This window comes from Lissotriton vulgaris, unplaced genomic scaffold, assembly GCF_964263255.1.
Source record: "Lissotriton vulgaris unplaced genomic scaffold, aLisVul1.2 SCAFFOLD_694, whole genome shotgun sequence".
NCBI classification, from domain to species: Eukaryota; Metazoa; Chordata; class Amphibia; order Caudata; family Salamandridae; genus Lissotriton; species Lissotriton vulgaris.
In genome coordinates this window covers 22,753-166,931 of record NW_028245713.1, presented here as the reverse complement: position 1 = coordinate 166,931, position 144,179 = coordinate 22,753, and positions in this window count along the sequence as shown.

The window sequence follows — 144,179 nt, the reverse complement described above, 5'->3', positions numbered from 1 at the left end:
CTAGATGGATGATGTTTTCCAGTCCTATTACTCTGTCCATGGCTCTTAGGTGGGATGGATGATGTTTTCTAGTCCTATTACTCAGTCCATGGCTCCAAAGTGGGAGGTCACGAGTATACAACTCCAGCAGTCCTGTTTCACTGTCGACCAAACAAATGTGGGTATATAACACTGCAACATGCTGTCAGAAGTTTAGTTCGTGGTAGAGTTTGGAAGCACAACGGCGTCATTTTGAACAGTTAAAGGTGAGTCTATGTCTGGTTGAGCTAGTATAGGCATAGAGCGCGTGTAATCTTAGAATTTTACTAGTAGACTTGCTTTCTTTGCAGATAGTAACTAAGAAGCCCAGATTCTTAATGGAGAGGATAACGCAACTTTGGTGAGCTTATATACATAAAGGGGGTTACAGCACTCGATACAGTGCCAGTGTTTAAGTTTGACAGATTTAGTGTGCAAAGAGGGAAGAGCAGTTCCATTGGTCACCGAGATATGTGGAGATCAGATTCTCTTAGTAGCATAAGAAGGTGGCTCCGTTTATTTTGGGCAGTAGCTAGTGTTAATGCATGCAATTAAGATGTGTTATTGTATTGGTTAAGTTCAAACAGTATTCAAGAACGCTGTTGTTGATACGTGTGGTGTAGTAATTTTCTAGTCCTTTACTTAGTCATGAATTTTTTGAGAATATCAAGTTCGCTGGCAAGACAGGAATTTTCTAATATACCCTTGCTTTTTTGCATCTTAGATAGTGAAATATCAAGAAGCATTCCCCGCAGGTGCCGGTACGTGCTCGAGCACAGATGGCTTCGGTGCTCACGCACGAGTGATTATTGTCTTTCCACTTAGACTTATTTCTTTCAGTCACAGCTACTTAGTATCAAGTAAGTGAACACTTAGAGGAATAGATTCCCCATCAGGCTTCTGAACAAATTGATGTCTAGGTTGTGATACATATATATCTTGTCGTTTTCGTTCTCAGCTGAGAGATTGATATTTATCAACTTTACATGTTGGAGCACTTGAATTCTGATAAATGACATTGAGGAGTTGAGATGTGAGTACCTTCGTTACTATTTTTGCCCCTACAACATACGCAGTATGGTGGCACACTTACCATCAATATCGAGTTTATCCCTTGTTGCGCCCTGAATTTTGTAAATTAACACTGTAACGCAGACACATTGATAGCGGTAGAGAAGTTTTCTCCAGTTTAGTTTTTACCTCTTTTCTCTTTCTATTTTTTGACCTGGGTCAATTGTCCGATGTTTATATCACTCATGTAATCAACTGTTCAAATTAGATGCCAGAACACATATATCTAGTTTCAGTGTTTTTCATGAACTGCCTTCGCAAATTATTTAATGAGATGTTAGTTGAAGTTCTTTGTAAACAAATGAAATGTTAACACGGATTATTGATACGTTGTCTCATTCTTACAGTGCCCCTGAAGAAGGGAACCCCCCGAAATGCATTGGGCCTATTTCTCAACTATGTCTTCACCTTCATCAAAAAGTTTTTCAACATCAGAGTTATTACAACAAATTTATAATGTGATGACATTTACTTGTTAATTTTCAGATTGTGTATTGATTTCAAAATGAATATGTTGAAATGAACAAGATTTACAAGCAAAAGATTATATAAAGCTACGTTTTGAAAAAGAATTTCTTTCTTTGAATTTTCTCTTCAAGTGATAACATTGAAATATTATAGGTTATCAATTGTTCACATTGGTTATACTTTAAACATATAGGAGTGCGCTTGGTAAACTAGTGGAATTTTCCACCAGAGGTTGATTGTCAAAGGAGATGCCGCCTTTAAAGGGTGACAACACACCCGAGCAGGATGACTTTTGTTCCTGCAGTCAGATTGGAGGCAGGGACAGAGAGGGAAAACCTGTCTTCAAACCTGTTTTCCTGTGGGCATGCAACCATTGGAAAGCCACCCCTCTGGGGTGCACTAACAAGCTCCTCACAGACTAGGAAAGGTACAGACATCTTGACAGTAGCAAGAATATTGCACTCTGGGATCGTGAAAATGCCACACATGACTTGAAATTTGTCTCAAAAGTGGAGTGGTGGGCCTACTAGCACCATTGGGTAGTGACCGTGTTGCCCCCTCAGGCGCTTTCACAGGATAAAATAGGCACCCCTGGTATGCTAAACCTCAGTACACGTTGAATTTGGAAAAAGAACCCAAGAAGGACTGTCCTGCTGCCCTTGGAACTGCACAAAGAGAGGCTTCACCGTTGGAAGGAATGCACCTGCTGCACTTTGGACTCGTAAAGTTTGGACTGTGCCTGCTGCTCCTGGCTTGGGAAAACATTGATCCCAGCCCCAGATTGAAGCTGTCACTCCATGGGTTAGTTGATTGGCCCCCTGGAACAGCACCATAGATACCAAAGCTGAGAAAGCTGTAACCGGCAAAGCAGTAACCACTTCTGAGAAATCACCGCTGACCGCCGTTGGATGCTCCTAGAGACAAATCCGATGTAGCCAAAAGTTGCACACGAGTCTGCTGGACCCCGGGATTGCTATCAAAGGATTTGTTACCTTAGTGGGACACTATCCCCTACCAAGGATATTCGCTGTGATTGCTGAGTCATAGGATCAGTATCCAGCCGCTACTCAATAAATCAATCAACCAATCAATCAATCAATCAATGCATTTCTAAAGCGCGCTACATACCCATGAGGGTCTCAAGGTGCTGGGGGGGGGGGGGGTGCGCTGCTACTGATCGAAGGGCCAGGTCTTGAGAAGTCTTCTGAAGGCCAGCAGGTCCTGGGTCTGTCGTAGGTTGGTAGGGAGAGTGTTCCATGTCTTGGTGGTGAGGTAGGAGAAGGATCTGCTGCCGGCGGTGGTTTTCCGGATACGAGGAACTGTGGCGAGGGCGAGGTTGGCAGAGCTGAGGCTGCGGGTGGGGGTGTAGAAGCTGAGTCGGTTATTAAGGTATGCTGGTCCAGCGTTGTGAAGGGCTTTGTGTGCATGGATAAGGAGTTTGAAGGTGATCCTCTTATTGACGGGGAGCCAGTGCAGGCCTCTCAGGTGGGGTGTGATGTGGCTGCGTCGGAGGACGTTGAGGATCAGTCGTGCCGAGGCGTTTTGGATTCGTTGTAGTCATCTCAGGAGCTTGGTTGTTGTTCCTGAGTAGAGGGCATTCCCGTAGTCGAGTCTGCTGGTGATAAGGGCCTGGGTGACGGTTTTTCTCATGTCAGAGGGGATCCATTTGGAGCTCCTGCGGAGCATTCGGAGGGTGTTGAAGCAGGACACGGAGACGGCGTTGACTTGCTTGGTCATGGAGAGGGCGGAGTCGAGGATAACCCCCAGGTTGTGTGCATGCTCGGTGGGTTCCAGGGCTGTACCTAGTGATGTGGGCCACCAGGAGTCGTCCCAGGCTGATGGGGTGGGTCCGAGGATGAGGACCTCCGTCTTGTTTGAATTCAACTTCAGTCTGCTGTCCTTCATCGAGTCGACGACGGCCTTCATTCCTCTGTGGAGGTTGGCTTTGGCGGTGTGGGGGTCTTCGGTGAGGGATGTGATCAGCTGGGTGTCGTCGGCGTAGGAGATGATGTTGAGGTTATGTTGTCGTGCGATGTGGGCGAGGGGTGCCATGTAGATATTGAACAGCATCGGGCTGAGGGAGGATCCCTGTGGGACGCAGCAGATGATCTCGGTGGGTTTGGAGCAGAAGGGTGGTAGGCAGACGCTCTGGGTTCTGTCGGAGAGGAAGGATGTGGTCCAGGCCAGGGCCTTCTCTTGGATTCTGGCATCATGGAGGCGTGCTGATAGGGTGCGGTGGCAAACCGTGTTGAAGGCTGCTGATAGGTCCAGGAGGAGGAAGGCGGCTGTTTCTCCTTTGTCCATCAGGATCCTGATGTCGTCGGTGGCGGCGATGAGGGCGGTCTCGGTGCTGTGGTTGCTGCGGAAACTGGATTGGGAAGGGTCCAGGATGTTGTTGTCTTCGGGGTAGCCGGTTAGCTGTTTGTTGACAATCTTCTCCGTGACTTTCGCCGGGAACGGGAGCAGGGAGATGGGCCGGAAGTTCTTAATGTCCTTGGGGTCCGCCTTGGGTTTCTTCAGTAGGGCGTTGATCTCGGCGTGCTTCCAGCTTTCCGAGAAGGTTGCTGTCTCAAAGGAGATATTGATTGTTTTCCGGAGGTGGGGTGCGATGGCTATGCTGGCTTTGTTGAAAATGTGGTGAGGGCAAGGGTCGGATGGGGATCCGGAGAGGATGGAGTTCATGGTTTTGATGGTGTCTTCGTTGCTGACGTTGGACCAGGCGGTCAGGCGACTGGTGCGGGTGGAGGTCGCAGGGGTGGTGGTCTCGGCGGTGGGTGTGGGGGTTTCGAAGTTGAAGCTGTCGTGGATGTCGGTGATCTTGTGGTAAAAGAAGGTGGCCAGTGAGTTGCACAGGTCTTGTGATGGTGGAATGTCGTTGGTGTTGGAGCTGGGTTTGGAGAGTTCTTTCACAATGCTGAAGAGCTCTTTGGTGTTGTGTGCATTGTTGTCTAGGCTGTCCTCTTGGCGGTCCTCTTGGCGGTCCGGATGAGTTGGTGGTGTCTGCGGGTGGCGTTCTTGTGGGCTGTGTGGCTGTGTGGTGTTCGGTCGCAGAGCCATTTCTTCTCCAGCTTCCGACAGGTGTGCTTGGAGGTCCGGAGGTCTTCGGTGAACCAGGCGGCTTTCTTGTTGGTGTGGTTGGTTGTGGAGGTCTTGAGAGGGGCAAGGGTGTTGGCGCAGTCGTTAATCTACTGTTTGAGGTTGGTAGCGGCGGTGTCGGGGTCGATGGGGTCAGTGGGTGGTCTCAGGGTGTGCGTGGTGGTCAGTTGGTCCTTGGTGACCTTGCCCCAGCAGCGGCGTGGCAACTGTTGGGTGGTGGTGTGTGGCGGGTTTCCTGAAGGTGAAGTGGACGCATCTGTGGTTGGTCCAGTGGGGTTCGGTGGTGTGGTTGAAGGAGACGTGGGGACTTGCGGAGAAGATGGGGTCCAGCGTGTGTCCAGCGGTGTGGGTGGGTGTCGTCTGAGGTTGTCGAGGTTGTCGATCAGGGCGGTGGAGTTGGCGTCGTTGTTGTTCTCGAGGTGGAAGTGCAGGTCCCCGAGGAGGATGTAGTCCGTGGAGGCGAGGGTGTGGGTGCTGACTAGGTCTGCGATGGTGTTGCTGAATTGTGGTTGGGGTCCGGGTTGTCTGTAGATGAGTGTTCCTCTGAGGGTCGTGTTGGGGTCGGTGTGGATCTGGAAGTGCATGTGCTCGGCAGTGGTGAGGGTGTTGTCAGTGTTGGTCGAGACTCTGAGGGTGTCCCTGTGAATGATGGCGATTCCCCCTCCAACTCCGTTGGTGCTGTCTCTGTGGGAAATCTTGTAGCCCTGTGGGATGGCTATGGCAATTTCTGGTGCTGAGGTGACCATTGACTGTCACAAAGAGGATGCCATGGGACCTCAAATGCAGTGGGCAAAGTTGACCCACTTCACCCATGTACAAAGGAATCAGCCACAGCTCACCCTTGTCGACTGCACAGATCCAGGATGTTATTTGAGCAACTTTTCTGCCTGCATCCCCAGCATAAGAACCACTTCATTGTTCTCTATGGTGGTTGTTTTCTAAAGGCTGGAACTGAACTGGAAAAGGGTCTGGTTGCCAGGTCACTGCCCAAAGTGACCTTAAGTCAGGCCGAAGTTGACAAACTAACTGTTTCAATCTTTTCAAAAGTTTACAAACGTTTGTTGACCAGCACTGTGTTGTGGTTGCATTGAAAGTTTTTATTGTTTTTAAAACACATATCTCCGGAACCGTCCCGTGGAATTTGATGAACATGGATTCTAAACATTTATAAAAATATGTTCTATTGTTATAAAGTATTGTTGTGTCTCTTGTGTTACTTTCTTATTCCGTTGTTTGGTGCTGTTAAATGATTTACACTAAGTTCCTTTGTCAAGATTTGCTGCTTGAAGCCCCAGATACCCAGGGTTGAACAAAGGTGGTACAAACAAGCCTGACTGGACCCAAGACAGTTTTTTTGACTGTATTCCATGATACAGTTCTACTGCCATATCTTATAATACTCCGAAATTCTCATATACATAATATATCATAACATTAGACAACCACGTGTGTAATTAAAACACATTGCCTCTTATTGCCTAGAATGCCCTGTAAAGCAATGGAGACTCACAGTTTCCTTTTTTCGATGTTCCAGGATTTTACAACATAACAAAATGGTCTCATTTGGATTGACAGCAGCTGATGTATGCAAAAAAGCCATAAGGATGTTTATGTCCAAGTGCCGGACAGCTTCCATGAGTCGCACTGTAATGACAACCAAGAGAAACAGACACATGTACAAATAATATTCAGACAGAGGCTACTTGACATTCTTTAGAAATTTAGAAATAGTGTCACAAGATATTTTTTAATTGCAGCAAAATTTGCATGAAATACTAAAGAAAGGACACATGTCCAAGATGCATTGGTGCTTGTGCAAATTATGTTTCATGTTATTTTTTTACAGATTGATTACATCTGGAATTCAAGTGTTATGCTCTTGATATATGTGCTTAAAACTACTGGGAAAGCCAACACTGGCAAATTCAACAGATCTCTATCCCTTAATAGGGTTGCCACTTTTCCAAGAGAAAAATACCAGACATTTGTAGTTGCTTTAAGAGTATGCAAAGGCCCGGATTTGATACAAAATGAGACTTTAAACAAAACCATATGACTTCCTGTGTAAAATGACCCATCTGTCTTTATTTACTTCAATCATTTGTCATGTATCATTAACTCATGTCTAGAGCACATTTAAAAGTGTTTTTGATTTATATTTGCTCTTTGAATTCTTGGCATTAGGTAATTCTGCATTTTTTTTTACCAACTGAGACAATAAAATACCAGTGGTGCCAGTAAAAAAAATGGTTAGGTGGCAACCCTACCCCAGAACCATATTGGCTTTGTCAATTCTTTTTTAGATGACTTCCTTGGATCCAAAATACACAGATCTGTCGGCTTTGGATGAATTTTCTTATGCTTTAAGAAAATCCATTCAAAGATTATCCAGCACATGCACACACATCCATGGCAGACATCTAAAAATGGATTTTCTTGAAGCATATCAAAACTCATTAGGAAATGTCTGTCATGCATGCATGTGCATATGCAAGCACCGGCAGCCATCTTGGAATGGTTAAAAACCATTTTAAGATAACCATTTGCAATGCAAGGGAATGAATGAATGAAAGGCTTTATTTCGATATAAAAAAATATCATAAAAGCAGATACAACAATTTTTAAATCATATAAAAACAACAGCATTATATTTACACCGATAAAATCGTATTAGCCAAAACAGATGAAACAAGCATTAAATAGTCACAGAAAGCCTATTTAAACGAAATATCCATGCCCATTTTAGAAACTTGGACACACAACATGGAACCAAGGGTACAAGTATCAGATTTTAAAATACGCAGCGCCTCTATTTACTGCCGGGTACCTAACTGCCTGCACAGGGGTTTGAGCCATCTCCGCCTAGGCCGTACATATGCGGGACATTCAAAGAAAATATGAGCGACCGACTCTACACGTGATGGACAGGTCGCACAGGAGGAGGAGCGAGGGTAGGCGAGATTCCAACGAGAGGTAAAATCACCTACCGGTAGCGTCCCTACTCTGAATTTAAAGTACAGAGCTCTGTCAATAGGGTTGGAAATAATGTCAAGGTAGGGTTCGTAGGCCACCACTTCCTTCATCTTCAGAAATTCCTCCGTAGATTTACAATGTTTTACATCAAGGGAATTCTTACAGAGTACCCAGCTCCAGTAGAGTTTTTTTAGAACTGCCTTTGGGGGTGCGGTCCTTGCTTCCCACACATCCCCAAGCCCCAAGGCTCCTAACAGATGTTTCACATCCCTCAACCACTTAATCTTGGACCAGCCCTCCAGAGCCATGACCTCTGTTAAGGCCTCTGCATATGAGGCTAGCTTGGGCACTCGCCACAGTCGAGCCCAGAGCAGCAAGGGGCGAATTTGGGCCTGATCCCTGATCGATCTACAGCCCATATCCATTAATACAGGTACTGAAGGGGTGCTCTGGGGGTAAGCCAACAGGTCTTTCAGGAATTTGGTCTCTGATCTAACTAAGACTTCGAGGTTGCAAGTGCCCCACAATTCCACCCCATACAAAGCAGCACTGACCCCTCTAGCTTGATAAATCTCAAGGGCTGGGGCAATAGGCTTGGTTGTAGAAGAGCGTTGCTCCTTCAGGAGGGCGCTACCCACCCTTTTATGGGTTAGAAGCATCTTTTGAATGTGTGAGTTCCAGTGCATTGAGTCTGTCAGACGGATGCCTAAATAATCAAATTCGGACACCCTCTCCAGAGTCATGGAATTCAGCACCGGTGGGCGGCCCATTTTTTTGGGTGGGTTTAGGACCAGGAACTTTGTTTTATTAGTGTTAATTAACAGGCCCCTTTGAGAACAGAACTCCTGATAAATGTTAAGGAGACTCTGCAGACCCACTGGAGTCTTGGAGATGAGGAGGGTGTCGTCGGCAAAAAGCAAGGTGGGGATTCGCTTGCCCACCAGAGAAGGTGCGTCTGCAGGATGTTTTAGCAGATGCTCCACCACTCCGTTCACATAGAGAGAGAACAGAGTGGGGGCAAGCACACAACCCTGGCGGACGCATCTTTCAACTGGGATCCTGTCCGTTCTTTCGCCATTCTTGCCCCACTGCACCTGCGCATAGTTGTCAGTATGTAACCTGACCAGGAGGGACAGGATGTACGAAGGCAACCCCATCTCAGACAGGACTCTCCATAGCCCCTCACATGGTACTATGTCAAAGGCAGTCTTCAAGTCTATGAAGGCCAAGTAAAGACTACCCTTGCCAGCACCACCACCTTCCAATATAGAAGAACCTGTCTAAAGGCCTGTTCAACGTGCAATGGAAGATCTGATGCCTGTGGTGAAAGTGGTCATGTCATGCAATCAAAACAGAGTGAGAAGAACAGGAACAGATGAGCGACAATCATAAGAATACGGAGAAAAGCCATCAAAGCAGTGTCAGAGAAGTGAGAAAAACATCCAATCAGTAGCAATGAACTGATACAAAGACTTCTCTATGTTTTGTAGTGCTCAATATGTCTTCAACAATACACAGTTAAAGAGACCTAAAAAAAAGCACCAACTCCCTTTTCTAGGTCATTGGAGCAAGGGGAACGACCGATTGACATTTTTGCCTGATACATCAGTCAAGTGGCTGACATATTTATTTATTTATTTGAAAGTTTTATAGCGCGCGAACAAGACCCTTGCGGGTATCAGAGCACTTTACAGTAAAAAAGTGTATAGGCATAACAAACAGTAAAAATAAGCAGGACCGTAAGTATAACATCAAAAAGCAAAGGGACATATCAAACATTTAAGGATAATCAGGACCAAAAGGGTGGCAGCAGAGAACGATCAACGGATAGAAGGGTAAGTCAGATGAGGTGCAAAACAGTACCAATTGGTTTTGAAGGATGATGGTAGTACATTGATGGTGAAAACGACAATACGTGGAACAAAGCTGTACATATAAGATCCAAGTATTAAGTAGGTAGGAAAGAAGAATGGAGTAGGGGTTCTCCACTGTCATGTGAGGCAATGTTTAAGTGAATTTAGCCATAAGGATTCCTTTTACTTCCAGTTTGAAGGAAGAGGAGGAGGGGTTCAGTCTCATTTCTGGTGGTAGGGCATTCCATATCCTGGGTGCCATTCCTCAGAAAGGAGCAATTATACGTTTTTTTTCTTTTTGAATTGTTGTGGTTTCAGAAGGAGGTTGTCCGCACTTCTTGTTGATCTTGACCCTCCAGATATTGTGAGTGTTTGTGTGAGATAGCTGGGCGCATTGTGATGTAGTGCCCTGTGCGTAATGCAAGCTATTTTCAGGTAGATTCTGGCTTCAAATGGCAGCCAGTTTAAAGCTTTTAGATCCGGGGAGATGTGGGCCCTTTTTTTGAGCCAGTGATTAGTCTCGCTGCCGCGTTGGTGGAGGCTCTTAGAGGAGCTGTAGTGGCCTTGGGGGGACCGCATAACGAGACGCTTCCATAGTCCAGCCGTGGTAAAACTAGAGCCTGAACCACTAACTTGAAGTCATTGGGAGGTAGGAAGGGCTTCAGCTTCCTTAGAGTATTGATCTGAAAGTTTGCTCCCCTCATTGCATTACTAATATTCTTTTGCATATTGAGGTTACTATCCAAAGTTATACAAAGTTATTTCGCCGAGTCCACGATGGTTGGTTGAACATCAAGTACTGTGAGGTGTTTTATCAAATTGTGAGATAGTGGGGACTTTGGCGGGTGGGGCAATAAGGAGGAATTCAGTTTTTAAGGCATTCAGTTTGAGGTGATTCATTGCCAGCCATGTTTTGGTGGTTTTAAGAGTATCATTGAGTAAACTAATGTCGTCCAAGGTGTTGATTTTGAGGTAGAGTTGAGTGTCGTCTGCATACATGTGGAATTGCACCATGTATGTTTGTAACAGATCGGTGAGTGGTTCCATGAAGAGGTTGAAGATTGTGGGGGATAACGATAAACCTTGTGGGACACCTAGCGTAACAGGAACTGGTTTGGACAGTGTATTGTTGACCTTGAATTTTTGAGTCCGGTTATGCAGAAAAGAGGTAAACCAGTCTAGCACTGGTCCTGAGAGACCCATTCTGTGTTTCAACAGATCTGTAAGTGATCGTGTTTGACCGTGTCGAACGCTGAAGAAAGGTCTAATAGGATGAGGAGACATGCTTCGTTCTGATTGAGAAGTTGTAGTGCATCATCAGTGATGTGTGTCATGGCTGATTCCGTGCTGTGATTTTCCCAGAAGCCGGATTGGTGTTTACTTAGGAGGTTGAAGTGGTCGATATGTTTAGTCAGTTGGTGATGAACACATTTTTCCAGAAGTTTGGCCAAGGTGGGAATATTGGAGATTGGGCGGTAGTTGTTGAGGTCCGTGGGGTCGGCTGTGGGTTTCTTAAGGGTGGGAGACACTTGTCCTACCTTTAATGAGTCCGGGATGCAGCCTTGTTGAAGTGAACTGTTGATGATCCTGGTCCATATGGGTAGTAGCAAAGTTGTAAGATCTTTGACCTCATTTGCAGGGAGAGGGTCTGTGAGGTGATTGGAAGGCTTCAGGGCACTGAGAAATTTTCCTATAGCTTCTTCAGAGTAGGAGTAAAAGTATGACCATGTTGCGTTGTTTTACAAGGTAAACTTTGATGGGATTTGTTGAGAAGCGTTAGGGGTCGGGGGGATTTGGTGAGAAGCGTGGCTCAATGGTTAGAGCGGCAGACCCTGATGCAGAGGTCTGGCCCGGGACCAGGGTTCAATTCCCGCCTCGGTTGCTCTTGGACTCAATCTCCCCGGACCTGATAATTCTCGCCTCTGTGCCTAGTCTAATCATGAGTCCCACACTGTGACTCTGGGCAATAGCTTGCTTAATCTCCACAACGGCCCCAGCAGCGCTTGGATGCCTTGCTTCACCGTGGGGGTGCTCAGGAGTGGACATCTCACAGGAAAGCCAGGAAGGGTTCCACAGCTGTATGAATACAGCGCTGCAAGACCTCTGGGTAGAAGGCGCTATATAAATACAAACACATTTACATTTACATTTACATTTGGTGAGGGGGCCAGAGTGAGAGATTAAGTCCTTGAGGAGATCTTTCTTGATGTTCTCCGTCTTTAGGTTAAAGTGGTTAGAAAAGTCATCACAAGATGGCTGCGGGTGAGTTAATTCAAGTGGCCTTTGCGGTTGGTCCTTAGATTGCGTTTTGATTAATTCAAAAAGTTTTTTGGGGCGATTTTTTGCCTGGTCAAGTTGTTGGCTAATGAAGTCTTCTTTAGTGCGTTTGACCGTACGAAAATAAGCATTTCTCTTTCTTTTTAGCGGCAGGAGGAGATTGGCGGAAGGTACTGATCTCCAGTTGCATTCGGCAGTTCTGAGAGAACGTCGGTCCTCGTTAAGGAGCCCGTTGAACCAGGGTTTACAATCTTTCGTGGAGACTCTCTTTAGTTGCAGGGGAGCAAATTTTTATCGAGGTCATGAAGTTTAGGTAGTGGTTGGTGAGGTCAGTTACGTTGGAAGTTCCAGCGGGGGGTATAAGTAGATTCTTGCTAGAGGTGGGTAAGGAGTTTGTGTTGAGCTTTTTCCAGTCCCTTTTCCATACCTTAAGTTTTGTAACTTGTGCAGAGGTCAGCTTGATTGTTTCATTGATGAAGAAGGTGATGATGTGATGGTCAGACCAGTCACAAGTGAGGATCGATATCAGTTGGGTGGCATCAGTCTTAGCAATTATTAAGTCCAAGATTGCGCCCTTATTGTGTGTCAGACTGTTGCACAGTTGGATGAGGTCTAAGGCATCAAGGAAGTTTTTGAGGCTGTTGACTATTGTGTCGTTCCAGTGGAGGTTAAAGTCACCCAGGAAAATTTGTGTGTTTCGTCGACCGGTGAGTGATGTGATCAGGTCCATGATGTGTTCTGCGAATAGGAGGTTTTCGCCAGGTGGGGGATAGATGATGTGGAGCGAGCAGACAGGTTTACCATTGCTGTTTATGTCAAGAATGATGTATTCACAAGAGGGAGTAACAAAGGAATGGCTCTTTAAATGGTAATGTTGCTGCGCTGTATGCACGAAATGCCACCTCCAATCTTGCCTCCCAACCTGTCTAGTCTGATGATGTCATAGTTAGGGGGAACCAAAATGTCGATTAGGGTCGAGGAAGAGTCTGTAAGCCATGTTTCAGTGAGTATGATGAGGTCAAGGTTAGTCGAGATAATCAGGTCGGCTATGTCAGTGGCGTATTTCAATGCCAATCTACAATTCAGGAGTGAGCATTTTAGACGTGGGGAGACGGGGGAAGAGGTGGGTTCCTGGATGAGCGGGACTTTACAGAGATTATTGATGATGATTCCTCTGTTGTTGTGAGACGAGGGCCTGTGAGGGTTTGCGAGGATAGAGGGTATGGGCATGTGTGTAAGAAGATCAGTGGTAGTAGAGGGCGGTTCGTAGGAGAGCAGGAGAGAGAGGAGATCGATCTTGGAGAGATGGTTGTTGGTACGCGAAAGGCGGGAGGGTAGGTTACGAGAGGGTACTGATATCCACCTAGGAGCAATGTGCTTTGTGCAGTGGGGGACTTGTTAGGAGTGTTGGATCTTGCGAGCCATGGATGCTTTGATAGCATGATATTAAGAGCGTGAAGGTCTTGTTTGATTAGATGAAGTGTGGACATGATCTCATCCAGTCTAGTGTCTGCTAGGGTTGTGGTGGGATGGGGAGATGCGCTTAATGTGTGTGCAAGGGGTGTCAGTTTGTTAGAAGAATGTGGTAGTACCGGGGTGCGTGCGTTCGATTGTGCGGCTGTGTGCGTGTGTGGTAGAGAAAGTGATGCAGATGGTTGGATAGAGGGTTTGCCATTTCGGTGGGCATGAGTGGGAGGAGAAGAGGGAGGCAAATGTTGTTTAGAGGGTGAGCTGGTGTTAGGGAAGTCGAGGGATGGACCGTGTTGTGCAGGGGACTGGGCAATGGTAGACTGGATGGCGTGAGTCTTGTACATGAAGGTTGTGATATTGTGAGTGGGGGAAGGAGGGTGAAGAGTGATGGTTCCCGTAGTGGGTTCCGTTGTTAATTTAGGTACGTGAGTAGATTGGGATGAGTAGGAGGGGGATAGGTTTAGTTGTATGAAATCATTGTTTGCATCGCTGTTAGCTGTATAGGTAGGGGTAGCTGGGGTAGTTGGGGTAGCAGAAGTGGAAGAATCAGAGGAGTCAGAAGGAGGGGGGATAGAGGGGGAGAAGGAGTGGAAAACTATGGTCTGGCCTATAGTAGTATCCGTGGGAGTGTGAGGAGCAAGAGTGGTCTCTGCCATGATGTGTAGGGAGAGCGTGAGCTGTATCGGTGTGGTGCTGCTAGTTGTATGGGTGGGAGTGCAAGGAGATGGATCAGGAGAATCAGGAGCCAGAGATGGATGGGAGGGAGGGGGAAGAGGGTGGGATAGGGCTATATCATCCCTACTAATGTTGGAGTGTGTGTAGGTGGGTAGTGGAACCATTTGCAGTGTGTCGAATTGTTCTTTAATGATAGGGAAGATGTTGTCTAGGAGGTTCAAACAACGGTCATTGGCTTGTATGAGGATGGTGCCGTTGATATAGATAGTGATTGTTGCTGTACCTTGGAAGAGTTGGGAAGGGGCAATATAAATAGTTAGACCATGTGCTGAATTTCTAGTGGAGGAAATAGGAAAAGTGGCTAGGAGTACTTTCCTCCATTGTGCTCTCCGTTTAGTGTGGAAGATGATGTCTATGGTTGAGTGTCCGTTGCATGGTGAGAAGTAGGGGTCAACGAAGAGGGTTTCAGGGTGCGATTTGATGAGGTTGTGTTTTAACCGTTTGGACGATTTTTTGGAGAAGCCAGTGGGGTAGATGATGTTGTGTGTGTGAGTGCCTGTGAGTTCCATGTTATATGTGGGCAGGTGGGCGAACGTGAAGAAGCTGGGGCCAGGGGGGTCCTGAGAGAGAGAGTGGGGGAGGAGAAAGGACGGAAGGAAAAAGGTGCTGTGTGGAGTGACGGGTTTGGTTGGGCGGGTGGGTATGGGAAGTGGCAGCTATGAAGGAGGTAACAGGATTGGTAAAAGAATTGGGAGCAGTTGGAATTTGGTCTGGAGGTGGGAGACTGTTAGAACTGGAGTCCTACTGATCGATTCAGGGGGTCCCGTGCGGGGTAGGCTGTGAGGTCGGCTAGGTAGAGGACAAAGAGGCAAAGAGATCGCTTAGATTGGAAATCTGACCTGAAATAGGGAGGTAGAGGGGTGGGTGGACTCCTCACCTTACTATGTTTCGAGGTTGGTTGGGGATCCTCCTCAAAATCATTCGCATCTATGTGATCGTAAATCTCCTGAATACGCCCATTTTGGGCACCCTGGGCAAAATCTGGCCTGAAGTTGTGAGGTAGAGGGGTAGGTGGGCGCTGTTTATGTGATGTGCCCTTGTGTAGTGATCATTCCAATATGGCTGCTTACCGTGTAGAGAACCTTATAGGCGTTTATGTAGTCCTGTGTCTATTTCCATGAAGGTCCAAACATCCCACTGAGGGGAGTGGTGGAAGGGGTCAGGGTAGTCCTATTACACTGTTTAGTAGCTGAAGACTATAGTCCTTTTTCCTTAACAGTGGTGCAGACCCCCAAAGTCCAGGACAAAAGAGGCAAAGAGATCTATTAAAGAGGCAATCTGACCTGAGATAGAGAGGTAAGTGGTCTATGTTTATGTGAAATGCCCTTGTGTGGTGATCATTCCAATATGGCTGCTTCCTTTGTGGAGAACCTTATGGGCATCTATGTAGTCCTATGTTTATTTCCATGAGGGTCAAAACATCCAGTGTAGTGATCATTCCAATATGGCCGCTTCCTTTGTGGAAAGCCTTATAGGCATCTATGTAGTCCTATGTCTACTACCATGAAGGTTAAAACATCCAACTGAGGGGAATGGTGGAAGGGGTCAGGGTAGACCAATTACACTGTTTAGTAGCTGAAGACTATAGTCATTTTACCCTTACAGTGGTTCAGACACCCAATGTTCAGGTTTTAAAACAATCGCCATTTTTCCCTAGGTAAATAGGTAAAGGAGACCCAAGTCCGGGTGTAAACAAATAGTCAGCCATTTTGCCAGGAACAAAAACAACTACCTCAGTAATAGTGCAAATAAGAAAAGTATAACTAAGAGGTATAACTAAGAAGTATATACAAAAATAAAAACAAAAATGTCGAAGAGATTGAGCCAGCCGATGAAGCAGGCAAGCAAGAAAAACCAACTTGCCTTTGGTCACGTCGATGAGATCTGCGGGGCTGAGTCACAGCTTCAAACCAAGAGCTGCCGTTGATCCGAGCCAAGAGCCAGAATGTGAAATTGTTGTGGAGGACTCTGCACAGCTCATGCTCACGCCACGCTCACATGAAAAGAGTTATGTTGCCATGGTTACAATGTGAAGTATGTAACACTGACTGCCACGTATACAGAGTGCCGTGATAGGACTTCAACATTAATATTGGCGTTGCTATTAGTTGATCCTGAAGGGGCGAAGCTAGGCTGCGACTACGTCCTGAGGATCGCTTGTGTGGGGAGGCTTGCTCCGTGTGGCTCCGGGAGCTATTTCCCGATAAATCCGCGTGTTCCCCTCACTCCTTATGGACGTCCTCACCGTGATTGCCTCTCTTGTGAGCCCCAATGCGTCATCCTAGTACCAGCTGAGCTCTTCCTCTTCTATTTGAGAGGGCAGCGATGTTCGGTCAGCGAACGAATCCAGTTTCTATTCCGATGTCAGCGGTCCTTGATGGCTTAACCCAGCCGGAGTCGGAGCGGGTAGAAGTGGGCGGTGATGTGAGAGGAGGGTCCGGTCGACTATCCGTTTCGCAGGGGATGTCTCTGTTCCATCACTATTCCGATGTCAGCGATACTCAATGGCTTAACCCAGCCAGAGTCGGAGCGGTCAGTAGTGGGTGGCGATGTGCTGTAGAGGGTCCGTACAACTCTCCGTTTCATAGGTGATGGTCCGTCAATAGTCCGCTCCACTGGAGTCAGCGAGGACTGAGGTAGGCGTCCGGGTTGGCCCCGCTCCTTATTCAAGTAGCTTTAACCGATTCATTTTCTCTTCCTTGTTCAGTTCTACTGTTCTGTTCCAGTTGTTGACTGCTGCTAATAAGGATATTCGAGGCAAGCAGATCCCAAGCGCTCGGAGCTCCTTTGGAGAGCTCCTACCAGTCGGCCATCTTAGCTATCATATGCATGCCATGGAGCTCCTAGTGATGGATAGCAATTAGCCCTCTCTTCAATCTGTTGGAGAGGTTTTGCACAGTGCTCATTTTGTCTTGGCAAGTCACCATGAAGTGTAAACGGAAATTTGAGAGGAGCGGTTACATGATGAAAGTGGGCTGATAATTCATTCGGATCAGAAAAGTCAAGTCAAAATTGTCAGAACAGAAGTTAAGAGGTGTATGGGGTAACAGATGCTGAAAACAGGATCAATAAGATAAAGCAGCATTAGACAATGTGCAGGGCCCTGTATATCCAGGTTGACAAATGACTAGAAGTTCAGGGGGAGAACTACGAGGGTTACCAGGCTCATCTGCACCCCACACCAGTCGTCCCTAGGTCCCTGACGCTGTTGGGCTCCCTGCCGCCGCCAGTAACATCCCGCTGCCGTAGAGGGGGAGACCACAGCTCCCAGGCTGCACACCGACTGCCCCGCCCACTGCCACAAATTTTGCGCGCACGGAGGCGCTTAAACAGCGGAGGCTCCTGCTAAGGAGCGGGGGAGAACTACGAGGGTTACCAGGCTCACATGCACGCCGCACCAGTCGTCCCTGGGTCCCTGACGCTGTTGGGCTCCCTGCTGCCGCCAGTAACATCCCGCGGCCGCAGAGGGGGAGACCACAGCTCCCAGGCTGCACAACGACTGCCCCGCCCACTGCCACACATTTCGCGCACCCGGAGGTGCTTAAACAGCGGAGGCTCCTCCCGCGTTGCGGGACGCGGGCGGGGCGTCTGTGGCCGTCCGGGGCCAGTGGAGGTCAGGCCGGGCCACCCCCCTTGGTCTTCTGGTAAAAATAGGTACAGAGAACTAACTTACACCTAGAGACTACCTACATGTACACTTTGGCTCTCCCTAAGGGACTTTACATTGGCTTTTAAGCTACACGCTCCAGGTGTTTGTTATGGTTATATGTGCTGTGCTAGCCACACTATGTCTTGTAAAGGGATTCCTAAAAACACTATCTCTCAGGGGGGTTCGCTTAAGGGAACATTGGACCACTACCTAACCAGGGCAACAACGGTAATTGATCAAGAATAGAGAGAGCAGAACGACGTCTCTCTATAGAAATTACATCTAGCAAACGATCTCCTTTGGTGCCAGCCGACGTAGTACAACATTTTTCTTTACTGGAGGAATTAAATGAGATATGTAACACCAGGTCCGCTCCTGTGGAACAGGGAAACGCGCGAAGTGGTGTTCCTACCTGCTCTATGGGAAATATAAGTCCCCAGCCTAGCATACCATCTCAATTAAATGAAAGTCTCCTGGATATTCCCCTTTCACCATCAGTTAAAGATAATACGCAATCGATAGTGCACCCTCAGGCCCCTTCTGTTAAAAGAAGGCGAAAGGGTGCTAAACAAATGGGGAGACTAGCGAAACAACAAAAACTGCATTCAAGCCCCCCACTGGATAATACCACCACCCCTAAAGCATCTAAGGTATGTCCAATACTGGAAATTCCTGTATCTTCTCCACAGGCTACTCTATTGGCGCAGATCGAACATTTGGTTAAATGGTTAATATCCCTGCTGATAGAAAGAATGAAGAGTATAGGGGAAACGCTCACGGGTATTGAGGAATCCACCAAGGCAAATGCGCTACTTATAAAAAAAATAGCAGGATATAAGCACTCACAGATTTTAGCTGCTACCGATGCACCCAAAACTACTGCTCAAAATATTACTGCCCAAAATCAACCCGTAGTCCCAAAAATGCCAGCCTCAAATATTCAGAAAGTAACCCTAAAACCTGCAATAGTACAGAGTCCTGCTCCTAGAGTAAGGCCGAACAAAGAAGCCATGAGCCCCGATGGGATAGTCGTTAACCAATGTATGATTCCAAGAAAAATTAACAACATACACCTACCACCGGAGGCCGCACCATTTGTGTGCGTCCTCTCGGGAGTGCCTGTGCTTACAAATGGAAAAACTGAAGTACAACAGGAACTAAAAAACAAGGTATCATTCTGGTTAACTAAAAATAGACCCCTTCCACCTAACATCGATGGAAGAATATTAAATGTTAGAAGGGTGGGCTGGTTAGGATCCCTTCCAAAGGATATAGCTGGAGACCTGGTAATAGTAAACTTCAGGGATAACCATGTCGTCCGTTATCTTCAAAGTTGGCAGCCACAAATAGGAGACTGCCCTATAGTAACTTGGGAACTAGGTTACTTCTACCCTAAAACATCATATCTCCCACCTGCAAGAACGAATGCAGAAAATAACTACTTGGTGGGTAGTAGAGCCCTAGTATCGAGCAGCTATAACATACCCACTTACAATCGATTTGACTTATTTTCTGGGTTACATCTGGTGGATTGTTTGGATGCAGACACTATTTCGTAGGAAATTTTTTATTCTTTTATTCCATCCCTAACACGTAATGAATTATAACCGATGTAATCCAGTGTTTCCTAGAACTATAGAGATTGGATACAATTTTATCTGTTGTAACAGTTCCATCGTTTTTAAAATATGTTTTTATATTGCGAAAATCGATCAGTTTGGATGATTTGTAATTTTCTGATCACAAGGAAAATATGCTCTATATACGAAACTTTGTCTAAATCTTCAATGTAAATGAAATTTTATGTTGTATGATTTTATGGTTATACTTTTTAACCGAATAAAGTACTTTTTGATTTGATTTGATTTGATTTGACTAGAAGTTCATGAAGAAGAAAGCAACGATTAAGTCAGGTGGGGATACTAGGTCCTGTCTGAGAAGTGGACACTAGGTCACTTGACAAAATATATCTGCTTAACCTGACCAAGAACCAGTAGGTACCATAAAAATGGGGAGAGGCCTAAAAGGTGAAAACATAAATGTGGAAGGGGGAGAAAATGATATAGCAAAATAATGGTGGAATTATTTGCTCACTTCTAATGAATTTTGATGAACAACTTGTGAACACTCCAATGATCTACTTAAAAGCTTCCCATCATACATTTCATATATCAACCTTTTCTAAACTCAAAACCTAAATTGAGATACAAATCTAAATGTTTGGTATTTTGCATTATTGCTCTATAGGTTGTCTCATATTTTATATTTATTCAAATGCATCAGCTACAGCTTATCTGCATGTTAAACTATATTTCAAGTATTTGCATAGTGCACATTTTGCCTTTGGCTTTGTCTTATGGTGCTGTCCACAATCTGGTGGCTTTCCACGTGATGCAAGTGTTAGCAAAGCAGACCAGTGTCTGCTTTACGGAGTAAAGATGTGTTATTTGTATTTTGGGCTGTTCATACTTTTGGTGAACCGGATAGTTGAGGGTTAAGGCTGTATGTGTTCACCAACAGCGCATACATTCTCAGACTAGCTAAGTATAGTTGTGCATGTGTGTGCATATGCTTCTGTGTATGTGCTATGTGTGTAGTGTTTTAATGTTGGTGCTTTTGGGTGTATAGTGGAGCTAAATCTGTGTTTAATGCTTGTTAAAATTGCTAAGGTTTTCTGTTGGAAGCGCTACTGTGACAGCCGTCATACTGCATGCCCGCAGTGTGTGGCATGCTGAATATGTGGGTGGTGTTCTATTTAATACGTTGTGGGACTGTGTGTTTTATAATCAGTAGTGCTACTGCAACTCACATGCTGGCCAGCTAAATTACATACCTTGTCTGTGTTGAGTTTGTGAAACATGTTCTGTCTTATGTGTTCTGTTGGAAATGTGTGGCGTTCTCTAAGTGCAGTTGTGACCTCCATGATAACTGACAATAGATTCATCTTTAATTTGTTGACTTTATGTGATAGAGTGCTTGATGTTATTTTGGAGCATTATGTGGGAGAAAGGAGGACTGTCATGCTCAGGTTTGGGTAATTCCTGTATCCTACTTCTGTTTAAAGCTAATTGCTTGAACTACACCTTCCACGTGAGGAAGCCTATGGAGGGAAACTAAAGAGAATTACAGTTCCACGGTGTGGGGAAGACGCTTCTGAAAAACATTAATTGTGATCATGTATTACTTTACTTTTTCAGGTGTGCCTTTTGAACCCAAACTGTATATTATTTATTTATTTATTTGTTTAATAGATTGGCAAACCCAACAAAGCTTCCATAACTATGCAGATGTAATGAAAGTGCCTATCATGATACATTCTAGAGCTGTTACTCTCCATTTCTATAATGAGACTCCTCAAATAATATGCTATGTTAAAGCCCCCAGCATGCAATACAGCATACCCAGGAGCTCTCTAACCTATCCAAAAGGAAACCAATGGCATTTGCTAATCACAAAGAGCACCTAGTCAGAAATTAGGGTTAGTTTGAGGGCACGAGTATCTGTAGATTGAATGTCAATTTCGATTACAGAGTCCCATATGTCTGCACAAACTGAAGAAATTGGCCCCTCAGATGTTCCTCCCTTCATGGCCCAAGTTGCTGCTGTTTGAAATGATAACATTAAATAAAATAAAATAACATAGTATCACATAACATGGCATAACATAATATAAGTTATTAATCTGTTTAGTACTAGAGTTCAAAAGCCATGTTTGTTTGAAAACGAATCAGTTTAAAGATGGATACAAAAATGTCCTGAAACTTGGTAGCTACACGTTTTACTGCCAGTCCTGTAATGCTCCTGGTGAAAAAGGCACTTCAACTCGGGTCTCCTTATTCCCTCAAATTTATAGTTGTTGCCTGCCTTTCTCTGTTTGCAAAATGTGAATATTTGAGTCAGGATGGATGATGGAGGACATTGCATGGTCAATTCAACTCATCCATGTTGGACGTCAGATACACCTGAACAATGGTTCAAGATATGTGACTGTACGTGTGAATTTATGATAAGGTTATTTTTTTTACCCAGGAATGGTGCAGCTGTTTGTGACTGTTGTATCAAATATAAGAGATTAATATATGTAGATTTAGAAGGCCCTGCTATGGATGGCTCTTCTAATTTGCCTAGGTAGCAAATCACTGCATTTTGTGAGTGAGGCTTACAAGTTGTGTTCCTGCTCCTATGCTCCCCATTGGAATGTATTGTCTCCAGGTCACTGGTTTGAACAATAACTTCTGAAGCTATTTGCCACATCTAAAGCGCTAAAATGTCAGCATTTTTGGTGGCCCAGCATACAACTGGTCATTTTGCTTTATTAATTCTGGGGTTGGGTACCTCCTATCCACAGCCTAGAAGTTCTGTAATTATTTGTCCGTACTGAAGAAAGATTCAATTTTTGAGAGAGGATTGCTGGGAGCCCAGGCTTTTCCATTCACCATCAGCATACTCTGTCCCTCGTTCTTTGTGAGCCAGGTACTTCCAAAGACACCTGCCGTCTAACGTAGCTCTGCGGCCACCACCAGTATTATTATTATTAATATTACCATTTATAGAGCGCATGGCTACCTCTGATGGGGGTGTCCAGGCGCTAGAACGTCAACAACAGCAGAATTTAAGCCATATGTGGGGTTCAGGGAAGGCTAAACATAGCCATTTTCAATGTGTTCCAAAAAAGTCTTTCTGACTTGGCCTTCCTGATGTATACTGGTATGGTAATCCATATGGCAGCCGTTTTTACTGAAAAAGAGCATCCGCTCATTCTGGATTTTTTGTATCGTGGGGTTACCAGTAGTTCCTGAAGGCTGGGAGTATGTCTGAATTCGCTTTTTCAGATATTTTGGGCCTTTCTCCCTCAATACCCTGTATGCTAGAGTCAGAGCTTTGAATTCTATTCTTTTCCTCACTGCTAGCCAATGCAGGCTACATAAAAGGGGGGAGTTATGGTGACGGAGTAGCACATTCCTGATCAGCCTTGCAGCCGAGTTTTGGATGATCTGCAGTTTTATGATCGGATATGAGAGGAGGCCTAAATACAGACTATTGGCAGAATCCAGTTGTGATGTGACCAGCGCATGCACCACCGTTTTTCTGCAGTCCATATGGAGATGTTGGAGAAACGTTCGTAGGGTTTTAAGTTTCCAGAAGCACTGGGAGGAGACATGCCTGACCTGAGCATTACCTGAAAGAGCGAAGTCAAACTTACAGACTCCACAGGTACAGGGGGGATTAAGCTCTACAGGCCACCAGAGTTAAGGGGATGCGGCTGGTTAAAAAACAGCACCTCAGTTTTTTCTGTGTTCAGACAACTATCTGTCATCCAGGATGAAATATTGAGAAGACACTGTCTGAAATTAGAGAAGGTTGCCTCTGTGGGTTCCGTAAAGGAAAACACCAGCTGGGTATCATCAGCATAAGAGACAACCTTTACACCCCATTGTTCAGATAGAGGGGCCAAAGGGGCACGGTAAACGTTCAAAAGGGTAGGGCTTAAGGCCGATCCCTGGGGAACACCACAAGTCAGAGGTTTTGCAGATGAGATGTGAGGATGGAGGGACACTTGTTGATATCGGTCCTCAAGAAATTAACTAAACCAGGCATGTACCGTTCCAGTCACTCCCATCATCTCAAGCCTTTTTAACAGGATACGGCAGGGCTGTAACAAACAACCCCGCAGCCCCCACGGTGCGGGGGGCCCCCAGTCTTTGGTAGGCGAAGGGGGCCCCCTCAGCTCAGGTCGAGATCTGTGAGAGGCTCTGAAGCAGCTGCATTGTCTGCAGCCTGCTCTGAGGCCCTCGCTCCGACCCACGACTGAAGGGAAGCACTGTAATACGTTACATTGTTTCTCTTCAGTCAGAGCGAGTCCGTAAAGAGGATGGGGTGGGAGCTCCAGAGAGCAGGAAGCAGCACTGAGCACTGCTCTGGACCCTGACAAGGGTGGGGGTGGGGGCCCCCAGAGACAAAGATTCCCCAAAGGGCACATCCTCTGAGAAGGGAGAGGACAAGGATGGGGGTGGGGGCTCTAGAGAGAGCAGGAGGCAGCACAGAGGAGAGCTGACAGGGGAAAGGATGGGGGTGGGGGCCGCAGAGACAGCATTCTCCACAGGGCACAGCCTCTGAGAAGGGAGAGGACAAGGATGAGGGTGGGGCCCCAGAGACAGCCCAGGAGGCAGCGCCACAGAGAGTTGACAGGGGAAAGGATGGGGGACCCAGAGACAGCGCAGAGGAGATCTGACAGGAGAAATGATGGGGGTGGGGGGCCCCAGAGACAGCGCAGGAGGCAGCGCAGAGGAGAGCTGACAGGAGAAAGGATGGGGTGGGGGCCCCAGAGACAGCATTCCCTCGTCTCGGACTTTGTTCTGAGCGATATAACATTTTTATTTTGAGCGAGAATAATCTCTTGGCTATACTCTGGGGGCATTACGGTTGTCATTCATGGAAGTTTACTTTACTTCCTTTACCGAAATGGCGCTACCGCGATACTGATGACGCCATCACGCTTATATACGCTTATGTGCGGAAGCGACGAGCTACGACCGATTGGAAGAGGGAGCCGATTAGGAGGCAATTTTGAATGTGACTGAGTAAGTACATGCTTTAGAAATGGTTACCGTAACTAATAGATGGGCATTCTGTGGTTCTCCATAGTAATGGATGGATATGCCTCAATTTACAGATAACGTGGAATGCCCCTAGATTTGTGCAGTCTGGAGTGAGACAACTGAAGCATCTCGTTACACAGATATTCCTGCATTGAAAGTCCAGTACATCAGTAAGTGCTGTGGGGAAGGGACGCATCTACGTCATGCAGTTACACTGGTGTAAAGGGTGCTGAGTCATGTTGGTGTAGACAGGATTAACGCGTTTATCATTCTTGACGTTTTCAGACTACCAAAAGAGAATTGTGAAAGAGGATATATAATCAGGAGTACTTCCGGCTGGAGGTCTCTTGGTAAGGCTTGACTTGATATATATAACTTTGGACTAGTAGATAGCAAACACATGTTTGTGGTTTTGTTCGTGGATATTTATATGATTTGGTTGTGGTAGTCTTAATATATACACTGTAGGTCTTTGGTTTGTTGTTACACACATAGTTTTAGGTGTTGTATGGTGGTGGCTGCTCTATATTAAACACGCAGGGCACACTTGTGAACTCTGTTTTCTTGGGCTAAGTAGACGATACCCTATTTACAAGGAGTTTCCTATATTTATCTGTATATATTCATGTTTTAGATTTATGTGCAACATATGGTCCTGAAGATGGTCCTATGGATTATGTTAACCAACGGGGACCGAAACGTCGACGCCTGACATCTTTTTGCTCATGGTTGTATCATTAATTCGATTGTCTAGTGTGTTAACATAGAAAACAAATGTTAGAGCATGGTATTGGTTTTCCTCCATGTCATCAGCAGAAGGTGTCTAATACTACTGTTACATTGATTTTCACAAATTGAGTTGTATTTTTTGTTGCCGTATCATATACCTAAAGAAATAATTTTATTAGAGAAAAATAAAGAACAGTTTAATTCTGTTTCTCTCCTTGTCTCTATGATATTTAGGCCCGCTGTAGCGGCAAATCAGCGATTTGAAATTTGAACTGTAATAAAATCCTATTAGGACATATTTGTATTTTGTTATAATATATACCCAGTCCTTATGGGAATATTGGGTGGCTCTGTTTTGGATTAGCATTCCCTACAGGGCACAGCCTCTGAGACGGGAGAGGACAAGTATGGGGGTGGGGCCCAAGAGACAGCGTAGGAGGCAGCGAAGAGTAGAGCTGACAGGAGAAAGGGTGGGGGTGGGAGCCCTAGAGACAAAGCAGGAGGCAGCGCAGAGGAGAGCTGACAGGAGAAAGGATGCAGTGGGGACCCCAGAGGCAGCGCAGGAGGCAGCGCAGAGGAGAGCTGACAGGAGAAAGGATGGGGGTGGGGGCTCCAGAGAGAGCAGGAGGCAGCACAGAGGAGAGCCAACAGGGGAAAGGATGGCAGTGGGGACCCCAGAGACAGCGCAGGAGGAAGCGCAGAGGAGAGCTGACAGGAGAAAAGATGGGGGTGGGGGACACAGAGACAGCGCAGGAGGCAGCGTAGAGGAGGGCTGACAGGAGAAAGGGTGGGGGCCCCAGAGAGAGCAGGAGGCAGCGCAGAGGAGAGCTGACAGAAGAAAGGATGGAGTGGGGGCCCCAAAGACAGCGCAGGAGGCAGCGCAGAGGAGAGCTGACAGGAGAAAGGATGGGGTGGGGGCCCCAGAGAGAGCAGGAGGCAGCACAGAGGAGAGCCAACATGGGAAAGGATGCGGGTGGGGGCCCCAGAGACAGCATTCCCCACAGGGCACAGCCTCTGAGGCGGGAGAGGACAAGTATGGGGGTGGGGGCCCCAGAGACAGCGCAGGAGGCAGCGCAGAGGAGAGCTGACAGGAGAAAGGATGGTGGTGGGGGCCCCATAGAGAGCAGGAGGCAGCACAGAGGAGAGCCGACAGGGGAAAGGATGGGGGTGGGGGCCCCAGAGACAGCATTCCCCACAGGGCACAGCCTCTGAGATGGGAGATGACAAGTATGGGGGTGGAGGGCCCCAGAGACAGTGCAGGAGGCAGCGCAGAGGAGAGCTCACAGGAGAAAGGATGGGGGTGGGGGCCCCAAGAGAGCAGGAGGCAGCGTAGAGGAGAGCTGACAGGAGAAAAGATGGGGTGGAGGGGCCCCAGAGACAGAGCAGGAGGCAGTGCAGAGGAGAGCTGACAGGAGAAAGGATTGGGTTGGAGCCCGAGAGACAGCGCAGGAGGCAGCGCAGAGGAGAGCTGACAGGAGAAAGGATGGGGGTGGGAGAGCCCCAGAGACAGCGCTGGAGGCAGCGCAGAGGAGAGCTGACAGGAGAAAGGTTGGGGTGGGGGCCCCAGAGACAGCGCGGAGGCAGCGCAGAGGAGAGCTGACAGGAGAAAAGATGGGGGTGGGGCCCTAGAGACAGCGCAGGAGGCAGCGCAGAGGAGAGCTGACAGTAGGAAGGGTGGGGGTGGGGGCCCAAGAGAGACAGAAGGCAGCACAGAGGAGAGCTGACAGGAGAAAGGATGGGGGTGGGGGTCCCCAGAGACTATGCAGGAGGCAGCGCAGAGGAGAGCTGATATTAGAAAGGATGGGGGTGGGGACCCCAGAGACAGCGCAGGAGGCAGCGCAGAGGAGAGCTGACAGGAGAAAGGATGGGGTGGGGGCCCCATAGAGAGCAGGAGGTAGCGCAGAGGAGAGCCGATAGGGGAAAAGATGGGGGTGGGGGCCCTAGAGACAGCATTCCCCACAGGGCACAGCCTCTGAGACGGGAGAGGACAAGTATGGGGGTGGGGGGCCCCAGAGAGAGTGCAGGAGGCAGCGCAGAGGAGAGCTCACAGGAGAAAGGATGGGGGTGGGGGCCCCGAAGAGAGCAGGAGGCAGCGCAGAGGAGAGCTGACAGGAGAAAAGATGGGGTGGAGGGGCCCCAGAGACAGAGCAAGAGGCAGTGCAGAGGAGAGCTGACAGGAGAAAGGATGGGGTTGGGGCCCCAGAGACAGCGCAGGAGGCAGCGCAGAGGAGAGCTGACATGAGAAAGGATGGCAGTGGGGACCCCAGAGACAGTGCAGGAGGCAGCGCAGAGGAGAGCTGACAGGAGAAAGGATGGGGTTGGGGCCCCAGAGACAGCGCAGGAGGCAGCGCAGAGGAGAGCTGACATGAGAAAGGATGGCAGTGGGGACCCCAGAGACAGTGCAGGAGGCAGCGCAGAGGAGAGCTGACAGGAGGAAATATGGGGGTGGGGGCCCAAGAGAGACAGAAGACAGCACAGAGGAGAGCTGACAGGAGAAAGGATGGGGGTCCCCAGAGACTATGCAGTAGGCAGCGCAGAGGAGAGCTGACAGGAGAAAGGATGGGGGTGGGGACCCCAGAGACAGCGCAGGAGACAGTCCAGAGGAGAGCCAACAGGGGAAAGGATGGGGCCCCAGAGTCAGTGCAGGAGGTAGCGCAGAGGAGAGCTGTTCGGAGAAAGGATGAGGTGGGGGCCCCATAGAGAGCAGGAGGTAGCGCAGAGGAGAGCCGATAGGGGAAAGGATGGGGGCCCCAGAGACAGCATTCCCCACAGGGCATAGCCTCTGAGATGGGAGAGGACAAGTATGGGGGTGGGGCCCCAGAGAGTGCAGGAGGCAGTGCAGAGGAGAGCTGACAGGAGAAAAGATGGTTCTGGGGGCCACAGAGACAGCGCAGGAGGCAGCGCAGAGGAGAGCTGACAGGAGAAAGGATGGGTTTGGGGTCCCAGAGATAGTGCAGGAGGCAGCACAGAGGAGAGCTGACAGGAGGAAGGATGGGGGTGGGGTCCCAGAGACAGTGCAGGAGGCAGCACAGAGGAGAGCTGACAGGAGGAAGGATGGGGGTGGGGGGGCCCCGGAGACAGCACAGGAGGCATCGCAGAGGAGAGCTGACAGGAGAAAGGATGCAGTAAAAGGATCAATTTTTCTGGTCCATAAATGTCCTCAAAATCCCTGACCCTGTGGGTGTGACAAGATCACCCAGCATCCTGCCCCAGAAACCTGCTAGCCCCACAGACCTCTCCAGGCAGAGAAACCGGCCAGTCCTATAGACCTCTCTGGGCACAGATACCTGCCAGCCTCACAGACCTCCCCAGGCAACAGGCCTGATTCAGAGAACTAACTTAAGACAAAATCCTAAACTTACTACTTTTGGTATTCACAGAAGTTAGGATTTTGTCTTATATTTGTCTGAAGACAAACTTAAGACAGACTTAAGACAGACTTAGGACAGACGTAAGACAGACTTAAGACAGACTTACGTTAGGATTGTGTCTTAAGTCTGTCTTAAGTCCGTCTTAAGTCTGTCTTAAGTCTATGTTAAGTCTGTCTTAAGTGTGCCTCAAGTTTGTCCTAAGACAAACTTAATCAAAATCCTAACTTCTGTGAATACCAAAAGTAGTAAGTTTAGGATTTTGTCTTAACTTAGTTCTGTGAATCGGCCCCAGAGAAACCAGCCAGCCCCACAGACCTCCCCAGGTACAGAAACCTGCCAGCCCCAGAGACCTCACCGGGCACAGAAACCTGCCAGCCCCAGAAACCTCTCCGGGTAAAGACACCTACCAGCCCCACAGACCTCTCCGGGCACAGAATCCTGCCAGCCCCACAGACCTCCCCAAACACAGAAACCTGCCAGTCCCATACACCTCCCCCAGTCAGAGAATCCTGCCAGCCCCACAGACCTCCTCTGGCAGAGAATCCAGCCAGTCCCACAAATCTCCCCAGGCACAGAAACGTGCAGGCTCCACAGACCTCCCTGGGCACAGAAACCTGCCAGTCCCACAGACCTCCACGGGCATAGAAACCTGCCAGCCCCACAGACCTCCCGAAGCACAGAAACCTGCCAGTCCCACAGACCTCACAGGGTACAGAAACCTACCAGTCCCACAGACCTCCACAGGCACAGAATCTGCCATCCCCACACACCTCTTCAGACAGGGAAACCTGCCAGCCCCACAGACCTCCCCAATCACAGAAACCTGCCAGTCCCACAGACCTCCCCGGGCACAGAAACCTGCCAGTTCCATTAACCTCCCCGGGCACAGAAACCTGCCAGCCCCACAGACTTCCCCAAGCACTGAAACCTCCCAGTCCCACAGACCCCCCAGGCAAGGAAACCAGCCAGCCCCACAGACCTCCCCAGGCAGAGAAACCTGCCAGTTCCACAGACCTCTCCAGGCAGAGAAATCTGCCAGCCCTCAGACCTCTCCAGGCAGAGAAACCTGCCAGTCCCACAGACCTCCCCTGGCAGAGAAACCTGCAAGTCCCACTTACCTCCCCAGGCACAGAAACCTGCCAGCCCCATAGACCTCCCCAAGCACATGACACTGGCAGTCCCACAGACCTTCACAGGCACAGAATCTGCAATCCCCACAGACCTCTCCAGGCAGAGAAACCTGCCAGCCCCACAGACCTCTCCAAGCACAGAATCCTGCCAGCCCCACAGACTTCCCCAGGCAGAGAAACTTGACAGTCCCACAGGCCTCCCCAGGCAGAGAAACCTGCCAGCCCCACAGACCTCCCCGGGCAGAGAAAACAGCCAGTCCCAAAGACCTCCCCGGCCACAGAAATGTGCCAGTCCCACAGACCTCCCCATGCACAGAAACCTGCCAACCCCACAGACCTCTGCAGGCACAGAAACCTGCCAGTCCCACAGACCTCTGCAGGCACAGAATCTCCCTTCTCCACAGACCTCTCCAGGCAGAGAAACCTACCAGCCCCACAGACCTCCCCTGGCAGAGAAACCTGCCAGTCCCACTTACCTCCCCAGGCACAGAAACCTGCCAGCCCCACAGACCTCCCCAAGCACATGACACTGCCAGTCCCACAGACCTTCACAGGCACAGAATCTGCCATCCCCACAGACCTCTTCAGGCAGAGAAACCTGCCAGCCCCACAGACCTCTCCAAGCACAGAATCCTGCCAGCCCCACAGACTTCCCCAGGCAGAGAAACATGACAGTCCCACAGGCCTCCCCAGAGAAACCTGCCAGCCCCACAGACCTCCCTGGGCAGAGAAACCAGCCAAACCCAAAGACCTCTCCGGGCAAAGACACCTACCAGCCCCACAGACCTGTCCGGGCACAGAAACCTGCCAGTCCCACAGACCTCCCCCAGCCAGAGAATCCTGACAGCCCCACAGACCTCCCCTGGGACAGAAACATGACAGTCCCATAGACCTCCTTGGGCAGAGAATCCAGCCAGTTCCACAGATCTCCGTAGGCACAGAAACGTGCTGGCTCCACAGACCTCCCTGGGCACAGAACCCTGCCAGTCCCACAGACCTCCCCGGGCATAGAAACCTGCCAGCCTCACACACCTCCCCAAGCACAGAAACCTGCCAGTCCCACAGACCTACACAGGCAGAGAAACCTGCCAGCCCCCAGACCTCCCCAATCAAAGAAACCTGCCAGTCCCACAGACCTCTCCAAGCACTGAAACCTGCCAGTTCCATTGACCTCCCCAGGCACAAAAACCTGCCAGCCCCACAGACCTCCCTGGGCACAGAAGTCTGCCAGCCTCACAGCCCTCCCCTAGGACAGAAACCTGCCAGTTCAATTGACCTCCCAGGGCACATAACCCTGCCAGCCCCACAGACCTCCCCAAGCACAGAAACCTCCCAGTCCCACAGACCTCCCCAGGCAGGGAAATCAGCCAGCCCCACAGATCACCCCGGAAACAGAAACCTGCCGGCCTCACAGACCTCCCCGGGCAGAGAAACCAGCCAGTCCCAAAGACCTCGCCAGCCACAGAAACGTGCCAGTCCCACATACCTCCCCATGCACAGAAACCTGCCAGCCCCACAGACCTCTGCAGGCACAGAAACCTGCCAGTCCCACAGACCTCTGCAGGCACAGAATCTCCCATCTCCACAGACCTCTCCAGGCAGAGAAACCTACCAGCCCCACAGACCCCCCCAAAGCACAGAATCTTGCCAGCTCCACAGACCTCCCCTGGCACAGAAACCTCCTAGCCCCACAGACCTCCCCAGGCAGAGAAACCTGCCAGTCTCACTGACCTCCCCAGGCAGAGAAATATGCCAGCCCCACAGACCACCCCAGGCACAGAAACCAGCCAGTCCCCCAGACCTCAGCAGGCACCGAAACCTGTTAGCCCCACAAACCTCCCAGGATACGGAAACCTGCCAGTCCCACAGACCTTCCCAGGCACAGGAACCTGCCAGTCCCACAGACCTCCCCGGGCACAGAAACCTGCCAGCCCGACAGACTTCTCCGGGCACAGAAACCTGCCAGTCCCAAAGACCTCTCAGGGCAAAGACACCTACCAGCCCCACAGACCTGTCCAGGCACAGAAACCTGCCAGTCCCACAGACGTCCCCAGCCAGAGAATCCTGCCAGCCCCACAGACCTCCCCTGGGACAGAAACCTACCAGTCCCACAGACCTCCTTGGGCAGAGAATCCAGCCAGTTCCTCAGATCTTCGTAGGTACAGAAACTTGCTGGCTCCACAGACCTCCCTGGGCACAGAACCCTGCCAGTCCCACAGACCTCTTCGGGCATAGAAACCTGCCAGCCTCACACACCTTCACAAGCACAGAAACCTGCCAGTCCCACGGACCTACACAGGCACAGAAGTCTGCCAGCCTCACAGCCCTCCCCTAGGACAGAAACCTGCCAGTTCAATTGACCTCCCAGGGCACATAACCCTGCCAGCCCCACCGACCTCCCCAAGCACAGAAACCTCCCAGTCCCACAGACCTCCCCAGGCAGGGAAATCAGCCAGCCCCACAGACCACCATGGACACATAAACCTGCCAGCCTCACAGACCTCCCCGGGCAGAGAAACTAGCAAGTCCCAAAGACCTCCCCGGCAACAGAAACGTGCCAGTCCCACATACCTCCCCATGCACAGAAACCTGCCAGCCCCACAGACCTCTGCAGGCACAGAAACCTACCAGTCCCACAGACCTCCGCAGGCACAGAATCTCCCATCTCCACAGACCTCTCCAGGCAGAGAAACCTACCAGCTCCACAGACCCCCCCAAGCACAGAATTTTGCATGCTCCACAGACCTCCCCAGGTACAGAAACCTGTTAGCCCCACAGACGTCCTAGGGCACAGAAATCTGCCAGTCCCACAGACCTCCCCTGGCACAGAAACCTGCTAGCCCCACAGACCTCACCAATCACAGAAACCTGCTAGCCCCACTGACCTCCCCAGGCAGAGAAACCTGCCAGTCTCACTGACCTCCCCAGGCAGAGAAATATGCCAGCCCCACAGACCACCCCAGGCACAGAAACCAGCCAGTCCCCCAGACCTCCCCAGGCACCGAAACCTGTTAGCCCCACAGACCTCCCAGGGTACGGAAACCTGCCAGTCCCACAGACCTTCCCAGGCACAGAAACCTGCCAGTCCCACAGACCTCCCCGGGCACAGAAACCTGCCAGCCTCAAAGACCTCTCAGGGCAAAGACACCTACCAGCCCCACAGACCTGTCCAGGCACAGAAACCTGCCAGTCCCACAGACCTCCCCAGCCAGAGACTCCTGCCAGCCCCACAGACCTCCCCTGGGACAGAAACCTGCCAGTCCCACATACCTCCCCAGGCATAGAACCCTGCCAGTCAACCAGACCTCTCCAGGCAGAGAAATCTGCCAGCCCTCAGACCTCTCCAGGCAGAGAAACCTGCCAGTCCCACAGACCTCCCCTGGCAGAGAAACCTGCAAGTCCCACTTACCTCCCCAGGCACAGAAACCTGCCAGCCCCATAGACCTCCCCAAGCACATGACACTGGCAGTCCCACAGACCTTCACAGGCACAGAATCTGCAATCCCCACAGACCTCTCCAGGCAGAGAAACCTGCCAGCCCCACAGACCTCTCCAAGCACAGAATCCTGCCAGCCCCACAGACTTCCCCAGGCAGAGAAACCTGACAGTCCCACAGGCCTCCCCAGGCAGAGAAACCTGCCAGCCCCAAAGACCTCCCCGGCCACAGAAACATGCCAATCCCACAGACCTCCCCATGCACAGAAACCTGCCAACCCCACAGACCTCTGCAGGCACAGAAACCTGCCAGTCCCACAGACCTCCGCAGGCACAGAATCTCCCTTCTCCACAGACCTCGCCAGGCAGAGAAACCTACCAGCCCCACAGACCTCCCCTGGCAGAGAAACCTGCCAGTCCCACTTACCTCCCCAGGCACAGAAACCTGCCAGCCCCACAGACCTCCCAAAGCACATGACACTGCCAGTCCCACAGACCTCCCCTGGCAGAGAAACCTGCCAGTCCCACTTACCTCCCCAGGCACAGAAACCTGCCAGCCGCACAGACCTCCCCAAGCACATGACACTGCCAGTCCCACAGACCTTCACAGGCACAGAATCTGCCATCCCCACAGACCTCTCCAGGCAGAGAAACCTGCCAGCCCCACAGACCTCTCCAAGCACAGAATCCTGCCAGCCCCACAGACTTCCCCAGGCAGAGAAACCTGACAGTCCCACAGGCCTCCCCAGAGAAACCTGCCAGCCCCACAGACCTCCCCGGGCAGAGAAACCAGCCAAACCCAAAGACCTCTCCGGGCAAAGACACCTACCAGCCCCACAGACCTGTCCGGGCACAGAAACCTGCCAGTCCCACAGACCTCCCCTGGCAGAGAAACCAGCCAGTCCCACTTACCTCCCCAGGCACAGAAACCTGCCAGCCCCACAGACCTCCCCAAGCACATGACACTGCCAGTCCCACAGACCTTCACAGGCACAGAATCTGCCATCCCCACAGACCTCTCCAGGCAGAGAAACCTGCCAGCCCCACAGACCTCTCCAAACACAGAATCCTGCCAGCCCTACAGACTTCCCCAGGCAGAGAAACCTGACAGTCCCACAGGCCTCCCCAGAGAAACCTGCCAGCCCCACAGACCTCCCCGGGCAGAGAAACCAGCCAGTCCCAAAGACCTCTCCGGGCAAAGACACCTACCAGCCCCACAGACCTGTCCGGGCACAGAAACCTGCCAGTCCCACAGACCTCCCCCAGCCAGAGAATCCTGCCAGCCCCACAGACCTCCCCTGGGACAGAAACCTGACAGTCTCATAGCCCTCCTTGGGCAGAGAATCCAGCCAGTTCCACAGATCTCCGTAGGCACAGAAACTTGCTGGCTCCACAGACCTCCCTGGGCACAGAACCCTGCCAGTCCCACAGACCTCCCCGGGCATAGAAACCTGCCAGCCTCACACACCTCCCCAAGCACAGAAACCTGCCAGTCCCACAGACCTACACAGGCAGAGAAACCTGCCAGCCCCCAGACCTCCCCCATCAAAGAAACCTGCCAGTCCCACAGACCTCTCCAAGCACTGAAACCTGCCAGTCCCATTGACCTCCCCGGGCACAAAAACCTGCCAGCCCCACAGACCTCCCTGGGCACAGAAGTCTGCCAGCCTCACAAGCCTCCCCTAGGACATAAACCTGCCAGTTCAATTGACCTCCCAGGGCACATAACCCTGCCAGCCCCACAGACCTCCCCAAGCACAGAAACCTCCCAGTCCCACAGACCTCCCCAGGCAGGGAAATCAGCCAGCCCCACAGACCAACCGGGACACAGAAACCTGCCAGCCTCACAGACCTCCCCGGGCAGAGAAACCAGCCAGTCCCAAAGACCTCGCCAGCCACAGAAACGTGCCGGTCCCACATACCTCCCCATGCACAGAAACCTGCCAGCCCCACAGACCTCTGCAGGCACAGAAACCTGCCAGTCCCACAGACCTCTGCAGGCACAGAATCTCCCATCTCCACAGACCTCTCCAGGCATAGAAACCTACCAGCCCCACAGAAGCATTGCACAGTTTCCCTGGACAACTGTAAAACACACAGTCTCTGCCACCTCGAGCAGAGCTGTCTCTGTACTATAGCAGCCCTGCAGCCTGACTAGGAGTCCTGTAAAAGATTGTCTGACTCCAGGAAGGCTGATAATTGTTTTTGGACCTCTTTTTCCAGAATTTTGGATGGAACCGAAAGTACAGAGATTGGTCTATAATTCTTTTAGTATAGCTGGATCTGCATTCTCCTTCTTGAGGATAGGTCTGACATGTGCTGTTTTCCAAGAAGCGGGGAAGGAACCCGAGCTCAAGGAGGAGTTCCAGATGGGGTTAAGAATAGGGTTAAGGCATGAGGCCAGTAGTTTCAAAAACATGGCAGGGCAGGGATCAGTCAGCGAGCCTGATTTTATGCTCTTTAGATCCAACAGTGATGTTTCCAGGCTGAAAGGGCAGAATTCTGACCAATTGTTGGAGGGTTGAGAGGGGCTTGGGAGCTTGTCTGTCGGCTCAGACCGTGGAAAGGAAATATAGATTGCCTGAATTTTCTCTTGGAAAAAAATGGCTAGATCTTCACAGAGAGTTGCTGAGGGGTTGATTGAGCTCTTCATTGGCAGTGGTTTAACAAATCCCTGCACTAAATTAAAGATGTCTCTGGTCAAATTATTAGAGGACTTAATTTGTTCTGCCATGTAGTTCCTAATAGTGTTGTGTTTTAGTCTCTGGAATTTTTTTAATGCTATTTTATATATGTTGTTTGCCTTAATATCATATTTTTTCTCCATATACGCTCGAGCTTCTGGCATGCACTTTTTCTGACCGGTGTTCCATGGAGAGCCAGGGGGCAGAAGGTTTATTCCTGGCTCATTTTATGGGCTTGATAGGGGCAATTTTATCAAGAGCCGAGGTGACCCAGTATTTGGCTGCACATGTTCACAGCCCACACTACACGTGATCACCTTTATTGTCCTCATAATGATTTGTGGAGTCGGGTAAGACATAATTTGAGGGCATCTGTACAGTACAAATTTGAAATTTATTACCCAGTTCCTACTATTTCAATTATGCTTTATGCCCAACAATAGTAAATAATATGTCACACTATGACAGGAGCACACAATAGCAGATGAAATATGTCTAGACCAGGATCCCAAAAGTCCCTAAAATGACAAAAGGTCAAAAGAGTCAGAAGTGGCATGAGGCAGAGAGTTTCAATAGAGAAACAGAATAGTCAAAGATAAAATAGAGAGAAAGTTCACTTTCCCATGGGGCCTCTTGGAAGGTGTGGGCCCTGATCAATTGCCTAATTTGCCTATGCCTTAAAACTTTTTGACCATCTTGCCTGGTGATCCAGTGGCCTCCAAGCCTATCACACACATGCCATAAGGCTCTAATAATTTGTCAGCGTAGTGTTTGGATGTTAAATGACCATTCTGCCGAGGTGGTGCCCGGATTACACAGCCAGTACCTCCCACCACAATGACTGATGGCCCAACATGCTCAGAACTGAAATACTAAATGATTAATGCCGGCGGCATACATTGTAACATTGAGTGTCTGCTGCCTCCATATCTGCATGTACTTGAATATTGAGTGGTTGATTCCCCTGCATTTCACGTACTATAATATTACATAATAGCTTCAAAGACAGGGTGTTCTGTGCTGAAAATGTACTTGTTACTGAAATGCATCCCTTCATTTCATTACAACTATAAACAATCAAAGAACTCACACAAAAGGGGAACACTCAGGGGCAGATTTACAAGAAAGTGACTTAGTGCCGGTATACAACGTTTAGCACGCATTTTTTACCACACACTACCATTACAACGCAGGCATTACCACACATACCATTACAACGCATTGCGCTGGGGGGCGCTCTAGGATAGGGAATAAGTTTAATTTTATATCCAACACCTTCCCTAGTGTCCACGGGGACTGGAGTTGGAATATAAAATTATACTTACCACTATCCAGCACCTCAAAGCGCTATGCATTGTAACGGTATTTGTTGTAAATACCGCGTTGTAAAGGTATGCGTGGTAATAGTATGCGTGCTAACGTCATACATCCCTTAGTGCCTAATGCAAGCTATTTGGCTGCACCTCACTGAGTCACTTTTTTTTTGGGAAACTTTTTATTGATAAAAGAAAATCAGGGCATAGTAACATCAAATGACATCTACATTTAACACTGTGTATCATAACAAATGCTGGCAATAGTCCACTCATTGCTAATACATGATACATTCTAGTTGGTACTGTTTGCATATTGCGTAACTCCACCTCCCTGTCCTCCCCTTCACTCGGACACATCGTCCATGTCCTGCATGGGTGGGTCACAGAGATAGCCCCTGAATTTGTTCCATGCTCCCCACACCCTTTCCCAGTTGCGGGGGCATCCACGGTGTGTGTATACCGCCCTTTCTGCCATCATAGCCTCATCCATATCTTTGCATCAGTCTCTAAGCGTTGGCAACTTCTCGGGCAGTCACTTTCAAAGCACAGGGATGAGACATATGTACTTCAATATGTCGCATCTCAATGCTTCCTCCTGAACTGGCGTACAAACTGCTGCCATGTGCAGGCGCAGGCACCCTTGCACCATGGTGCAAGGATGCCTGCATCGTGGGGAGATTGTTTTTCTGCAGGAAGGGTTCCCTTCCTGCACAAAAACAATCTGAAATGCAGTTTTTTAACTTCTGTGTGCTACCCGAGTACACATAGAAGTTGAAAAACGGCATTGTTTCAATGATTGTTGATGTGTAGGAAGGAAACCCTTCCTGTACATAAACAATCTTTAGATGTGAATTCCTTTTTCTATGTGGGCTGCAGAATGCAGCACACATAGAAAGAGGAAAAGAAAATGAGGAGAAATAATAAATTTCTCCTTGTTGCACCTCCCTACGCCTCCTCTGGGAAGGCATAGCATTCACACGCAGTTCACACGCATTTCCAGATTTATGTTTCCTCGTAAATCTGGAAATGTGTCTGGTTCCAAGGGTGCAACACCCATGGAATGCCCCTTTCACACAAAGTGCTGCGTGTAAAGGGGCCATATTTACAAGGACAAGAAAAGTCACGCAGGGTGGCTTTTCCTGTCCTTGTAAATATGGAGCAGTACCATGCGCCACCAATATAACACAAAAAATGACGAACCGGTGGTGCAAGGGGCTTGTAAATCTGCCCCTCAGAGTAGATTTATGTTTAGTGGTATGAGGTAATGCGGGGTTTCGCTTTCGACCACTTACCTCCCTCAGGGACTGGGTATGGTCTGCAGCAGCAGATTACAGCCCTCAGGCGGGCTCGCATTTGGAACTACAAGAGAAACAGAAAGAATCGTTTGGTCTTTCTCTCTAAAACCAGATTTCACCATTTCGTCATATTGATATACAATGTTACACCCTGTGCCGCTCAGCCATCTTCTCGTTGAAATGTAGTAGCCAACTACTGAAGGGAATCCGCTATATAAAACTTTCATGTCCGGGGAACAGTTAGAAAACTGTGGTCTAAACCACAAGTGTTCCATCTAGATCTACAACACATGCCTTAACCACGCATATGTCCTAAGCATGCATATGCGTGGTTAAGGCAATATGTGGTCTAGCTGCTGCCTGCTGCGGAATGAAGCAAGAAGACCTTGCAGAAAGCTGTGAGTTAAGTAGGGCTGGGTGTAGTTTTGGGCTGGGGGTTCTTTTGTTGTAGTTTAGTAGGCTGGGGTGTTGGGTAGTTTTATTGGCTGGGGTGAGTCAGTGATTGTTTTGCCAGCTGGGGGATGGGTTGGGGGTGGTTTGTTGGCTGGGGGGTGGGTCAAGAGTAGTTTTGTGGGCTGGGGGATGATTTGGGGTTGTTTCACGTTCTATGAGCCTCCTCGGTTTTCTGCCCTATATCTCACTCCCGCCTTGAAGGGGAAGTAAATTGTTTAACCCAGTGTAACTCTTTCACTTCACATTGAAGGCCTGTAGTGAAGCGAGCACTAAACATGATGTTTGTGCAACTATGGGAAAGAGATCACACCCTCACTCTTTTTTTGGAGTAACTGAATTGATTGTCCACAAAATTGAGATCATCTCAAATGAAAACTCTTTTCATGTCTGCCACAGTGTGCAACAATTTAAGAAGCTCCTAAAGACTTGGCTTTTCTAACTGCTGTAAGCCCTGTCCTAGTCCTCAGCACTGTGTTTACCAAATGCACCTAGAGATCCCTGTTCGGATGATTCGTTGCGCAATACAAGTCTTAAATAATAATAATAAGGTGAAAACTTTAAAGAAGGCACTGTAATTTGCTCACTACTTATCCTCCCAAACCTTTAAACTCCTGTTGTAAGTTGTGAAGAAACGTGGGGCAGATCTACAAGAAACTAATGCAGCGTGATGCAGCAAGTCATTTTGCAGCGTTTGTTTCGAAGCACAGGGATGCAACATATTTACAACAATATGTCGCATCTCTGTGCTTCCCCCTGTGCTGGCGCACAAACTGCTGCCATGCGCCGGCGCAGGCACCCTTGCACAATGGGGGGCAGATTGTTCGTGTGCAGGAAGGAGCACCTTCCTGCACAAAAACAATAAATTCAGGTGATTTCCTCTTCCAATGTTTGCTGTAGAATGCACCACGCAGTGAAAGAGGAAAAAAACTAGGAGAAATTAAAACATTTCTCCTCTTTGCACCTCACTACACCACCCCTGGGGTGGCGTAGCATTCTGACGTATTTCCAGATTTACGATTTTTTGTAAATCTGGAAATGCATCAGTGGACATGGGTGTTGCGTGGGAACACCCACAGCAACACCCATGGCCCGCCCCTAACACGCAAAGTGGTGCATGAACAGGGGCGATATTAACGAGCACAGGTTAAGTCACGCAAGGTGACTACCTGTGCTTGTAAATATCACTCAGCAGGCTGCGCCACCAGTGCATCACACAACGTGATGCACCGGCGCCGCATGGGGCTTGTAAATCTGCCCCCATATATTTAGCTCAGATCATTTCTTAGTCACCAATCAAAAACAAATTTCAAAGGTCACTACAAAAACTGTTCACGCTACATGTGTTTTTAGTAGGTGACACTATATTGTTTTCCTCTTCCATTTTAAAACATTGTATGTCTTATGTTTTACCTTTGTTCAGCTGCAGCTTCTTTTCAAATCGGGCCTTAACATGTGAATTTTCACCCACATAGCAGTACTCATCTGTATTTCAGAAACTCAAACCCTGATAATGACAATTAAGCATAATACCTCATTTACACTTACAGGCATGAAATAAAAACTCACATTGTTGGACATCCTGAATTGAGTAAAATTCAAATGTCAACTGTGGTTGATGGTGCTCACCCAACTAGATGGTAGACAAAACCCAAGGAATCAAGAAAAAATTTAATGAGTTGTGTCAAGAACTTCAGGAGATTCAAGAGGGGTCTGTGAACTACAACTTTATTTTTTAACATGAATAATTTCTGATGTCTAAAATGGATTATAAGAGACAGAACATCATCTCTATGTCCAGAGTTACTTCAGGGGAGGCAAGAGGAGAAAACAAAACTTGTTTCTCACCTACGCTGTTGTTATCCTAAATCCTCAAATACTAAAATATTTCAATATCATTTCACCAAAAAGAATGAGAAAACACCTTCACTGCAATGTGCTGCACACATAAATCATCACTTCTCATCCCTAAAACCCAGACCTTTAGTTACTGTTTTCATATAAGGATTTGCCTATATCAGAAACTGTGGGGATTCACATTTTCATCAAGTAACACTCCCTTTCTATAAGTGACTACTAAAAAATTGTCTAAACTTGGGATGAAACATGTTGGCCCTATGGAACCTTGTAAACGTGTTTTAACCAGCCATAGTGCTTTTGTTACATGGAATCAGCTTCATTTTGTTAAATGAGAATAATGCTCTAAAACATCACCTGCTTGTGACACAACTATTCTCTGTGCTTTTGGCATGTCATTGATGTGCATATTAAAGATAAAGCTACATTCCAAGATGCACCTCTATTAGTGCTGTACTGCAGCGTCATTGTTAAAACATGTTGTTGGTTGCTTTTCAAATTGCAAGTTAAATGTATAGGTATGAAGGAAATAGATGGTAAGAACAGTTCAAGATGGCACGTAGGCCATTCAAAAAGCCTTTAAAATCACCTAATCAGCTAATTTATAAATGACAGGAGTACGTATGTAGATTAATCAGAATAAGGAAAGGGCAGGTCTCTTGGGGGGATTGTAGTGGGCATAAGGGACTTGTAGAAGAGCATTACACTCCTCCTATTGGCAGAAGGAATGTGTGGGTAAAAGTGAAATTGTATGAGTGGAGGACAGTCAGTGCCCCTGTGATAGAGTGTGTGTGGCTGTGTGTTTGTGTGTGTGTGTATATATTCAAACAAAGTTGAGAAACCTTAGACAGGCTGCTGAGGAGAGGAGACTGCAAGTAAATGAACACGTTTAAAAAAAGTTAAAATAGCCCGGATGGTTTCTTAAACGATAAGGATGAACAACGCATCTAAAAGAGCAGACGCTGCCTATTTACAATCAGGAAAGAAATGCAAAACCCGCCTAATAACCAGTAGATGAAAGGGAAGACGCTGCCCCATCCTGGCCCGTTTGATTCAGCCGCCCATTGAATAAGGAATGACCCGTGTCTAATTTAACTGTTGACGATTCCCAGCTGCAAATAGAAGGGCCTTCTCTTCTGCGAAATAATGCTGAAAATTGAGAGCTATGTCTCAGTCAAAATATAACATGTCTTGAGACATGACCTGTGAATGGTATTCGGACAAAATATTGAGTAAAAATATCAATGCACAGAAATATTGAATTTTGATTATCCTGATACACACATATTGTGATGCAGGCATATTGTTGACAAGAATATTGATCGAGATTCTAAGCCTTGAAAAAGTCCTTGTGTAGGACGAAACACGTGTTGGTGATGTCTAATTTTGCTGGGAATATCTGTTTCATGGAATCTAAAGAATAAAGATTGAAGAAAACAAAAATAAGTGGACTATATCTTGAAACTTTGTGCCTGGACAATTTCTATTTGAATGCTACCTTGTCATGTGTTTTCTTTGTTTACTCTATAACTAATAGAGTCTGATTCATTCAGGGCCTATAACTTATGCCCTAATTGTTATAATCACTAGCCCACAGGAGTGCTGTCTAAGGTTTCTCAACTTTGTTTGAATTTATGTGACACACTTTTAGTGTGTACCAACGGTACCTTTAGGTGGTAGGTGCCCTGAGTTTCTATAGCACCCTATTCATGACTATTTTTCTTACAAGAAATAAGACTATTTTGATGTGTACTTAATTTAGAAATAATAAGTGTGTTTTATAAAGTGTGTGCGGACGTTTCCCTTTGGGAACACTACCACCCTTCTCTTGTGAATGTGTGTGTATATATATTTGAACTGGATGTGAGGACAGACGTATTGCGAGAGTTCAACATATGCCTTATCAGGCGGATTGATCTTGTTTCCATACCGACATGGCTAGATGCACACAAGAATATCACTGAAAAGAATTGGACTCAGACTACTTTCTAACATCTGAGGTGCAGTGGTGAATGTGAATCACAAATTATTGGTAAAATGTTGAATCATCCTCCAATTGATATTTGAGGGATACTAATGCAGAAACAATATACTGGGGATTTGGTTCAAATGGCAGTACTCAGCTCATTGAACCATAATAAGTAACATGAGATCTATGAAGAAGCATTTGGGAGCGTGAGACACCTGTTGTCAGTAGTTCTTGGCTGTACTGCTGTATTAAAGAGAGAAATAATCTATACAATAATCTTTATTGTATGTTGTTGTTGGATCCCTCAGTAAATTTATATTTACATTTATATATATATATATACACACACACATATATATATATATATATATATATATATATATATATATATATATATATATATATATATATATATATATATATATATATATATATACACACACACACATATATATATATACATATATATATATATATATATATATATATATATATATATATATATATATATATATACACACACACATATATATATATATATATATATATATATATATATACACACACACACACACACACACAGAAAAACACACACACATATATAGGGTGCAATTTATTTAAAAGGCAGGGTCTGTACTTTTGTATTTTCCATGTCCTGGTAATGACAAACACTTAACTTCTTTTTTCACTACTGCAAGGCCTATCTCTCCCATAGGAACATTGGGGTTAAATTATTACATTTTAAAAGAGTAATTTCCAATTGTGTAGGGGTAGACTTTCCAAGTGCGGTGTCTCTGGAATCTGAATTTAAAATATGAACTTATGGTGAAGTTGGATTTTAAATTGCAATTCTGAAAATGCCTTTTTTTTAGAAAATTGGCATTTCTTACTTTACCAATTTGGCGCCTTCTGTCTGTCTCTGAGCACATCTCTGGTGTGGGTGACAGTTGGGCTTTGTGTATTCCCCTAGACAGCCACCGAAAATGGGAGCTTAAGTGTGACTTGATGGGCCATCCTGGCAGAATGGGAGGGAGCAGCTAGACCCAGCCTCACTTACAGCTCAATAGGCTGTGTCTTCTACCCACACAAAGGACTGCATACCCCCTATAAAGATTCTCAAGCTAGGACTGGATGGAAGGACATCCATGCACTTCAAAGTCATGTATTTGAAGTCTTTGCCACTTCAAAGGCACAATTGGGTATATTTACTCTACCTCTGACACCACCACTTCAGTACCCTGACCTCAAGCTTTTTAAAAAAAAAAAGTTAAATCTGCGGGAATCACATTGGATCCGCAACTCTAGTTGAAATTAAAAAAAAAAAATATGAAGTGTGGGCTCCCAAGCTTTTTTAGGTCTTGCCTACACAGCGCGCACGCGCTGCATAGGAGGAGACCTTTAGCCATCGGTCCCCTTTTTAAGCCACAACAGTGCACGCGTTCCATTGCCTTCAATGGCAACGAGTGCACGTGTGGCTATTCCCTTGCGGGCTCGAGCGCTGACACCATATGTTTGTAATTAAATTGCAAACATATGGTGTCAGCGCTCGTTCCCGTAAGGGAAGCAGGCGCAGGCCCCCTCCTCTCTCCCTCCCCCCTGCTGCCATCGCGCTTGTGGCTTTATGTCAGTCCCCCCGCGGCACAAGCAGGCATCCACTTCTGTGTTTTTGCTGTGATCAGCTGTAATGACAGAAGTGGATGCCTGCTTGTGCCCCGGGGGAACTGCAGGGCAGCCGAGAATCTGTCCCAAAACGGCGGACTTTAATCCATCCCAACCACTGGATCCTCTGGGGTCCTCTCCATCCCAACCACTGGATCCTCTGGAGTCCCCTCTAGACCTACCACTGCATCCTCTGGGGTCCCTACAGGGCTCTCCAACCAAGTAGAGACAGTGATCAATTCACTTTGTGACAACCCGTAAGTTATACCAATGACAATGCTTGTTTTTCTTTTGTAATTCCTGCAAGCACGTTTGCAATGCTTAGTTTTAAATCTGAACGCAGCGTCTTACATGTATGTATATGTGTATTTATTCGAAAATAAGCACAGATAATTATGAAAAGTAATTTTGGTTTTGCATGTGCATTTCAGTAGAGTATTAGAGCTAATCACTGGTAGCAATGAAAAAACATGCTTATTGGGGATCCTTTTGTTTTTGAGTTCAATGCCTCGCAACCTTTGTTGCTGCCGCAAGCTGTATCTCAGAGCAATGTTTGGTACAGCATTCAAGTGTGCCATGCTAAGGTTTTTTGGTGCCTTTTTTCAGCTTGGAATCAAATCAATTGCCGCAAGAGATGCAAGGCATTCCGGCCAGTGTTCTATTGAAGTGGAGATAAAATAAACTAGTTACAACTCTTTATGCAACTCTTACCCACCTATTCAATGTGGAACAAAGAGCAGACAAATTAGCAGCTTACCTCTTCTACTAACGTGTTAGTGTCTTGAAATCTGCACTTCGAACAAACAATTACACATCAGCTGTCCTTGGCGCCAGGCGAAGCCCTCAAAAAAGAAAACCTGTGCTAATATACAACTTTTGTGGTCAGATTCATTTTACAAAAGGGCATCGAGGCGCAACACCTCCAATGGCCTTTCAGGCAGATCAAGATGAACGAGAAAATACCCTCTCGAAGAGGAACCTGTCGCTATAGAAGAACAATTAACCACATGGCTGCTGGGCGTTTTCACCCCCTGTGCTGGAAAATGCCATTTTAGTGGCACCATGACGAGCTCAGCTCGTCATCAGCACACGACACCTTTGGGTGATGACGAGCTGAGCTCGTCATCAGCATCGAAAGGGTTAAAGAATTGGCAGGAAGAAGTTACCACTTTAATCACGGGCACATTAACTTCTTGTTTGGTGGAAGGGAAAAAGTGAAGTGACGTCAACAATGCCCCAATGGGGTTACACATGTCGGTTACAGAAAGTCGTGGCATCTAAATCTGGACAGGAAATAGGGTGCAAGCCTAAACATCTCGCCCAGAGAAGTGGCGAGAGTATTTCAGCAACGGAGGTGGAGACTGCAATTACCAGACAACTCCCTAACAAAGCACCAGGCCTGGATAATGTACCGGGTGACCTTTTTAGTTCTCAGCCAAAGATTTGGGTTCCGTACCTAACCGTATTGTTTAATGCGGTCTTATTGGGGGCAAAGATACCTGACACCTGGGCTGTGATCGTCCCCATTTTCAAGAAGGGGTGCCCTTTGGAGCCATCAAATTATAGACCAATCAGTCTCTTGGACACTAGCCAGAAACTGATGGGCCGGATACTCCTGGATAGAATACTGGGATGGGCGGAGGAGCATGAAGTAATGACTACCCTCCAGGCCGGCTTTAGATCAGGGATCTCGACCACGGACCAACTCTTTAGGCTGCAGGTCCTTTTCTGGAAGACCGTAAGTGTCGAGTGTGGCAGCCTCTACCTGGTCTTTGTAGACCTGCGGGCTGCTTTCGACCTTGTGCCGAGGGAGAGTTTATGGAGGGTCTTAAAAGATCTTGGCCTTCCTCCCTATCTATTGGAGGTCTTGAAGCGGTTTCATGCAGGGAACTATGCCCGGGTGAGGTGCGGAAAGAACGGGGAACTATCTGCACGTTTCCCTGTAACTAGAGGCGTACGCCAGGGCTGTGCCCTGGCTCCCACGCTCTTTAGTCTCTATATAAATGGCCTGGTGGGGGAACTTGAGAGAGTCAGGGATAGCGGCGCCCCTTGGTTGGCGTCAGGTCGGGTGCCTGCTCTGATGTTCGCAGACGACACCATACTGTTGTCGCGAACATCAACAGGCATCCAGCGGGTTCTGGACGGTTTTGTTTCATTCTGCGCCTCACGGGGACTCGAGATCAATTTAGAGAAAACGAAATTTATGATCTTCGGTCCCCCGAAACGCACTTGCCCTAACCCCACATTAAACAGTACCCGCTCGAAAGGGTGAGAACTTTTGTATACCTGGGGGTCACTTTGACTGAGGACTTTGGTTGGGGCCCTCAGGTATCCAAATCTACCCTAAAGCTCTCACAGATTTTAGGGGGCATAGGTAAGTTCCAGCGGACAACGCAATTTAAGCCAGTCTCCCCAGCGCTTCAAATCTACAGTGTTCAAGTTAGACCTGCTGTAACTTATGGTGCAGAACTTTGGGGACATTCGAGTACAGCAAGCCTTCTCAGGGTTGAACGGGCCTTTATGAGGAATTTGATTGGACTACCCCAAAGCACCCCGCTCATACCCCTGAGATTTGACCTTGGTGTGGAGCCCATCTCTGAACTACTAGCGGCCCAACCCCTCCTGTACTGGAGAAGGCTCTGGACAGTACCAGAGCTTGCGGATTATAGAGCTGAGTTCGCTGCTGTCTGGGGGTCGTTGAAGAGCAAGAAAATACCCTGGTTGCTCCATATTAAAACTATTGCCTATCGAATAGGAATGCCCCAAATATGGGAGACTCCGGCCGAGAGTTGTCCAGTGCTGAGGAGAACTGTGCTGCTGGCCTCTCTGAGGCACTACAACCTAAGTCTGCTGCACCGTTCGCCAAGTATGGGCAGGTTGTCTTCGGAGTTTTTGCAGGTAAAACTCGTGCCTAGCAGGGAGGAATTTCTGGATCAAATAGAACCTCCCCCTGCAAGAAAATTATACACACAATTAAGGCATGGCTGCCTGCCACTTGGGACACTGACCTGCAAATGGGCAGGTCAAGAGGAGGGAATCTGCCCTGTCTGCAACAATGGCAAAGAAGACATTGCCCATGTTTTGTTTTTTTGCCCTGCTTATAGCGTAATCCGGAGAGCCTGGCTGGTACCACTATGTAGAAATCTGGGACTAAAACATTGTGCTCAAGCCGTTAGAATTTTAAAATATGATACATCCCCCCTTATTGTGTTCTCGGTCTCCCGCTTTTTGTACGGTATGTGGCGCAGAAGGTCCACTTTGATTAATTGTGACTAATTTTTAATGATGGCCATTTTTCGTGGATAACTGATTGTTTAATAATGTTTTAACTGCTGGTTCTTAACCCCTTGCGTGCGGGGCGTATTTTCCGCCTGTGCTGACTCCGCCTTGCGCGGGCGGAGTCATGACGGAATGGTTCCGTCATCAGCACAGCTCAACCGATGCTGATGACGGAACCGTTCTGTCATCAGCACGCAAGGGGTTAATTATTTATGTATTTTATTGTATGTACATACTTTGCTTGTGCTTTTATGGTCATTGACCGAAATAAAGTTATCACAAACGAACGTTTTGTTTTTGGGGTTGTGCAGGGCCTCTGCTGGTCTCACGGTGCTCCGTTACTGTGATTATTTACAACAAGGGGTGGTGAGGGACAGAGTCTCTGAATTAAGCAGAAAGCTCTCACCCAGTCAAGAGATCAGGGCTAGATCCAACACCGTTTTTTAGCTCACTGCACCATCCCAGTTTCAGAACCTGGCTGTATGCAAATTAGTCTGTTCCTGTCCCAGTGCATGATGGGAACAGGGCAAACCAAACTACAAAAGCCAATTCTTACACTGGGAAGGAAACAAGCTCCCGGGGACCGGTTTCTGGCATTACAGCCGTCTTCGGCCCGGTTTGCTTGAATCCTGATGGTGCAATGAGCAAGGGTCTCACATCTGAGAATACCCTTCCACGCTTAGGGTGGACAAAAATATTTACAACAAGGGGTGGTGAGGGACAGAGTCTCTGAATTAAGCAGAAAGCTCTCACCCAGTCAAGAGATCAGGGCTAGATCCAACACCGTTTTTTAGCTCACTGCACCATCCCAGTTTCAGAACCTGGCTGTATGCAAATTAGTCTGTTCCTGTCCCAGTGCATGATGGGAACAGGGCAAACCAAACTACAAAAGCCAATTCTTACACTGGGAAGGAAACAAGCTCCCGGGGACCGGTTTCTGGCATTACAGCCGTCTTCGGCCCGGTTTGCTTGAATCCTGATGGTGCAATGAGCAAGGGTCTCACATCTGAGAATACCCTTCCACGCTTAGGGTGGACAAAAATATTTACAACAAGGGGTGGTGAGGGACAGAGTCTCTGAATTAAGCAGAAAGCTCTCACCCAGTCAAGAGATCAGGGCTAGATCCAACACCGTTTTTTAGCTCACTGCACCATCCCAGTTTCAGAACCTGGCTGTATGCAAATTAGTCTGTTCCTGTCCCAGTGCATGATGGGAACAGGGCAAACCAAACTACAAAAGCCAATTCTTACACTGGGAAGGAAACAAGCTCCCGGGGACCGGTTTCTGGCATTACAGCCGTCTTCGGCCCGGTTTGCTTGAATCCTGATGGTGCAATGAGCAAGGGTCTCACATCTGAGAATACCCTTCCACGCTTAGGGTGGACAAAAATATTTACAACAAGGGGTGGTGAGGGACAGAGTCTCTGAATTAAGCAGAAAGCTCTCACCCAGTCAGGAGATCAGGGCTAGATCCAACACCGTTTTTTAGCTCACTGCACCATCCCAGTTTCAGAACCTGGCTGTATGCAAATTAGTCTGTTCCTGTCCCAGTGCATGATGGGAACAGGGCAAACCAAACTACAAAAGCCAATTCTTACACTGGGAAGGAAACAAGCTCCCGGGGACCGGTTTCTGGCATTACAGCCGTCTTCGGCCCGGTTTGCTTGAATCCTGATGGTGCAATGAGCAAGGGTCTCACATCTGAGAATACCCTTCCACGCTTAGGGTGGACAAAAATATTTACAACAAGGGGTGGTGAGGGACAGAGTCTCTGAATTAAGCAGAAAGCTCTCACCCAGTCAAGAGATCAGGGCTAGATCCAACACCGTTTTTTAGCTCACTGCACCATCCCAGTTTCAGAACCTGGCTGTATGCAAATTAGTCTGTTCCTGTCCCAGTGCATGATGGGAACAGGGCAAACCAAACTACAAAAGCCAATTCTTACACTGGGAAGGAAACAAGCTCCCGGGGACCGGTTTCTGGCATTACAGCCGTCTTCGGCCCGGTTTGCTTGAATCCTGATGGTGCAATGAGCAAGGGTCTCACATCTGAGAATACCCTTCCACGCTTAGGGTGGACAAAAATATTTACAACAAGGGGTGGTGAGGGACAGAGTCTCTGAATTAAGCAGAAAGCTCTCACCCAGTCAAGAGATCAGGGCTAGATCCAACACCGTTTTTTAGCTCACTGCACCATCCCAGTTTCAGAACCTGGCTGTATGCAAATTAGTCTGTTCCTGTCCCAGTGCATGATGGGAACAGGGCAAACCAAACTACAAAAGCCAATTCTTACACTGGGAAGGAAACAAGCTCCCGGGGACCGGTTTCTGGCATTACAGCCGTCTTCGGCCCGGTTTGCTTGAATCCTGATGGTGCAATGAGCAAGGGTCTCACATCTGAGAATACCCTTCCACGCTTAGGGTGGACAAAAATATTTACAACAAGGGGTGGTGAGGGACAGAGTCTCTGAATTAAGCAGAAAGCTCTCACCCAGTCAAGAGGTCAGGGCTAGATCCAACACCGTTTTTTAGCTCACTGCACCATCCCAGTTTCAGAACCTGGCTGTATGCAAATTAGTCTGTTCCTGTCCCAGTGCATGATGGGAACAGGGCAAACCAAACTACAAAAGCCAATTCTTACACTGGGAAGGAAACAAGCTCCCGGGGACCGGTTTCTGGCATTACAGCCGTCTTCGGCCCGGTTTGCTTGAATCCTGATGGTGCAATGAGCAAGGGTCTCACATCTGAGAATACCCTTCCACGCTTAGGGTGGACAAAAATATTTACAACAAGGGGTGGTGAGGGACAGAGTCTCTGAATTAAGCAGAAAGCTCTCACCCAGTCAAGAGGTCAGGGCTAGATCCAACACCGTTTTTTAGCTCACTGCACCATCCCAGTTTCAGAACCTGGCTGTATGCAAATTAGTCTGTTCCTGTCCCAGTGCATGATGGGAACAGGGCAAACCAAACTACAAAAGCCAATTCTTACACTGGGAAGGAAACAAGCTCCCGGGGACCGGTTTCTGGCATTACAGCCGTCTTCGGCCCGGTTTGCTTGAATCCTGATGGTGCAATGAGCAAGGGTCTCACATCTGAGAATACCCTTCCACGCTTAGGGTGGACAAAAATATTTACAACAAGGGGTGGTGAGGGACAGAGTCTCTGAATTAAGCAGAAAGCTCTCACCCAGTCAAGAGGTCAGGGCTAGATCCAACACCGTTTTTTAGCTCACTGCACCATCCCAGTTTCAGAACCTGGCTGTATGCAAATTAGTCTGTTCCTGTCCCAGTGCATGATGGGAACAGGGCAAACCAAACTACAAAAGCCAATTCTTACACTGGGAAGGAAACAAGCTCCCGGGGACCGGTTTCTGGCATTACAGCCGTCTTCGGCCCGGTTTGCTTGAATCCTGATGGTGCAATGAGCAAGGGTCTCACATCTGAGAATACCCTTCCACGCTTAGGGTGGACAAAAATATTTACAACAAGGGGTGGTGAGGTCTGCCCTGTTCCCATGATGCACTGGGCCAGGGACAGACTGATTTGCATATAGCCAGGTTCTGAGCTGGGATGGGGCAGTGAGATAAATAACGGTGATGGATCAAGCCCTGATCTTTGGACTGGGTAAGAGTGGTCTGCTCAATTCAGACACTCTGTTCATCACCACCCCCTTTTGTGAATCGATTTTGGCCACTATAGGTGTGGCAGGGTATACTCAGACATGAGTCCCTTTCTCACTGCTCCATCAGGATTCAAGCAAGCCGGGCCGAAGACGGCTGAAATGCCAGAAACCGGTCCCCGGTAGCTTGTCTCCTTTCTGGTAAAGAATTGGCTTGGTAGTTTAGTCTGCCATGTTCCCATGATGCACTGGGCCAGGGACAGACTGATTTGCATATAGCCAGGTTCTGAGCTGGGATGGGGCAGTGAGATAAATAACGGTGATGGATCAAGCCCTGATCTTTGGACTGGGTAAGAGTGGTCTGCTCAATTCAGACACTCTGTTCATCACCACCCCCTTTTGTGAATCGATTTTGGCCACTATAGGTGTGGCAGGGTATACTCAGACATGAGTCCCTTTCTCACTGCTCCATCAGGATTCAAGCAAGCCGGGCCGAAGACGGCTGAAATGCCAGAAACCGGTCCCCGGTAGCTTGTCTCCTTTCTGGTAAAGAATTGGCTTGGTAGTTTAGTCTGCCCTGTTCCCATGATGCACTGGGCCAGGGACAGACTGATTTGCATATAGCCAGGTTCTGAGCTGGGATGGGGCAGTGAGATAAATAACGGTGATGGATCAAGCCCTGATCTTTGGACTGGGTAAGAGTGGTCTGCTCAATTCAGACACTCTGTTCATCACCACCCCCTTTTGTGAATCGATTTTGGCCACTATAGGTGTGGCAGGGTATACTCAGACATGAGTCCCTTTCTCACTGCTCCATCAGGATTCAAGCAAGCCGGGCCGAAGACGGCTGAAATGCCAGAAACCGGTCCCCGGTAGCTTGTCTCCTTTCTGGTAAAGAATTGGCTTGGTAGTTTAGTCTGCCCTGTTCCCATGATGCACTGGGCCAGGGACAGACTGATTTGCATATAGCCAGGTTCTGAGCTGGGATGGGGCAGTGAGATAAATAACGGTGATGGATCAACCCCTGATCTTTGGACTGGGTAAGAGTGGTCTGCTCAATTCAGACACTCTGTTCATCACCACCCCCTTTTGTGAATCGTTACTGTGATTAACGCCTTCCTTTCTTGTTTGTCAGCCCTCTTCCTCTATACGACCGGGAGTGCAGTTGCTTCAATACGAGCGAGCATCTTCCAACGCTTAGGCCTCTCCCCGCCGCTGGCTTGTCCTGAGAGTGTTCTCTCGGTTCCATGGGCGTCTCTCCCCCGCAGGGTCCCACCATTCTCACTTACTTGGGCTTGATCACCACGCTGCTCCTTGCTGGGCTTCTGTTGCGCTTCTCACTTCTGCATGCCCGGAGGCAGCTTTCCAACCATAATCCACTCGGGCTCGGCCGTAGGGAGGTTTGCCCACCGGCCACAGCATGACTCCTCTCCCACAGGCCGTCCTCCGCCCTCGTCCCGTTAGCCGTGCGCCATGCCTGTGTTCCCAGTTCACCTCATATTGGGCTCCGGTAGCAGCTCCTGTCCCACGGCAGTGGATTTACCCGCAGTCTGTACATCGGAGTCCAATGTGGCGGACAGGGCCTCACCTGAGCAGGGCTCCCGTTCTGCTTCTCGTTAATATGGGCCATTCCTTAAATCAGGGTCACCGCTCTAGCCGTTAGGACACATCCTCTCCTTAAAATCAAGAAGTTACGCAAAGTAGCAAATATTAAAGACATTATGACCATCAAACACCTAACAGACTGATTGTATGAGCAGGGTGGCAAAACAGGCACCAGAAATGGCAAACTGCTACACAGGAGTTGTTCGTTCCCATCCAGCCCCCAAAGATGCCCTGGGTGCACCAGTACCAAACAGAGGGATTCAACCTTCCGCAGTATGGTAACCTATCTCTTGGCCTCGCCTTAGGTTTGAAGCCATATTTCAAAAGAATCTGTTTGTTGTGATCCTTTTTATTACAATCAGACGCCACCATCCTGAGAACAAACTGCAAGCAAATTCTTTCTTATCGAGGACCTTTGAAATGCACATATTAGTGGTTTGTTTTTCATTGGATTGGGCAAGGTGATGCTTGTTTTGACACACTGCGTTAAATGATTTGTGATGTTTACCCAGAGGTTGAAGGGCAATAAAAACAAGCATTGGCATAGCCAATAGGTCTCGCCTTTGAGACCTTATCAGTGTTTAGCCATGCAACAGTTGATGTTGTTGCACCAAGGATATTGTGCTGCATAACTAAATACTTATAAGGTCCCAAAAACCACACCTATTGGCTATGCCAATGCTTGTTAATGTGGGCCCCCGGGTGGGCCAGGTCCTGGGGGAATGGGTAAGTAAGTAGCAGGGAGGCACACAGGGTCCCCTCCTAGAATGCCTAAATTCCCAGGGACCACCAACGCCCCCGGGCATTTTTCATCCCCCATGGGGACCGTCACCTCCCCAGGGCTAATATTTTAATGATAGAGGGGGGTCCACACTGTCCCCTGCAGACCTGTAGACTGCCACCTTCCTGGACTAAATAGAATAGAAATGCGGGGCTTGTTCACACCCCCTGCAGCGCCGAGGACCACCAGCTCCATAGGGCACACTGCTCCTTTTGGTGCACTGCTGGGTTGGGGATGAGGTCCCCTTGCCGCCTAAGGGCCTCAGGACTGAAGTGTTTTTCTTCCCCCGAGCAGCAGTGCACCAGGAGGCACATTTGCAGAGTGGTGGAGAATGGGGGCATGGCCTCTGACGATCTCTCAGTAATCCAGCTCTTTCAGTCTTACTGGAGGTATCAGGAGGGTTAATTGTCCTCAAGGACCCTCACGAGCCAAGGGGACTTCATCTCCCTACTAGTAGTGCATCAGGAGATGCGTATGTAGAGTGGTGGAGAAAGGGGGTGTGGCAATCCTGCTGTGTGGGACTTACTGGGGGTAACAGGAGGGGTATTTGGCCCTAAGGACGTCCTTGGGGGCAAACTACTCCAACTGTTACTTCCATTAAGTCCCACACAGCAGGATTCTTCCCCAGTCAAGAGATCTGGGTTAAATCCATTGTTCCTTTGCTCACCATGCCACCCCAGCTTAGACCCAGCCATATACAAATCAGTCTTGATCCTGCTCCTCATGGAAACAGTCCAGCTCGAACTGTCAAGCAAGGCCTTCTTTGGACCAAAAGCAAGCATCCTAGGACTGGTCTCGGGTCATCACCCCTCATCAGCCAACTTGCTTGAATCCAGTGGCACATCTGCAAGGATCTGAGCTTACTCATCCTACTTACAGTGAAAAGTGCTCAGCAAACAAATGATGGACGGAGTGCTGAATGAATCAAATATTGACCCCCAGTCAAGTGATCTGGGTTAAATCTATCATTATTGTGCTAACTATGCCATCCCAGTTTAGACCAAGCCAAATGCAAAACAGTCTTGACCCTGCTTCTCACAGTAACAGTCTAGACCTAACTGTCAAGCCAGGCCATCCTTGGACCAGACACAAGCATCCTAGGACCGGTTTCGGGGTATCACCCAATATCAGCCATGCTAGCTTCAATCCAGTGCGACAGTGAGCAATTGAACCACGCCTGGGCATACCCATCCCACTTACAGTGAAAAGTGCTATGCAAACAAATGATGGAAGGAATGCTGAATGAATCAATCATTCATCCCCAGTCAAGAGATCTGGGTTAAACCCATTGCTATTTTGCTCCCCATGCCATCCCAGTTTAGACCCAGCCATATACGAATCAGTGTTGATCCAAATGTTTGATTAATTTAGCATTCCAGCCATTATTTGTTTGCATAGCACTTTTCACAGTAAATGGGATGGGTATGCTCAGATGTGGGTCTCTTGCACGCTGTGCCACTTGATTGACGCTGTGCCTGGCTGACGAGGGGTGATACCCCAAAGCCAATCCTAGGATGCTTGTTTCTGGTCCAAGGATTCCCTGGCTTGGCCATTTAAACTGGACTTTTCCCATGAAAAGCAGGGTCAAGACTGTTTTGCATATGACTGTGTCTAAACTGGGATGGCATGGGGAGCACAATTATGATTAATTTAACCCAGATCTCTTGAGTGGTGGTGTTTGATTCATTCAGCATTCCATTCATCGGTTGTTTGCATGGTGCTGGATCTAGGAGCGGACATGAAGAGCAGGTCATCGCAGGAGATTTATGTAGGCAGGCATTGCAGATGGTTGCCAGGTGACATGAGGAGTCCATTCACAGTCGCACAGAGGCCAAAAACTTCAAAATCTTCACCCGGGACTCAGCACTTGTGGTTTCAGAAAAGAAGGGAACACTCTGATGCTAGCCATGGGTCGTTGCCTTGGATGGGCACCTCTTGGGGCAGAGGACAGCACCAGGGCTCAGGCAGGCCCAGTTGGTGCTGGTAAGCTTGCAGTTGCAGAGAGGCCCCTGGAAGGTAACTTGTCCCTGTAGCTCAAACAGGAGGTCAGTCAACTGACTCTTGGAGTTATTTCTATGGAGCATGAGCTCAAGTCAAGCAGGTCCAATCTTCCATCTTCAAATAGCCGGGCAGTTCTTCTTAATCTTGCACAGGTCCAGGAGAGTTCTGATGAGAGGTTTTGAAGGTACCACTTTTATTTTCAGTGCCACCCTGCAGGTAGGTGAGCATGTCCCCTTTGTCTAAACTTCACTCTTCCCTGTGTTTGGCTCATAACCATCTAGGGAAACAACGGGGAGACAGTGAATCATGCCTTTAGGATATTCTCATTGTCAGGGCATGTAAAACTGAAGTAAACGTGTGTTACTTTTTCAATACACTGCACCCTGTCCTATGTGCCATCAGGGTCTGCCTTAGGGGTGACTTATAATTATTAAACAGGAAGGCTATGGCCTAGGAAAATGCCTGGTGTGCCTGGTTGAAATGGCATTTTAATTTAAAACTGTACTACAGATTTAGTGGCAGGAGTAAGATATGTTTTGCAGTGCCACCTTAGTGGAGGAGATGGGGGCACAGTGAGTGCTGTAGCCCACTAGTAGCAGTTAATTTATATGCAGTGTGTACTTTTAGTACCATGTACTAGGGTTTTACAAGTAAATTAAATGTACCAATCAGTTGTAGGCTAATATTATCCTCTTTTCAAGGGAAAGCACAATCACTTTAACAGTGATTAGCAGGAGCAACATGCACAGAGTCATAAAAGCCAACATAACTGGGTTCAGCGAAGGAAGGCAGAAATCTGGGCTGACCTTGCATAGAGGGCTAGGTCGAACACCAACTCATTCTGTTGCTGCTTTTAACATTTTGAAAGTAACATTTCTGCAGGTTGTCAGGCTGAGCAAGAGATATTGAAACCATAACCACTGACATTGTTGAGATGTAAATATACCTCATAAGTATTTCACCTTTTCCTATTTGATAGGTCAACAAGCCCAGCCCTAATATCAACATATATTAGATATTAGATATCTCTAGACGGTAAATAGTGTTTGAACCAAACACAAGTAATCCTTCTTCTATTCCTCACAGCCTGTACGTTTTTCTCCTATACCGTACTACTACCCAGGTTCATAACATAGGCTTGCAGCCTGACAGCCCTCAAACACAAGACTCACATGAACAGACGGAAGGAAGAACAGAGTTTAATAACAACAATACTAGCCCAACAGTGGTGCAACAAACACAACTTATCAGAAAATAAAATAGCTAATCAAAAACTAGAGTTGCCTCTAAAATTTAGGGGGAAACATATCACCAAAAGTATTTTTCACTTTAGAAAATCAACTCTGAACCACTAAGGGAATGCTTGACAATGAAAGAATTCCGCAAATTAGGTATTTTGTAATATGTACAGACTTCAGCCCCTAACAATTAAAACACTTCACGCTCAATTACCGCATTTATAGATGTTTTGAAAATACACAAGCAAACACAACCAATCACAAAAATATTAAACATGCAAACATATATAATACCCTTTATTGAAATAAGAAATCATCTAAACTGCTGCTTAGTGAACAAAATTCTATGGGTACTTAGTTTAAAGGTAAGAAAGAAGAGGTCCAGAGAGACATTTATGTTTGTCGTAGGAACTATTATAGATAACAATAAAACTACATACTCAAAAGTTGGGTGTGTGTTTGTGTACCTAGATAATTCATATTGTTTACTGAGAAATAGATCCATTTATTTGTTAACACTTCTAATTGAATTGCCTGGAAAGTCATGAGTACATTGAGTGCAATATTACTGCGAAAAGTAAACTTGCATATTTTTCATACAGATTAATATATTTTCTCAAAATACTCATTAGCATACCTCATATGTAAAACATTTTCCTCTATATTATTAAAGAAATGTAATAGCAGGGTTTCTTTAATCCTAAACCCACAGTTTTAACTTTCTTCACCATACCCTTAAAACGATTCCTGAAATACTTAAGTCATACCCTCAGGCCCTATACCTTACACTCCAATGTGTTAATCTCTATTCCCTTAATCCATTAACCCTACACCCAGAAGTATCAATTCAAATACCGTATATCCCACAATATTAAACCCTAGCACCTATAACCGTCATAACCTTGACTCCTAACCTTTTAAATCCTTAACGTTATACCCAAAAACCTGAACACTTAAATCTGTACCTCAAAATCTTAACTATTAAACCCTAAACCTCTAACCTAAAACCACATTTTTTTAACCCTCACATCTATTTTCCTAATATTTATACACTAGTCCCTGAACTTTAGTGTGAATTCTCATCATTTGTCCCGAGTACGTGTGTGTGTTTATGTGAGTGTGCGTGGATTCTGAAAATACACAGGCCTTTAGAGGTAGAACAATGTCTATATTCTAGTTAAGTTTAATATTGACATAATGTTTTAGATTAAAAAAATAACCGATATCCCATCCATTATATTCAAAGTGTATTATAATCCAAGGCAGTTGTAACATAGGGGAAGAAGTATCTGTCACATTTTGACTGAGTATCCCATCCAAAAACTCTAAATAAGACCCGCAGTCAAGCATTCTAACACATAAATGACCTTACCAGTTGTAGTAGTATTCAAACTCACTGATAAATTTCAGTGTTTAAAGAAATTGAAGTTCTCACAAGCCAACACAGCTCCAACCTCCTCCTTCCAAGTCTCCAAGGAAAGTGACCACTGTGCCTGAGATCTAGAACTCTCAGGCTCAGTTTCCTAGGTAGCACTAATGGAGCTGTTATGACACTATCAGCAAACATCTGCTTGTTATGTTTCTATTTCTGCTCCTTGGCAATGTCTGATGATGTCACAGATACAGAATCTGCACAGGGTGGAAGATGAGTTGAGAATCCTGGTGTGTGGTAAATTCCAACAAACAACAGAAGCAGGATTATCCTTAAGTAAAATACAGAAAAGGTCCTAGTTCCTCAATATGGGAAGTCCCACAAGCTTTCCAATCCAGGTAAAGCTTTGTTCCAGTGGCACAGTATCACTGAAACCACGTCTAGACATACACTGTGTCACAGGAACCAAGCTATACCTATTTGATGTGCCTGGATGTATGTCGTTACAACGCATACTTTTACAATGCATACCTTTACAACGCATTATTTACAGCGCAATATCCATTACAACGCATTCCATCACAACGCATGCCATTACAACGCATCTCTAAAAACTACCTTTACAACGCATTCCACTACAACGCATACTACCTTTACAACGCATACCATTACAACGCATACCATTACATTGCATGTATGGTAAGTATTGGATAGTGTAGGGGTAAAATTTACTATTCTAACTCCAGGGTGTTGCAACAGTAGGGTAAGTGTTGGATAGTGTAGGGGTAAAAAATACTATTCTAACTTCAGGGGGTGCAACAGTAGGGTAAGTGTTGGATAGTGTAGGGGTAAAAATTACTATTCTAACTCCAGTGGGTGCAACAGTAGGGTAAGTGTTGGATAGTGTAAGGGTACTATGTGCATGCGTTGTAATGGTATGCGTTGTAATGACTGCGTTGTAATGACATGTGTTGTAGTGGTATGCGTTGTAATGGTTGCGTTGTAATGGAATGCGTTGTAATGGATGTTGCATTGTAAAAGTTTCGTTGTAAAGGTAGTGCGTTTGGAATGCAGCCAAGTAATTAGCAATGAATGAAATTAATTCAAACATTCCATGCATCACTTTTCTGTACATTTTAATGAAAAAGCAGACATTGTTTTTTACCATGTACATCATGGGAAGGATTTCCAAATTTCCAGTTATATTTGTTGTCAATTCTTGTGGAATATTAATATTTATTTCAATATTTTAAACCGTTTAAAAAACAGTGGCTATTAATTTGCACACTTTTTGCATGTTGTAATCATTTTGGGGCACTATTTTTGGGTGCTTACAGGAAATGTTGCTTTTATTATGAAGTTTTTTGGTACCAACATTGTTTGATATATCTTTGCTTTGTTCCCTGCCTAATGCCTCTGCACTAACCCTGGGCGGAGTTCGCAGAGTTGCACTACGCTGCACTATGCGAAGTGCAAAAAAATCTCCGCCGCCCTACTCAGAGCTATGCAAGTGGCAGAGTATGATAAAAAAATGCTGTTCCCGGTGATTGCACAGTGCCGGATGCTTGTCCGCACTGTGCAATGATTGCGAACGGCACCATGCACAGTGCAAGCGGTCCCTGCTTTCCTTTTCTGTCGCTCAAGTAGATTTTTACTTGTGCGGCAGCTTTCTCAACGTTAACTGGCATTTTCTCAACGCGAGCTGTCACGAGCATATGCGACCACTCGCAATGAGAAACCTGACCCCTCGCGTTGAGAAATCTCGCTGGGATGTTGATATTCCAAGCTCACGCTTGCCAACGTGATGTTGATGATCACGAACGAGGAAAAAAACTCTGCTATGCAACGAGAAATTGAGTTTATTTCTGAACTCTCCAATATCCGTGTAACACGGAGTACAGGAAACTCTGCAAACTCCGTGAGCGGAGCGAAGTTCACCGCCCAGGGTAACTCTACACTCACTAGCGGGTGCTCGGGCAGCAGGCAGGCTCGCATATATATATATCAAGGCTCAAATTTCAAACAGACCATTACTCATGGGAGAGTTTAATTCTCTTTCGGATTTATTTCCACTTTACACAACAAACACATTTTGACAGTTCGTCTTTGTCAATGATGAAGGCGAACCTCCAAAACGCGTTTGTTGTGTAAAGTGCACATAAATCGGATAGAGTATTGAGCCTTGATATTATATATGTAATGTGACCTTACCATGTGACCAAGACTGTGGAGACAGTCGAAACGCGTAATGGTGGACAGGCTCAGCAACATGCATAAATAAAGCTCCTTGTTGTTTGGCACCGAATCTGGGTTCAGCTCTTCGTTCTTTCAAGACCGATTGAATCACTAATTGGCGGCGCAGGCTTGCGCCAGGACGAGCATTGTCTTATATATATATATATATATATATTCACTGAAAAAACCATAGGTTTCACACCAGTTATAGTTAGCTGGAAATTTTACTGACATAAAACCATTGAAATTCCCATGTTATAGTTAGTTGGACTCGCTGATGTCACTGACCATGTCATGAGTGATGTAATATGTGACGTCATCAGCAGTGCATTGCACGCGCGCAAGTTATAGTGAGTCCAACTAACTATAACGTGCGAATTTCAATGGTTTTATGTCAGTAACATTTCCAGCTAACTATAACTGGTGTGAAACCTATGGTTTTTTCAGTGAATTTCAAAGGTTTTTTAAATGCTAATTCCTAACTATCACTGGTGTGAAACCTATGGTTTTTTCAGTGAATTTCATAGGTTTTTTAAATGCTAATTCCTTTCTATATCGAGTTTCTAACCTACGATTGTTTTATAAATTTGCTGTTTTGTGTAAGTATTAATTATTATTATTATTATTATTTTTTTTTATCATTTTATCCTGGGGCGCTCTGGGTGCGCCTCCGGTAAGCTCTCCGGAAAGCCCACCCAGAGCGCTACTTTCGTTCGTGAAAAAAAATATGAATGAAAAGTAAATATTAACGCAAGACATTTAGTACCATACATATAAAAGCAGTTTTTTTTAATAAGGAAATGAAAATGATTTTGCATTTCTGTGAAACTATCAAAACGTCACTTCGGCGCGCCGCGAAAGCGCCCCCGGAAGCGCCTACGTTCGCGCCGCGTATGCGCCCCGGAAGCGCCTACGTTCGTGCCGCGTATGCACCTACGTTCGCGCCGCGTGTGCGCCCCCGGAAGCGCCTACGTTCGCGCCGCGTATGCGCACCCGGAAGCGCTCCGGTGCGCGCAGCGTCAGCACGTCAAATCATGTGACCTTAAAATAACACTTTTCATTGGTTGCTAACAGGTTTTTTTTACAAAGATTGAAATCTCCACCCATTTCCTTCACTTCTTCTTTCACTTTTGTGACTGAAAGTCCTGCCTTTTTGCTCTTGCATCTTTCTGGGTTAATCATGGCTGCCAGACCATCCAGCAGTGAAGATGATCCTGAATTCATCGATGAAGAGCCTCCTCAGCCAAAGGTGAAGGAGCATTTCATTTGGAATTTTTTTTCAATACCAGCTGACCAGAAGAAGGTGAATGCTCCAAAGTGGAGTTCAGGATCTGCAAAAAAGTCCTATCACGGGGTTGGCCCCATGTGAAAGGATGCATTGCTGGAGTTGCTTCATTTTTGTGACACACTCCAGCAATGCATCACTTTTGCGCTTACAGATACGTCTGAAATACTGACGTATCTGTAAGAACTTCCAACATAATACGTCATAAATTTAATATGACGCATGAGTAGAAGACTGAAGGCCTCATTTATGAGGCCATGCGTCACTTTAACGCCACTGGAGCGTCACTTTTTGTGACGCACCAGTGCTGTAAAAAATGCACCTTATTCAGTCATATTTACAAAGTGACGCATCTAGGTAGTTGCGTCACTTTGTAAGCCCCTGCGCCACATTATTCCTACGTCAGGTGTAATGTATGCAAAAGGGACGTATTGACGCAAGAAAGGGTCGTAGAGGTGACACAATGAATAAACTGGGGGCCTCATTTATGAAAAGTGACGCATCGCTGCGTGAAAACAGCGATGCGTCACTTTTCAGTGCACACTCCTTACGACATTCCTGATGCGTCATATTTAATGTATGACGCATCATGTCGCAAGGAGTTACAGATACGTCAGTATTTCTGACATATCTGTAAGCGCAAAAGTGACGCATTGCTGGAGTGTGTCACAAAAGTGACGCAACTCCAGTAATGCGTCCTTTCACATGGGGAAAGCCCCATGTGAAAGGGCTTGCGTCAGTCTTACGCCCGCTGTGAGGCAGGCGCAAGATTATGACGCAACAGCGTCCTAAAAGTGACGCAGTGAAATCTCATAGATTTCACTGCGTCACTATACAAGGCTTTTTGCGGGGGAACACCCCCTCTGCATACATTATACCTGACGCAGGTATGATGTGGCGCAGGGGTTTAAAAAGTGACGCATCTACCTAGATGCGTCACTTTTTAAATATGGCGCAACGAGGTGCATTTTTTACACCGCTGGTGCGTCACTAAAAGTGACGCACCGGCGGTGCAAAACTGTCGCAAGGCCTTCATAAATAAGGCCCTGGATTTTCCCCATGCTTCGCTCCCCGGTCCGCTCCCCGGTGCGCGTACCGGGCGCTCCCCCCGCGCAAATCGAATTTTTAAAAAAAATTTGTTTTGCCCCGCGGGTCCCTATATAGCCCCCACATCAAACCTAGGGGGTCAGGGGGGTCTACCCTGCCCCCTTATAGTCATTTCCCCTTTTTTTATGCCACCTCTTGTGTCTCGATCCTACCGAGACACAAGATGGCGGCCGCTCCGGACTGTTTCGAATGTTTACAGACACCCGTGAGCCAATCAGCTTTCCGCGCGCAAGTCGTGTAGCACGCCCGGTGCGCTCCCCGGTGCGCGTACCGGGGCGCGCCTATAGATATATATATTTTTTTGAACCTACATTACTCAAAATCCACTGGAGCACATATCTTGAGACATAGCAAAGGCACATCGGGCTACCAGTCCCTACAATTTTGCCAAGTTTGGTGTAAATCCATTCAGCCGGTCGGGCTAAAAGTGAGTTCGACCGCCCTATGGAAATTAACATGGGGAAAACGCATTTTGGGACCCCCTTTTATCTCGGCCCCCGCTTGACGCATCCCCCCCCCAAACTTTCAGGGAAGGACCGGAGCTCAACGAGGCCATTTTGAGGAAATTTTGAGGCAGATTCGTCAACCAGCGCCAAAGTTATTCCAAATAGAATTTTGAGATTTTGCATTGAAAAAAATCCTGACTATAACTACCTACTGGCGAACGCCAGTAGGTAATATATATATATATATATATATATATATATATATATATATATATATATATATATATATATATATATATATATATATATATATATATATATATATATATATATATATATATATATATATATTTCAAACTGAGTCTCCCAAAGAATACCAGATCCCCCGGTAAACAAATGAAGCCGCCACTCCAGTCACTCGAGTTGTGTGAGACAACTAATTTATTCTTAAATCCTTTGCAGCATTTTTCACAGCACCGCCATAAGAGCGCCACGCTCTCCCGAACTGAACCCAAGTGCTGTAATCGACAAAACGGACCAGGGAGAGAGGTGCCGCCGAGGACTGGACCTTGGTATTGGTCCCGAGTCAGCCTGAAAAGGGTGCTGACGTGGGAAACTTCAAGCTGAAAAATTAGTTCATCAGAGCAGCAAGATCAACTCACCGCCCACTGGAGGGTTTAATTTGCAGACAGCCGTCAGGACCACAGGCTCCACAATGCAACTTTAAAATGGAATGTTTCCAAAATGAAATGCCTTCGGAGAAAAGGTAAAAAGTAAAAATTAAACATTGAACTGTGGAACTAAACGGACTGCCTGTTAGGTGCAGGACACCACTTTGAAAAAGTTTCCAAGGGAAACGAAACGCGTCAGTAAAGTCCTTAAATCACGCTGTTCACCTTTAAATAAAATGGCCATAAAATGAAGTCATGTGTGCGACTCAGCTGTTTTCCGTGAGGGAAGATGTTTTGAACATTCACATCGGCTTGGTTCCGCCGAAGAGTACACGCACCGCCATAAGAGCGCCACGCTCTCCCGAACTGAACCCAAGTGCTGTAATCGACAAAACGGACCAGGGAGAGAGGTGCCGCCGAGGACTGGACCTTGGTATTGGTCCCGAGTCAGCCTGAAAAGGGGGCTGACGTGGGAAACTTCAAGCCGAAAAATTAGTTCATCAGAGCAGCAAGATCAACTCACCGCCCACTGGAGGGTTTAATTTGCAGACAGCCGTCAGGACCACAGGCTCCACAATGCAACTTTAAAATGGAATGTTTCCAAAATGAAATGCCTTCGGAGAAAAGGTAAAAAGTAAAAATTAAACATTGAACTGTGGAACTAAACGGACTGCCTGTTAGGTGCAGGACACCACTTTGAAAAAGTTTCCAAGGGAAACGAAACGCGTCAGTAAAGTCCTTAAATCACGCTGTTCACCTTTAAATAAAATGGCCATAAAATGAAGTCATGTGTGCGACTCAGCTGTTTTCCGTGAGGGAAGATGTTTTGAACATATATATATATATATATATATATATATATATATATATATATATATATATATATATATATATATATATATATATATTTCAAACTGAGTCTCCCAAAGAATACCAGATCCCCCGGTAAACAAATGAAGCCGCCACTCCAGTCACTCGAGTTGTGTGAGACAACTAATTTATTCTTAAATCCTTTGCAGCATTTTTCACAGCACAAAAAACCAACGCGTTTCGTTAGCTCCCCACTAACTTGATCACGGTTGTTTCAAACACTGTTTGCTGGTTGTGTTTTAAAATGGGAGTTCCCGCCCACCTTGGTCACATTATTACACCAATCTGTTTACTTTCACAGTGGTATTCTGGGATATGTAGTTTGCATTACAAAATGCAAGTGTAACACGATTTATAACAAAATTTAAACCCATTCCTTACATTGTGGTTCCCTCATGCCCTGCTGCTCTAAATTTTTACACACTTAAATGTTTATCAATTTATGAATAAAGTATTTTCTCCATAAACTATTTTTTTTTTTAAAACAACGAAAAAGTCTATCGAATGCAGGGTCATGCTCATAAGTCTTATTCCTTTGAATATTTTGAGCCCTCCAGTGGGCTGACATTACTCAGTAAAGTAAAAAAAAAAAATTGTTTATGGAGAAAATACTTTATACATTATACATTATACATTTTGTAATGCAAACTACATATCCCAGAATACCACTGTGAAAGTAAACAGATTGGTGTAATCATGTGACCAAGGTGGGCGGGAACTCCCATTTTAAAACACAACCAGCAAACAGTGTTTGAAACAACCGTGACCAAGTTAGTGGGGAGCTAACGAAACGCGTTGGTTTTTTTGTGCGGTGAAAAATGCTGCAAAGGATTTAAGAATAAATTAGTTGTCTCACACAACTCGAGTGACTGGAGTGGCGGCTTCATTTGTTTACCGGGGGATCTGGTATTCTTTGGGAGACTCAGTTTGAATTATTAAGCGGTTTGGTTCCACCGCATGAAACCACGCACCTGCAAGAAGTGCCTAATACGGAAGGAGACTTGAACCAACCTGTGTTGAATATATATATATATATATATATATATATATATATATATATATATATATATATATATATATATATATATATATATATATATATATATAAATATTGCAGTAAGTGTAGATATTAATAGATTTTGTTTTGTGCCTATTTTTCAAGTGTTTCGTGTATTTTGAGTCTGTTTTTTAAACAGCCACATGAAATAGTCTGTTATTCATATCTTTCCACTAACATAGACCTTTGTAATGATTGGCTATTATTAGTATTTGAGTAGTGATTCGTCAGTGGTGCGTCATGTGAACAAGATCGCCGTGGAGCGATCGAAACATGTCAGGGCGGACACTTGTCTCTTTCACTTTGTGGTGTAGAAGAAAAATAAAGACCTGCGAAATACTAGGACTGTTGTTTTCCTCCTCGACACAGGCCCCCTCGATGTCTGTGCTGACTACCGCCTTCGATCTACACTGTAGACAGCAGGTCTCACAATTCAGATCGAGTCGCGATTGCAGATGACGCAGTCCAGTAGGCAAGAGACATTGCTCCCAGTGCGGCCCACCCGGACCACACATCATCACAGGGTGCGCACACGCTGAGTGCTTCAGGTGCCACTAACTCAGTGCACCACAAGTCATCACCACGTAGCCTTATTAAGGCAGAATTCAGTAGGCAAAAGACATTGCTACTAGTGCGGCCCGCCCGGACCACGCATCATCGCAGGGCGGGCACACGCTGAGTGCTTCAGGTGCCACTGACTGTGCAGCTCAACTAAATGCCACATGGCTGTGGGCCCATCCTGACCCCTGCCTCCGGCCTACACTGTGGACAACAGGGCTCATAATTCAAGATCACTACTGATACAAATTGTGTAAGTCACTATAATCAGTTAAGAAGACCAAATGCTCCCAATCTGTGCAGCTCAAGTCAACGCCACGTGGTAGAGGGCCCTTGGTGACCGCTGCCTCCTGCCTACACTGCGGACAGCAGGGCTCGTAATTCAGATCGAGTCGCAATTGCAGATGACGCAGTTCAGTAGGCAACAGACATTGCTACCAGTGCGATCCGCCCGGACCACGAATCTTCACTGGCTGGGCACACGCTGAGTGTTTCAGGTGCCACTAACTCAGTGTACCACAAGTCATCACCACGTAACCTTATTCAGGCAGAATTCAGTAGACAAAAGACATTGCTACCAGTGCGGCACGCCTGGACCACGCATCATCGCAGGCTCCGCACATGCTGGTTGCTTCAGGTGCCACTAACTGTGCAGCTCAAGTCAATGCCACGTGGCTATGGGCCCTTGCTGACCCCTGCCTCCTGCCTACACTGTGGACAACAGGGCTCATAATTTAGATCGAGTCGCAATTGCAGATGACACAGACCAGTAGGCAACAGACAATTCTACAAGTGCGGCCTGCCCGGACCATGCATCATAGCACTGTGGTCAGCAGGGCTCACAATTCAAATTCAGCCTTCATTCATTAATTGCAGAGTGCAGTAGGGAACTAAGTATAACGTCCCTCAAATATACGCAATATCTTTTTACTATCCTTGCTTCAAGAACTTGTTTTATATCAGTTATAGCTTTACTACAATGACCAAATTCATCTTGCAAGTCCAAACTAACACTGAATGGCAGTCTACTCTGTGAGCAGCAGAGCTCACAATTTGAACTATAACGTCCGTGAAACCTACATATTTCGACAATGTATTCTATACATATTTCATGTTTTCTTCCATACTCCTACACTGCGGTCGACCAAACTCACAATTTGAACCCAGTCTTGTTTTATTAATGGCAGAGAGAATTGTGCTCTATGTCCTCGGATTTTGTTAAGAGGATGTGATAAAAAGCATTCCTCGATGTCTGTGCTGACTACTGCCTTCGATCTACACTGCGGATAGCAGGGCTCACAATTCAGATTGAGTTGCAATTGCAGATGACGCAGTCCAGTAGGCAAGAGACAATGCTCCAAGTGAGACCCGCCTGGACCACACATCATCACAGGGTGCACACATGCTGAGTGCTTCAGGTGCCACTAACTCAGTGCACCACAAGTCATCACCACATAGCCTTATTAAGGCAGAATTCAGTAGGCAAAATACATTGCTACTAGTGCAGCCCATCTGGCCCACGCATCATCGCAGGGCGGGCACACGCTGAGTGCTTCAGGTGCCACTGACTGTGCAGCTCAACTCAACGCTACGTGGATGTGGTCCCAACCTGACCCCTGCCTCAGGCCTACACTGGGGTTAGCACGGCTCACAATTCAAGATTACTACCCATGCAAATTGTGTGAGACTATAATCAGTTAAGAAGACCAAATGCTGCCAGTCTGTGCAGCTCAAGTCAACGCCACATGGCTGTGGGCCCTTGCTGACCGCTGCCTCCTGCCTACACTGCGGACAGCAGGGCTCATAATTCAGATCGAGTCGCGATTGCAGATGACGCAGTCCAGTAGGCAACAGACATTGCTACCAGTGCGATCCACCCCGACCACGTATCATCACTGGCTGCGCACACGCTGAGTGTTTCAGGTGCCACTAACTCAGTGCACCACAAGTCATCATCACGTAGCTTTATTAAGGCAGAATTCAGTAGACAAAAGACATTGCTACCAGTGTGGCCTGCCTGGACCACGCATCGTCGCAGGCTCCGCACATGCTGGTTGCTTCTAGTGCCACTAACTGTGCAGCTCAAGTCAATGCCACGTGGCTGTGAGCCCTTGCTGACCGCTACCTCCTGCCTACACTGTGGACAGTAGGGCTCATAATTCAGATCGAGTCGCAATTGCAGATGACGCAGACCAGTAGGCAACAGACAATTCTACAAGTGCGGCCTGCCCGCACCATGCAACATAGCACTGTGGTCTGCAGGGCTCACAATTCAAATTCAGCCGTCATTCAATAATTGCAGAGGGCAGTAGGGAACTAAGTATAACGTCCCTCAAATATACACAATATCTTTTTAGTATCCTTGCTTCAAGAACTTGTTTTATATCAGTTATAGCTTTACTACAATGACCAAATTCATCTTGCAAGTCCAAACGAACACTGAATGGCAGTCTACACTGCGAGCAGCAGAGCTCACAATTTGAACTATAACGTCCCTGAAACCTACATATTTCGACAATGTATTCTATACAGATTTCATGTTTTTTTCCATACGCCTACACTGCGGACGACCAAGCTCACAAGTTGAAGTCAGTCTTGTTTTATTAATGGCAGAGAGAATTGTGCTTTATGTCCTCTGATTTTTTAAGAGGATGTGATAAAAAGCATTCCTCGATGTCTGCGCTGACTACTGCCTTCGATCTACACTGCGGATAGCAGGGCTCACAATTCAGATTGAGTTGCAGTTGCAGATGACGCAGTCCAGCAGGCAACAGACATTGCTCCTAGTGCGGCCTGCCCGGACGATGCATCATTGCTGGCTGCACACACGCTGAATGCTGTGATGCCCCTACCTCAGTGTACCACAACTCATGGACCCTTTACGATACAATGTTTTGTGTATAATTTCACATTTGCTGCCCCTACCTCAGTGTACCACAAGTCATGGACCCTTTACGATAGAATCTTTTGTGTATTATTTCACATCTGCTGCCCCTACCTTAGTGCAGCACAAACGTGCCTGGAGCCTATGGTTTTTTCAGTGAATTTCTAAGGTTTTTTATATGCTAATTTCTAACTATAACATGCCTGAAACCTATGTTTTTTTCAGTGAATCTATATATATTTATTATACTGTGTAAACATGTGAAAATATCTTGGTCCGCCTGTTTGCATCGGTGGCACGGAAAAAATTGGTGGAACTGACGTCAGCACGCCGACGAGGCCCTCTTATGGCTCTGATAACGTCATACGGTGTCACGAACGGAGCCATGCTCTTATGTTTTCCTCGTCGAAGTGGGAGAGCTAGGAAACAATTTCCGTGGAATGCTGGTGCAGGGGATATTTACCTAAGTGTTCAGGTAAGTCCTTTGGGAGCAACTGTTTATGTTACCACTCCAGAAACCGAAACCAGTGATTTGAGGGCAGAGGCCCTGCAGATGGCACACAAGGTGGGGTGTCCAGTTGTGTGAACCGACAGGGCAGCGAAGGGACAAGCATCACAACCCACAAAAAAGGTAACAAGGGCACTGAATAACACAGGATCTTCTCTTTGTATCTGACAGGAACAATAAAGTTAAAATTCCCTAGTACAAAACATTTAGAATTAGTGCTACAACAGTCTTCAAGAGGATCTGTGATGGCGCTTCTGTCTCCCGTACCCTGGAGGCGGCACATGGGTCACGCGGTACGGTCATACTACGGTGGGACCCACACTCGTTGACCTCTCATGACACTGCTCCACACTTCAGAGAGGAGGCTTTCCATGAGCTATGTTTTCTGATGACGTGTCTCGCTGGCCCCATCCAACAACAGCACTCCTTTAGATCCAAACAGACTCTTCCACTCTCACACCGGAAGTGAAACCAGGCCACGCAGACACTTTCACAATACAACAGCTAGGAATGCACTTTTCGGTAAAAAAAACACATTTCTTCCTCCTAATTAATCAAATAAACGTCTCACTGAAGAACAGGGGCCAGATTCGATCGGTAAACAGCCGTTACAATGACTTTTTTACTTCGAGATACCATTACACCGCATACATTACCAGGCATGCGTTGTACATCGCAAAGTCAATGCTACACATTTTTTTAGAACGCATGGTCATTTACCATGCATGCCTTTACAATGAATTTTGTTGTAAAGGTATGTATGGTAAATAACCGTGCGTTCTAAAAAACATGTAAATGATCCACGTTGTTTTAAGGAAACAGAGGCTGTTCCGTTTCCTCACAACGATGTACACGCGCCCCTCATAGACGACGTGAAGCAGGAACCACTAGGAGAGAGGAACCACTAGGAGTGAGAGGTAAGGGGAATTGGGCATGGGGTGGGGGTTTCTCTTCTAGGGTTTAGGGGAGTGCAGTGGTGTTTGGGTAGGGGGGTCGTGCTGGGAGTAGTGTTTTAGGGTTTAGGGTAGAGCAGTGGTGTTTGGGTAGTGTTGAGGGTCGTGCTGGGGGTAGTGTTTTATTTATGTATGTATTTATTTATTTAACATTTATAAGGTGCAAAGAATCATCCCCAGGGGGATCTCTGCCCGCCCGGCAATACAGAGAAAACAGGGACATTGGCCGGCCTAGGCTTCTAAAACAGCCAGGTCTTTAGGCTCTTTTTGAAGTAGACCAAGGATGTACAGCCCCGTAATGCTTCCGGTAGCCTGTTTCAGTGGAAGGGGGCCAGATGTGAGAAAGCCCGCACTCCCATTCTTACTTTGTGATTTTGCATGGGGCTAAGAGATTTTGGTTACTGGATCTTAATTGACGACCCGGCACATATGCTTTTCCCTTCTTTTTTAGGTATGCCGGACCCAAGCCTAGCCTTGAACACCAGGATTAAAAGTTTAAAGACTGCTCTCTTCTTAACGGGCAGCCAATGAAGAGACTGCAGCAGGGGGTGGGACCGAGTGCATCTAGGTTTGTTCAAAACCATTCTAGCTGCGGTGTTCTGCAGTACCTGGAGCCTAGAGAACAATTCTTCTCTGGCCCGACCAATAGAGAATTCCCATAGTCCAACCTACTCACAATCAATGCCTGAATGAGAGTCTTTTTTGCATCCAGAGGGATCCAAGGAAAGACTTTCCTTAGCATTTTCAAGATCCCAAAACAGGAACTAGACAGTGACTTTACCTGATATTCAGAGGATAGCTTGCTGTCCAGAAGGACTCCCAGATTCCTGGCCTGATTTGAGGGGGAGGGAGAATCTCCCAGTTCCGAAGGCCACCACTCTGGAGTCCATAGTTCTTCCGCCTTTCCAAAAAGGAGAATCTCCGTCTTGTTGGAGTTCAGCTGGAGGAAATTGCCCCTCATCCAAGCCACAATGTTCAACATACAAGTCTTAAACTACGTTCTAGTGACCACGGGATCCGAATCGAATGGAATAATCACCTGTGTGTCGTCTGCATATGAGATCGTCTCGAATACAGACGCCCTTATAATAGCAGATAACGGGGCCACGTAAATGTTGAACAAGGTTGGGCTTAGGATGGATCCCTGCGGCACCCGCTTATCCATTCGGGTGGTTGCTGACAGAAATGGCTCTAGTTTGACCCGCTGAGATCTCCTTAACAGAAAGCTTTCCAACCATGCCAGAGCTTGACCCTCGACACCAATCTCCTGTTAACTGCAAAGCAGGATGGAATGCGAGATGGTGTCGAAGGCCGCCAATATATCTAACAATACCAGCATAGTAGGAGTCCCTTTACCACATTCTGATTATGCCAGTCACTTCCATCAGCAAAAACAACAGTTGATGGACAGAATGTAGAACAATGTCATACATTCACCCCAGTATAGAGATCTGGGCCTAAATCCATCGTTTTTTTGCACTCCACACCACCCCAGTTCAGATATGGCCATATGCAAATCAGCCCTGACCCTGTGCCTCATGGGAACAGTCCAGCCCGAACTGCCAAGCCATGTCATTCCAGGACCGGAATCAAGCATCCTAGGACCGGTTTCTGGCTATCAGCCGTCTTCAGCCAGGATAGCTTGACTCCAGTGGTGTGGAGAGTATGGGACTCACGTCTGAGCATACCCATCCGACTCGGGGTGACAAATGCAAACACAACAGTTGATGGACAGAATGCAGAACAATGTCATACATTCACCCCAGTAGAGAGATCTGGGCCTAAATCCATAGTTTTTCTGCACTCCACACCACCCCAGTTCATACATGGCCATATGCAAATCAGCCTTGACCCTGTGTCTCATGGGAACAGTCCAGCCCGATCTGCCAAGCCATGTCATTCCTGGACCGGAATCAAGCATCCTAGGACCTGTATCTGGCTATCAGCAATCTTCAGCCAGGATAGCTTGACTCCAGTGGTGTGAGAGTATGGGACTCACGTCTGAGCATACCCATCCGACTCGGGGTGACAAATGCAAACACAACAGTTGATGGACAGAATGCAGAACAATGTCATACATTCACCCCAGTAGAGAGATCTGGGCCTAAATCCATCGTTTTTTTTGCACTCCACACCACCCCAGTTCAGACATGGCCATATGCAAATCAGCCTTGACCCTGTGCCTCATGGGAACAGTCCAGCCCGAACTGCCAAGCCATGTCATTCCTGGACTGGAATCAAGCATCCTAGGACCGGTTTCTGGCTATCAGCCATCTTCAGCCAGGATAGTTTGACTCCAGTGGTGTGGAGAGTATGGGACTCACGTCTGAGCATACCCATCCAACTCGGGGTGACAAATGCACACACAGCAGTTGATAGACAGAATGCAGAACAATATCATACATTCACCCCAGTACAGAGATCTGGGCCTAAATCCATAGTTTTTCTGCACTCCACACCACCCCAGTTCATACATGGCCATATGCAAATCAGCCTTGACCCTGTGCCTCATGGGAACAGTCCAGCCCGAACTGCCAAGCCATGTCATTCCTGGACCGGAATCAAGCATCCTAGGACCTGTTTCTGGCTATCAGCCATCTTCAGCCAGGATAGCTTGACTCCAGTGGTGTGGAGAGTATGGGACTCACGTCTGAGCATACCCATCCGACTCGGGGTGACAAATGCAAACACAACAGTTGATGGACAGAATGCAGAACAATGTAATACATTCACCCCAGTAGAGAGATCTGGGCCTAAATCCATCGTTTTTTGCACTCCACACCACCCCAGTTCAGACATGGCCATATGCAAATCAGCCTTGACCCTGTGCCTCATGGGAACAGTCCAGCCCGAACTGCCAAGCCATGTCATTCCTGGACTGGAATCAAGCATCCTAGGACCGGTTTCTGGCTATCAGCCTTCTTCAGCCAGGATAGTTTGACTCCAGTGGTGTGGAGAGTATGGGACTCACGTCTGAGCATATCCATCCGACTCGGGGTGACAAATGCACACACAGCAGTTGATAGACAGAATGCAGAACAATGTCATACATTCACCCCAGTACAGAGATCTGGGCCTAAATCCATCGTTTTTTTTGCACTCCACACCACCCCAGTTCAGACATGGCCATATGCAAATCAGCCTTGACCCTGTGCCTCATGGGAACAGTCCAGCCCGAACTGCCAAGCCATGTCATTCCTGGACTGGAATCAAGCATCCTAGGACCGGTTTCTGGCTATCAGCCATCTTCAGCCAGGATAGTTTGACTCCAGTGGTGTGGAGAGTATGGGACTCACGTCTGAGCATACCCATCCGACTCGGGGTGACAAATGCACACACAGCAGTTGATAGACAGAATGCAGAACAATGTCATACATTCACCCCAGTACAGAGATCTGGGCCTAAATCCATAGTTTTTCTGCACTCCACACCACCCCAGTTCATACATGGCCATAGGCAAATCAGCCTTGACCCTGTGCCTCATGGGAACAGTCCAGCCCGAACTGCCAAGCCATGTCATTCCTGGACTGGAATCAAGCATCCTAGGACCTGTTTCTGGCTATCAGCCATCTTCAGCCAGGATAGCTTGACTCCAGTGGTGTGGAGAGTATGGGACTCACGTCTGAGCATACCCATCCGACTCGGGGTGACAAATGCAAACACAACAGTTGATGGACAGAATGCAGAACAATGTCATACATTCACCCCAGTAGAGAGATCTGGGCCTAAATCCATCGTTTTTTGCACTCCACACAACCCCAGTTCAGACATGGCCATATGCAAATCAGTCTTGACCCTGTGCCTCATGGGAACAGTCCAGCCCGAACTGCCAAGCCATGTCATTCCTGGACTGGAATCAAGCATCCTAGGACCGGTTTCTGGCTATCAGCCATCTTCAGCCAGGATAGTTTGACTCCAGTGGTGTTGAGAGTATGGGACTCACGTCTCAGCATACCCATCCGACTCGGGGTGACAAATGCACACACAGCAGTTGATAGACAGAATGCAGAACAATGTCATACATTCACCCCAGTAGAGAGATCTGGGCCTAAATCCATCGTTTTTTGCACTCCACACCACCCCAGTTCAGACATGGCCATATGCAAATCAGCCTTGACCCTGTGCCTCATGGTAACAGTCCAGCCCGAACTGCCAAGCCATGTCATTCCTGGACTGGAATCAAGCATCCTAGGACCGGTTTCTGGCTATCAGCCATCTTCAGCCAGGATAGTTTGACTCCAGTGGTGTGGAGAGTATGGGGCTCACGTCTGAGCATACCCATCCGACTCGGGGTGACAAATGCACACACAGCAGTTGATAGACAGAATGCAGAACAATGTCATACATTCACCCCAGCACAGAGATCTGGGCCTAAATCCATCGTTTTTTTGCACTCCTCACCACCCCACTTCAGACATGGCCATATGCAAATCAGCCTTGACCCTGTGCCTCATGGGAACAGTCCAGCCCGAACTGCCAATCCATGTCATTCCTGGATCGGAATCAAGCATCCTGGGGCCGGTATCTGGCTATCAGCTGTCTTCAGCCAGGATAGCTTGACTCCAGTGGTGTGGAGAGTATGGGACTCACGTCTGAGCATACCCTTCCCACTTGGGGTGACCAATGCAAAAACAACAGTTGATGGACAGAATGCAGAACAATGTCATATATTCACCCCAGTACAGAGATCTGGGCCTAAATCCATCGTTTTTTTGCACTCCACACCACCCCAGTTCAGACATGGCCATATGCAAATCAGCCTTGACCCTGTGCCTCATGGGAACAGTCCAGCCGAACTGCCAAGCACTGTCATTCCTGGAGCGGAATCAAGCATCCTAGGACCAGTTTCTGGCTATCAGCCGTCTTCAGCCAGGATAGCTTGACTCCAGTGGTGTTGAGAGTATGGGACTCACGTCTGAGCATACCCATCCCACTCGGGGTGACAAATGCAAAAACAACAGTTGATGGACAGAATTCAGAACAATGTCATACATTCACTCCAGTACAGAGATCTGGGCCTAAATCCATCGTTTTTTTGCACTCCACACCACCCCAGTTCAGACATGGCCATATGCAAATCAGCCTTGACCCTGTGCCTCATGGGAACAGTCCAGCCGGAACTGCCAAGCAATGTCATTCCTGGAGCGGAATCAGACATCCTAGGACCGGTTTCTGGCTATCAGCCGTCTTCAGCCAGGATAGCTTGACTCCAGTGGTGTGGAGAGTATAGGACTCACGTCTGAGCATATCCATCCCACTCGGGGTGACAAATTCAAAAACAACAGTTGATGGACAGAATGCAGAACAATGTCATACATTCATCCCTGTATAAAGATCTGGGCCTAAATCCATCGGTTTTTTTGCACTCCACACCACCCCAGTTCAGACATGGCCATATGCAAATCAGCCTTGACCCTGTGCCTCATGGGAACAGTCCAGTCCGAACTGCCAAGCCATGTCATTCCTGGACCGGAATCAAGCACCCTAGGACCGGTTTCTGACTATCAGCCGTCTTCAGCCAGGATAGCTTGACTCCAGTGGTGTGGAGAGTATGGGACGCACGTCTGAGCATACCCATCCCACTCGGGGCGACAACTTCAAAAACAACAGTTTATGGACAGAATGCAGAACAATGTCATACATTCACCCCAGTAGAGAGATCTGGGCCTAAATCTGTTGTTTTTTTGCACTCCACACCGCCCCAGTTCAGACATGGGCATATGCAAATCAGCCATGACCCTGTGCCTCATGGGAACAGTCCAGCCTGAACTTCCAAGCCATGTCATTTCTGGATTGGAATCAAGCATCCTAGGACCGGTTTCACCCTGTGCCTCATGGAAACAGTCCAGCCCGAACTGCCGATCAGCACAGGGTCAAGGCTGATTTGCATATGGCCATGTCTGAACTGGGGTGGTGTGGAGTGCAAAAAAACGATGGATTTAGGCCTGATCAATGTTTTCTTCTACTCATCTGGGAAGGTGGTCGTGTCTAGGGAGCGGTTACATACGTCCCTCAGTGAAGGAGCTAAGGTAGTTGCCAAAGCTGCCATGACAAAAGGAGGGGCACAATCTGATTCTGCTTCTGGTTGCTGCCAGAGCCACTCTTATTTGCTCCGTTGTGATGGTGGAAAAGGAGTGCAACTTGGATAGAGAGGGGATCCACGCCCTCGGGTTGGGTAGATTTAAACTCTCTTCTCCCCCCAGAGAATTATAGATAATGTCTATCTTTTCTCTGAAGTGGGTGGCCACCTTATCACATAGATCTTGCGAATGCGGTACCGTTGAACTGCTTACCGAGGGATTCGTAAATTCCTTTAAAATTGCAAACAATTCCTTAGAGGAATTATTTGCTTCCCTAATCCTCCTGCTCAGATGTTCTCTTCTGGCGGTTTTACAATGGCCTGAATAGGCTCTGTGTGCCTCGTTATAAGCCTGCTTGTCCTCATCACATTTAGGTCTTCTCCATTTTCTTTCCCGCCCCCTACACCGACCTTTCTCCTCCTTCAATTCTACCAAATACCATGGAGCCTGTACTTGTTTCTCCTTTATTTTCACTGTTTTTAGTGGGGCGATATGGTCCAGGGTCTTCTCCACCGCCCCTTCCCATCTCTCCAATGCTTTATTACTGTCCATCCCCTCTGACGGCGGAGCTAAGAAGACCCCCCTAAATGCCTCAGGTGTGACTTTCCTCCAGGCCCTATGCAAGCCCTTCCTTCCAAGGGTCTTTATTGCCCTTTCTGGTTGAGTGAAGGAGAACCTTAAGGCCCAATGGTCGGTCCATATTAACTCCAGAGGTGTTTCTACAGCCAGGCCAGGGACATTGGTAAAGATAGTGTCCAGGGTGTGCCCTGCCCGGTGCGTCGGATCCTGTACTCTAGATAGAAGCCCCAGTGAATCCATCACTGAGAGGAGGGCCCTTGCTTCTATGTTTGAAGGATCTTCCAGATGATGATTGAAGTCCCCCACTAACACAAAACACTCTGACTGTAAGATGTAGGGGGCAAGTGTTTCTAGGAGGGAGGCACAAAACAATTGCTTGCTTTCCCCCGGTGGATGGTATACTACGCACCCATCCATCTGGAGTCCTTCCGAAAGTCTACCTGAAACATTAGTAGCTCCATGAAAGATGTTTTAGGGTTTAGCGTAGTGCAGTAGTGTAGGGGGTTGTGCTGGGGGTAGTGTTTTAGGGTTTAGGGTAGTGCAGTGGTGTATGGGTAGTGTAGGGGGCCATGCTGGGGTAGTGTTTTAGGGTTTAGGGTAGTACAGTGGTGTTTGGGCCGTGTAGGGAGTCGTGCTGGGGGTAGTGTTTTAGGGTTTAGGGTAATGCAGTGGTGTTTGTGTAGTATAGGCGGTTGTCTGGGGTAGTGTGTTAGGGTTTAAGGTAGTGCAGTGGTGTTTGGGTAGTGTAGGAGGTCATGCTGGGGTTAGTGTTTTAGGGGTTAGGGTAGTGCAGTGGTGTTTGGGCAGTGTAGGGGGTCATGCTGGGGATAGTGTTTTAGGGTTTAGGGTAGTGCAGTGGTGTTTGTGTAGTGTGGGAGGTCATGCTGGGGGTAGATTTAGGGTTTAGTGTAGTGCAGTGGTGTTTGGGTAGTGTATGGAGTCTTGCTGGGGGGTAGTATTTTAGGGTTTAGGGTAGTCCAGTGGTGTTTGTATAGTGTAGGGAGTCGTGCTGGGGGTAGTGTTTTAGGGTTTAGGGTAGTGCAGTGGTATTTGGGTAGTGTAGGGGGTCGGGCTGGTGTATTGTTTTAGGGTTTAAGGTAGTGCAGTGGTGTTTATGTATTGTAGGGGGTAGTGTTTTAGGGTTTAGAGTTTAGGGTAGTGCAGTGGTGTTTGTGTACTATAGGGGGTCGTGCTGGGTTCTAGTGTTTTAGGGTTTAGGGTAGTGCAGTGGTGTTTGTGTAGTGTAGGGGGTAGTGTTTTAGGATTTAGGGTATGGCAGTGGTGTTTGGGTAGTGTAGGGGGTCGTGCTGGGGTAGATTTAGGGTTTAGGGTAGTGCAGTGGTGTTTGTGTAGTGTAGGGGGTCATGCTGTGGGTGTTGTTTTAGGGTTTAGGGTAGTGCAGTCACGTTTGTGTAGTGTAGGGGGTCGTGTTGTATGGTATAGGGTAGTGCAGTGGTGTTTGGGTAGTGTAGGAGGTCATGCTGGGGTTAGTGTTTTAGGGGTTAGGGTAGTGCAGTGGTGTTTGGGCAGTGTAGGGGGTCGTGCTGGGGGTAGTGTTTTAGGGTTTAGGGTAGTGCAGTGGTGTTTGTGTAGTGTGGGAGGTCATGCTCTGGGTAGATTTAGGGTTTAGTGTAGTGCAGTGGTGTTTGGGTAGTGTATGGAGTCTTGCTGGGCGGTAGTATTTTAGGGTTTAGGGTAGTCCAGTGGTGTTTGTATAGTGTAGGGAGTTGTGCTGGGGGTAGTGTTTTAGGGTTTAGGGTAGTGCAGTGGTATTTGGGTAGTGTAGGGGGTAGTGTTTTAGGGTTTAGAGTTTAGGGTAGTGCAGTGGTGTTTGTGTACTATAGGGGGTCGTGCTGGGTTCTAGTGTTTTAGGGTTTAGGGTAGTGCAGTGGTGTTTGTGTAGTGTAGGGGTTCGTGTTTTAGGGTTTAGGGCCGTGCAGTGGTGTTTGGGTAGTGTCGGGGGTCATGCTGGGGGTAGTGTTTTTGGGTTTAGGGTAGTGCAGTTGTGTTTAGGTGGTGAAGGGGGTAATGCTTGGGGTAGTGTTTTAGGGTCTAGGGTAGTGCAATGGTGGTTGTGTAGTTTAGGGGGTCATGTTGGGGTAGATTTAGGGTTTAGGGTAGTGCAGTAGTGTTTGAGTAGTGTAGGGGGTCATGCTGGGGGTAGTGTTTTAGGGTTTAAGGCAGTGCAGTGGTGTTTGTGTAGTGAAGGGGGTTGTGCTGGGGGTAGTGTTTTAGGGTTTAGGGTAGTGCAGTGGTGTTTGGGTAGTGTAGGGAGTCGTGCTGGTGATAGTGTTTTAGGGTTTAGGGTAGTGCAGTTATCTTTGGCTAGTGTAGGGTGTTGTGCTGGGGTAGTGTTTTAGGGTTCAGGGTAGTGCAGTGCTGTTCGGGTAGTGGAGGGGGTAGTGTTTTAAGGTTTAGGGTTAGTGCGCCCAACCAGCCACCATATCTGTGGACAAAGGGGATTCTGACTCTTTTGAATGCTCTGCCAATTGAATAATTTGGGTCAAGGGACCTACCACGTCCAAGACCTATCAATTCCTTTCTTGGGATCCCTCATATACTTGGAGAAAAAGGTACATAGTTTCTCATCAATTTCATGCTCGTGTGCCACCTTCCCCTTCAGTGAGGGTCTGGGGCATTCTGCCCTCATCCTGTTCCTGACCTCCCTTTAAAGTGGTTAGATTTTCCCCACGACATACTCTGCCAATTTGACATCTGGGGTCCACTCTGCCGACCTATGATGGTAAATTTGGGTAGGCTCAAACATGTCCAAGTGGACCCCGTCCCAACCGGGGACTGAGAGGAGTGGGACTCTGGATGCCAGGGACGCCCGAGTCCTTATCCTCATCGGAGGAGAAATGGTCCTCCTATACACCCTTTCCCTCTAAGGGAAACCCGCCGTCGGGGCCTGCAATAGTAGTGACAGCGTCGCAATTTTCTCAGGGCTTCTCCTCCTCCCGGCAGGGTGCATGCTTTAGCGTTCGCGCACTCTTGAGTAAGGTCTCCGTAAGTTTATCAAATCCTTCCAAGTGCCCCGCGTTATGCTTAGCGGCCCTTTATTCCCTATCTGGGAGCTACTGGGACCCCCCACCACCAGATCCGGGTCACTGAACACCCCAGGGATGCTTTTCGCCAGCTTATCAACCTGATCCCTAAGAGGAGCCAGCGCCCTAGAAATAGTTAGAGAGAGGGCTTGGTCCACTGCTGGAGGGAGACGTTGGGGAGCCATTCCGCCTCCACTTCCTGGTAGGAGGAGTAAAAATGGTCTTGTGGAGAAGACATGATAGCAGAGAGTGTGAGCACAGAACAAATGCCCTTAAAATTCCACCCCCTTTTGTACCGCTTAAAATTCTTAAGGCAGCCCCCTCGCCGGTGCTCCAACAGCTGGGCTTTCCCCAAAGCTTTTATAAGAATAGACTGAGGCGCAATACCAATTACCACCACCAGGTGGCGCTGGTCACTAACGTGGCCGTGTGGAGAAATCACCGCGTAGCGGTGTCAAAATTAAGCACGGGTTGGTTGGGAATCAAGCGGACACTAAAGGAAGGTCCAGCAGGATCGCTCGACGGAGCTGCCTTGCTCGGACCAGGCGCACCTGACAGGAACTCACAGCGTGCAGAGCGCAAGGCGAGCACAGTGGAAGAAACTGCGAGGGGGAGAACGCGCTCGGGCAAGAGCCTGCTGCGCAGGGAATATGAAACAATACCAAGGCAATAAAGCTAATAACGTGCACAAGAAACCGCTATACAAACAGCAACAACGTCAGATTAAGCCAAGAATGTAAGGAATGCATTTAACTGACGAGCAGTGAAGAAAGAGGAAGCGGAAGGGACACCACAATATTATATACAATGGTCTGTGATATGATTGGACTATAGTTGCCTTGGAGACTACCCACCTAATGGTTCATGGGTTGTGTAGTCTTTTATTTAATGATTGTTGTGTTACGTTTTCTTCAAACTGCTATGCAAATAAAGTGAGGAAATATATGCATAATCCTCGCCTCCGTCCTGCCGTAGAATTCATTAAACTTTATTCGATCTGATGTAGAAACACAGATCATAAAAGTGTACATAAAAATAGTAAATCCTCTTTCCTAATACAATACAGTGAGAATTAATTAAAACCGTAGGTATAAACGGGTGTTAGAAAGCCGGTTCAGAGCAACTTCAGGTTAACAGAATCATAAAGTTCAATGTTTCGCAAGATCAATCTCATATACTTCGTGCAAAATACGCAATAAGGGGTCCAAGTAAGATGTAACGCTTTAATACCTGACCAGTCTTGACTATATAAAACTGCAGAAAAATTAAAAATGAAAAGTGTTTTGCACACTTGTGTCATTGGGCTATATCTGGGTGATATGTGTGCTACATTTGCGCTCCTTTTTCTCTGGTGGCCATCTTGGGAGACTTATTTGTTATGAAGTTTCCTAATTTACTCATTTACTGCAGTCTCCTCAGTAGGAAATGCTTTCAGTTTTTTACTTTGATTCCATCAAGAATGCATTCAGATGTGTCACACATTTGCCATAAATTCAGAATGTTAGCACTCTAGTTGTTCATTAGATCACTGTAGTAAAGCTACTGTTCACCAGGGAGTTAACTGGAAGCATACTGCTGTTATTGAAAGTGATTGTTTCAGTCTGCATGCCAGAATTTTCTAATGAAATAGAAGAGGATTTGAGATCTCACTTAAAACACGCCCTAAATTTTATTTCTGCAGAACTAACCATAATTTCTATGGCACAGTGAACCCCCTCATTTTGTTCCTTTTTAAATTAAATGTTTTAAGTGTTGCCAGTTTATTCCAATCAAGATGGCTTCAGGTGTGCCATAATGTTGTCATAAGTAAGACTGTTAGCTCTCTAGTTGTTCTTTAGAACATTCTGTGAAGCTGCAGTAGAACACAAAGGCATCAACTGACAGGCTGCTCCTGTTGAAATATAACAGGAAGATATTTGAGATCTCACTTAAAACATGTCCTAATTTTTCTTTCTACAGCACTAACCATAATTTCTATGACAAAATGAACTCCCTCATGTTGTTCCTTTTTAAATTAAATGTTTTAAGAGTTACCAGTTTATTCCAATCAAGATAGCTTCAGCTGTGCCATAATTTTGTCATAAGTAAGACTGTTAGCACTCTAGTTGTTTTTAAGAACACTCTGGGAAGCTGCAGTAGAACACAAAGGCATCAACTGACAGGCTGCTCCTCTTGAAATATAACAGGAAGATATTTGATTTCACACTTGAAACATGTCCTAATTTTTCTTTCTACAGCACTAACCATAATTTCTATGACAAAATGAACCCCATCATTTTGTTTCTTTTTAAATTAAATGCTTTAACTCCTTCCATGCTGATGACGGCCGGGAGCCGTCATGGCACACAGTGCTTGTGTGCTGATGACTGCTCCCGGCCGTCTTGACCGCACCCGCGATCGGAATGTGCCGCACAGGCGCAGAATCGTGGCCGCTCCCAAGGGGTTAAGTGTTACCAGTTTATTCCAATCAAGATGGCTTCAGGTGTGCCATACTTTTGTCATAGGTAAGATTGTTAGCGCTCTAGTTGTTCTTTAGAACACTCTGGGTAGCTGCAGTAGAACACAAGGGAATCAACTGACAGTGTTTGCCCTTGTTGGATGTACATGTTTTACTGGGAATGTCAGACTTCATTCTCACATGACTGAGAAAGATAATGTGAATTTACAGAAAATATGCTCTCATTTTAGCTTCTGGAGCACCTTCCAAAACTCTATGGGACAAGCATGTGAAAATAGTTTTCTCTCAAACATGATTCATGATATCCCAGCAGAAGGTTTTTCACCTTAGAACACACCACAATTCCTGAAATGTGTATGGTACCATCAACAAATGAATTCTAATGTAACTAAAGCCTGTTATCACCCTTTATAGTTCTCCTTTTGGTAACACTCAAAATCTTCGATTCACTACAATGCATTTCAATGGGGTACTATCAAGTATATTGGTCCCAAGATGGCTGCCAGCAATTCCAGGATGAAGTGCTGGCAGCCAATCAGATCTCATGATGACGTGTGGTTAGACTCCAACCAGATATTGATATTTTTTCTTTTTCAAATTTCTCAAGAACTACTGAACGGATTTGCACCATTCAATAAAAAGAGTTCTTGCTGAACCAAGGGCTACCTTTTTGCCAAATTTGGCGTAATTCCGTTCAACAGTTCGGGCGTTAGCCGTGTCTAAAGTTTCCAATGGGAATTAACATGGAGAAAACACGTTTTGGGACCCCCTTTTTTCTCGCCCCTGCTTGCTGAATCACACTAAAACTTTCAAGATAGGAGCGGACCAGAGCGCCCCACGAGTTTTGAAAGTTTTGCGAAGATTCATCAATCGGCACCAAAGTTATTGGGAATAGCCAGTAGGACATACATACATATATATATACACCTGCGCCTGTCCTTCACACCGACTCTGGATGTGTCACCCCGCGGAACCTCTCTCTTCCTGCAATGTACAACACTTAGCATTGTGGGACTTGTAGTCCTTACACTCTGTACTACACAAGATGGCCGTTGAACAACTGGGGGCGGAGCATGGTGAGCTCAACAGCGTTTAAGGCAAGACTTTTCACACCGCAGCTGAGAAGCATTTTGAGGAGGGGCGCTGAGGAAGGCAGACACGCCGAAATGCATTCGCCATGGACATGTGAATAATAAAGTGCTTCCTCATTCCTACCTTGGGTTTGCTGCTAGTTCTTTGGAAGGAGGTGAAGGTCACAAATTAATGCGCTACGCCAGTGCGCATATCAGCGTTCCCCCGCCGTGCAAAGTGGTACGAACATTCTGACAGGCTCCGTGGAGCATTTCTTCAATCAATTGCGTTGGCAATATTGTTCTTTTACCCACCCCGACGCTGGGAAAAGACTGCGGTAAGGAGGTGATTCCACTTCCTTTATGGGCAACCGGGATTCCTGTGCTGGCCCCCGTACTATATTCCTGGCTGAAAGGTTGCGGCGGTGACAAGGTGGAACTGAGGGGGCACTGGACTGTTTACGTGCCTTACCTCCCAGGATACCACTACACCTGCGCCTGTCCTTCACACCGACTCTGGATGTGTCACCCCACGGAACCTCTCTGTTCCTGCAATGTACAACACTTAGCATTGTGGGACTTGTAGTCCTTACACTCTGGACTACACAAGAGGGCCGTTGAACAACTGGGGGCGGAGCATGGTGAGCTTAACAGCGTTTAAGGCAGGACTTTTCACACCGCAGCTGAGAAGCATTTTGAGGAGGGGCGTTGAGGAAGGCAGACACGCCGAAATGCATTCGCCATGGACATGTGAATAATAAAGTGCTTCCTCATTCCTACCTTGGGTTTGCTGCTCGTTCTTTGGAAGGAGGTGAAGGTCACAAATTAATGCGCTACGCCAATGCGCATATCAGCGTTCCCCCGCCGTGCAAAGTGGTACGAACATTCTGGCAGGCTCTGTGGAGCATTTCTTCAATCAATTGCGTTGGCAATATTGTTCGTTTACCCACCCGACGCTGGGAAAAGACTGCGGTAAGGAGGTGATTCCATTTTCTTTATGGGCAACCGGGATTCCTGTGCTGGCCCCCGTACTATATTCCTGGCTGAAAGGTTGCGGCGGTGACAAGGTGGAACTGAGGGGGCAATGGACTGTTTACGTGCCTTACCTACCAGGATGCCACGACACCTGCGCCTGTCCTTCACACCGACTCTGGATGTGTCACCCCGCGGAACCTCTCTGTTCCTGCAATGTACAAAACTTAGCATTGGGGGACTTGTAGTCCTTACACTCTGGACTACACAAGAGGGCCGTTGGACAACTTGGGGCGGAGCATGGTGAGCTCAACAGCGTTTAAGGCAGGACTTTTCACACCGCAACTGAGAAGCTTTTTGAGGAGGGGCGCTGAGGAAGTCAGACAACCCGAAATGCATTCGCCATGGACATGTGAATAATAAAGTGCTTCCTCATTCCTACCTTGGGTTTGCTGCTCGTTCTTTGGAAGGAGGTGAAGGTCACAAATTAATGCGCTACGCCAGTGCGCATAACAGCGTTCCCCCGCCGTGCAAAGTGGTACGAACATTCTGGCAGGCTCCGTGGAGCATTTCTTCAATCAATTGCGTTGGCAATACTGTTCGGTTACCCACCCCGACGCTGGGAAAAGACTGCGGTAAGGAGGTGATTCCACTTCCTTTATGGGCAACCGGGATTCCTGTGCTGGCCCCCGTACTATATTCCTGGCTGAAAGGTTGCGGCGGTGACAAGGTTGAACTGAGAGGGCACTGGACTGTTTACGTGCCTTACCTCCCAGGATGCCACTACACCTGCGCCTATCCTTCACACCGACTCTGGATGTGTCACCCCGCGGGACCTCTCTGTTCCTGCAATGTACAACACTTAGCATTGTGGGACTTGTAGTCCTTACACTCTGGACTACACAAGAGGGCCGTTGAACAACTGGGGGCGGAGCATGGTGAGCTCAACAGCGTTTAAGGCAGGACTTTTCACACCGCAGCTGAGAAGCATTTTGAGAAGGGGCGCTGAGGAAGGCAGACACGCCGAAATGCATTCGCCATGGACATGTGAATAATAAAGTGCTTCCTCATTCCTACCTTGAGTTTGCTGCTCGTTCTTTGGAAGGAGGTGAAGGTCATATATATATATATATTCACAGAAAAAACCATAGGTTATAGACCATATATAGTTAGGAATTTGCATTTACAAAACCTTGAAAATTCACTGAAAAAACCATAGGTTATAGACCATATATAGTTAGGGATTAGCATTTAAAAAACCTTATTTTATTTGCACAAAACCATTGAAATTCCATATATAGTTAGTTGCACTAACTATATATCGCGGACCCGCAATCCACTGCTAATGATGTCACATATTACATCATTCATGACATGGTCAGTGACATCACTGATGACATCTCAAATGACATCACTGATGACATCACTGATGACAACACCCAGTGACTGTATGTTTCTGTAAAGTTAAAATATGTCTTACATATTGAAGAATGAGTGGATGTATAAGTGTCTGGATGAAGGATTTAGTAGGTGCATGACTGACTGTATGAGAGAATGATTAAATGTGTCTCACTGAGTGTATGGGTTAGTGATTAAAGTGTCTTAATTTGGCAATCATTATTTATGTTGTTCTGTAAACTGCTGCATGTTTAAATCAGTAGCTATATCAGTAACTATATGGGTTATTGAATGGTTGCCCAAGTATTTGTATGGGAGACTGAGTATGTGTGTGGGTGGCTGGGAGGTGTATAACTCTGTGCATAGATGTGTGAGCAGTTGATTCCCTAGGTGTATGGGTTCAAAAGTGCATGTAGAAACAGCTGTATGGACAGTTGACTGTGTGCATGAGTATATTGGTGAGTGAATGGATATCTCAGTGCTACATGTCAAAGTAAGTACATATGTAAAACACACTCCATGTGAGAGTTGACATATATAAATAACTGAACATAAGAGCCAGTGAATGTGTGAGTGGCTGTATGAATCATTGTGAACTTGTATCAAGGATTGTATAAGAGAGTAAATATGTGTTACTATATGTTTGAATAAGTAAGGTGTGTATAACTGTATAGTTGAGGAAATGGAGATGTGATTGATTCTTTGCATGACTGACTAGGTGTGTGAGTAACTCCATGGATGTGTGACAGTCTGTGAGTGCCTGTTTACACTGAGTGTATCTAAGGTTATATTAGAGTCTGAAGATGTATTATCACATAAATGATATCATCAGTGATGTAATCAGTAATGTCAAATGAGATGTCAGTGATGTCATCAGTGATGTCATTTGAGATGTCATCAGTGATGTCATCAGTGATGTCATTTGAGATGTCATCAGTGATGTCATCAGTGATGTCATTGACCATGTCATGAATGATGTAATATGTGACATCATTAGCAGTGGATTGCGGGTCCGCGATATATAGTTAGTGCAACTAACTATATATGGAATTTCAATGGTTTTGTGCAAATAAAATAAGGTTTTTTAAATGCTAATCCTTAACTATATATGGTCTATAACCTATGGTTTTTTCAGTGAATTTTCAAGGTTTTGTAAATGCAAATTCCTAACTATATATGGTCTATAACCTATGGTTTTTTCTGTGAATTTCATTGGTTTTTTAAAAGCTAATATCTATAGCTGTAAAATATATTCTTTATTAAGTGACGTATCACGTAGCCCGTGAGACGCCTCATGATGCATCGCATAACCGTGACGTATCGTCTCTGCAGCGCAAACCAAACCCAAAACGTAAGCGTGCCAGAACACGCTTAAAGATATATATATATTTTTTTAACCTTAATTAGACAAAATCCACACGTGCACATATCACAAACGTTCAAAAACACAATATGTCGGACTCCCGTTACGCTGCCGGTTAGCTGCCCGGTTAACGTACCAGGAAGCACCTTTACCGCGAAAAATCGCAATTTTTTTTCTTTTGCCCCGCAGGGAACTTTAATAGCCCCCTCATCAATCCTAGGGGTTCAGGAAGGGTCTGCCTTACCCCTTTCATTCATTTACACCTTTTTTTTTCCACCTCTTGTCTCTCGATCCCACAGAGAGACAAGATGGCGGCCGCTCCAGACTGTTTACAATGATAACAGCCAATCAGCTTCTCCTCAGACTCCCGTTACACTGCCGGTTAGCTTCCCGGTTAGCTGCCCGGTTAGCTGCCCGGTTCGCGTACCAAGACGCGTCTCCACGGCGAAAAAATCGGATTTTTTTTTTTCTTTGGCCCCGCGTGGCTTTATAATATCCCCCTCATCAATCCTATGGGGTCAGAAGGGGTCTACCTTGCCCACTTTCCTTCATTTCCCCCTTTGTTTTGGTCTCCTCTTGTCTCTCGATCCTACCGAGAGACAAGATGGCGGCCGCTCCGGACTGTTTACAATGTTGACAGCCAATCAGCTACTCCTCAGACTCCCGTTACACTGCCGGTTAGCTTCCCGGTTAGCTGCCCGGTTCGCGTACCAAGACGCGTCGCTACGGCGAAAAAATCGGATTTTTTTTTTTTTTTTTTGGGCCCCGTGTGGCTCTATAATATCCCCCTCATCAATCCTAGGGGGTCAGAAGGGGTCTACCTTGCCCCCTTTCCTTCATTTCCCCCTTTGTTTTGGCCTCCTCTTGTCTCTCGATCCTACCGGGAGACAAGATGGCGGCCGCTCCGGACTGTTTAGAATGTTGACAGACACCGGAGAGCCAATCAGCTTCGCTTCGCAAAGTTCCGATACGCGAAAAGTTCGCGAACCGGAGCGCTACCCGGAGCGCTGTTACAGATATATATCTTGTTTTAAACGTTAATTTCTCAAAATCCACTGAAGCACATATATTGAGACCTAGCAAAGGCACATCGGGCTAACAGTCCCTACAATTTTGCAAAGTTTCATGGAAATCCATTCAGCCGTTCGGGCTAAAAGTGAGGCCAACCGCCCTATGGAAATGAACATGGTAAAAACGCGTTTTGGGACCCCCCTTTTTTCTCGGCCCCCCCTTGACGAACCCCCACCAAATTTTCAGGGGCTGCTCAGAAACAAAATGTGCCATTTTCCTGAAAATTTCAGCCAATTCCGTCCACAAACGCCAAAGTTATTAGGCATAGAATTTTCAAAAGTTCCATAGAGAAAAAATCCTAACTATATATACCTACTGGCTATCGCCAGTAGGTAATATATATATATATATATATATATATATATATATATATATATATATATATATATATATATATATATATATATATTACCTACTGGCGTGTCGCCAGTAGGTATATATAGTTAGAATTTTCAAAAATCCCATAGGGAAAAAATCCTATGTCTAATAACTTTGGCGTTTGTGGACGGAATCAGCTGAAATTTTCAGGAAAATGGCACATTTTGTTTCTGAGCAGCCCCTGAAAATTTGGGGGGGTTTCCTCAAGGGGGGGCCGAGAAAAAAGGGGGGTCCCAAAACGCGTTTTCCCCATGTTAATTTCCATAGGGCGGTTGGCCTCACTTTTAGCTCGAACGGCTGAATGGATTTGCACGAAACTTGGCAAAATTGTAGGGACTGTTAGCCCGATGTGCCTTTGCTAGGTCTCAATATATGTGCTCCAGTGGATTTTGAGAAATTAACGTTCAAAACAAGATATATATCTGTAACAGCGCTCCGGGCTGCGCTCCGGTCCGCTTACTTTTCGCGAAACGGAACTTTGCGATGCGAAGCTGATTGGCTCTCCGGTGTCTGTCAACATTCTAAACAGTCCGGAGCGGCCGCCATCTTATCTCTCGGTAGGATCGAGAGAGAAGAAGAGGTGAAAAACGAAGGGGGAATTTAATGAAAGGGGGCAAGGTATACCCCTCTTGACCCCCTAGGAATGTTGTTGGGGTTATTAAAGGGTCCCGTGGGGAAAATAAAAAAATATATATTTTTCACGGTAGAAGCGCTTCCTGGCCCGCGAACTGGGCCGCAAACTGGTAGCGAAACGGGAATTCGCCATTTTGTGCTTCATTTTAATTAAATTACTAGGTATAAGGGGGTGCGGGAGACGTATCCTAATCCCTTATGTTTTCTGAGGGTGGCTGAGGAGGCTCATATATGTTGATATATGTCTTCCAGCGGCTGTGCGTGCGCCATCTTGTCTCTCGGTAGGATCGAGAGAGAAGAAGAGGTGAAAAACGAAGGGGGAATTTAATGAAAGGGGGCAAGGTATACCCCTCTTGACCCCCTAGGAATGTTGTTGGGGTTATTAAAGGGTCCAGTGGGGAAAATAAAAAAATATATATTTTTCACGGTAGAAGCGCTTCCCGGGCCGCGAACTGGGCCGCAAACTGGTAGCGAAACGGGAATTCGCCATTTTGTGCTTCGTTTTAATTAAATTACTAGGTATAAGGGGGTGCGGGAGACGTATCCTAATCCCTTATGTTTTCTGAGGGTGGCTGAGGAGGCTCATATATGTTGATATATGTCTTCCAGCGGCTGTGCGTGCGCCATCTTGTCTCTCGGTAGGATCGAGAGAGAAGAAGAGGTGAAAAACGAAGGGGGAATTTAATGAAAGGGGGCAAGGTATTCCCCTCTTGACCCCCTAGTCATGATGTTGGGGTTATTAAAGGGTCCCGTGGGGGAAAAAAATTGATTTTTCACGGTAGAAGCGCTTCCCGGGCCGCAAACTGGTAGCGAAACGGGAATTCGCCATTTCGTGTTTCGTTTTAATTAAATTATTAGGTATAAGGGGGTGCGGGAGACGTATCCTGATCCCTTATGTTTTCTGAGGGTGGCTGAGGAGGCTCATATATGTTGATACATGTCTTCCAGCGGCTGTGCGTGAGCTTTTTTTTTTTTTTGCTGCGTGACGTCTGTTAACGTTCGATTCGATGGAAATCAGGAAGTGTTGACCGCCAATTTGTCAGTGCGATAAAATATTTTGTTATAAATGAATCCTTATTGATAAACATTGTCTGCGCCATCTTGCCTTTTTTCCAATGCCACAATTTTGTTGTGCATGGCAGCCATTTTAGATGCCAGGCCGGTCCCAGGCTATCACCTAGCCCTGCGGATGTAGTTTATGGCCCCAGCTGTAGAGAATCCAGACATGCCAACCCTCCCGATTCAGGCGTGAGACTACTGATTTCAGTGCTAGTCTCCCGCCTCCCGATTTCTGCAAGCAAAAACCCGGGGGCATATTACCAACAACTAGCGATAATTTTTGTCTCTAACTTGTTTAGAGACAAAAATTATCGCCGCACATCGGCGATTTTTATCGCAGATAAACCTTGCTATTATAGCAAGGTTTATCGCAAATGCGATAAAAAACGGCCGCAATGCATGAATATTGCTGAAAAGTCAGCGATATTCATGCATTATCGAGCAAATGCTCTTAGCCATGTTATCCACCTCCCATTGGATAACATGGCTAAGAACTGCTCAGGGCAGGTGTTAGCTTTTGGAGATATTCGCGCTTAGCGCGAATATCTCCAAAAGTTGGTAATAGGAGATAGCGATGTTAGGGACTGTTTCCAGTCGCTAACATCTTGGCACGCCCACTTTGCATGTCATTAGTGATAAATATCACTGACATGCAAAGCTGGGCCCAAGATGGTCGCTATCTCCTTTTAGCTGTCACTAACTGGTGTTAGCGACAGCTTGGTAATAGGGAGTTAATTTTATCTCCGCTTTCTTGGCTTTTAAAGCCAAAAAAGCGGAGATAAACCCCCTTGATAATATGCCCCACGATTCCTCGGGGGTTTCAACTGACAGGGCTTGGTATTGTGTTACGTGCTAATTCTTCCAGGAAACGTCAGAGGGTCGATGCAGGGGCTCTAGAAGGGGTGATAAACCATTTAAGCCTCATGAACAAGCGCATGGTCTTTTAAAGATCTGTGAAGTACTCGGGCGGCGGTGTGTGTGTGCCCTCTTTCAGGAGCGGGCGGGTGGGGGGCACTGCCAGCAACTTGCCAGGCCAGGCAGTATTCAACACTTGCATCACCCTTTCTCTGCCTGCTATTGCGCTCCATGCTTCGGAAAGGTAAGAAAAAGAACGTGCATTTGAGTTTGAAATGTCCGATCCTGTAGCAGTACACTTGCAAAGCCCACACATGACAATAACCCGATTCAAGGCCCCATTCACCCGATTTTTTAAAAATATATAGCACTCCAACAAAGTAGGATTATAAAACTTTATTAACTTTTAAATATAACGAACGCAACAAAAACTGTAAATACATTTAAACATTTTTTGACAAAAAAAAGCAACAATGGTCAGAAGCTGTCTTTTGTGCGAATAGTCCCAAGGCAGCACAACGTGCTGAGTTCTGGACGGAGTGCAGCGATAGGCGGCTGCCACAGGACTCTTAAAATGGCGGACGGCTCTTCGGTTTTGGGCCTGGTCCACTAAAATGGCCCTGGGACACCTTGGAACTCGGACGCTTGCCTGCTAGGGCTTGGGCTCCATTCTCGAAAGCGTCCCCTCAGCCGTGAAGATTCTACAAAAGTCTTGGGGGCCCCCGACTCCCGCAGGCTTCCGGTGGGGAGCGGCTGCCATGATTGCTCGCGGAATGACCACGACGGAGCCACGAGATGGTGGTGCTCTCATGCTGACGCCAGCTTCAGTCTGAATCATCCAGAAACAAGGTGGGGCTTTCATCGTTTGGGAAAAAAAATGTTCTAAACCAATGAAAAGTGTTATTTTTAGGTCATATGACCAAGCCTTCCATCTTTAGGAAACCAAAAGTAAAATGAACCAATGAAAAGTTTTATAAACAAGTCACATGACCTGTTATGCGGCATAGGGCTACAAAAAGCGTAGAAAATCCGTTGGCACGTGAGGCGGCGTCAGTAGCGGACCGATGTGCGAATAGGCCGAAGGCAGCACAACGCGCCGAGATCCGGATGGCACCGAGTTAGTGTCCAGCAAGTTGCTGCACTGGTGTGGCTATCCTACAATGCTGCGCCGAAAGTCGGCGTGGGGCGCCCCGTTGGCCTGTGAGGTCGCGTCAGTCAGTGGGGGCTGTGCGTCTCCCCCAAGATGGAGGCTCCTCGGCTGCAGTGGGGCGCCCCTTAGCGTTTCACTCGCCGTCCAACTGAGTTGCGTCCGCACTTGCGGCTACAGTAGGCCGAAGGCAGCACAACGCGCCGAGATCCGGATGGCGGAGGTGGTGTCCAGCAAGTTGCCGCACTGGTGTGGCCATCCTACAATGCTGCGCCGAAAGACGGCGTGTCCAGCGGAGTTGCGGTACAGTGACTCGAACGCGCCGAGATCCGGATGGCACCGAGGTGGTGTCCAGCAAATTGCCGCACTGGTGTGGCCATCCTACATTAATTTCATGCGCAAACATGAGTGTGAAGTTAATTAATCTGGCTTTCGAGAAACACCAATGTTCCAAACGCAAGAAGTTTTAATTTTTTTTTTTGCTCCTGTTGAGCCATTTTCAATGCCTCTTTCTGTTCTTTCCCTTTGAAAAAAAACAAAAAAAATGGCGGCTTCACACAAAGCTGACTCAAGCGTTGCTGTTGATGCTATACAGACAAAAATTGGTTTTCAGTTTGTACATTCTTCAGGATTTTTTTTTCCATTCAAGGCTGGTTGAGAGTTTGTAGAAAAATGGCTTCAGATTTTCCACATACTACTCTTCAACATTCTTCCTAAATGTAACAATGTGAGACTCACTAGGAGAACGGCTGTTTATCTTTCCTTTCAAAATGCTGCCAACAATATTTTCTGAATGGAAGACACCATCTTGTAGCATAAAGGGCCAAAATGGGTTCTGGTCTGGCCGATGGTTGGTGGAGACATTTTGACTATATCTTGCACCTGCCCGGCCTCGCCCAAAATGGCGCCGGTATAAATGGGACTCGTAACTCCTTGTTGTGTACTGGTTGAACAACCTTGATATCACGAGATATGAATGCAGTTTTGATGCTCATGGCGGGCGGGGACGAGAATTGATTGAATATTTTGACATCCCTATTGATATTAAGTTCTGATGTGTTATTGATTACTGTAGTATTGAAAGTTCGAATTAACGTCACCCATGGTACTTGCCCGCAAATGAATATCTAGATGATTTTTTTGTAAGTGGCCCTGTCGTAATTTAATTACAAAATGTACGTCCACCGATTCCGCAACTGTTAGACACCTTAGTTCTTGCAACCTAATGGCCCGCTCGTTACGTTCCTCTATAATGTAAATGTCTCCTCATCATATACGATTTCAGTTTGCTCCGTGGCCGGCCCACGTGGTTATAGGCCCGTATTTGTATACTGACATTTTCACAATAAAGGTTTTTAAAACAAAACATGGTAGTAGTATTTACATTGGTAAAGTTTTTACTTTTAGTCACTGTTTTCGAATCAGTAAAAGGCAAGTGAAATAAAGCAGTCCAATTACATGACGGATAAAAGGTATAATACGTAGGAACGCAGTAAAGATAAATGGTCAAGGGCAGTTGTGTTTTCCACTCCTGCAACATAAAGTGATCGATAAGAATCTGATAATCAGGCGTATCGGCGACTAAGACAGCAGGCCGAGTCTCTTTTACTCAACGGCCCCGTCATGCAACGAAGAAACGCCCTTTTTCTCGAAAAAAGAATATATTTTACTTGCAGGACAGTTGTAAATTTTCCGGGAAAGTACATTAGCCTGGAATATTATAACATATATGTTTAAAAAAAAAAAGTTCGAAATCAATAAAAAGCGTATTTTTTAGGTCATATGACCAAGCTTTTCATTATTAAAATAACAAAAGTAAAATGAACCAATAAAAAGTTTTATTAACAAGTCACATGACCTGTTATGCTTACGTTACGCGCTGCGCGCCGCGCCCCGGATCACTTCCGGGTGCGCTAACGCGGCGTGTCATATAACGCATTACGCGACAACGTAGGTCAAGAATATAGCCAAAATGTCTCCACCAACCAGCGTTCGGAACACAACCCCTTTCAGCAGTCCAAAAAGTTCTGTTAAATGACAACAGAGGGGACAGGCAATAAGAACCATCAGTCAAAGAGGGGAGGGCAAGTTCTTCTCTACCGGGTCATGTTGGGGCGCTACCGGTATTGATGGAATTGGTAGTCTACAGTGTTTCTGGATGTTTCAGACTGAAGCTGGCGTCAGCATGAGAGCACCACCATCTCGTAGCTCCGTCGTGGCCATTCCACGAGCAATCATGGCAGCCGCTCCCCACCAGAAGCCTGCGGGAGTCGGGGGCCCCCAAGACTTTTGTAGAATCTTCACGGCTGAGGGGACGCTTTCGAGAATGGGACTCAAGCCCTATCAGGGAAGCGTCCGAGTTCCAAGGTGTCCCAGGGCCATTTTAGTGGACCACGCCCAAATCTGAAGAGCCGGCCGCCATTTTGAGAGTCCTGTGGCAGTCGCCTATCGTTGCATCGCAAGAGCGGGAGCAACTCAACTACATGGTGAGCGAGACGCTGTAGTCGCAAGAGCGGGCGGTAAACAGCTGAATGGCGGAAGAGGCACAGTGTAGCAAAAGCGGGCGGAATGGCAACTAAAACGGTAAAGGGGCGCCCCACTACAGCGTGTCTTCAGGTCAAACGGATTGTGGGACAAGGTCCAGAATAGAAGAGTCATCAAAAGGCAAAAAGTTCCGCCGGACCCCGGGAGCCGGCCGCCTATGTCGGGGGCGATCTCAGGCTACACCGGTGCTATAAGACTTGGGGAGGGGGTCGGAGCCAAAAGTCTTCTCCGAGTCCGTGCCATCACACCGCCCCTCGGGGGCCTCCGTCAAGCGGTTTAGGGAGGTACCTTATCACATTGTTTTCAAATGCAGTCAGGTCCACAAACGACCCTCACTTACTTTGAGAATAGTGAAGCTGCAGTAGGTGCAAATAAGCTTCAGACAGTGTTACAAGCGCTGCTCAGAACTCTGAACTATGACACCCAACATCCAGAACTTATGCCATTTGAGAATGGCAGTGACATCGAAGCAACTCAGGGACCAAAATCATTAACGTACTTTCACGTATGAAAATCTTACTTGGGGAGGGGGCAGGAGCCAAGCGCCCCCTCCCAGTCCGCGCCAACTCACCGTATGTTTAAAATCTGAAGCCATCGTTCTACAAACTCAATTAACCTTGGATGGAAAAATCTAGAAGAATGTACAAACTGAAAACCAGTTTTGGTCTGCATAGCATCAGCTACGCTTGCTATCAGTGTATGAGTTTCATGCTCGATCGATTGAGCTAGCCGGATCGGGCAACAAAAAGTATAAAATAGTTATGTAAATAGTTATTTAATAAAATGTTTTACCCTGTTACTTTGCTGGTGTGTTGTATATATTTTTAATATTTGCATAGGGTTTGTCGTTATTTTGGGCGGGGTGGGTGACGTAGCCGAGCTGTCTTGCAGCCCTCATGGTGTGGAGCTCAGTTCATCTCACTATTTTCGTATTTCTCATGAAGGGTTGTTCCTAATGTTTCTATTTTAGCGAGGTCAAAAAGAGATCCAATTAGTGGTCTACTGATTTTGCTCGATTACTTTTATTTTTTTACACGATTTTTCACTATCTGCAAAGACTAAACAGAGTATTGCGACTTTGTGCTTGTTTGTAAATAGAGAATGAACCAAAGAGAACCAATTCTAAAATAGTAAATGCTTGGATAACAATCAATCAAATGGAGAGACAAGCAGGCACGACGGATTACAACGGGGGTAAAGGTCTGCGTTAACTACCCTTCACTATCTGCAAAGAGAGAGTACTACTAAGAGAAAAGAGGGGAGGGGGGGGGGCAGCGTTCAAAGCACATCAGAGTGCATAAACACGAAAACGTTTTTACCTATCACGTACTTGACATTTGACAGCTTTTGATATTTGCTATTAAAAAACCATTGAAATTCACAGAAAAAACCATAGGTTATAGTCCATATATAGTTAGGAATTTGCATTTACAAAACCTTGAAAATTCACTGAAAAAACCATTGGTTATAGACCATATATAGTTAGGGATTAGCCTTTTCAAAACCTTATTTTACTCGCATAAAACCATTGAAATTCCATATATAGTTAGATGCGCTAACTATATATCGCGCACCCGCAATCCACTGCTGATGATGTCACATATTACATCATTCATGACATGGTTAGTGACATCACTGATGACATCACTGATGACATCTCAAATGACATCACTGATAAAATCACTGATAACATCTCATTTGACATTACTGATCACATCACTGATGATATCATTCATGTGATAATACCATGAACCTCTTCAGACTCTAATATAACCTTAGATACAATCAGTGTAAACAGACAGTCACAGACTGACACTCATCCATGGAGTTACTCACACACCTAGTCAGTCATGCAAAGAATCAATCACACCTCCATTTCCTCAACTATACAGTTATACACACCTTACTTATTCAAACATATACTAACACATATTTACTCTCTTATACAATCCCTGATACATGTTCACAATGATCCATACAGCCACTCACACATTCACTGGCTCTTATGCACAGTTATTTATATATGTCAACTCTCACATGTACTGTGTTTTACATATGTACTTACTTTGACATGTAGCACTGAGATATCCATTCACTCAGCAATACACTCATACACAGTCAACCGCCCATACAGCTGTTTCCACATGCAGTTTTGAACCCATACATATAGTGAATCAACTACTCTCACATCTATGTACAGAGTCACACACCTCCCAGCCACCCATACACACACACTCAGTGTCCCATACAAATACTTGGACAACCAATCAATAACCCATACAGTTATTCATATAGCTACTGATCAACACATGCAGCAGTTTGTAGAACAACAGATATAATGATGCACAAATTAAGATAGTTTAGTCACTAACCCATGCACTCATTAAGACACATTTAATCATTCTCTCATACAGTCAGTCATGCACCTACTAAATCCTTCTTCCAGACACTTATACATCCACTCATTCTTCAATATGTAAGACACATTTTAACTTTACAGAAACATACAGTCACTGGATGTTGTCATCAGTGATGTCATTTGAGATGTCATCAGTGATGTCATCAGTGATGTCACTAACCATGTCATGAATGATGTAATATGTGACATCATCAGCAGTGGATTGCGGGTGCGCGATATATAGTTAGCGCATCTAACTATATATGGAATTTCAATGGTTTTATGCGAGTAAAATAAGGTTTTGAAAAGGCTAATCCCTAACTATATATGGTCTATAACCAATGGTTTTTTCAGTGAATATATATATATATATATATATATATATATATATATATATATATATATATATATATATATATATATATATATATATATATATAAAATTCCATCACTTTTCAGGATGTTCCAGTTTCTGGCTACAATTTTCTGGATCTGTTTCGACTCCTTGTTGTATGTTAAAATGAGTCGTGTGATGTTGTCTTCCAGAGTAATGTCATCAAAGACACTCTTAGTTAGAGTGTCTTTGCGATTGACAGCATCCGCCTTGGCTTTGGCTTTTTTCAACACCCATGCTGGGTAGTCACGGTGTTTGAAACGATCCAGCATTTCCCTGGCAATCTGTTGGTAACTGGCATCCGTGTTACAGTTCCTCCTTGCCCTCAGTAGTTCGCCGAAAGGAATACTCCACTTGAGCGGTTCCGGGTGGCTGCTGAGCCAGAAACTGGAACATCCTGAAAAGTGATGGAATTATAGGTAATCTCATCCCTGATAGACCCAGCATTACCTACAGGAAAGGCAGAAACATAAGAGATCTTTGTGTGCACAGTGACATCACGGAGTATTCCAACAGCCAAGATTTGGGACTGAAGGGATACTTTCCGTGCGGCCACTGCAAGGCCTGTAAAAACAGCACTATGGTCAAAAAAGCATTATACAATGGCATTACCAAAGAGATCACTCAATTTCTCACCTGCAGCACCATGGTCTATGTAATAGTCTGCCCCTGTGGACTATGGTACATTGGCAGTACCATGGCTCATGCCAAAAAGTGTATACTGGAGCACTATCGTGCCATTATCCACAAGGATGCCAAATATCCTGTGGCTAGGCACTTTAGCGACCATCATTTCTCTAATCCAGCACTCATGAGATTCTTTATCCTAGAACAGATAAACAGAAATCCCAGGGGTGGAAACAGAGTGCTTAGGATGAGACAAACAGAATCCAGATACATTATCAATTTTCAAACCAAGGCCCCCGGGGGTTTGAACCACGATGAAGAATTGGCAGTTCATTTGAAAGATGATTTTTATTGATTTTCTTTGATTTGATTCCCTCTGCCAGTTCCACACTGTCTCCACATTAATGAATTATTCTTTCATGTTGAGCAAGTCTGATTATTAATAGCATGCATACGATGTTGTCATGTCTGATTTTAAAGTTTTCTTTTTTGATTTTTGATTTTACAGGAGCACCCCAGGGACAGAGGCCCCACTCTGCACTTTGCGCCAGGCCCAGCGTCTATCACGTTCCTGTTAGCACCTTAAGAGCACGCCCATTCGGGCATCACCTTGAACTATTAGACATTGCCATGGTACTGGGTTCCCAGTTTCAGTCATATTTCATTTGTATGCCAGTGGTTAACACCGAGGTATTTTACCTATTAACTGGACGAGGTAGCACTTACTGGATTAGCCAGTAGAAAGTACTCCAGTTGAGTAGAGGTATTGCACAAAATGGTGGCATCTTTGTGATTAACGATGCAGGGCAGGATTCATTCTGGCACGAGGCTCCTGTCATAAAATTAAACCTCAACAGGAAGCACTTGCAGATATAAATAAAGCAGCTGCCCGAGTTGAAGCTCAAAATCAGTAACGTTTTAATCAGCCCAAAACATTAGTGAGCACGGTCGAGGCTGGGCAAGTGTGCTTTAACCCCATATGTGCCGTCGAAAATTAGCTGAAATACTCGAGGGAGGTCTTTCCATCCATGCGTTTCTCGAGCGCAATCCCTGTGTAGTTCCTGTGACCAGGAGGCTGCTTTCTTCTCACCTGCTGCCCTGCTCGCTCTCTGACCCTTTATACAAAAGAGGCATGTTGACACGCATAGAAGCCCCGCTCGTTTGGCCCCGCACCACACACTAGCGGTATCAAACGTCTTACCGCCCTTTCCCAACTATGATGGACAGCTCACTCGAGGGACCTCGGCGCCTTTTGGCACAGTGGCGAAGTTACAGGCACACATGGCCAGTGGAGACAAATCATCTGGCCCTTTACGCAGCTACAGTGTAGGAAAAGCAATATTCATTTACTCAACGAGGTAGCACTTACTGGATTAGCCAGTAGAAAGTACTCCAGTGCAAATCACAAAAAATTCCGCGAGTTCAAGGGAAAATCAGCGAATTCACTGATTTTTTTGCGATTTCGCACAAATTCAGGGACCGCAGGTCCGCAAAATTCACCAATATTTAATATATATTTAATTTAATATATATATATATATATATATAAATATATATATATATATATATATATATATATGTGTGTGCGTGTGTGTGTGTGTGTGTGTGTGTGTGTGTGTGTGTGGATATATGTGTGGATATATATACATATATATATGTGTGTATATCCACAGCATCTTTCTTCAATCACAGATCAAGATCACAGATCACAGATTCTGCTGTCGAAACGCGTAACCTTTGCTAAATAAACTGAGGCATATTCTGAGCACGAGTATTTTCTTTGAAGAAAGCTGCTGTGGATATATTAATTGAGGAGAGACCTGCTTGGCGTTTTCTCGCAATCTGTCTATGGGCCACGGACTTCGTGCAAACGGGTCCTTTTGGAGAATATATGTGTGTTTATATATATATATATTCTCCAAAGGCAAACAACGTTCCACACGCTCTCAGAGTCCAAACACTGTATATATATATTATGTATGTATGTATGTATGTATGTGTCCAAAACTTCCTTTCTCAGTTAGAAAAAGATGAGGGGACGCGGCAGGGTTTCACGGGTTCTTCTATGGTGTACGGCATGACGCGTTTCGGCTGTAGCCTCATCAGATGCCTCCGTTGTTGTACTCCCAAGGTTGTCTTTTCTTGTTTTATTCGTTATGCCCCTCCTCTGAAGTAGTGAGGGGCTCACCTGCACCGCATCTCGTACCTAAGCTCTCCTCCCAGTTCATGGTTAAGGACTGCAGGCTCCAGCATGCAATTGGTTCTCAGCATGGAGGAGTGCTCACTACACAGCCGGATTGCTTTCTATTCTCAAGGTGAGAGGGTGAGTTTAGAGGGCGGTCGGCTTGGGATAGTAGAACTGTATCGAGTGATTGTAGATTCCTGCCCCTGCGCTTCCAGCCTCGCAGTTCCTCCGTTGGCTCGGCTTGGAGACATCGTTAAAGTAACGTGTTCTCTCCGTGTGTGTCACGGACTGTCAACTGGCAGCAACGCCTTCGCTTCCGTCGGGTGCCGGGTGGTCTGGGTTACGCCAATGAACCCTGAACACTACTGGAAGACCACTTAAGGAAGGCTCCCCTCTGCGTGTCATTGGTCTCACGCTATTATGTCCAAAACTTCCTTTCCCAGTTAGAAAAAGATGAGGGGAAGCGGCAGGGCTTCACAGGATTCTTCTATGGTGTACCGCATGATGCGTTTTGGCGGTAGCCTCATCAGATGTCTCTGTTGTTGTACTCCCAAGGTTGTCTTTTCTTGTTTTATTTGTTATGCCCCTCCTCTGAAGTAGTGAGGGGCTCACCTGCACCGCATCTCGTACCTGAGTGCTCCTCCCAGTTCATGGTTAAGGACTGCATGCTCCGGCAATTTGATTCCCTCTGCAAGTTTAGCAATGTCTCCACATTAATGAATTATTCTTTCATGTTGAGCAAGTCTGTTTATTAATAGCATGCATACGATGTTGTCATGTCTGATTTTAAAGTTTTCTTTTTTGATTTTACAGGAGCACCCCAGGGACAAAGGCCCCACTCTGCACTTTGCGCCAGGCCCAGCGTCTATCACGTTCCTGTTAGCACCTTAAGAGCACGCCCATTCCGGGCATCACCTTGAACTACTAGACATTGCCATGGCACTGGGTTCCCAATTTCAGTCATATTTCATTTGTATGCCAGTGGTTAACACCGAGGTATTTTACCTATTAACTGGACGAGGTAGCACTTACTGGATTAGCCAGTAGAAAGTACTCCAGTTGAGTAGAGGTATTGCACAAAACGGTGGCATCTTCGTGATTAACTATGCAGGGCAGGATTCATTCTGGCATGAGGCTCCTGTCACAAAAATTAAACCTCAACAGGAAGCACTTACAGATATAAATAAAGCAGCTGCCCGAGTTGAAGCTCAAATTCAGTAACGTTTTAATCAGCCCAAAACATTAGTGAGCACGGTCGAGGCTGGGCAAGTGTGCTTTAACCCCATATCTGCAGTCGAAAATTAGCTGAAATACTCGAGGGAGGTCTTTCCATCCATGAGTTTCTCGAGCGCAATCCCTGTGTAGTTCCTGTGACCAGGAGGCTGCTTTCTTCTCACCTGCTGCCCTGCTCGCTCTCTGACCCTTTATACACAAGAGGCATGTTGGCACGCATAGAAGCCGCGCTCGTTTGGCCCCGCAAAACACACTAGCGGTATCAAACGCCTTCCCGCCCTTTCCCAACTATGATGGACAGCTCACTCAATGGACCTCTGCGCCTTTTGGAGCGGTGGCAAAGTTACAGGCACACATGGCCAGTGGAGACAAATCATCTGGCCCTTTACGCAGCTACAGTGTAGGAAAAGCAATATACATTTACTCAACGAGGTAGCACTTACTGGATTAGCCAGTAGAAAGTACTCCAGTGCAAATCACAAAAAATTCCGCGAGTTCGAGGGAAAATCCGCGAATTCACTGATTTTTTTGCGATTTCGCGCAAATTCAGGGACCGCAGGTCCGCAAAATTCACCAATATTTAATATATATTTAATGTAATATATATATATATATATATATATATATATATATGTATATATATATATATATGTGTGTGTGTGTGTGTGTGTGTGGATATATGTGTGGATATATATACATATATATATGTGTGTATATGCACAGCAGCTTTCTTCAATCACAGATCAAGATCACAGATCACAGATTCTGCTGTCGAAACGCGTAACCTTTGCTAAATAAACTGAGGCATATTCTGAGCACGAGTATTTTCTTTGAAGAAAGCTGCTGTGGATATATTAATTGACGAGAGACCTGCTTGGCGTTTTCTCGCAATCTGTCTATGGGCCACGGACTTCGTGCAAACGGGTCCTTTTGGAGAATATATGTGTGTTTATATATATATATATTCTCCAAAGGCAAACTACGTTCCACACGCTCTCAGAGTCCAAACACTGTATATATATATTATGTATGTATGTAGGTATGTATGTGTCCAAAACTTCCTTTCTCAGTTAGAAAAAGATGAGGGGACGCGGCAGGGTTTCACGGGTTCTTCTATGGTGTACGGCATGACGCGTTTCGGCGGTAGCCTCATCAGATGCCTCCGTTGTTGTACTCCCAAGGTATAAACCTCAACAGGAAGCACTTACAGATATAAATAAAGCAGCTGCCCGAGTTGAAGCTCAAATTCAGTAACGTTTTAATCAGCCCAAAACATTAGTGAGCACGGTCGAGGCTGGGTAAGTGTGCTTTAACCCCATTTCTGTCGTCGAAAATTAGCTGAAATACTCGAGGGAGGTCTTTCCATCCATGAGTTTCTCGAGCGCAATCCCTGTGTAGTTCCTGTGACCAGGAGGCTGCTTTCTTCTCACCTGCTGCCCTGCTCGCTCTCTGACACTTTATACACAAGAGGCATGTTGACACGCATAGAAGCCGCGCTCGTTTGGCCTCGCACCACACACTAGCGGTATCAAACGTCTTCCCGCCCTTTCCCAACTATGATGGACAGCTCACTCAAGGGACCTTGGCGCCTTTTGGTGCGGTGGCAAAGTTACAGGCACACATGGCCAGTGGAGACAAATCATCTGGCCCTTTACGCAGCTACAGTGTAGGAAAAGCAATATACATTTACTCAACGAGGTAGCACTTACTGGATTAGCCAGTAGAAAGTACTCCAGTGCAAATCACAAAAAATTCCGCGAGTTCGAGGGAAAATCCGCGAATTCACTGATTTTTTTGCGATTTCGCGCAAATTCAGGGACCACAGGTCCACAAAATTATATATATATATATATGTGTATGTATATATATATTTATATATATATATATATATATATATATATATATATATATATATATATATATATATATACTAGCAGCCCGCCCCGGCCTTGCCCGGGGCAGAAAAGGGGCTGGGGGCTGCATCGCAGCCCTCACGCAGACGCTCCTCCCGGCGCTCATGTTCTCCGCTTTCCTGTGTATTCACCCCATTGCTGTAGGAGCTCATTGGAAGCATCTTGTTGATTTGGTATTAGCATGATTCTTAATCCCCTTGGGATACGACGTACTTCCAAATATTTGTTTAGGGTAATTAATTCCCAGGATTTATTTATTTATTTCCTGCTTAATTTTTCCCATTGTCTCAGTTTGCTTTTTATGTCTGTTGTTATTGATGTGTTTTGTTTATCTGGATCACTTGTTGTTGCAGCTTGTTTGTTACCCTTTTCAAACATTGTTGTCAAAAGCTCTTTCCTTTTTGCATCCCTTTTGTCCATGTTCGCCTATATTTGGTTAATGTTCCTTTCTTGCTTTTGTCCGTTACTGCTGTGCACGCAATTATTTAATAACAATCTGCGTTATGATTTTCAAATGTGATTGAAAGTTTGTGTTTTAATTAGCACTTTGCCGCCTTTTATAAATGCTGGTTTACTTTTAAACTCACGATTGCATGTTTTATATTGCGCAGCCTGCCTAATAGAAACACATATCTTTCACTATGAACCGACTGGTGATTTGGGAAGGTTTGCTTCAAATTTTCAGTCTTTGTTGTTTAAATGCAGGCACATACACACAGGCTTACCTCGAGGAGTTTTCCATCGGGTGACGTGTTGTTCTGCTTCATTTACAATTCCTCAGTAATGAATCATTCCAGTCAGCGAGCACCGCAGCCCGGACTTTTAAAGTTACTTCTCATTTGGTTCAGGATGCCGGATTTGCATGCCGCTCATTTAGGTGCGGGGCTTCAAGGCAGAACCACTGCCGTTTTTGTATTTCCTCTCCAATCCTGTGTCATCCACAGGATCCCGAAATGAAGTCGCACTCCGCTCCGCAGCTCCTCCCTGCGCTCATGTCCTCCGCTCTTCCTGTTGCTGGTGAACGCCGCTCCTCCCCTCACGCAGACGTCCGGCCGGTGCTACTTGCAAGGCACTACTTTATTTTTATTTCTAAATATTTTAAACAACGTTTTTTTTTATTATTATGTAGCCTATGTCCTTCTGCCCCCCCTGAGGTTTTCTAAGATGTCTTGGGTGTTTCGATTGGTGGTGTAGTTTTCGAGTTTACCTGGCTCAAAGGTGCAAGTTCTCTCTTTATAATAGTAGTATATATATATATATATATATATATATATATATATATATATATATATATATATATATATATATATATATATATATATATATATATATATATATATGTGTGTGGATATATGTGTGGATATATATACATATATATATGTGTGTATATCCACAGCAGCTTTCTTCAATCACAGATCAAGATCACAGATCACGGATTCTGCTGTCGAAACGCGTAACCTTTGCTAAATAAACTGAGGCATATTCTGAGCATGAGTATTTTCTTTGAAGAAAGCTGCTGTGGATATATTAATTGCCGAGAGACCTGCTTGGCGTTTTCTCGCAATCTGTCTATGGGCCACGGACTTCGTGCAAACGGGTCCTTTTGGAGAATATATGTATGTGTGTTTATATATATATATATATTCTCCAAAGGCAAACAACGTTCCACACGCTCTCAGAGTCCAAACACTGTATATATATATTATGTGTGTATGTATGTATGTATGTGTCCAAAACTTCCTTTCTCAGTTAGAAAAAGATGAGGGGACGCGGCAGGGTTTCATCTGTTCTTCTATGGATCTGCATGGCGCTCATTTAGACAACGGATCGTGTCATGCCATGTACGGCATGACACGTTTCGGCGGTAGCCTCATCAGATGCCTCCATTGTTGTACTCCCAAGGTTGTCTTTCTTGTTTTATTCGTTATGCCCCTCCTCTGAAGTAGTGAGGGGCTCACCTGCACCGCATCTCGTACCTAAGCGCTCCTCCCAGTTCATGGTTAAGGACTGCAGGCTCCAGCATGCAATTGGTTCTCAGCATGGAGGAGTGCTCACTACACAGCCGGAGTGCTTTCTATTCTCAAGGTGAGAGGGTGAGTTTAGAGGGCGGTCGGCTTGGGATAGTAGAACTGTATCGAGTGATTGTAGATTCCTGCCCCTGCGCTTCCAGCCTCGCAGTTCCTCCGTTGGCTCGGCTTGGAGACATCGTTAAAGTAACGTGTTCTCTCCGTGTGTGTCACGGACTGTCAACTGGCAGCAACGCCTTCGCTTCCGTCGGGTGCGGGGTGGTCTGGGTTACGCCAATGAACCCTGAACACTACTGGAAGACCACTTAAGGAAGGCTCCCCTCTGCGTGTCATTGGTCTCACGCTATTATGTCCAAAACTTCCTTTCCCAGTTAGAAAAAGATGAGGAGACGCGGCAGGGCTTCACAGGATTCTTCTATGGTGTACGGCATGACGCGTTTCGGCGGTAGCCTCATCAGATGCCTCTGTTGTTGTACTCCCAAGGTTGTCTTTTCTTGTTTTATTCGTTATGCCCCTCCTCTGAAGTAGTGAGGGGTTCACCTGCACCGCATCTCGTACCTGAGCGCTCCTCCCAGTTCATGGTTAAGGACTGCATGCTCCAGCATGCAATTGGTTCTCAGCATGGAGGAGTGCTCACTACACAGCCGCAGTGTTTTCTATTCTCAAGGTGAGAGGCTGAGTTTAGAGGGCGGTCGGCTTGGGATAGTAGAACTGTATCGAGTGATTGTAGATTCCTGCCCCTGCGCTTCCAGCCTCGCAGTTCCTCCGTTGGCTCGGCTTGGAGACATCGTTAAAGGAACGTGTTCTCTCCGTTTGTGTCATGGACTGTCAACTGGCAGTAACGCCTTCGCTTCCGTCTGGTGCTGGGTGGTCTGGGTTACGTCAATGAACCCTGAACACTACTGGAAGACCACTTAAGGAAGGCTCCCCTCTGAGTGTCATTGGTCTCACGCTATTATGTCCAAAACTTCCTTTACCAGTTCGAAAAAGATGAGGGGGCGCGGCAGGGCTTCACGGGATTCTTCTATGGTGTACGGCATGACGCGTTTCGGCGGTAGCCTCATCAGATGCCTCCGTTGTTGTACTCCCAATGTTGTCTTTTCTTGTTTTATTCATTATGCCCCTCCTCTGAAGTAGTGAGGGGCTCACCTGCACCGGATCTCGTACCTGAGCGCTCCTCCCATGTATGTATGTATTATACTTATAGTTAGGAACTTGTTCCTATTCAGTTTTTTTACTTATAATATCTTTGGTGCTCTTTGATAAATCTTTGCTAAATTTTCAAAAGTATTGAAAGAGAATTAAACTCTCCCATGAGTAATGGTCATTTTGAAATTCCAACAGACAACAGAAGCAGGATTATCCTTAAGTAAAGTGCAGAAAAAGGTCATAGTTCCTTAATATGTGAATGCCCACAAGCTTTCCAATCCAGGTAAAGCTTTGTTCCAGTGGCACAGTGTCACTAAAATCACGTCTGGACATACACTGTGTCACAGGAACCAAGCTTCTACCTATTTGATAAGCCCTAACCAGGGTAAAACCAGTCCTGGGTTGCTTGTGTTCCGATTCGGAGAGAACCTGGCCTGTTTTCATTGGAGCAGAGTCAAGACTGATTTGCATATGACTGGGTCCGAACTAAGGTTGCATGGTATAGAAACTAAGGATGGATTGGGATGCGGCCAGATTAATTACCCTTGAATGAGATTAATTCAAGCATTCCATTCATCAATTTTCTGTACACTTTAGTGAAAAAGCAGAAATTGTTTCTTGCCATGTGCATCATGGTAAGGGTTTAAAGTTAGATTTGTTGTCAATTCCTGTGGAGTATTGCTATTTTTGTTCAATGTTTTAAACCATTTAAAAACCAATGGCTATCAATTTTCACACTTTTTGCATGTTGTAATAATTATTTGCCACTAATTCCTGGTGCTTACAGGGAATGTTGCTTTTATTATGAAGTATTTTTGATACCAACATTGTTTGATATATCTTTGCTTTGTTTACTGCCTAATGTCTCTGCACTAACCCTGGGCAGAGTTTGTGGAGTTGCACTACACAGCACTATGCCAAGTGCACTGTGCAATCATTGCGAACGGCATCATGCACAGTGCATGCAGTCCCTGCTTTCCTTTTCTGCCTCTTGAGTAGATTTTTACTCGAGATGCAGCTTTTTTAATGCAAACGGACAGTTTCTCAATGCAAGCTGTTGCGAGCATATGCGACCACTCGCAATGATAAACCTGACCCCTCCAACCCCCCCCCCGCGGTGAGAAATCTCACGGCGATGTTGATTTTCCAAGCTCGTGCTCGCCAACTTGATTTTGACGATCACGAATGAGGAAAGAAATACACGAAGCAGAGTTTTTCGGAATTCCGCGATATCCATGTAACGTGGTGTGCAGGAAACTCTGCAAACTCTGGTATATCCTCTGCCATGGTGAAATCAAGACCGAGCACCAAATGTGAGGCCTGGTGCCCTGTCTGCCGGCCCTGGGCTTGGGACTTGCAGCGCCACGTGGTAGGCCCTCTTTTTTACACGCAGATTGCGAAAGGTGAGCAGAGAGGCTTGTTTGCGCAGCGGTGGGCAGTCACCTCCGGGCAGTGGGAGTGGATGGGGTGCGGCAGCCTGAATGCGCAGCGCCGGGTAGTCACCTCTGGGTAGTCGGAGTGGATAGGGTGCAGCGGCGGGCAGATACCTCTGGGCAGTGGGAGGGGATGGGGAACAGCAGCCTGGGTGCACAGCAACGGGCAGACACCTCTGGGCAGTGGAAGTGGAAGGGGTGCAGTAGCCTGGATATACAAATGCAGCACAGCAATTTAGGCGTGTGCAGTCGTGTGTACTCTGCATTACTGATTCTGTACTATGTTTCAGATGAGTGAGCTTGAGAGCTCCACTATGTCCCAACACGTGGTTGGAGACACACTGGTGGCAGGAAGGTGAGCTGTGAGGGTTTTGTCCACAGTGTGGGTACTCACTGTCACTCTCCATCTCTTTCTTTCTCTCCCTCACACTCTTTCTCTCTATCTTCCTCTCTCTCACACTGTTTCTCTATTTCTCTTTCTCTTCTTCTCTCTCTCACTCTTTCTCTCTCTTTTTCTCTCTCTCTAACTCTTCCTCTTTCTCAAACTGCTTCTCTCTTTCTCTCTCTTCGGCTCTCTCATTGTTTATCTCTCTCTTCCTCTCTCTCTCACTCTTTCTCTCTGTCTTCCTCTTACTCTTTCTTTCTCCCTCTCTTCCTCTCTCTCACTCTTTCTCTCTCCTTTGATGGACACATGACGCACAATCTTATCTTGCTTTTTGTCTAGCAGGTTGTGATTCACAGATTAACAACCCCCCACACAGACCTCCCGCCACGAGGCGATGACTTCCTTCTACTGAGTTAGTGCCACCAGAGCTGAGTGCGTGTGCAGCCTGCGATGATGCGTGGCCATCCTGGCAATCAATATCTATATTGAATTGTGATTTTGGCATGATCGCATGTATGCAACGGATGAGGAGGTTGCTTCGGCACATGGTGGACCCTCTTAAGCACACGCCGGTGGTGGAAGGTAAGTAGAGAGGCTTGTTGCGCAGTGGTGGGCAGCCACCGCTGGGCAGTGGGAGTGGATGAGTGTGCAGCAGCCTGGGTGTGCAGCAGCGGGCAGACGCCTCTGGGCAGTGGAAGTGGATGAGGTGCAGCAGCCTGGGTGTGTAGCAGCGGGCGAAACAGAGAATTACGTGTCTGCAGTTGTATGTACTCTTCCATTTGTAATTCTATACTATGTTCAGATGACTAAACTTGAGGGTGCACTATGTCCCGGCACGTGGTTGGAGACACACCGGTGGCGGCAGAAAGGTCAGCTGTGAGGATTTTTTCTACAGTGTCAACACTTCCTCTCCCTCTCCATCTCTTCCTATCTGTCACTCACACTCTTTCTCTCTCTCTCACTCTCTATATCTTCCTTTCTTTCTCTCTCTCACACTCTTTCTCCCTTTCAATGTCTCTTCCTCTCTCTCTCATTATTTCTCTTTCTCTCTTTCTCTCTTCCTCTCTGTCTCACTCTTTCTCTCTCTCTCTTCCTCTCTCTCACACTGTTTCTCTCTATCCTCTCTCTTCCTTGTAACATAGTCTTTCTCTCTTTCTCTCCCTCTTCCTCTCCCTCTCTCTTTCTCTCTTTCCCCGTGTTCCCCTCTCTCTCACGCTTTCTTTCTTTCTCTCTCTCTTCCACTCTTTCTCTCTTTCTCTCTCTCTCTCTTTTGATGGACGCATGACGTACAATCTTATTTTGCTTTTTGTCTTGCAGGCTGTGATTCACAAATGGTCCAGGGATGACACGTCATGGCTGTACATAGTTTTATTTGTTGTTATTTTGTTTAAATACATTTTTCATATGTAAATCCATACATGACTGTGATTCTTATTTGTCCAACCTGACACCCATACTCTTAAATATAATTGTGCGACATCAGCCAATTTGTTACGTTCCAAATTTCCTAAGGTTGCTGTCACATTTGTTTGTGGGGGGAGGGGGGATGGCGGACAAGGGGCTGGTGGCACGGGATGGCGGGCAGTGTTGGGCATCTGAGCTGCATGATCGTTGCCTCCTTTGCATCTGTTGTCGTTCAGGTGTGGCTCTGGGCTGAGCTCCCTTTTTATGTTGCAGGTTATAGTGCGTCTTTACTAAGCATGGGCGGAAAATACGTTCCGCTCCCGGATTTTGCAGATTTTTGGTAAATTCGCAATCCGCGAGATTCGCGAATTTCCCGCAAAATCCGCGAACGGAACGGATTGGGTCAAAAGTTCAAGCTGACTTTTGTAACTCTTTTAGAATGGCGCCGGCAAGCTGCCAGAGCCATTCTAAAATAGTTACAAAAGTCAGCTTCAACAGGAAGCTCTAATAGATAAAGTAAAGCAGGTGCTGCTCAAATTCAGTTACACAATCATTAATCACCCCAAACTTGGGGTGATTAATGATTGTGTAACTTAATTTGACCTTCAACTGGAGCACCTGCTTTACTTTATCTATTAGTGCTTCCTGTTGAAGCTATTTCTAGCTATTTTAGAATGGCGCTGGCAGCTTGCCGGCTCCATTCTAAGTGGGGCTGAGGGCAGAAGGGCACAAAAGTGGGACAGAGGGCAGAAGGGGACAAAAAATGAGTGTCATAGCAAACAGCTGTGTCCTGGGGTGGGCACCCTGGGACAGTGCAGGAGCCGACCCTGGGTTGTGGCAGTCCCCAGGGCCATCACTGACTCCAGGAGGGGGGCCGCACTGCCCCCCTCCCAACATGTGTGAAGCCCTGAGGAGGTGGTGGTCTCCAGGGATTAAGAAATGCCCCCAAGACCTAGTCCACAAGGGGGCCTCTTTAAAATAATACGTGGTTCATTGTTTTTTAACAATTTTGGCAGAATTCGCAACCCCAGCACCATTCGCGCCGAAATGTGTTTATAAAAAAATGCTTTTCTTGCCCTGGGGGTCCTCCTGGGACCCTCTGAGTAGGCCTAGGGGGTCTGGGGTTTTCTATCCTGTCCCCTTCTCTTGTTTTATATCTTTATTTATCTGTTTTCTGGTGACTCGCTTCTACCGAGTCACAAGATGGCTGCCAAAACTTCCTGGTTTGGAGTGTTGACAGCCAATTAGAATGAACCTCATGGTCCTGGCAGCCAATTAGAATGAAGCTCATGGTAGGGAGGAGTTGTGACTCTACTGCTGCCCTAAGTATCGAAACTTTTTTTTTTTTAATTTCTCAGCAACTATTGAGTGGATTTACACCATTTAAAAAAAAAGGTTGCTTTCTGATTCATGCACTACCTTTTTGCCAAATTTGGGGAAATTTCTTACAGCAGTTTCGGCTGTAGCCTTGCCCAAAGTTTCCTATGGGAAATAGATTTTTGACTCTTATTTTTTTAATTTCTCAAAAACTACTGAATAGATTTACACCATTTAAAAAAAGGTTGCTTTCTGAACCAAGCTTTATCTTGTTGCCAAATGTGGGGTAATTCCGTACAGCAGTTCGGGCTGTAGCCCGTCCCAACATTTCCTATTGAAATGAACATGGAGAAAACGAATTTTAGAACCCCCCTTTTTTCTCAGCTCCCGCTTGACGAATCACCCCCAAACCTTCAGGATAGGAGTTGACCTGCATAGACTTTTTTTTTGAGTCTTCTTTGAATATTCATCAAACAATGCCACAGTTATTAGCAAATCAAAATATGTTTTCCTATGGAAACTAGGTTCTAACTATAACGCCAGTAGCCAGTATGTATGTATGTATGTATGTATTACCTACTGGCAGTTGCCAGTAGGTAGTTTTAGTTAGGAACTTGTTCCTATTCAATTTTTTTGTTTACAATATATTTGGTGCCCTTTAATAAATCTTCACAACATTTTCAAAAGTAATGAGGGGTTCAGCTTCTGTCTTAAAAGGTTTGGGATGATTCGTCAAGTGGGGGCTGAGAAAAAAGGAGGGTTCCAAAATGCATTTTCTCAATGATAATTTCCATAGAAAACTTTAGGTAAGGCTACAGGAATTGCACTAAATATAGCAAAAAGGTAGCTCTTGGTTTAAAAGGCGAGCTTTGTTTCAAACAGTGTAAATCCATTCAGTAGATCCTGAGAAATTCATAGATTTTGAAATATTAGTATATTAGATGGTCTGAGAGCCCTCCCGATCTGATTGGCTGCCAACACTTTAGACCAGGAAGTCTTTGAACTGAGTCACAAGAAAAAGGTAAAAAAACAAGAAAAGTGGGCAGGGTAGGAACACCCTGACCCCGTAGACCTGCTCAGGGGGTCCCACAGTCACCCCGTAGTCCAGAAAAAGCATTTATTTTTCATATTTTTGGTGGGATTCACAAAAGGCCACCTCCCGATGGCTTTTTTTAAATTAATAAAATGCGGGGGCTCCTGCCCCCCACACTGCCCTAGGGACCACCACCTCCCTGTGGCTTTAATATTTAAAAGCAGGGGGCCTTGCACCCAGCCACAGCCCCGGGTACCGCCACCTCTCTGGGCTTTTTATATAATTAACAATGTGAGTGAGGGTCATGCCTGTCCATACTGCCCCGGGGACCAGTACCTCCCCGGGACATTGAATAATTAACATACAAGGATCCGTTGTGGACCCCCAGCCCCGGGGACCACCACTACAACAGGGTTTACATCCATTAGGAGGGGGGCTGCGCTTAAGCATGGGCGGAAAATCCGTTCCGCTCGCGGATTTTGCGGATTTTCGGGAAATTCGCAATCCGCGAGATTCGCGAATCTCCCGCAAAATCCGCAAATCCGCGAGCAGCGGATTTTGCTCGCACTGCTCGCACTGTTCGCGTGAGTTCGCGCCCCGCGAATAAGTGCAAAATTGCAGAAATACGATTTTAGCAAAACTGAAAGTAACTACTTACCAGGTTCAAAAGTTCAGGCTCATCATTAGTAGCCATTTCCTGTAGTGCTTCCTGAGGGGCCCCTCCAGAGTTCAGTTGCCAGTTGAAACTATTATGTGACCCTGCTCTGAACCTCAGAATAGTTACACATATGCCACAAAGGTCCTGAATTACAGCTAAGGGAGACAAGCAGGAGCCAGGCTGGAAGTTAAAATCCATTAATCAGCCCCTAATTCATTATTGTCAGTTGGGGCAGGGCAGGTGTTGTAACTAATTTTGCAACAATGAAAGCACTTAGCAAGTGCAAAAGATCACTAATCAGGGCGCACTAAGGAAGCAGGTGCCAGCTAAAAAAATATTCTGTGACACATTAATCAGCCCCAAATTAATTCAGGTCACTTGAGGCAGGGAAGGTGTGCTTTGCTTTGCCGAAAATAATGTACACTGGACAACCAGAGGGTGTGGTGATGAAACAGAGGGTGGCATGGGTGGGCCAGAGGGTGGCATGAGTAGTCAGAGAGTGGCAGTGGTGACAGAGAGTGGCAGTGATGAAGAAGAGTGTCCCAAACAGGCTGGACACGTAGAAACAACAAGTTCGCAAAACTTGCGACCCGACAGGTAAGTTCGCAAATTGCGAAATTGTAAAAACCCTCGCGAACTGGCAGAAACACGGGCGAACACAAAAAAAACAAATCCGCAAATTCGCGGGAATTCGCGGATTTTGCGGATTGCAAATCCGCAAATCCGCAAAATTCGCGAACGCGAGATCCGCAAAATTCGCCCATGCTTAGCTGCGCTGCCTTCCTCTGGGAGTCTTCAATAGCCCCGGGAATCGCCACCCACCAAGGTCGGCTCCAGCATTGTCCCAGGGTGCCCACCCCTGGGACATTGCAGTTTGCCATGGCTGGGTTGGAGCGCTGCTTCTGCCCTGCCATAGCAAACTTCTGCTTCGCTACATGGAAGCGAGAGCAGGAAAACTGCTCTCCCTTCCATGAAGTAAAGCAGATTTGCTTTTGGACAATGAGTGCTGCATGTTTGCAGTTCCCTTTGCCCAAAATGAATGCCGGCTCTCGCAGCAGGCTGATAACCAGCAGGGACAGCAGGGGCATTGGGGCTCCCCAGCGTGAGGCCAGGCCACGAGGGATGGGGTCTGTGGGTGTGATAAATGGTCTGGGAGTGGGCAACTCAGCCCCTTCCATTTTTTAAAACATTTCATTTTAAAGATAAGACTGGGCCCGGGGAATGGGGTCCCCAGGGCCAAAATTGGACTTAGAAGGGGGTCACTTTGCCCCCTGCAATTATTTAAAAAAAGGCAGAGCAGTCCCCGATGATGGGGTCCCCGGTGCCAAAAGTGGCCCAGGATAGGGGGGGGTCACGTGTCCCCCCTTCTATAAAAAAATGTTTTATGGGCCCTGGGGGGTGGGGTCTCTGGGCCTGAAATTGGCCTAGGGAGAGGTGCCCACTCCCCTATAAAACAAGCATTTACAATGCAATGGTCTCGTCGTTGTTAAAGTTAGAGCTATTGGCATTGCTCATGATATTATTTTTATTTATGTTTTTGTTTTTAAAACATATAAATAAATGGCATTTACAATGCCAATAGCTTAATCGCTCGCAAATGCGAGACCTATTGCATTTGCACCCACACACAGAGCCACACACACAAAGCCACCCATACACACATACAGAGCCACCCACACAGAGCCACCCACACACACACACAGCCACCCACACACACACAGCTACCCTAACACAGACAGAGCCACCCACACATAGAGCCACCTACAAAAAAAGTTACCCACACAGAGCCACACACACAGACAGACCCACACACACACACACAAACAGAGCCACACACACACACAGAGCCACACACAGACAGACAGAGCACACACACACAGACAGAGCCACACACACACAGAGCCACACACACAGGCAGAGCCACACACACAGACAGACAGAGCCACACACACAGACAGAGCCAAACACACACAGACAGACAGAGCCAAACACACACACACACAGCCAAACACACACCCACACACAGAGCCCAACACACCCACACACAAAGCCCAACACACACAAAGCCCCACACACACAGAGGCCAACACATACACACACAGAGGCCAACACATACACACACATAGCCCAACACACACACACACAGTGCCCAACACATACACACACACAGACCAACACACACACACACAGAGCCCAACACACTCACACAAAGCACAACACACACAGACACAAGCACAACGCACACAGACACAGAGCCCAACACACACACAGAGCTCAAAAAAATAAAAAAAGAGCCCACCACACAAACCCACACAGAGCCCAACACACACACAGAGCCCAACACACACACACACACACAGAGCCCAACACACACACAGAGCCCAACACACACAGATCCCAGCACACACACACAGAGCCCAACACACACACAGAGCCCAACACACACACACACAGAGCCCAACACACACACACACAGAGCCCAACACACACACACACACAGAGCCCAACACACACACAGAGAGAGCCACACACACACACACACACAGAGCCACACACACACACAGAGAGCCACACACGCAGAGAGAGAGAGAGACACACACACACACAAAGCCACACACACACAGAGACACACACACACACATAGACACACACACACAGAGCCACACACAGGGAACAGAGGGCAGAAAAACAATCACAGCAAGGGAACAGAGGGCAGAATGACAAAGAGGGAACAGAGGGCAGAATGACAACGAGGGAACAGAGGGCAGAATGACAACGAGGGAACATTGGGCAGAATCACAACTAGGGAACAGAGGGCAGAATGACAACGAGGGAACAGAGGGCAGAATCACAACGAGGGAACAGAGGGCAGAAAAACAATCACAACGAGGGAACAGAGGGCAGAATCTTAAAGAGGGAATAGAGGGCAGAATCACAATGAGGGAACAGAGGGCAGAATCACAACGAGGGAACAGAGGGCAGAATCACAACGAGGGAACATAGGGCAGAAAAACAATCACAATGAGGGCACAGAGGGCAGAATCACAATCAGAACGAAGGAACAAAGGGCAGAAAAAAAATCACAACGAGGGAACAGAGGGCAGAAAAACAATCACAACGAGGGAACAGAGGGCAGAATCAGAAAAAAACAATCACAACGAGGGAATAGAGGGCAGAATCGCAATCACAACGAGGGAACAGAGGGCAGAATCACAACGAGGGAACAGAGGGCAGAATCACAATCACAACGAGTGAACAGGGGGCAGAAAAGCAAGCACAACGAGGGAACAGGGGGCGGAAAAGCAAGCACAACGAGGGAACAGGGAGCAGGAAAGCAAGCACAACGAGGGAACAGAGGGCAGGAAAGCAAGCACAATGAGGGAACAGGGGGCAGAAAAGGGGGCAGAAAAGCAAGCACAACGAGGGAACCGGGGGCAGAAAAGCAAGCACAATGAGGGTACAGGGGGCAGGAAAGCAAGCACAGCAAGGGAACAGGGGGCAGGAAAGCTAGCACAGCAAGGGAACAGTGCCAATAGCTTAATGTCTCGGAAATGCGAGACCTATTGCATTTGCACACACACACAGAGCCACACACACAGAGCCACACACACACACATAGACACAGACCACACATATAGATGTGGTGGATGTGGTCGTGGTGGATCTGGTGGATGTGGTGGATGGGGTGGTGGTGGATGTGGTGGATGATGTGTTGGTGGATGTGGTGGTGGTGGTGGTTGCGGTGGTGGATGTGGTGGATGTGGTGGTGGTGGATGATGTGTTGGTGGATGTGATGGTGGTGGTGGATGTGGCGGTGGTGGATGTGGTGGTGGATGTGGTGGTGGTGGTGTTAATGTGTTGAAGAGCATTGCGAATGTTGTGCAGCATGTTTAAAAATTATAAGTTATTATTAAGAAAGTGTTATAACCATTTGTCACTTTATATATAACCTAGAAAACATTATATATATTTGACGTATCCTGATAAAAACCAAAATTAAACGAAAAATGTGTTCTAGTTGTATTGTTTATGCAAGGAAGGGGGCAGTGGGGGGAATGGGGGAGTGGAGGTATAGGGAGTGGTGGGGTAGGAGTTGAGTGGAGGTGCAGGGGGGAGGGGATGGGAGGAGGGGGAGTGGAGGTGCAGGGAGGGAGGGGGTGGGGAGGGTAGAGTGCAGGTGGAGGGAGGGGGTGAGTGAGTGAGGTGGAGGGATTGAAGAGGAAGTGAAGGTGGGAGATTGGAGGTTGAGGGAGGAGGGAGGGGGGTAGAGGGAGGTTGGAGTGGAAGTAGAAGGAGTGGGAGAGGAGGTGTAGGGAGGGAGGAGGGAGTAGAGGTGGGAGTAAAGGTGCAGGGAGGGAGGGGGAGTGGAGTTGGTGGTTGGAGTGGAGGTGGAGGTGGAGGGAAGGGAAACAGGAGTGGAAGTGGAGGGGGTATAGGGAGTGGAGGTCGGAGTGGAAGTGGAGGGAGGGGGAGAGGAGGTGCAGGGGGGGTGGAGGTGGTGGTGAGAGCAGAGGTGGAGAGGGGGGATTTGGCACTTTGACTAGCACATTACACGCTGATCTCTGCATTTGTGCCCTAAACATGTAAACTACCCTGTCAGCACTACACTATGGGAGTCCATGGACATACACAGATCTGTGCAGCAGATGCCTTAATCCAGTGTAACATCTTAAAAGTGCTACTAAATGTCTAGGCTGTGGTATTCAATTCTTGTGGGAAAGGAGTGTCACTTTCACACATGCGGGGCTCAAACTACGGATTTTGTTTGAAGCAGAGGTCTGCCATGCCTGGGATAAAACGGATGGGATGTCCCGAGACAGAAAAGGGAGATGCGAGATTCAATGAGACCTTTAAACCCATCAGCAGTAGATACGGTCATGGAAGGTGCCTGTATCCCGGAGGGGTGTGTCTATAAGCAGTAGCGCAGCTCGGATTCCATTGGCCCTGCTGTGAGCAAGGACAATGGTGCATTGGTATGACGCTTTCATCGTATTATCCTGCAATTATCAGAGTTCAGTGACCCCCTCAGGGTTCTGGTGCTACTGCACCTGCTGCACCAATGGCAGGAAGTCATGGAGTTCTAATTGCTGTAGGATCCGGGTGCTAAAGTATAAGCTTCACATAAACAGTCATATTGGAGCTATTTATGGTGCTTGTGTGTCTTTTTGAGGATATATTTAATTGAATTGGAAATAACTAGGACCCATTTATGATGCAATTTGACTTCTATATGTACCATGTTTATAGATTTTGACTTAATGAATACCTTCTAAGGAAAATAGCCTAGGACCATTGTTTCCTATACTGGATTAAAGCTAGCCTGGCTGACGAGGGGTGATACCCCGAAGTCGATCAAGGATGCTTGTTTTTTGGTCCAAGGATTCTCTGTGGCTATTCGACTGGACTGTACCCCTGAAAAGCAGGGTCAAGACTGTTTTTCATGTGGCTGTGTCTAAACTGGGATGGCATGGGGAGCAAAATAATGATTAATTTAATCTAGACTTCTTGGGTGGGGGTGTTTGATTTATTCAGCGTTCCATCCATCGTTTATTTGTGTGGTGCTGGATCTAGGAGTGGAAATGAAGAGCAGGTTGTCGCAGGAGGTTCACATTGGCAGGAATTGCAGATGGTTGTCAAGTGACATGAGGAGTCCATTCGCAGTCGCACAGAGGCCAAAAACTTCAGAATTTTCACCTGGGACTCAGGTCTTGTGGTTTCAGACAAGAAGGGAACACTGTGATGCTAGCCAAGGGTCCATGATTTGAATGGGCACCTATTGCGGATCATAGTTCACTCCAGCAGAGGCCAGCAGCAGGGCTCAGGCCGGCCCAGTTGGTGCTGGTCAGCTTTGCAGTTGCAGGGAGGCCCCAGGAAGGTTGTCTTGTCCCTGTAGCTCAAACATGAGGTCAGTCAACTGACTGTTGGAGTCATTTCTATGGAGCCTGAGCTCAAACCAAGCAGGTCCAATCTTCCATCTCCAAATAGCAGGGCAGTTCTTCTTCTTAATCTTCCACAGGTCCAAGAGTGTTCTAATGAGAGGTTTTGAAGGTACCACTTTTATATTCAGTGCCAGCCTGCAGGTGAGGGATGTCCCCTTTGTCAAACCTTCACTCTTTCCTGTGTTTGGCTAAAAACTGTCTAGGGTAACAAAGGGGAGACAGTGAATCATGCCTTTCAGATATTCTCATTGTCAGGGCATGTAAAACTGAAGTAAACTTGTGCTACTTTTTAAATACACTGCACCTTGCCCTATGAGCCATTAGAGAATGCCTTAGGGGTGACTTATAACTATTAAACAGGAAGGCATAGGCAGAGCAGAAGGCTTGTTGTTCTTGGTTGAAATGGCAGTTTAGTTCAAAACTGTACAACAGATTTAGTGGCAGGCGTAAGAAATGTTTTGCAGTGCTACCTTAAAGAGGGAGAGGAGGGCACAATGAGTGCTGCAGCCACTAGTAGCAGTCAGTGGGTACATTTAGTACCATGTACTAGGTTTTTACAAGTACATTAAATGTACCATTCAGGTGCAGGCCAATTTTACCCTAATTTCAAGGGAAAGCACAATCACGTTACCAGTGATTAGCAGGAGCAACGTGCACAGAGTCCTAAAAGCCAACATAACTGGGTTCCGCGAAGGAAGGCAAAAATCTGGGGTGACCTTGCATGGAGGGCCAGGTCGAACACCAACTCATTCTGTTGCCGCTTTTAACATTTTGAACTCATATTACCAGCCCACTAAATAGTAATATTTCTGCAGGTTGTCAGGCTGACCAAGAGATATTGAAACAATCACCACTGTCATTGATTAGATGCAAATATACATCATAGGTAGCTCACCTTTTCCTATTTGACAGGTTGACAAGCCCAGCCCTAATGTCAACATATATTATATATCTCTAGATGGTAAATAGTGTTTGAACAGAACACAAGTAATCCTTCTTCTTTTCCCCATAGCATGTACGTTTTTCTCCTATACCAAACCACTAACCAGGTTCACAAAACAGGTGTACGGCCTGACTGCCCGGAAACACAAGACTCACATGAACAGATGGAAGGAAGAGCGGAGTTTAATAACAACAATACCAGCCCAACAGTGCAGCAACAAACACAACTTACCAGAAAACGAAATAGCTAAGCAAAAACTATAGATGCCTATAACATTTTGAGGACAATAAATCACTAAAAGTATTTTTCACTTTAGAAAATCAACTCTGAACCACTAAGGGAATGTTTGACAATGAAAGAATTGCACAAATTAGGTTTGTTGTAATATGTACAGACTTCAGCCCCTAACAATAAAAACACTTCACGCTCAATTACCACATTTATAGAGGTTTTGAAAATACACAAGCAAAAAACAACCAACCACAAAAATATTAAACATGCGAACATGAATAATAACCTTTTATTGAAATGAGAAATCTTCTAAACTGGTGCTTAGTGAACAAAATTCTATGGGTACTTATTTTAAAGGTAAGAAGGAAGAGGATCAGAGAGACATCTATGTTTGTCGAAGGTTCTATTATAGATAACAATAAAGCTACATACCATAGAGGTGTGTGTGTGTGAGTGTATGTATTTGTGTACCTAGATAATTCATATTGTTTACTGAGAAATAGATCAATTTATTTGTTAACTTTTCTAATTGATTTGCCTAGATAGTCATGTGTGTTCCATTGAAATACATTGAGTGCAATGTTACTGTGAAAAGTAAACTTGGATATTTTTCATACAGATTATTATAATTTCCGGAAATACATAATATTATACCTCATATGTAAAACATTTTCCTCTATATTAATAAAGAAATGTAATAGCAGGGTATCTTTAATCCTAAACCCATACTTTTAACCCTCTTCACCATAACCTTAAAAAGATTCCTGAAATAACTTTAGTCATACCCTTAGGCCCTATACCTTATACTCCAATGTGTTCATCTCTATTCCCTTAATCCATTAACCCTACACCCAAAAGTATCAATCCTAATACCGTATATCCCACAATATTAAACCCTAGCACCTATAACCGTCATAACCCTAACTCCTAACCTTTTCACCCTTTAACATTATACCCATCCCGTTAACACTTAAATTTGTACCTCAAAATTTTAACTCTTATACCCTAAACCTTTAACCTAAAACCACATTTTTAACCCCCATACCCTCACATCTATTTCTCTAATACATAAACACTAGTCCCTGAACTTTAGTGTGAAGTCTCATCATTTGTCCCTAGTATGTGTCTGTGTGTTTATGTAAGTGTGCATGGATTCTGAAAATACACAGGCCTTTAGAGGTAGAACAATGTCTATATTCTATTGACGTTTAATATTAACATAATATTTTAGATTCAAAACATAACAGTTATCCCATTCATCATATTCCAAGTGTAATATAATCTAAGGCATTTGTAACATAGGGGAAGAAGTATCTGTTACATTTTGACAGAGTATCCCATCCACAAACCTCTAAATAAGACCCACAGTCAAGCATTCTAACACATAAATGACCTTACCAGTTGTAGTAGTATTCAAGCTCACTAATAAATGCCAGTGTTTAAAGAAATTGCAGTTCGCACAAGCTAACACAGCTCCAACTTCCTACTTCCAAGTCTCCAAGGAAAGTGACCACTTTGCCTGAGATCTAGAACTCTCAGGCTCAGTTTCCTAGGCAGCACTAATGGAGCCATTATGACACTATCAGCAATAAGCATGGGCGAATTTTGCGAATCTCGCGTTCGCGAATTTTGCGAATTTGCGAACTCGCAATCCGCAAAAATCCGCTAATTCTCGCGAATTAGCGGATTTTTTTTGTGTGTTCGCGCGGGTTTCTGCCAGTTCGCGAGGGTTTTGTACAATTTCGCAAACGCGAACTTACCTGTCGGGTCGCAAGTTTTGCGAACTTGTTGTTTCTACGTGTCCAGCCTGTTTGGGACACTCTTCTTCATCACTGCCACCCTCTGTCACCACTGCCACTCTCTGACTACTCATGCCACCCTCTGGCCCACCCATGCCACCCTCTGTTTCATCACAGCACCCTCTGGTTGTCCAGTGTACATTATTGTGGCAAAGCAAAGCACACCTTCCCTGCCTCAAGTGACCTGAATTAATTTGGGGCTGATTAATGTGTCACAGAATATTTTTTTAGCTGGCACCTGCTTCCTTAGTGCTTCCTGATTAGTGATCTTTTGCACTTGCTAAGTGCTTTCATTGTTGCAAAATTAGTTACAACACCTGCCCTGCCCCAACTGACAATAATGAATTAGGGGCTGATTAATGTGTCACTGTTGGATTTGAACTTCCAGCCTGGCTCCTGCTTGTCTCCCTTAGCTGTAATTCAGGACCTTTGTGGCATATGTGTAACTATTCTGAGGGTCAGAGCAGGGTCACATAATAGTTGCAAGTAGGCAACTGAACTCTGGAGGGGCCCCTCAGGAAGCACTACAGGAAATGGCTACTAATGATGGGCTTGAACTTTTGAACCTGGTAAGTAGTTTCAGTTTTGCTAAGATCGTATTTCTGCAATTTAGCGCTTATTCGCGGGGCGCGAAGTTGAACTGGGAAGCCGCGAACTCACGCGAACATTGCGAGCAAGCCATAAAATCCGCTGCTCGCGGATTTGCGGATTTCACGGGAAATTCGCGAATCTCGCGGATTGCGAATTTACCGAAAATCCGCAAAATCCGCGAGCGGAACGGATTTTCCGCCCATACTTAATCAGCAACCATCTGCTTGTTATGTTTCCATTTCTGCTCCTTGGCAATGTCTGATGATGTCACAGACACAGAATCTGCAGAGGGTGGAAGATGAGTTGAGAATTCTGGTGTGTGGGTGTTAGACCTGGCACCATTGGCGTGGGTCTCCCTTCCATTTTGCTGGTGCCTCATGTGTTTTTGCTGGTGTTAGATGTTTTGTGTACTGTGCCACCGCTGTCCAGTGCCACAGTGCGAGTGCTCTCTACTGTAAATTGATGTATTGATTAGTGGTTCCATGATTAGATGTTTGGTTTACTTGCCAGACCCCAGTACAGTGCACTTAGTGTGCCCAGGGTGTGTAAATCCAAGTGCTGCTAGTGGGCTTGCAGCACTGGTTGTGCCACCCACAGAAGCGGCCTTGTAAAATGTGTCTACGGTCTGCCATTGCAGAACCTGCGTGCTGTCTGGTACTGTCATGCTGACTGGGCAAGTGCACCCACTTGCCAGTCCCTAAACCTTCCCTTTGCTTCATATTAGTCACCCCTATGGTAGGCCCAAGGGCAGGGTGCATTGTAAGTATAAGGTAGGATAAGCCCTGATGTGTGTGGCATGTCCTATTAGCGAATTACAGCCATTTTCGTTTTTCACTATTGCAAGGCTACCTGTTCTCCATAGTCTAGAATGGGCTGCTGGATTGTTACATGTTTATAATCCTAGCAGGCTCAGTAGACATTCGAGTTTAGTATGCCTGTACTCAGAATAATAAAATACATCTTTAAGTAAAGTTTATTTTAATATTCTGTGTTTGCAAATACCACTTAAAAGACAGTAGGTATTTGCTTGCCTAACCATTTGAGCCCGCCTCTGCTAGGTTGTGTATTCCTTGTCTGGTTTTGTGTGTGACATGACTGAGGCATTCCAGGAGACAGGCTGGGGGTGCCCGGTGGTGAATAGGGAGATCTGCATCTAGATGGGATGGAGGAGTCACACCTGGGACCTGAATAGGGCTGGGCCTTCCCTCTACAGTGCTGGCTCCACCCCGTGTGGTGTGTCTGATGTCTCTGTCCTGCACACTGATAGAGGAGAAGGAAGACTGTCAACAAACTGCTCCTGGACTGTGCTTGCCTTCCACAATGCTGGCTCCACCTCCTGTGGGGCGTCTGATGTGCCTGCCATGTGCTGTGAAAGGAAAGGGGGAGTCTGGTAAACAGAGTGCTTCAGAACTGGCTTGAACTGGGCACAGGCCCCTCTCCCCTCAGAGAACAAAGGATTTAGGGGTATAATTATTGAGACCCTGATCCCATGAAATTAGATCACTCCTGGAACTGACAAGACGAACAACGCAAGCTCTGCACTCACTGACTCCGTCCTGACGCCGACAACGAGACGTAGCCTGCACCGCGACTGGAAGGACACCACGACGTGAAACGCCTCGCTACACTGAATCGAACTGGTGTGACCGACGCAGTCACTGCTGCTGACTTCGAGTCCTGTGACCGCACCGGAGTTGAGCACCGCCTCGCACGCTTTGCGACACACCGCCCAACTCGCACCGCTGTCCGGACTGATCAACGCCAGCTCCCGAACTCCGGCTCGTTCGCCGAACCGCAAGCTGCAAGCACCGCATCGAAGCACCGTCTCGCCCTGCAACGCAAGCCTTGGATCCACCGACTCCATCAGCGGGCCGCTGCCTGCACCACATAGAGGGACAACGCGACCTGCATCGCACCCTTTCTGCACCCGACGATCACCGGAACCGGCTCGCACATCCGTGCCGGCTGCCCCAAAGAAAAGGTACTGTCTTTGAGTCTATCGACATTTGAATGGGCCCGGACTGCCGCAGTCCGTTGGATTTGTTAGACTCTGTTTTCTTTCAGCACACTGTAGCCGGACAAGGCTACCGACTTGCACAGAATTTTGATCGACACCTTTTTAAATAGAACTCTTGGAATTTAATAGTACTGTGGATTATTTTTGTCTTGTGATAACTCTATATAAAGTATACTTATTTTTCATATAAAACCTTGTGTGGTGTCCATTTGCAGTGTTGTCACTGGGTTACTGTATGTGGTCACAAATGCTTAACTTACATTGCCTCTGAAATAAGACTTTGACTGCTCGTGCCACTCTTCCTAGAGGGTGAGCAGGGGTTATTTTAAGAGGGTAATTCCCTTGCCCTGACTAGAGGAGAGGGTCCCTGCTTGTCACAAGTACCTACCTGTGCCAACCAGAGACCCCCAATTCTAACAGTGGGAAATTCCAACAAACAACAGAAGCAGGATTATCCTTAAGTAAAGTGCAGAAAAAGGTCATAGTTCCTCAATATGGGAATGCCCACAAGCTTTCCAATCCAGGTAAAGCTTTGTTCCAGTGGCACAGTGTCACTAAAACCACGTCTGGACATACACTGTGTCAGAGAAACAAGCTATACCTATTTGATGCACCCAAACCAGGGCAAAACCAGTCCTGGGTTGCTTGTGTTCTGGTTCAGAGAGAACCTGCCCTGTTTCCATTGGAGCAGAGTCAAGACTGATTTGCATATAACGGGGTCCAAACTGAGGTTACATGGTATAGAAACTAAGGATGGATTGAGATGTGGCCAGAGTAATTACCCTTGAATGAGATTCATTCAAGCATTCCATTCTTCATGTTTCTATACACTTTAGTGAGAAAGCAGGCATTGTTTCTTGCCATGTACATCATGGGAAGGGTTTAAAGTTAGATTGTCAATTCTTGTGGAGTGTTGCTATTTTTGTTTCATGTTTTAAACCATTTAAAAACCAGTGGCTATCAATTTGCACACTTTTTGCAAGTTGTAATAATTTTTTGCAACTATTTCCTGGTGCTTACAGGGAATGTTGTTTTTATTATGAAATATTTTTGATACCAATATGTTTGATATATCTTTGATTTGTTTCCTGCGTAATGCCTGTGCACTAACCCTGGGGAGAGTTGCGCTACGCAGCACTATGCAAAGTGCAAAGAAATCATCACTGCACTACGCAGAGCTATGCGAGCGGAGAAGTACAGTAGAAAAATGCAGTTCGAAGTGATTTCAATCAATCAATCATGCACAGTGCAAGCGGTCCCCTCTTTCCTTTTCTGCCTCTCAAGTAGAATTTTACTCGAGCAGCAGCTTTTTTAATGCAAACGGACAGTTTCTCAACGTAAGCTGTTGCGAGCATATGCGACCACTCGCAATGAGAAACCTTACCTGACCCCCCCCCCCGCGTTGAAAAATCTCACCGGGATGTTGATTTTCCAAGCTCGTGCTCATCAACTTGATGTTGACGATCACGAACGAGGAAAGAAATACGCTACGCAACGTGAAGCAGAGTTTTTCGGAACTCCGCGATCTCCACATAACGTGGAATGCAGGAAACTCCGCAAACTCTGGTATCTCCTCTGCCATGGTGCGGTGAAATCAAGCCCCAGCACCAAATGGTGAGACCTGGTGGCCTGGTGAGTGGGGCTGCATGATATGCAGGGTGCCATGTCCGCCGGCCCGCACTTGGGACTTGCAGCACCACGTGGAAGGCCCTCTTTTCTAAACGCAGATTGCGAAAGGTGAGCAGAGAGGCTTGTGTGCGCAGCGGCAGGCAGTCCCCTCCGGGCAGTGGGAGTGGATGGGGTGCAGCAGTCTGGATGCGCAGCAGCGGGCAGTCACCTCTGGGCAGTCGGAGTGGATGGGGTGCAGCAGCCTGGGTGCGCAGCAGCAGGCAGACACCTCTGGGCAGTGGGAGTGGATGGGGTGCAGCAGCCTGGGTGCACAGCAGCGGGCAGGCACCTCTGGGCAGTGGGAGTGGATGGGGTGCAGCAGCCTGGGTGCACAGCAGCAGGCAGACACCTCTGGGCAGTGGGAGTGGATGGGGTGCAGCAGCCTGGGTGCACAGCAGCGGGCAGGCCCCTCTGGGCAGTGGAAGTGGATGGGGTACAGCAGCCTGGATGCACAGGGGCGAAACAGAGAATTACGTGTCTGCAGTTGTATGTACTCTGCCATTACTAATTCTATACTATGTTTCAGATGACTAAACTTGAGGGTGTACTATGTCCCGTCATGTGGTTGGAGATACACCGGTGGCAGAAAGGTGAGCTGTGAGGATTTTCTCTACAGTGTCAACACTTACTCTCCCTCTCCATCTCTTCCTATCTGTCACTCACACTCTTTCTCTCTTTCTCACTCTCTATCTCTTCCTTTCTCTCTCTCACACTCTTTCTCCCTTTCTCTCTATCTTCCTCTCTCTCATTATTTCTCTTTCTCTCTCTCTTCCTCTCTGTCTCACTCTTTCTCTCTCTTCCTCTCTCTCACACTGTTTCTCTCTTTTCTCTCTCTTCCTTGTATCACACTCCTTCTCTCTTTCTCTCTCTCTTCCTCTCTCTCTCTTGTTCTCTCTTTCTCTGTGTTCCTCTCGCTCTCATTCTTTCTTTCTTTCTTTCTTCCTCTCTCCCACTCTTTCTCTCTCTCTCTCTCTCTCTTTCTCTCTCTCCTTTGATGGACGCATGACGCACAATCTTGTCTTGCAGGCTGTGAATAAAAAATGCTCCAGGGATGACACGCCATGGCTGTATATAGTTTTATTTGTTGTTGTTTTGTTTAAATAAAATGTTTTAAATGTAAATACATATATGACTGTGATCTTTATTTGTCCAACCTCACATGCATCTTCTTAATTATAATTGTGCAACATCAGCCAATTTGTTATGCTCCAGATTTCCTGAGGTTGCTGTCACATTTGTTTGTAGGGGAGGGGGGAAGTGGAGATGGTGGACAAGAGGCTGGTGGCGGGGGGTGGCAGGTAGTGTTGGGTATCCATTGCATCTGTTGTCATTCACATATTGCTCTGGGCTGGGCTCCCTTTCATGTTGCAGGTTGTAGTCAGACTTTACGCCAGCTCAGAGCAGGTGTAAACTTCCTGCTACTAACGCACCTCATCACCTATTTGTACTCTCTTCGACAATCTTGCTGATGGTTGAAAAACTTGCAAAGTGATGTGTTTGCTGCTTTTTGCATGGGAATGCTTACTCTACATCTCATTAGAAATATTTGCAGGGGTAATCCGTGACGATGCCTTTTGAGGCAGCTATCGCTGGTAAACTGGTGATATGGGCTGTTTGCTTCAGCTTGTGAATGGTGCGTTAAATTTATCACCATTTTGGTTGCGATAAAGTGCAGTTAATTCGGCGATGTGTTCTTGAGAATATACACCTCGGTGTTTGAAACACTTGAAAGTACTCGAGGGAGCGTGGCCAAGCGCGAGCCGAGATGGCCCCGTAGTTTCGGAGCTCCGTGGCCGGTGAACCCTATAGCTATCCTGTTATACCCATCCTGAGTCCGCAGTGTCTTCCCGAGGACCGGAAGGCTGTCAGGGCCGGTGCGGCTCACTTGGGGACTGATTGCTGCCTTGGCGGAGTTGTGGGGACGGCGAGCCACGGACGATTATCGCAGGCCCATAAGCCGGGACCTGTTTCCTTTGGTTGCAGTGAGGCCATTTTGCATGGTGTGGGGTGCCCGGGGCTGGCAATTCTGACGAACCTTCCTTTCCTCTGGGCCTCCCCCGCGCACCCCCACCGGAACTGACAATCTTTGAGCATTGTGCGGTGTGAGATCGCACTGTGGGCCCCGCACGTCCATCGCCACCCTTGGGGGTGTGGGAGAGGAGATGGATTTGCAGTATCAGTTGGATTCCGCTTCCACCTGGGCCCTGACTTACAGCTGATCTAAACTGCTGAAGTGGAGTCGTGTTGTCGGGGCGCTGGTCCTGCGGGCCAATAATGTGATTGTGCAGAGGTTCTCCCTCCCTGCCCCTTCCCTGTGTTCCGTGACTCTCCTTTATCGGATGGCTGCAGGCACATTGGAACAATCATTTTAGGCAGAATGACGATGTTTCGTGATCTTTTGAGGCCGACGTCACCCGCGTCCGCACACGTACTGTGGTAGGCTTGTTGTTTGACGCTATAGGTACTGAAGTGCCCACACCCGGAGTGACTGAGTTCAAAATATGATTTGACTGGGCTGGGGCTGCCCTGGATTAAACACTACAGGCTGGAGCATGGAGCGGGGGAAGAACACCGGTACAAGGGGAGTGAAGCCAGTCCAGTCGAATAAACCTTAAAGATACACTGTCACTAAAGACATGCCCAAGGGAAGATTATAGTAAGACTCAACAGGGGGTCCGCAGGTTGGGGACGGATCAGGCCTGTCTCTCAGGGATGTCATGGACGCTATTTCTGGTGTCAAGACCTCACTTGAACACAAAATGGACTCAATGGCCATAGATATCAACCTCATTTGTGCAGATATGGGGAACCTAAATGAAAAAGTGAAACAGGTCGAACTCACCACTGCTAGCCTTGTGGGGGATGTTTCTCAGCTACAGAGGGAGGTCGGGAAAATGCGCGACTCACGAAGGGCATTTGAACTTAAGCTAGATGACTATGAAGGCCGTCTCTGCCGCAATAACCAACGCATCCTGGGCGTTCCCGAGAAGTCGGAGGAGCAGGCCCCGGACCTATTCATCGAGGATCTTGTTCTCAAGCATCTCCAGCCGAAGGGCCTTAGTAAGTTCTTTGTTGTCGAGCGGGCGCACAGGGTCCCGGGCGGCCGTCCTACACTGGGCGCTCCCCCTCGGCCGATGTTGGCCAAAGTCCTCAACTTTCCTGACAGAGATGCTATTCTGCAGTGCTCGAGGTCTAACGCTCCGCTCAAATATGAGAACGCTACAATCACTTTCTTCCCCGACTTTACACAGAGGGTGCAGAAACAACGGAAGACTTTCCTGTCAGTGAAACGTGATATACGGGAAAGAGGCATTAAGTATTTTATGCTGTTTCCGGCCCGTCTTTGAGTGGTAGCAGATGATAAAGTATGGTTTTTCGATCAACCGGAGACAGTGTCGGAGTGGCTAGAGAATCGGGGCCACCCGGACCCGGCGAACCATGGAGATGGGGGTGTAATTGAGACCTAGCCACTCTGACTGGAAGTTGTTTCATGTGCCCTGGGGATGTCAGTTTGTGGTGGGCAGGTGTGGGCGTTGGGGGCATGAAGGGAGAATGCCTTTTTGTTCTAGTGGGGGGGGTGAGATATATTATTTGTTAGACTATATTCATTGCAGACTTATTCCTATGGAGATTTTATGAGGCACGGCCTGGAGCTATCAAAAATGTTCCCCCTAATTGTCCCTTTTGGTTCTTTCTTTTGAATGTTAAGTGTGACAGGCACACTGCCTTTTCAATGGGTAGTTTGAAGCCTAATGGGCAGGGCAGGGGGGTGGGGGGGAGTTGGGGAGGGAAGTTTGTTTCACCAGTTAGATGTATGGTTTATGGCACCAGTGTGTTGTGCCTGTTAATCATGCTGCATGCAGAAGACTGTCAACCCTTTTTCATACGATGATGGGGGGTAGGAAACTAAAGGTTTTGAGTTGGAATGTGAATGGGTTGGGGGACACGATTAAACATAGTGTGGTTCTTCAGTATCTTAGACGTCAGGCGCCAGATGTGGTGTTGCTTCAGGAAACGCATTTAATTGGGAATACATGTAAAGCCATGCACAGAATGGGATATAAACTGTTAGCGCACGCTGGATTTACATCAGGCTCCAGGGGAGTGGGTATTTTGACACGTAGGGCATTCCCTTTGGTCATAGATTCCAGGTGGGAGGATGACAGGGGCAGGTATATTGGCATCACAGGTCGATAGGAGGCGCAGGTTTTTACCATTATATTTGTCTATGTCCCCCAGGGGATGCAGTCCACTTCCTTATCTCGGAAAGCTTCTGCTTGAGCTGCCGGTTGGGCTGTTGGTCTTAAGGGAGGACTTCAATGCAGTGATGTCTGGAATTATGGACAAATGCAAAAATAACAGTTGATGGACAGAATGCAGAACAATGCCATACATTCACCCAAGTACAGAGATCTGGGCCTAAATCCATCGTTTTTTTGCACTCCACACCACCCCAGTTCAGACATGGCCATATGCAAATCAGCCTTGACCCTCTGCCTCATGGCAACAGTCCAGCCTGAACTGCCAAGCCATGTCTTTCCTGGACCGGAATCAAGCATCCTAGGACCGATTTCTGGCTATCAGCCGTATTCAGCCAGGATAGCTTGACTCCAGTGGTGTGGAGAGCATGGGACTCATGTCTGAGCATACCCATCCAACTCGGGGTGACAAATGCAAAAATAACAGTTGATGGACAGAATGCAGAACAATACCATACATTCACCCCAGTACAGAGATCTGGGCCTAAATCCATCGTTTTTTTGCACTCCACACCACCCCAGTTCAGACATGGCCATATGCAAATCAGCCTTGACCCTCTGCCTCATGGGGACAGTCCAGCCTGAACTGCCAAGCCATGTCTTTCCTGGACCGGAATCAAGCATCCTAGGACCGGTTTCTGTCTATCAGCCGTCTTCAGCCAGGATAGCTTGACTCCAGTGGTGTGGAGAGCATGGGATTCACGTCTGAGCATACCCATCCCACTCGGGGTGACAAATGCATCCATCACCACCCATCACCATCCATCACCACCCCCTTTTGTACCTCTTAGTTTGCCATAAGTTGGCAGGGTATGCTCAGACGCGAGTCCCTTTCTCACTTTGCCACTGGATTCAAGCAGTTCGGGCTGGACTGTTCCCATGAGGCACAGGGTCAGACTGATTTGCATATGGCCATGTCTGAACTGGGGTGGCAGAGTGGGCTAAAGAACGGTGATGGATTAAACTCAGATCTGTTGACTGGGTGTGAGTGTTTGATTGGTTCAGATGCTCCGTCCATCACCACCCCCTTTTGTACCGCTTTGTTCGCCATAGGTTGGCAGAGTATGCTCAGCCGTGAGTCCCTTGCTCACTTTGAACTGGATTCAAGCAAGCCTGGATGAAGACGGCTGTAATGCCAGAAACCAGTCCTAGGAAGCTTGTTTCCGGTCCAGGGAAGGCGTGGCTTGGCAGTTCGGGCTGGACTGTTCCCATGAGGCACAGGGTCAGACTGATTTGCATATGGCCATGTCTGAACTGGGGTGGCAGAGTGGGCTAAAGAACGGCGAAGGATTAAACCCAGATCTGTTGACTGGGTGTGAGTGTTTGATTGGTTCAGATGCTCCGTCCATCACCACCCCCTTTTGTACCTCTTTGTTTGCCATAAGTTGGCAGGGTATGCTCAGACGTGAGTCCCTTGCTGACTTTGCCACTGGATTCAAGCAAGCCTGGCTGAAGACGGCTGTAATGCCAGAAACCGGTCCTAGGAAGCTTGTTTCCGGTCCAGGGAAGGCATGGCTTGGCAGTTCGGGCTGGACTGTTCCCATGAGGCACAGGGTCAGACTGATTTGCATATGGCCATGTCTGAACTGGGGTGGCAGAGTGGGCGAAAGAACGGTGATGGATTAAACCCAGATCTGTTGACGGGGTGTGAGTGTTTGATTGGTTCAGATGCTCCGTCCATCACACCCCCTTTTGTACCTCTTTGTTCGCCATAAGTTGGCAGGGTATGCTCAGACGTGAGTCCCTTGCTCACTTTGCCACTAGATTAAAGCAAGCCTGGCTGAAGACGGCTGTAATGCCAGAAACCTGTCCTAGGAAGCTTGTTTCCGGTCCAGGGAAGGCATGGCTTGGCAGTTCGTCCTGGATTGTTCCCATGAGGCACAGGGTCAGACTGATTTGCATATGGCCATGTCTGAACTGGGGTGGCAGAGTGGGCTAAAGAACGGTGATGGATTAAACCCAGATCTATTGACTGGGTCTGAGTGTTTGATTGGTTCAGATGCTCCATCCATCACCACCCCCTTTTGTACCGCTTTGTTCGCCATAAGTTGGCAGGGTATGCTCAGACATGAGTCCCTTGCTCACTTTGCCACTTGATTCAAGCAAGCCGGGCTGAAGACGGCTGTGATGCCAGAAACCGGTCCTAGGAAGCTTGTTTCTTTTCCAGGGAAGGCATGGCTTGGCAGTTCGGGCTGGACTGTTCCCATGAGGCACAGGGTCAGACTGATTTGCATATGGCCATGTCTGAACTGGGGTGGCAGAGTGGGCTAAAGAACGGTGATGGATTAAACCCAGATCTGTTGACTGGGTGTGAGTGTTTGATTGGTTCAGATGCTCCGTCCATCACCACCCCCTTTTGTACTGCTTTGTTCGCCATAAGTTGGCAGGGAATGCTCAGAAGTGAGTCCTTTGCTCGCTTTGCCACTGGATTCAAGCAAGCCTGGCTGAAGACGGCTGTAATGCCAGACACCGGTCCTAGGAAGTTTGTTTCCGGTCCAGGGAAGGCATGGCTTGGCAGTTCGGGCTGGACTGTTCCCATGAGGCACAGGGTCAGACTGATTTGCATATGGCCATGTCTGAACTGGGGTGACAGAGTGGGCTAAAGAACGGTGTTGGATTAAACCCAGATCTGTTGACTGGGTGTGAGTGTTTGATTGGTTCAGATGCTCCGTCCATCACCACCCCCTTTTGTACCCCTTTGTTCGCCATAAGTTGGCAGGGTATGCTCAGACGTGAGGCCCTTGCTCAGTTTGCCACTGGATTAAAGCAAGCCTGGCTGAAGACAGCTGTAATGCCAGACACCGGTCCTAGGAAGCTTGTTTTATGGTCCAGGGAAGGCATGGCTTGGCAGTTCGGGCTGGACTGTTCCCATGAGGCACAGGGTCAGACTGATTTGCATATGGCCATGTCTGAACTGGGGTGGCAGAGTGGGCTAAAGAACGGTGATGGATTAAACCCAGATCTGTTGACTTGGTGTGAGTGTTTAATTGGTTCAGATGCTCCGTCCATCACCACCCCCTTTTGTACCGCTTTGTTCGCCATAAGTTGGCAGGGTATGCTCAGTTGTGAGTCCCTTGCTCACTCTGCCACTGGATTCAAGCAAGCCTGGCTGAAGATGGCTGTAATGCCAGAAACCGGTGGTAGGAAGCTTGTTTCCGGTCCAGGGAAAGCATGGCTTGGCAGTTCGGGCTGGACTGTTCCCATGAGGCACAGGGTCAGACTGATTTGCATATGGCCATGTCTGAACTGTGGTGGCAGAGTGGGCTAAAGAACGGTGATGGATTAACCCCAGATCTGTTGACTAAGTGTGAGTGTTTGATTGGTTCAGATGCTCCGTCCATCACCACCCCTTTTTGTACCGCTTTGTTTGCCATAAGTTGGCAGGGTATACTCAGACGTGAGTCCCTTGCTCACTTTGCCACTGGATTCAAGCAAGCCTGGCTGAAGACGGCTGTGATGCCAGAAACCGGTCCTAGGATGCTTGTTTCTGGTCCAGGGAAGGTTTGGTTTGGCAGTTCGGACTGGACTGTTCCCATGAGGCACAGGGTCAGACTGATTTGCATATGGCCATGTCTGAACTGGGGTGTCAGAGTGGGCTAAAGAACAGTGATGGATTAAACCCAGATCTGTTGACTGGGTGTGAGTGTTTGATTGGTTCAGATGCTCCGTCCATCACCACCCCCTTTTGTACCGCTTTGTTCGCCATAAGTTGGCAGGGTATGCTTAGACATGAGTCCCTTGCTCACTTTGCCACTGGATTAAAGCAAGCCTGGCTGAAGACGGCTGTAATGCCAGAAACCGGTATTAGGAAGCTTTTTTCCCGTCCAGGGAAGGCATGGCTTGGCAGTTGGGGCTGGACTGTTCCCATGAGGCACAGGGTCAGACTGATTTGCAGATGGCCATGTCTGAACTGGGGTGGCAGAGTGGGCTAAAGAACGGTGATGGTTTAAACCCAGATCTGTTGACTGGGTGTGAGTGTTTGATTGGTTCAGATGCTCCGTCCATCACCACCCTCTATTGTACCGCTTTGGAATTATGGACAGGCATCCCTCCCGTCTGGACTATTGTTTGGTTCCGGCGGCTCAGGCATCCTACCTCGTTGAGGCAACTCATCTTGTCCGGGGTATATCTGATCATTCCCCACTCTGGTTTCGGCTTTGTATCACACCGGGAACGGCGGGCAGGGTTGCCCCTATTAATCCTTGGTATCTTCATGATCCCAAGCTTCGCAAGGACCTCATTAAAGCTCCAGAGGCCTACTTCTCAGACAATGTGTGGTCGGTCTCCTCTTCCGTGTCCCTATGGAAAGCTTTCAAAACAGTTATTAGGGGCCAGGCTCTTTCATTGATAGCTGGAACAAAAAAAAATAAGGAATAAAGTGGTAGGAGCTGCAGCAATTGAGATTGGTCTTTTGGAGGGGGAACTGGAACAAGAGGTAACACAGGCTAGGTTGCATCTATTAAGCCTTAAGCAATATGAATATAAATCTCTGGTCACTGATAGAGCAAGGGCACTTGGCAGGGAACAACAGGGCAGACTTCATGATCGTGGAGATAAAGCGGGGAAATTGATCGCCTGGCTGGATAAAAAGGAATGGGCTGATCGCGTGGTCCCAGAAATTGTTACAGACGAGGGTGACACACTTACAGATCCCCAAAGTATAGTAGATAGCTTTGCGACATACTTTCAAACTGTTTACACCTCGGTCTCGGATCGGCCGGAGGAGGACTCGCACTTGTTGCTTGGGGACCTGCAGCTCTCTTGCCTGTCCCACGAAGATCGAGATTTGATGGATAGTGCCTTCACCTCTGATGAAGTAGCCCAAGCTATTCGCTCATTGAATTCAGGGAAGGCACTGGGACCAAACGGGCTCCCGATTGAACTCTATAAGCTCAGACCCGATAGGCTGGCTCCCTACCTCAAATATATGTTTGTCGAGGCTCGGGAGAAGGGAATTTTGCCTAGAGACCAGGGAATCGCCTCAGTGGTTGTAATTCATAAGTTGGGTAAGCCCAGAACCGCTTGTGCATCTTACAGACCAATTTCTTTGTTAAATGCGGAGCCCAAGATTCTAGCCAAGCTTCTCTCTAATAGGTTGGTGAAGATAATCGGCGGGATGATTCACCCTGGCCAATCGGGATTTCTTCCACGCAGAAACACTGCCCTGAATCTACGCAGGTTGCATGGAGTAATAGCCAGGGCCTACACTCTGCAGGAACCAGCAGTTATCGCTTCACTTGACGCGACCATGCCTTTTGATACGGTTGAATGGCCCTACCTATGGGCGGTCTTGACCAAGTTTGGGTTCGGCCCTGAGTTCCTAGATTGGGTGCGCCTGTTGTATCTGAGCCGCTCGCCCAGGTAGTCGTTAATAATCGGGCCTCAGCACCTTTCCGCCTCGGCCGTGGCACTCAGCAGGGCTGCCCTCTCTCTCCCCTTCTCTTCTCGCTAGCGTTGGAGCCTTTGGCGGCCTGGCTGTGCTGGGAACCATCTATTCGAGGCATTCGGTGGTCCCTTGATTGGGAGGACCGGGTATCTCTATACGCAGACGATATTCTGCTCTATTTAACTTCTCCTCGTAAGTCCTTAATTGTTGTGTGCGACGTCCTGGCCTCGTTCGGGTAAAACTCTGGGCTCTCCATTAATCGGGGTAAATCCTTGCTGTTTGTCCACAGGGGAGATCCCCCGATTCCCCCGCGTGACTGCTCCATCCAGATCTGTACAGAAGGGTTTAAATATTTGGGGATTTTCATCTCTCTTGATCCAGCCATCAGGTACGCCAATAATCTCCTGCCGCCTTTGAGGAGGCTTAGAGGTGATATCGCCAACTGGAGGAGACTTCCGCTCTCTCTGCTGGGGCGAGCAGCCCTTTTCAAAATGATGGCTTCAACAACAACAACAACAAAGGAGTTTATAAAGCGCCTGGTGACGCCATCACGGCGTGTCCCCGCGCTGTGGAAAGAAGTCAGGTGCATAGTAGGGAGTTACAGGGAAAACAAGTGAGTTTTTAAGCTTTTCCTGAAAGCAGTCTCCGAGTCCGCTAGTCTGATCTCCATAGGGAGAGCATTCCATTCCTTGGCGGCCATAACCCGAAAAGAGCGGCCACCCATTCTGGCCTTCCTGATACGGGGTACTATGAGCAAGCCAGTTCCCCTGGAGCGAAGAGTTCTATTGGGCTCATAAGGAATGGCTAAATCTTTCATATAGGAAGGAGCTTTTTGGGAGATAATCCTATAGCATATTAGTAGTGCTTTAAAGAGAATTCTCTTTTTTATGGGTAGCCAGTGGAGGGTATCTAGAGAAGGTTTGGAAGGGGCTCTCTTGGGAAGTCTAAGGACTAGACGTGCTGCTGTGTTCTGCAGGACTTGAAGTCTCCTGATGTTATTTTGCGATGTTCCGAGCAGAAGCACATTCCCATAGTCTATTCTGGAAGTCACAAGCGCTTGTGTCATAGTGCGCCTTGCTTCCAGAGGGAGGAGATCCAGGGTACGGTTAAGGGTCTTCAAGACCCCGTAGCATTTACCGACCACCCTGTTCACGTGGCAGTCGTAGGAGAGTTTAGGGTCAACCCAAATCCCCAGGTTTTTGGCTGCTTCACAGGGGGTGGGTAGCGGTCCCAGACAAGAAGGCCACCACTCCTTAGTCCAGCTCGACTCCCTACCTCCCATAACCAGAACCTCTGTTTTCGAGCCATTAAGCTTCAGGCAGTGTTGGGTCATCCAACCTGCCAGAGCTTGCATGCAAGATTTAAAGTTGTCTGGAGAGACAGAGGGAGCTTGGGATAGGGAGATGAGAAGTTGGGTATCTTCGGCATATGAAACTAATTCAATGCCGAACGATTGAACAACTTCAGCCAGAGGGGCCATATACAGGTTGAAGAGGGTGGGGCTCAGGGCAGAGCCCTGAGGCACCCCCTGTTCCAAGGCAATGCTGTCAGAGAGAAAAGCACCTCTCTGAACCTGAAAGCAGCGGTTGGTGAGAAAAGCCTTCAGCCAGCCCAATGCTTCCTGGGTGACCCCGGCTTTGTTCAGACACTGTAGCAAGATGAAGTGTGCTACAGTGTCGAACGCCGCACTCAGGTCCAGCATTATAAGTGCCATGGTCTGTCCTGCATCTACACCCGCCCGTAGGGTTTCTGTCGCTCTCAGTAGGGCGGTTTCGGTAGAATAGCCTGCCCTGAATCCGGATTGGGAGCTGTGAAACGCACCATTGGATTCTAGATGGGCCATAAGTTGGCTATTAGCTATTTTCTCAGCCACCTTCGCTAAGTAAGGTAGCAGCGAGATGGGCCGAAGGTTTTCTAGAGTGTCCTGACTGATGTTGGGTTTTTTCTTTATCGGCAACACAATAGCTTTTTTCCATTCCATAGGGAGGGTGGCCGTAGAGAAAGAGAGTTGGAGGATGTGCCTGAAGTGATACTCAAGGACTTCCAAACTGGCTGTAAGTATCCTGGGGGGGGCAGGGTCCCGGGGAGAGCCAGACTTAATGCTCCTACAGATGCTAGTAAGAGCAGTGGTGTGAGGAACAGAGAAACTGGTCAGGCATTTTTTAGTATGGATCAGCTCCAGATTTTCATTAAAATCAGATCCTGATGGCAGGTCGGTGGAGAAGTTGGAATAGATGGTAGTGATTTTATTAGCAAAGTATTTGGCAATATCATTGCATTTCGCCACCGAGTCATTAAGGGCATTGCTCTCGTTGGTGACTACCGAGATTTCCTTAAAAATTTTAAAAAGCTCCTTGGAGGAGTTTTCTGCTTCACCTATACGGGTCTTATAGTGTAGAGCTTTAGCGGAACGGATCAGTTTATAGTATTTTGCTAGCTCTTTTTTATAATGGTCTTTAGCAGTGGGGCAAAAATTGACACGCCAATCTCGTTCCAGTTTTTTACAGGCGGTTTTAGCATCTTGAAGCTCAGATGTAAACCATGGGGAAGGTTTCCTCAATTTCTTGTTGGTCACTGATCTACGGATAGGAGCAGTTTCATCCAGGGCAGTGAGGATAGTATTTTTTAGACAAGTGTAGGCGGTCTCACAGTCGGAACCTTTGGGGGGTCCAGCCAGTTCAAGCTTGTCAGTAAACGTATTAGGATTGAAATTTTTCCATTTGCGACAGCGATAAGTCTGCAGGTTTTCATTTTTGACTACAGTTTCAGTTGCTAATATGTGTAAGGGGATCACGAAATGGTCAGACCAGGGCACGGGAATAGGAGGAAGCACTTTTATTCAGTTCCAGTTGCTAAATACTGGATCGAGCAAGTGGCCCTGTCTATGAGTGGGGCTTTGATGTTTAAGATTTAGCTGCAGAGACAGTAATTCTGCTTGTATGCTGATGGCGTCTTTGTCCCCAGCATCATCAAAGTGTATGTTCATGTCACCTAGCACCAAAAGTCTAGATTTCCTTAAAGCAAGATGGGCTGTGGCCTCTATAAGGCTGCATGTAAAATCAAACAGTCTTCCCGGGGGTCTGTATAGGAGAATGCCCGATAGGGAATGTTTAGGGCTCACTATAATAGTGAAAGATCCAGCTTCACAGTGATCGATATTCACCGGTGATAAAGAGCATTCCAAGGGGGCTCTGACGGCAATGGCTATTCCGCCTCCCCTTCCATCCTGCCTATCGAGCCTGGCGAGGGAGTATCCTAGAGGCAACGCCTCGATGATATCGGGATCAGAGTGCTCACCAAGCCAGGTTTCGGTTAGAAATAGGATCTCAAGAGCTTCATCCTCAAGGAGGTGGTAAATTTGGATGTTATGTTTGCTTAGAGATCGACAGTTAAGTAGTGCAGCTTTTAAGACACTTTTATGGGGGGTGTCGGAAGAGCCGGTGCTAGGTGTAAAGTGGCACACTGAACAATCGTGTACTGATAGCGCCTCATTTCCTATATGCCCTCCAAAACTCCCTAGATGTAGTTCCGGCCAGCTATTTCCGTGAGGTAGAGGGACAACAGCGCAGCCTTCTATGGGAAGGTAGACCCCGTATCGCCTTAGCGAAATTGACGCTTCCCTAGTATGATGGAGGCATTGCCCACCCAGACATTAAACGGTATTACTGGGCCTCTCAGCTGGCCGCGATGAATCATGGAACATATGGCCCCGCTACGGACCCCGGCTACACCATGAATAGATGGCTTCTCCCGGATGGCAGATATAATAGGGCATTATACTCTAAACCCTCGAAGTTAGACTTGTCAGGACCGACCCAACTTGTAGTTCGGATCTGGCATGACGCCACAAGCTCTCTGGGATGGAGCAATAAGTTGACACTAGCAGCCCCACTTTTTGATTCGTATCGGCTGGGTAAGCTTTGGAAAACGAGAGGGTTTCATAAATGGGACATGATAGGTATCTCTACCATTAAGGACATCTGGAGCAAGGGGAGGATTAAGTCATTTGAGGACATGCAGAATGAATTCCAGTTGGCGAGCTCCGAATACTTTCGCTACGCGCAAATCCGACATGCGCTACAGGCTGCCTTACCTGTGGACGCGGACCTCCCGGAAGCTTCCCCCCTTGAGGATAGAATTTTAGATGGTCACCTCACCGAAAAAACTATCTCCCTGGTCTTCAAGAAACTAATCAACCATAGGGCTGACCTACTTGGCGAGTTGAGGGATATATGGGTCCGGGATGGAATAGAACTTGATGATGAGGACTGGCTATTATCTGTTTCATCTCCTAAAGTAGTTGCCATTCCTGCCCGGCTGTGGCTCGTTCAATAAAAAATATTACATAGTATTTATGTTGCGGGGACCCGCCTAGTGCTGATGGGTTTGTCTGATTCCGGATTGTGTAGACGTAAATGTGGTCTTACAGGAACGTTCCTTCATGTCATTTGGGAATGTCGATGTGTGGCGGAGTACTGGGGTAAGATTCACAACACTATTCATGAGGTCTTGGGGGTCTCCTTGCTACCTGAGGCAGGGAGGTGCCTCCTTAACATATGGGAGCCAACCGACCTTAACTCCGCACAGACACAATGGGTCACATTAAGTTACATGATAGCTAAAAGGAACATAGCACAACAGTGGGGATCAGAACAGCCTCCCACCCTTGAGACCTGGAAGAGTAACTTGGATTGGAACATGTTCCAGGAAAACACTGTTTTTATGGCGAGGGGTTACCCTCGAAAGTGGGCTTCAGTGTGGGGACACTGGAATCATTATAGAGGAGATATTTGTGTGCCACCCAGGAACGCTGTTTCTGATGTACCCCCATCCCCATAAATCATTGCCATGTAGGTGCTTTCGTGTCCCGTACCCCCTGTGAGAAAGATGCTGAATGTGACATGAGTCTTCTGTACTGTATTTTTCACCAATGCTTTGTTTCAATAAAAAGAACTGTTAAAAAAATAGAAGAACTCGAGTGTCACACTGAGAGCTGCGCAGTGCACACCCATCGCTTTCACAAGGGGGTCCGCGCTGAGAGCCATGCTAAAGTTGCGACTAAAAAAATAGTCCACTTTCACTAATTTACATTTGCCTCGGGGACCCCATTTGCCAAAGCATGCCGACATGTTCATTATTTATTTATTTTAAATGAGAAGAGGGCCGCGTCGGTCCCCCTCCCATGGCCAATTCCGGCCCGAGGGCCCCATCCCCCGGGGCCTGGCCTCACCATTGGGGACCGTGGAGGGAGCACCAATGCCCCCACAGTTCCACAGGCTCCCCGCGTTCTGCGGGAGTCGGCATTGCTTTTCCACACGGGGAGCTGCTGACATGCACCTCCCCGTGTGGAAAAGCAATCAGCTTTGGATTTTCCTGCTAACGCTTCCAAAATCCAATGCACGTTTGCTATGACAGGGCCGAAGCCGTGCGGCCCCCGCCCTGTCATAGCAAACAGCATTGTCCTGGGGGTGGGCACCCCTGGACACTGTAGGAGCCGGCCCTGGGGGTGGTGGTTCCCAGGGCCATCACTGGCTCCAGGAGGGGGGCCGTGCTGCCCCCTCTCAACATGGGTGACACCCTGAGGAGATGGTGGTCCCCGGGGTAGCGATCCTCCGAGGGCCCCCGCTATTATTTTTTAAGAAATGCCCCCGGGACCTAGCCCTCCCGGGTGCCTCATTAAAATAAAACGCGGGAACCCGCGCTTCATTGGTTTTTTAACAATTTCTGTGGAAATTCGCAACCCCAGCACCATTATTTGTTTTTTTTTAATGCTTTTTTTGGCCCTGGGGGTCCTCCTGGGACCCCCTGAGTAGGCCTAGGGGGTCAGGGATTTTCTACCCTGCCCCTTCTCTTGTTTTATATCTTTATTTCTCTGTTTTATGGTGACTCGCTTCTACCAAGTCACAAGATGGCTGCCAGTGGCAGAGTCAGAACCAGTCGAATGACGGAGTGACCGCAGCAGGCACCGCTGACCCACGCGGATCCCGATGAGGTTTTAACGAAACCGTTACAAGGTACCATAGGACCTTTAGGAACTACAATTAAATGAGGTTCCTCTAGACAGTTACACTAAGTAATACTTAGGAGTACTTTTCACTTTGTACACCTCACCCCCTGGTCCTGAAGAAAGCCCACCCGACCTTCTGGCGACTGAGGGCTGAAATATGTTGACCTACTTCACTAATCTAGTGTGAATGAGTCATAATAACTCTAAGTCACCTACACTGATTTTATTGCCTCTTTGAAACCGAAATGAATAAAAAATTGGGTCTGGAACCTAGAGACTTTTAACACACCTCACTGTATCACGAGCACCATTACTGGTCACTACTGTTTTAACAAAGGGTATCACCTCCTGGTGGAGGTGGCATAACCACTAAACCCTATGATTATGCAGACACGTGTGAGGGAAAGCGGAGAACAAAGATATACCGCTCAACGTTACCATCAACCAACACGTGCATGAGGGTTTTTTATTGGGACTTGATAGAACCACTCCTGCATACTCAATGTTATGCAGGACAAGTGATCCTTCTCTTTTGATTAGTTGATATTTAATTCCTAACTATAACATGTCTGAAACCTACGTTTTTTTCAGTGAATTTCAATGGTTTTGCAAATTACAATTTTTAAATGTATTAATTGTTATATTTATTTTTTTGATACTGATTTACTACATTTTTTAAACTAACACATGATAGCCCGGCACACTTTGTACACAACTTGTAGTGAATTCAAAAAACAGTTCAAACTACAAGTTGTGTACAAAGTGTGCTGGGCTATCATGTGTTTGTATATTGATGAATGCTAGGTTCTTTGAATCAGCTTCTAAATTTAAGTGGTATAGGGATTTGTGCTTTCAGCCCTTGTTTTGCACCTTTGCTCCATTAATACTGACAGGGACTTTAAGACTAGTGCAGGCAAATTATGCTTTGATTCCCATTTTTTTGCCTTGTTACATTTTTTAAACTATTTATTTTTAGATATTTTATTTTTTAAATTACATTATAATTACATTATAGATTGCATTACAAAATATAATTTCTCAGAATGAATTAGTTTAGTTTAGTTTAAATACCTTGCAAATAGGCAATAGACTTAAGTTCAGTAGTTACAGTTGTTGCAATGGGCAACACAATTTCAAACACAATGCAACATTGAGCTCAATGTGAATTTCTAGTTAAATGCAATTAGTTACTTTATGGATTACTTTTCTAACCATAGGACTGGATCCTAGATTTAGTTCTGGGATATCTCCTGTAAACAGTTGAGTAAAAGCATTTTGGTTACAGTAGTGATTTTTAAGGAATATTATTGTATTTTAAAAGTTGACATATTTTTAGTTTGTTAAAATCGACACTTAGAAACTTTTGTGGTGAAAACCAGACAATGGATTCCTATGGAAGGAAATACAAGTTACTGGTAAGTACGGTTAGAATTACTTTTCAGGGTCAGTTCTGGGCTAAAAGATGCAGCACTGGGTTCTCTCCTGATAACAGGTGATTGAATCGGAATTCGTTTTTCGGATGATTTTAAGTGAATATTTTAAAGTTCCGAAACTCCACACTTAGAAGATTTTCCAAATGAAACCAGTCAATGTTAGCCTATGAAAGGAAATTCAAGTTACTTATAAGTATGGTTAGAATTACTTTTTTTCAGGATCACTACTGGACTCAAAGATGCAGCTCCTGATAACAGATGAGTAAATCGGAATTCATAGTTCTACTAATTTTAGAGGAATATTTGAAAGTTTCAACAAGCATTTGAAATGCATTAGGTCTCTGATTTATTTGAGTTAGAGGTAATGGCATTGTAAATGTCAATGTGTTTTTATCCATGTCTTATGGAGTGTATGCATGTGGTGTGTAGTAGAAATATGTGGGTTGTATTGGAATAATATCAATGGTGGCTTTCTGCGCTTTAGATGAATATGTTTAAAAGTAAAGTGCATCATACTGCGATTGGTACAAT